Source organism: Physcomitrium patens, chromosome 18, assembly GCF_059467195.1.
Source record: "Physcomitrium patens ecotype Gransden chromosome 18, ASM5946719v1, whole genome shotgun sequence".
Lineage (NCBI taxonomy): Eukaryota > Viridiplantae > Streptophyta > Bryopsida > Funariales > Funariaceae > Physcomitrium > Physcomitrium patens.
In genome coordinates, this window is record NC_143427.1 from 7,674,674 (window position 1) to 7,818,852 (window position 144,179).

Genomic DNA, 144,179 nt, shown 5'->3' on the forward strand with positions numbered 1-144,179 from the left:
ATTTTGATATAGATTGAAGAATAATATCAAAGACTTATTACTAACAATGTCAAAGACAAAATCTTTATAACGATTTATTGCTCAAGCCATTGCATATGACCATCAATTATTTGAAAGACATCAAGAACAAAGATGTGGCTAAAAAAGAACAAATCAAATAATAATGACAATTTTTGAGTTTTCAAAAACTTATTTATCAAAGCTAAAATCAATGCATATTATTATGATATGTTTTAAACTCCTCACAAAGCAAGAAATGAATCAACAACATCAAGAGGGCTTATGCTTATATTGTGGAGAAGCTAAACATAATATTCAATATTATCCAAAGAAACAACGCAATTACAAAATGAGAAGCACGATTGCCAAAGAAGATAATGTATCGAAAAATGAATTATTGCAGCTACAATAGGAACCTTGCAGCTACAATCATGTACAACATCTAGGAAAGGTCATAATCTCTCCTCTGATCCCTCACCTTGTTTTACAATAGAAGTCCATTTAGGACCAAAAAATCACAAAGTCTTAGCCTTGTTGGATTCAAGAGCCTCAACTTATTTTTATAGATGAAAACTTTGTCAAAAAATATGCTTAGTTAAGAAAATCAAACTTATGCATGTAGAAATAATAGATGGACGTTCATTATCTTCTAGGGATGTTATCTATGAAACTGTTCCTGTAGAAGTAGCAATTAGTAGTCACAATAGTTTAGTAATATTTAATGTGATTAAATCACCTTCTAATTCAATCATTTTAGGATTATTGTGGTTAAAAAGATATAACCCTCAGATAGGCTAGGTTTCTCGCAATCTTAATTTTTTTCATAATTTAGCCCAAGGTCATCCTAAGCAAGTAGAAATCTATAAGTGTAGTATATCCAAACCCTTATTAGTAGGTGCAAAAGCTTTCATACATGGTGCAAATGAAGGGCCATCTTTTGCTATATATGCCATGTCTATTGTTGATGGTGAAAAGATATGAAGTGGTATTCTTAGCCAGTATCAATATTTCTAGGATATTTTTTTAAAAATAATACAAATATTATTTTAGTGCATCATCCTTATGATTATACCATCGATCTTCAAAAAAGAACTCAACCATCATTTGGACCAATCTATAGCATATCACAAAATGAGTTGGTTGCACTTAAAGAGTACATTGATGAGAACTTGACTAAGAACTTATATGCCATTCTAAATTTCTAGTTAGAACTCCTATCTTATTTTTAAAGAAAAAAGATGGATCTTTGCGGATGTGTATAGATTATTGAAGACATAACAAGATCATCATCAAAAATAGGTATCTTCTACTTTTGATTTCAAGACTTTTTGATCAAGCAAATTAAGCAAAGATCTATACAAAAATAGATCTAAGAAGAGCATATAATTTGGTCCGCATCAAAGAAAGAGATGAATGGAAGACTACTTTTTGAACTAAGTATAGACATTTTGAATATAATGTCATGCCTTTCGGACTTACAAATGCACCAATTGCTTTCTAACATCTAATGAATGATATCTTTTGTGAGTTTCTTGATGATTTTATCATCTATTATTTAGAAAATATTTTAATCTATTCTAAAAATATAGAAAAGCATGAAATTCATGTTTGTCATGTGTTACAAAAACTAAGAGATACAAGATTATATACAAAGATGGAAAAGTGTGTATTCCACACTACTCAAGTTGACTTTTTAGGATACATCATTTCCAATGAAGGCCTTATGATAGATCCAAATAAGGTCCAAACTATCATACATTGGAAGATCTTAAGAACAGTAAGAGATGTACAATGCTTTTTGAGCTTTGCCAATTATTACCAAATCATTATCAAGAACTTTTCTCAAGTTGCAGCTCTACCTACACGTTTGATTTATAAAGACAAATTTGAGTGGAATAAAGAAGTCGAAGCATCATTTGTTGCTTTGAAGAAGGAATTTTCTTCTGTACCAATTTTGTATTGCGTTAACTTTTTTTAAGGCATTCATGATGGAAACAAATGCATCAGACTTTGCCTTGGATGCAATATTGTCACAAATGGGAACAAATGATAAATTCTATCTAGTAGCTTTCTATTCCAAGAGATTTTTAGCAACCGAGATTATCTATGAGATCCACGATAAAGAACTTCTTATAATTATGGATTTATTTTAAGAATGGCATCATTATTTAGAAATTACTTTAAATCCAGTCACAATATATACAAATCACAAGAATCTCAAGTATTTCATATCGATACGTATTTTAAATTCTTGCCAAGCTTGTTGCAGTATGTCATTATCAAGATTTGATTTCAAGCTCACATATCGATATGGAAAATAATAAGATTTAACAAATGTTCTTTCTAGATGCTCTTATCTTACACTAAAAGAAAGAGACGTATCTTTTTATCAACAAAGAACAATCCTCTTGAAGCTATAGTATTTTTATCTTTGAGCAATGAAATCAACATTGATTGTTGATTCAATATTTGTCAAACAAATTCAATCAAATATGTCCTTTGATCCTTTTATTCATGATATCAAGAATCTTTTTTCTAAGTTTCATGATATTTCAAAGTTTGAGTTTAAGAATAATCTTTTCTATTTTGAAAGACGCTTATATATTCTAGAAGAAGAAGTATGTTTATATGTTCTTCAAGCATGTCATGACTTTCTAGCAGCAAGACATTTTGGATACAATAAGACTTTAGATCTTATATTCATTGATTTTTGGTGGCCCCAAATGTGAAAGGTGGTAAAAGACTTTGTTCAATCATGTGACATTTGTTCAAGATTAAAAATTCCTCATCATTGATCCTACGGACTTTTCCAACCATTGCCTATATTCAAACAACTATGGTCTTTCATTTCTATGGATTTTATCATAGATCTTTCAAGTTCAAGTTCATATGACTTTATATTTGTAATCATAGATTGCTTCACCAAAATGGGACACTTTGTACTATATACAAAATTTATTTTAGGTAAAATAACATCTAAGTATTTTATTGATAATATCTATCTATATCATGGATTGCCAAAGGATATTATATTGGATAGGGGGACTCAATTTGTATTAAGATTTTAGAGAATCTTATTCAAAATTTAAAGGTGGATATAAAGCTTTCTTTTGCTTTTCATCCTCAAATTGATGGATAAAAAAATAGATGAATTAAGTTCTAGAATAGTATTTGAGGTGTACCATCAACTATCATTAAAATAATTGAACAACTCTTTTGTTATTCGTAGAGTTTGTATACAATAATTTGGTATTTTCTTCTACTCAATAAATACCTTTCTTTGTCAATTATTGTTATCATCTACGACTTAATACTTTTAAATTTATAAAAGTTAATAATCTTATGGCAAAATATTTAGTAAATCATTTGTTAGAGCTATATACAACAATGAAGATACAATTAAAAGAAGTTCAAGAACGACAAAAGACCAATGCAGATGCCTATTGCAATAGTAACTATAATTCAATATATGTTACAAGGTATGGTTACTTTGTCGCAATATCAAGACTATTTGTGCTTATGATAAGTTGGACTATCATAGATTAGGACCTTTTTTTATTTGTGAACAAATCAATCCTATTGCTTATTGATTATATCTACCAAAGTTTAAAAATATCCACTCTGTATTTCACGTATCCCTTCTAAAGCCATTTAAGATAGTGAATATCTCGAGAAGAAGACAAATACTATTATTTTTATAGAAGTAGATAATAATCAAGAGTTTAAAGTGGAAGAAGTCTTAGACTCAAGGCAACATCAAAATAGGTTGAAATATCTTGTTCATTGGTATGAATATGATATTAGTGAACGTGCATGGGAGCCATCAAAGTATCTTACAAATGCAACAAAGAAAGTTGAAGCCTTTCATCAATGACATCCATCAAAATGACGATGAAGAATAACAAATCTTTACTATAAAAGAAACAAGATCAAAGAAAGATAATATTCTACATTCTATCTTTCTTTGTAGCTTTTGTGTATTTGTGATGCTAAGGATATGGAGAACTAACAATTAATAGATTCAACTCAAGAGCTTTCATTTGCAGACTTATCTGATGAGACATTGAGATTGTCACAACCTTCAAGACGACAAAATCGAGGTGAAGATCTTCAAGAATAACATGTCCTTCCTTGAATAGATAGTAAGATACAACATATTTTATATCACAATTTTAGAAGAGACTCTCGATGTTTGGTGATTTTATTAGAAGTATGAACAACTTCTAATGGTATTCTAAATATTTTATTTGAAGTAAGTTATGAAGGCCTCAACAACTACCAAATAACAGGGTAGTCTTCTTACCTTAGTATGGAACACTATTGATGGCTGAGAAGGCATATCAACCATCTTCGAAGAAAGCAAAGAATGGACTATGTAACAAATACAATTTTTCACATCTTGGATTTCTTCAATATATGAAAATTACTCCTTGTGGACCTTGTTCCTAGAAGGGGAGGTAATATCATGGACATACATATATATTTTAGTAAATTATTATATGATTAAATAAAAATAGATAAAAGTAGGTTAATTTTATAAGATCTTTTAGAGAAGCTCCCTAAAAGCTTCATAGAAGCTACTTGACTTTACATATATTTGTAGTTGATTAGTAGATTAGAAACTTGGTCAACAAGTTAACCACATATTGGTAGCTTGCGGAAAAAGCTAATTATGTGGCATACATATAAAAAACTTACCTTATAAGTTGAGATATGTGCCTTGTAAAGTCAATACATTTTAGAGGTCTTATATGATATTGCCACATAGCTCTTAGTTAAGAGTATATATGGAGGCAAGAGTGGAGCCTTCTTCACTCTTATCAACGTCTCTTTAGTCCTTAGTCTTATTTCAAGACTTTCTAGTCTTCTTATTTTTGACAATAGCCATTCTATTTTAATATTACATTACCTTCTGAGTGACTTTCTAGTTCTCTTCAATGACACAAGAGTGTATTGAGGACTTTTTTTCTTCAAAATTCATATCCTTGACAATTGGAAGCAACATACATAATCTTAAAATATTTTGTCAAATATCTAGAACTTAAAATATATATATCTATATATATATATATATATATATATATATAATATATATATACTATATATAGTAACTTAGTAGATTATATATTCTATGGAAAATTAATAACAAAACCGGTTTTTGACATCTATTAACATATGTTAAAAACTTAAAATAAACACCATTGTATGCACCAAGGATTTGCTATGACAATTCAAAAAATTTATGATAGGCATAAACCAATCTATAATGATCAATTATGTTCTTGTAAAATAGTACCAAAAACATCTATGCATTGTAGATATCTTAAGGACAAGATGTGAGATACCTCAAGAGGTGAAATATTTCCTACATAAGATAAGTACACTTGCCTATAATAGTATTTCTTGTCTAAGGAGCTGATACTTACCCCAAGATGATATTTGTTGAAATACTTGAATAACTCAGTATTAGAGGAGTAGTAAGCGAGGAAATTAGATGCTATTACAATATTGCCAAAATAAATAATGACATGATAAAATAGAAGAATATTTAAGAATTGAAGAAAGTACAACATGGTTGTTAAGAATTAACATGGCACTTAGTGGATTTAAAATAGTAGCACCACAAATTAGATAGTGTTGGGCTAAAGGTTGAGTAATTTTGATTGAATAATAAATTAGGCCTTTTTTTTTTTTCTTTTTTTTCTTTTTTTTATCATCATATGTATCATGTCTGCTTTCTTAAGGTCTTATTTCATGATTGCTAGTAATCTTGAAAGCTCAAGTTACATACCTCTCAACTATGTATTAGAATGGACTAACGTTTGAAACAATGAACAAGTGTGTAAAAAATTCAACCTTTTATGATTAACATGGAATTGAATTATTGTGGTAATTGTGTGGAGAAAGAGAGTAAGTGACAATGTTGATCAATGTTACCATATATGTCTAATTGGCACTAAAAAAATAATATTATATTATTTTTGAAAATACCATTTAATAAAAAAAAATGTCTCAATAGAAGATTGACATCCTTGAATTCCTTTCATGAAGTGCAAAATAGATGTTTGTATTAATACAATTGACTTATGGTAGTATTACTAATTTACTAGGTAATAGAATACATTTGAGACATTCAAACAACCTCATGGATATTCAAAGTGATGGAATATGTCCTATGCAATTCTCTCCCTCCTAAAAACACTACATCTTTATGCATCATATACTATGCAAATTCAAAATAGTCAACAAACTATAGCTTCTTATAAAAGGTGACATATTGTGGATATTATGAATTGAAAAGAACAATGCTTCATTTAATGGAGTACATTAGTCATAAGAAAAGTTGTATTACAAGATATGCCTCAATTCCTCAACTACAGGAAGAATGCATGGCTTAACACTCAAAAACATACAACTGATGCCTACAAAGGCAACAGGGTACACTGAGCAATTTCAACAACAATGGTGTGCAAATGGAGTAATGGCAACATGGCTAGTAAAGAAGCTATCATGAAAATTAGTCAGACCTAGAGGTAGTTTTCTTTATTTATATTTTGGCTGTAATATACCACCCTGACTGGACCTGGTTGGGGCCTATGTACATTAACCTTTTCACTGCAATAGAGAACCAGCTCTATTTGTGTCAAATAATAATAATAATAATAATCTCCTCTGATGATTATTGTACTAGTCAATAGTTTTTAATTAATGAGATAATGAATATGAATCAGAACATGTCCAGTGTACTCATCTTTATTGACTTGCCTAAAAGCTGAGCAATCTAGAAGCACTAAATTGTATTATCCCTGTCCTTCATATTTTCATGTGTTGATGATCTCATGGAACCTTTGCTTGCTTTTGAAGGATGTACAAAAAGTTGAGAGATTAAAATAGTCACCTTATTCTATTTGCTGTGGGCATGGCTCCTAAGACAACAGGCTTACATGGATTATTAAGCTAAATGTCATATTGGTGCTTTAAGTTAAATAGATGCTGATGTATTAATAGATATTTTTCATGGATGTGATTATTTGTTATATGTATAGTCACATCTTGAACTGACTACCCTCCCACTTTTTGAGGTATACATCTTACAGTCAAATGTATATAAGTTATTGTCAATATTAGGAGGATTTTGACACTTCTATGACAGTCTTATGTGAAATGTTTGTCACTACATTGTCTAAGTCTATAAGATTGCACATGCCCAATTTGGGGTAGGTACCCTTAACATGTTAAATCATGGAGTAAAAGTTGGTTATTGAAAAGATTGTGTAGAGACGGTATCACTGGAAATGTGAAAGCTTCAAGCCTTGCCTGAGCCATACCTGTGAGCATTCCTGTTGGTTAACATTTTCATGATGGACTTTTTAAGAGCCAATATTGCTTTGTTACCAGTTATGGAGTTAATTTTGAGGTATGTAGCTTCCAATGTCTGATGCAATGTAGTCCTATTTCATGTATTTCATCAATTCTATGGGATTGTGAATACAATGCAGGAGGGTCAATACCTCAAGCATAACCATTATATGTCTGATATGTGTGTGTGTGTGTGTGCTTGAGTAAATTCATGCTATTCTGTGCTTGAAAACAGTACATGATACCCCATTGTTGAAGATCTGCAGTATGGTGTGTGCTAATTACGCAATGGCTCTCATGGAGATGCCCCCAAATCATGATGATAGCACTCTGTACTGGGCCTTACACAGAAGCATTGATTGTGTGAGGGAAGAGTCTAGGGGACACTCTCTTCATGAGTTAAGTAACTACATAGAATAAAACCTGCTTAAATAGAGCCAAGCTGGTGCAGATTTGTGTGAGAAGGGGTTCTCCAGATTCAAATGTATAAGATCTTTAGCACTCACACAGAATCCATGCCCTTTGTTGATATGCCATCATGTGTGCAAGTGATATGTGTGAAACTCTCTTTCTCACCCTTAGTCTAGCACACTATTTGGCAGGCATAAGAGGCTCACTGTTCTTTGCTTTGCTTTGTGCAGGAGGCTCTGTGCTCCCATCCACAAGTGTGGAGACAGAGTAAAAAAGAATGTAAAGGGAAAGCAAATGGAATCCAGATGATGTACTTGTGTATGGGAGAAAATAAATAAAGAAATAGTTTTCTTTTTGCTAGCAAAGGATAGTTGTTGAGTACAAAGCACCACATCAGTCGTGACATAGACTAGCCCCTATTGCAAGGTCCCATGCATTATAAACTGGGAATGATAAGCAGCAGGCTTCCATCCACAGCCATGTGGAGACCCAAATCTTCAGCTTGAGGACTCAGTTGAAGGAAAAACAAAAAACTGAGGGAAGCTACATGATGAAAGGCTTTTGACAAGCAGAAGAGGAGAAAGGTAACCCTAAAATGTATGAAGCAAGGAAGGCGGTGCTTTGTTGTTCATATTTGGAGCCTGGCATGGTCCAGCAGCAACTTTGCGTGCTTACTCACTTACCTGCCTATTTTTGTTTGCACCTGATCTCAGATTATTACTCCTATGGAACATTCCAGAATAGGGTGAAAGGCCAGACCTCAAAGGACTCTTGAGGTTCTATAGTTCCTTAAACATCAGTTCTGTCCCCTCTCTTAAGGTTCATGTCACATTCATAAAGCACGGACCACTGACATGGACCCACGTGTCAGTTGGATTTACCTTGTGGCATGAGGGTGACGATTTTAGATGAATGATGTGGATGTAATGATTCTGACAGTGGATGAATGATTCTTGTAGGTGATATCTGATATTTAGGCAACTATGCAGATAATAAACAAAGCATCCATATAAATACAGTCAATGCATTCCTTGAAGCGATATTTCTTTCTTTCAAACAATAATCATAGAAATATGGATATTTTTTACTGTGTATTTACATGTGCATTATTTTAATCAATTCTCAAATAAAGTTGAATTCCTTGATACACTTTTGAAATTGTACGATACCATGGCTATTTCAATATTCTACATTGACAAACATAATAATTAACCATGTCATATGAAATGAATGTAATTAATAAAAAAAATTATTTATTTATTTATTAACAGGCGAAATAAAATGTGAAGCACATGTCCAAATGCAATGCGATTGTTTTATTTAGAAAACTAAAACAAAACATGTAAAAATTAAATTATAAGAGAATAAATTTCAAAGTCATGCTTCTTGGGGTCTCCCCATCTTCGGAACTTACGTGTTTCATAATTATCCAAAATCAGTGCTACCCGTTGGGCGTAACGAGCGAAGCATCATGAGATGCATACAAACTTCATTTTTCCGCGGAATCCATAGTAACTTCTAACTAAGCACTCTATCTGCCAGCTCATGAAGTTTATAAATAGAACAAACTCAGTGTAACGACTGTCCTTTCTTATTTACTTATCATCCTTCCTTTTCCTGGTTGTCTACATTCCCTTCTTCATGTTCTTTTCTTGTATTTCCTTTTGTTTCCAAATTATATCCCTTTTCTGGGATTCCACACAATAGGGGGAAAAAAAAGTGTATTTTAAACGTGTTTCATTTTATCTCTCTCTTTTTGCATATATATATATATATATATATATGTGAAACTTAAGAAACAACCTTAGCTTGATCCTTAACATAGAATCTGATTTTAACCATTAAAAATGATTAAATCCATGTGTGTAAAAAAACATAAATCCTTGGTTTCCAGATCAATGCACAAATACACAAACACATTGATTGGAGGAGTGTATATACAGTACTTCGATGAATTACCCAATGAGACACACTTATATAGTACAAGTATTCGTATTCATACGATACATGTACACACAACACCAAAGCGTGACGATAGACTCCGTTGGTGCATGTCAGGGAGTTGTAATCGTGATGATCCGAACGACGTCATTCATCAGATCTCATCTAACGGTCACACGGCCTCGGCGTCCGGGGATCCGTTCACACGGGCAACGCCCGACCACCACATCCAAAGACTGGCGCGCTATAGGGGGGGGGGGGGGGGGGGGGGGTTGTTCATCAAGCTTCTCGCCGGGGATGCACCCACATGTGCTCCCCCGATCGTAAAGCTATCGCTCGTCCCTCCTGTCAGGGGCGAGCTCTGCAAAGGGGAGGTGTGCAGGAATCTGTCATGAGTGCTATCGCCATTTCTGTTCGCTATAAGTGGCTGGGGTCGATGCCTACCTTTCAATCGAACTCCGCCTCCTCTGTCACGATTGTGTCGGTGCGTGGGCTCGTGTCCCATTTCCAGCTAACATCCCTGCCGAGTGTTGGCAATTGCGTATGTGGATAGATACCCGAGGCGATGAAAACTTGTCTGTTAAGGAGTGCATTTAGTGAGTCGGAGCTGCACTGCACCCTTCTGGCGTGATGCTGGCGAAGTTGGTGCCTGACTTATTGGTTGGTGGAGTTTGGGAAGCTGATATTGCACCGCGAGGGAGCAGGTTGCTGAGGTGAGACAAGGCGGTTGCAAACAGGAGCTGCTTAACAGTAAACCTCAGGTTAGTTTACCGTGCACTGCGCAAGGTCTAAACCTGGTGTAGCTGGTTGCCCACCTCAGGGTCAGCTGTCGTTTGGGTAGTTTGATGGAGAATTGGCATTTTGGAGAAGTAGTGGATTCTCTCAACCCAGTTTGTGACAGTGGTGGCGGAGACTGGAAATCGTCTTCCAGATGGTTGTTCTTCGAAGAGACGTCCGTATCGATGGACCCAGTTTGAAATCGTAACCCGCAAGACCTAGTTGGAGTAAGTCGGTTTTCTGGCATGTCATTGTGGCAGGTCGGAAGGTGTTCTTGTTGCATCCCAGTTGCTTGCTAATACTCAACCGTAGCTTCCAAATTTAGAACGATTTCGGTTGGATATTCTGGATTATGGATCAACCCCAATACGTCACAATTGGTCTTCATAATTCAAGCTGTAACTATTTATCAACCTTAATTGCTTCCCTTGTGGGCTTGATTATTCATAAGGAACCTTGTCGACTTCATTCATGTTGAGCTTAGTTCTTTTGTGGTTGGAAGCACCGCGAGGTCTTAGTATTTGACTTCTCCTGCATGAAGCAGAGCAGCTGGAGAAATTTTGGTGTATCTGAGATATTGAGTCAAATTTTAGTATTCATGCACCTCGGCTTTGATGGGTTCAGATTTAAAACGTGGAATTTTTACTGTATTCACAAACCAAATGACCTTCTTCTTCCCGCCCGGTATAGATTGAATTTTTCTTGTCAGACCGATGAACTGTAGTATTTATTGGTCTAGCTGTGAGTTCGGGGTTTTGTTTTACGTTATCTTTCTACCTATATCCTCTTCTTGAATTCCACCTGCACTGGTGTGTTCAAACAGTTATAGCTGTGACGCATCATAATTTGTTGTGAGCACAGCTAAGTATCGATAGAACATGCGATTTAGCACCTGACACAATTGAGAACTGGAAGATTATCTTACTAGTTCCATTCAGTTGCCTGAGATTCCTCTTATGGAATGGGAGCCAGCATCCTTCTGTTCTCTGAAAGAGCACGATTTCTGCAAAGAAATCAACGGATTAACGACGGCTACGTAATACTTTTCCAGCGAGTGATGATGACATCGTCTTGTTAGTTAATTTATCTGCCAGTGAAGGGGGAATCAGTCTCTTGTCGGTACTTTCCACTCGGCTATCGTCATGTATATAGAACTGTCCTAAGATACAAGAGGGTGTTGGTTGCTAAGAATAGTGTTCAGCTCTCTGAGCTTTTTGCTTTAGTGAAGCACGCCGAATTCTTATTGTTACTTGTGTTACATGCATTTGATGCTTCTTACTAGTTGTGTAGCATCCGTCTTTTACGAAATAGTACAATCTCGGCTTCACCATCTGCCTTAGATTTGACCACGATGGTCTCAAAGTTTTATTGAAAACAGATTTTCTAAAATTAGCAAAGATAACATTTGCTCGTGATCATCAACATGGACTGACTCAATTGTCGTAAAGAATCAATATCACTTTCTCCCGTTTGTCGTTGTATAGTCTTGCATACATACGTGGCAAATACTTGAGGGTGATAATAGCTATTTTCTATTTAGCATCTTGATAGCGTCATTTGAATACCAGCTGAGTGGCATGGAGACCTTCTGTCGTCTATTGCTATCCGGTTCTGCCCTGCAAGTTAATTTGTTGGGCAATAAAAACTTGGAATTAAGAAAGAAATGAGTATCTATCCGGTACGGGGGGTAGAAGATAATTTATTCTCATTATACAATTCCATAAAACCCTCCCACCTGCCATGCGATGAGTTACTGTAAGCATGATTTCTGTTCAATCTTTGAATTTCCTTTTTGCAGTTTGTGAGCGTGGGTTACTAGTTGTAGAATGGTTATATTTTCCTCAATCATTGCGAACTGGACCTTACATAAGGCGTGCCCTTGATTTTGCTTTGTTTTCAGTTGCACGAGTCAACGATGGGAAAGACTGCTGGGGCGTTGGCCCTCTTGGGGTTCTGGATGCTTGTAGCCGGATTGGGTGAGTCCTTTTCAATGGATTCCACGGACTCGTTGTATATTGTTCAGGTTGATCATAATACTCTCACCAGCTCAGTGGGCTACCTTGAAATGACGACGTCAAGGTACAGCCAGATGTTGCAGTCGGTTAGGCGCAAAGATTCGAATGATGTACCAACGGCTCATCTAGTGCATGTTTACCATAACATCTTTCATGGATTTTCTGCTCGGCTTACATTCCAGGAGGCAGAGGCCTTAAAAAACATGGACGGAGTGCTTGGCGTTTATCCTGATACAGTAAGACACTTGCATACCACACACACTCCCGAATTCCTGGGCTTGTCTAGCACGGAGGGTCTGTGGCCAGAGAGCAACTTTGGCGACGATGTAATTGTTGGCGTTCTAGATTCAGGAGTGTGGCCGGAGGGTGAAAGTTTTAGTGACAAGGGACTGGGGCCCGTCCCATCTCGTTGGAAAGGGTCATGTCAGTCAGGTCCTGATTTCAATGTCTCTCTTTGCAACAATAAGATCATTGGCGCTAGATACTTCTCTGCTGGGTATGAAGCGGCCACGGGTCCCATGAATGATACTATCGAGTCTAGGTCACCCAGAGATACGGAAGGACATGGAACTCACACGGCGTCTACGGCAGCAGGGTCCCCGGTAGAGAAAGCAAGTCTGAACGAGTTAGCTGAAGGAACTGCCAGGGGCATGGCATCCAAAGCCCGGATTGCAGTGTACAAAATTTGTTGGGAAAGAGGGTGCTATGACTCCGACATTGCTGCTGCTTTTGATCAGGCCGTAGCAGATGGGGTGGACGTGATCTCTCTGTCAGTTGGTGGCGGCGTTGTCCCATACTATCAGGACTCTATTGCAATTGGTGCATTTGGGGCCATGAAAAAGGGTATCTTTGTATCTTGCTCAGCTGGAAACTCTGGCCCAGGACGCATGACTGTGTCTAACATTGCCCCCTGGGTGGTAACTGTAGCAGCGAGTACTTTGGACAGAAAGTTTCCTGCCGGTGTGGAGCTTGGAAATAATCAGACAATTAGTGGAGTCTCTTTGTACCGTGGAAGTGCCTCGGATGAGGAGTTCACTGGTTTGGTCTATGGAGGCGACGTGGCGTCAACCAACGTTACTTATGGTTCTCAGTGCTTGGAGGGTTCCTTGGATCCCTCTCTTGTGAAGGGAAAAATTGTATTGTGCGACAGAGGAGGAAATGGGCGGGTTGCTAAAGGTGCGGTAGTCATGGGTGCTGGAGGCTTTGGCATGATCCTGACGAACACTCCTGTGGATGGAGAGGGCCTTCTCGCAGATAGCCATATCTTGCCTGCTACCCTTGTGGGTGCTACGGGTGGGGCCACCATCAAAAGCTACATCAAATCCTCAAACAGTCCTGTTGCGAAGTTTAAGTTCGGAGGAACGCAACTAGATGTGAAACCTGCACCCGTTGTAGCTTCTTTCTCCTCTCGTGGGCCCAACTCCTTGACTCCTAAAGTTTTAAAGCCCGATATTACTGGACCTGGAGTGAACATCCTGGCAGCTTGGACTGGCCGTGTGGGTCCGAGCGGATTGGCTTTTGACAACAGGAGAGTAAAGTTCAACATCATCTCAGGAACTTCGATGTCGTGTCCCCATATCAGTGGATTGGGAGCTTTATTGAGGGGAGCCCATCCAACATGGAGCCCATCAGCGATAAAGTCGGCTATAATGACTACGGCTACCGTTCTTGACAACAAAAATAGTATCTTGACTGACGAGGCCACCACAACTGAGGCAACTCCCTTTCATTTTGGCTCTGGACACGTGCAACCTGAGAGAGCCTTGAAACCAGGTTTGGTATATGACATGAGCCCCCAGGATTATGTGAATTTTCTCTGTGCAGTGGGTTATTCACCTAAAAGGATTCAGATTTTTACAAACGAGCCCGTCACCTGTCCAAGGACAGCCGTCCGAGTTGAGGACATGAATTACCCTTCATTTTCAGCAGTCCTCAAGCACTCTTCATCTACGCCAACTCTGACGACTAACTTTACGAGGACGGTGACGAATGTTGGATTTGCTAATTCTACGTACTCCGCTTCTATTATTTCCCCTGATGACATTACCGTCACTGTGAAACCGGAGCAGCTGACCTTTAGCGCAGAAGGCGAGAAGCAGAGTTTTACTCTGGTGGTCTCGGCTACAAGTAATCCCATCAGCACTGTGGTGGGTGCTTCTGAAACGAAATTTGCATTCTTAGTGTGGACAGATGGAAGCCACGTTGTTCAGAGTCCCATTGCCATCACTGTTGAATAGATAGTTGATAACCAATTCTTTGGACTTTTTTGCGCCTGCTTGTAGGTGCATTATGGCTGTAATTAAGTAAGTTCTGTACAGAGTCTCAACTGGATGAAGTTAGATCCTTCCTATGCCGGCTGCGCTTCATTAAGTCTCCAGCTTCTAAACGTACCGTCCATGATTTACGTCATTCATTGTGTGCTCAATGTTGAAAGTTGTACGTTGTTTTCTTTCTGGTCATAGTAGTTTGTTGGTTTCCAACTGCAGTCATTATTTGTATCAGGCATCCATGCTACCCATGCTACTGGTTCTGTATCTTTCTCTCTAAACAAGCTTAACAAATAAAAGCTTTTCTAGCTGTGCACAATAATTACTTCTTAGTGTTCAAATGTCTCCCGCTAGTCGATCGTGGCATTTCAGAGTCTTTACTTGCACAACTCCAAGTGCAGCAGCGCTGGCAGGAATGAGGAGTTTTTGCTTAATGCATGAAGTTACAGTCTATAGTTCGTATTGAGAATGTGTAAAGTGAAACTTGTTAAAGGAGATCTGTCTATCTAAAGTTGTTTTGGACACAATGTTGATAAGCTTGTGACATGGAGGATGACATCGTTCTAAATTCGGATTCTGTCTGACTTGTACGGAAATGCTGGTACTAGATGCGACAATGAATGTTATATGCTAAGTCGTGTAATATTGTAAACTTCGACTGTTGCACATGCCATGGTAACGAAGTTTGCATTATGTACGCTAAAAAGCACACTACTATGATTAATCAAATAATCAAAGTCTATGCTCAATCTTAAAGTATCAAGAATAAATAAGCAACTGAGCAGTCAGAAAGCATTATAATTACATCTATATCCATGCAACTACATGGAAAAATATTTTTTTCGTCAACTTCTTTGTGATTTTTCATTAGAAAATAAATGATAAAATCAACAAAACAGACAAACAAGTTTGATGTTTTTACTAAGCTTGGTAAATTTTTGCTGTTCTAAATGATTGGAAGTTATGAGAAATTAAAAGAAAATATCTTCATTACTAACAATCATAATAGAATGTATATATCCTCTATTGCCATTTATGCAAGTGTGTGATTTTTACACTTTTATTTATTTTATTTTTAAAAGTTTATATACAGCAATTATGTAAATGATATTGTCTTCAAAAGATCTAAAATATGGTTGGTAATGTATATATATATATATATATATATATATAATTTATACACTAGTCATCTTAATGTTAAGAAAAAAAAAGTGTAATAAAAATTTGTAAAATATTATTTAATATACTTTTATTTACTTAAATTTGTCTTCTAATGATAGCAGTGGATCATAATACAGTCCATAAAATGTTTCAAAAAAAAGAAGTCAATATTTGAATTATAAATTTAATTATTTCTATATGCTTGTGAAGTAGTAAATAATTGCACTAATATAAGATAGAAATAAGCTCTGACTAATAATGATTAACAATGTACATAAAAGAATGTTCTATTTTTTAAAAGAAAAATATTAAAACGTAATATCTACTAATAATTAGCAATGTGGATTTTTATAAAATAAATCACAAAATACTTTCAATTTTGAAAATTTTAAAATCTTAGATTAAATCCTTGAATATTATGCTTTTTTATTTTGTTAATGGCAATCAAAATTAGATATTTTTTTTTCTCATTTATGAAAAAAAATTGGTAATTAATTTCATCAATACATTAATAACATTTGATTTTTGTTTTTAATAGCTTTTAATGTAGTTGGACTAAGTTTTACATCATTACTAAGAATTGAAAACTTAACAGATTTTTGTAAATGGATATAGTTTTAAAAATTTAGATAAAATAATTTTTTATTATTATAATTCATTATTTTACAAATTAAAGATGTTAAATAGACTAGTAAATTCGATGAAAATAATAATAATTTATATGCTTTAGAGATAGAGAGAAGAAGTACAAAGCTTCTATTTTTAATTTGGAATAAAAATTCTATTTGTAAAATTGCATAGAATGAAATAGTAAAATAAATGGTAATGAAATGACAGAACACTTTTCATTTTGAGAGAATAATTATTCTAGTGTCTATTCACACCTTATATATTCTAACAACAATATGTGAAATTTAAGAAAATTAAATGATATGATTATAAATCTAATTGTAAAACATAATTAACAAACAAATATAACACTAATTTATATATTTTTTAAAAGTCTTAAATCCTTTTTTATTTTAATTTTATTTAGGATACATTTAATATTATAATCACATGCATCAAAATGTCAAAATAGAGAGATATAGGATATTCTGCCATTTGTGGCACTATTATTTTTCTTTAATTATCAATTAGTAAATTTAACTAAATTTCTATTTTTTCACAAATAATATTAGCATAGAATGCATAAAATAACAAGAAAATAAAACTTCATTCTAAAAGAAAAATAAATTTAATTAATCAAGATTAAATTTTATATAATTATATTATTTTAATTTTAATTAAAAATAATTATATAAAGATATATATTAAAAAATAATGATATAATAATATACTGAATACTTTTAAAATGTTAATCTTAAAAAAGCATTTGATGTACAAAAACTAGACATTGGTATAACTCCAATATATATTATTAAAAAAAAATTATATATATGTATACATATAAATTATATATATATATATATATATAAAATTATATATATATATACATACAATAATTTTTTTCCACTACCATCACAATTTACCATCCACTCAACATATCTTTTTTATTTCTTTGATGCCAATTATTATTTTTTTATTAATGTTTTCAATATGTTTTATTTTTTATAAATTATTTTGAAAATAAATTTAATATTAATAAAATATAAATATAATAACTAATAAGAATAGATTTATTTATTTTTTCAATTTACTATGATATTGAATATTAAATTAATTAAATATAATTTAATATATAATTATAAATAAATAATTATAAAAAAAATCCACTTTTTATTTAACATTGACAAAAGGTGTAGGTGATATGTATTAGACGCAGGTTGTAGTAGCAATAACAAAAATTGTAATGGCATGTGGCTAATAGTAGATTGTGGTAACAACAACATAAAGTGTGGTGGCATTAGTAATATTATATATATATATATATATATATATATATATGAACTTGTTAAAGCTATACTCCAACTTTGTTATAGCTACATCCTTCTTTTCCACCTCATGATTTATTTTTGTACAAATTCCATATCCCTCACTCCATTTCTATCTCATATCTCCATTCTTGTACTCCGACCTTGCTACTTTGGCCCTACTTTGCTACTTTGTCTCACATTCTTTGTTTCCACTCCATGCCCACTTTCTTCAACCTCCATCCCCTACTTCCAATCCCACCGTCCTAGTCCAATCCTTGATTCCAAATAATATAGAACTCTAATCTCTTCAAAACTTCATTTAAGTTCATTAATTAATTCATTTGCATAATTCCATATTTTTAAGGTTTATTTTTTAGACTTCTATAGATTAGTCAAATTTTAATTTATGGAAATTTATTGTTTGTGTGGATTTTAAAAGCTTTCTTTGGCAAATTTGACCATGGTTCTATAAACATTGTATTAAATAGTCTTTTTAATAATGAACTATAGGATAGTTAGCCTTTTAAAAATGCAAGTACATGATATTATTCCATATTAATGGTATTTATAGAATATATATATATATATATATATATATATATATATATATATAATTTTTATAATTCATAAATATAATTTAAAGTTGATAAAATAATAAAACATGAAAAAAAAAATATAATATTTGATTTTTGGAATTAAACAACAATAACCACATAAAAGCTAGAAGTATTTTTTTGATGTGAAACTTTCTAAAGTAGAGTAAAAAATACTTGAAAGAATATCGAAAATTTTGTTCTTACATTAATTTTGTAATGTAGAGTTTTTGTTGTATTGTATTTTTAAGTAATATATTTGCATGTATTATTTGATTTTTTTTTAACATAAATTAATAAATATCTTAAAGATATTTCAATCATTCATTCATCTAATTTTATATTATTAAAAATATAAAATTTTAATATTCATTATATTTAAATATTAAAAATTTTCTTTATTTATATATTATTTTTACAAATAAGTGTTACAAATATTAAACAAGAAGATTTTAGGAGTATTTTTAGAATATTCTATTAGATTTTAGAAGGCTCCAAAAGATTCACAAAAGATTTTTAAAAGATTTTAGAAGGTTCTTAGAATATTTGAGTAAGTTCTAAAAAGTTCTAAAAAGATTAAGAAAGTTGTCCAAGAAGCTTTTTAGGATTGCTTTATCTTCAAGCAACTTAAAACCTTTTCAAGAAGCTTCCTAAAGTTGCTTCATCTTCAAGCAATATGGATTTTTTTCTAGAAGCTTTATAATACCTAGTATATATTGGAGTTGAAGTTGAGGAGATCTTTAGTCTTGACAATACATCTCTTCAAGCTTTAGCTTACTTTTCTTAGTATTGAACTTGTATTCATCTAATTTAATCAAGTTTTTGTTAACTCTCTTGTTAAAACTCTTCCATTCAACTTCTTGTTTGATCTCTTGTATAGTGTATCTGTGTCAGTTTGTCAAACTTGCTTTCTTATCAATACTAGGGCTTCACTCTTCTTGATAAAAAGTGGATTATCTTGCTTCTTGGAGGTATTTAAGGACTTTAGAGATTATAAAATATTCTCTTTTAAATTTTTATTATTTAAAAAGTAATATTATTTATGACACCATACTACTAAAAATATCATTTTATGGCTATAATAGAAAAATAATATTCAATATTATTAGAACCTCAACTAATCCTATAATTTTAGGAATTTTGTGGTTAAAAAGATATAATCCATCTATAGATTGGAGATGTCATAAGATTTAATTTCCTATAGAATCTCTTCATGCAAAACCTATCAAGAGGTCATTAACAATAAAGTCCTTATTTCTAGGAGCAAGGGCATTTATGAAGGCAACTAAGAAGGAAAAGTTATTTTTTTATTTATGCAACTCCAACTTGTTGTCTGGATAGAGAGAATTGCGTCAAGAAAGTATTAGACCTTTGGTTGTTAGAAATTCCTCAATCAAATTTTAAGATAAGAAAAGCACCAAATTTATATATAAAATTATTCCTTTAGGGGCAATTACACCAAATACATAAGTCTTAGGTACCCAAGAACATCCAAAGTATGATAAGGTATTCTAAAACCTTATATATCCTTATAATAATTTTTTTTCAAAATTTAATGGCTCATATCTTCCAATTGGAGTATCTAAATAGACTCAAATTTTACTTCAAGTACAAATGTACTTTAAAAGACTATTAAAACAAATTTCAACTACAAATTTATTATGGATCTTGAGATATCTCCAAAATCCTAATAGTAGTTTTAATCCTTTGTTTATATATATCCATGTGTAATTTTCTTCATATCTCACAAATTAAATGTTCAAATGCCACAAAAATAGGTATATAACTTTTTAACAAAATAATCAATATTCTCAAAAACTTTGAATAAAAAATTCGTCGAAAAACTCAAGATATAGCTCCAACTATTGCTATTAATAAAATAACTTACTTATTGCCTTAGAATTGAATATATTATCTGCAACTCTCTATAATTTCTTCTTCTAAATTCTAAATATAATAATGCTTATATAAAAAATATATGTTTTAAAATCTCTCTTTTAACTACACCTCGTGATCTCTATAAGCTATCATAAAATTCTTAATATCTTCAAAAGAACAACAATACATCTTAAAATGATACTTTAACATCAAGCAGTTATATCTTCTTCATCCTAACTCTAAACCTTTTAATATTTACAAATAAATTGTAGCCCAAATCTTAAACTATGGAACTCTTACTTTTGATTTCTAAATATCTTTTTTGAATTTGCCAAAAATCCTTATAATAATTATGGATTACCTAATAAAAGCCTTTTAGGCATGCCTATTCACCAATAGGGATGAAGATCTCTACTCCTTTCTTTCATTCTTCCATACCTTACTTTCATTCCTTCAAATAAACTTCTTAGTATTTTGAATCTTCATCTCTAAGTTTCAATCTTTTCTTAAGGCTTTATACTAAAAATTTAGGTTCTATATAATTTAAATGCTATAATTAAAATAAATAAAAATTGAAATAAAGTTTCTTATATCAATTCTCTTTATATTAATCTTTTAAATATTTTCATATACATTAAGATTTATAAATATATTATATATTTTAATTAATTTTTACATACTATAAGCAATTATAGTACAATATTGTAAAGAAGTAAGCTAGCTAGTAGCTATTTAGATAAACAAATATTAAAAAATAAATTTATCTAGCTACAATAGGGACCGTGCAACTAAAATCTTGTACAAATGAAGGTCCTATCTTCTCCTTAGAATCCTTTCTTTATTTTATAATATATGTGCATTTAGGACCTAATAATCATAAAGCCTTTGCCTTGATAGATTCATGAGCCTCAACTTGTTTTTTGGATGAAGAATTTATTAAAAGCAATAGAATATTGTTAGTACAAAAAATTAAATCCATATATGTAGAAGTGATAGATGGCCATCTATTATCTTCTGGTGATATTATTCATGAAACTCTTCCTATAGATATAATAATAAATAGTCATAATGGTTGCATAATTTTTAATGTAATTAGGACTTCTTTTAATCTAATCATTTTAGGTTTATCAAGGCTAAAAAAGTATAATCCTTTGATTGATTAGATTTCTTGTAAATTTTATTTTTCTCATAGCATTATTAAGAGTTTTATGAAAAGCCATAAATTTAGTATAGCCAAAGCTATACTTGTAGGTATGAAGGCTTGCTTATATGTTATAAAAGAAGAATCGTCTTTTGCTATTTATGCCACAACCATTTCTAATGATAAAAAGACTTTAAGTGGCATTCAAAGTCAATATTAAGATTTTCAAGATATTTTTGAAAATAAGAATGCAAATTTTCTTTCAAAGTATCTTCCGTATGATTGTTTAATTGACCTTAAAGAGGGAAGTCAAACATCCTTTGGTCCAATCTACAATTTATCTCAAAATGAGTTGATTGAATTTAAGAAGTATATTGACAAGAACTTGGCCAAGAATTTCATATGCCATTTGAAATCTCATATAGAAGCTCTTATCTTATTTGTAAAGAAAAAAGATGGATCACTGCAAATGTGTATAGATTATCAAGGATTCAATAAGTTTACTATCAAGAATAGGTATATTTTAACTTTAATATTTGGACTTATCTTGATCAACAAAATCAAGCTAAGATCTATATAAAAATAGATCTTTGAGGAGCATATAATTTGATCCATATGAAAGAAGGAGATGAATGAAAGACTGCATTTCACATAAAGTATGAACACTTTGAATGTAATGTCATGCCTTTTGAACTCACAAATGCACCAATTGCTTTTCAACATTTCATGAATGATATTTTTTCTGAGTTTCAAAATGATTTTGTTGTTTGTTACTTAGAAGATATTTTAATCTATTCTAAGAATATAGAAGAAGATGAAGTTCATATTTGTCATGTATTACAAAAACTTAAAGATGTAAGATTGTATGCCAAGTTGAAAAAGTATGTATTTTATACTACTCAAGTTGACTTCGTAAGATATATTATTTCTATTAAACGACTTATGATGGACCTGAAGAAGGTTCAAACTATTATAGATTGAAAGATTTTAAAAACAATAAGAGATGTGTAATATTTTTTGGACTTTTTTAAATACTATCAAATCTTCATCAAGAATTTTTTTCAAGTTGTGGCTCTACTTACACATCTTACATCCAAAGAAAAACTTGATTAGAGTAACGAAGCTTAAGCATCTTTTGAAGCCTTAAAGTCAACATTTATTTCTGCACCAATCTTGTATTGTGTTGATTTTTTCAAAGTATTTTTTTTATAGAAACAGACACATTACATTTTGTTATAGATATTGTTTTGTCAAAAATAGGAAAAGATGACAAGCTCCATCTAATAGCTTTTTATTTTAAGAAATTCTTAGCAATCAAGATTAACTATGAGATCTTTAATAAAGAACTTCTTATAATCATAGATTCTTTTTAAGAATGGCATAATTATTTAGAAGGCGCTTCTAATTCAGCCACGATATATATGAATCACAAGAACCTCAAGTATTTCATATCAATATGTATTTTGAATTGTTGATAGGTTCATTAGAACATGTCTTTGTCAAGATTCAAGTTCAATATCACTTATTGACAAAGAAAACAATAAGATTTATCTAATGTCATTTTTAGACATTCTTATCTTGTATCAAAAGAAAAAAATGCAGCTTTTGATTAACAAAGAATAATTTTATTGAAGCCAAAATAATTTCATCTTTGAGTAGTGAAATCAACAATGATTGTTGATTCAACTTTTTTCAAGCAAATTCAATCAAGTATGTCCTCTAATTCTCTTGTTTATAATATCAAGAATACTTCTTTTAAGTCTTGTGATACTTCTAAGTTCAAGTTAAAGAACAATCTACTTTATATCGAATGATGCTTATATGTTTTAAAATGAGAAGCATGTTAATATATTCTTCAAGCACGTCATGACTTTCTACCAACAGAACATTTTGGATACAATAAGACTTTGGAGCTAATATCTAAAGATTTTTGGTAGCTACAAATGTGAAAGGCTATAAAAGACTTTATTCAATCATGTGACATTTATTGAAGGTCAAAAACTCCTGGTCATCAACCTTATGGACTTCTTTAGCCATTATTTATTCTAGAACAACCATGGTCTTTTATTGCTATGGATTTTATTATGGATTTTTTAATTCCAAGTTCATGCAATTTTATATTTGTGATAATAGATCATTTTATCAAAATAGAACATTTTTTACCTATAGAATAGATATTAATTCGTTTTTGAAAGATATTGGTAAAATATATTAATAGTCCATATAATAAGAAATTCAGGAGGACAGATGAGTGATTTAGTTATTAAAAGCGGTTAATTACAGAATTACGATTAGAATCTGGAGAATCAGAGGAAAGTATATAGGAGTTGTAGAAGTTAATTAAGATGCCAGACTATGAGAGTCATGAGCCGAGGGCCATTGCTATGATAGTGTGAGCCGGGGTAAGCTTGGTGCTACATCTTTTCTTTTGTTTGTTATTTTCTTTGAATAAGAGGATTGAGAGTTTCTGAATATTGTGAAGTGAATTATAGAATGGAAATTTGATTGGTATTATTTGAGAAGAAGAAAGATTGAATGCTGAAATCTGATTGTAGTTCAGCAGAGAGAATGAGTCTGTATTTGTGTGAAACATTGTAATGTGAATGGCAGTTCTGTGTGAAGAATTCCAGTTATTAGAATGAGGGTAATTGTGTGATGAAAGGTGTGAGGGCGCAGTATTACAGTTGGAGATTATGAGAGTGAATATATTAGTGGAAATAGTAATTGGTATGACTGAATTGTTGTAAAGAAGAGATCGATAAGGTAAAGGAGGAGATTATAGTTTCCTTGTGTGTTCAAATATTAGAAATAGAGACGATACATTCAAGAGGTAATTGATTGTGTGACCCTAACATGAACGCTTAAGCAACTAGTCATTTCTCGTGTTCAAATCTCCCTATACGGATTTATGCTGGGAGGTTTCTTCAGGAATAAGTAAAACAAGCAATCACATTTTGGCACCGCTGCCGAGGAGTGATAATAGCTTTGAATGTTAGGAATTAATTACCAAACATGTGAGAAAATTGGCAATGGAAGACGATTTTTGTAGTGTTTGAAGCAAGATTATGGTTAATAAGAACGAGAGCATTGCATCAAGGAAAATAAATCAGTTGAGAGAAAGACAAGGAAGAACGCAAGGAAGGAACTTGCTTAGAGAGGAGCAAGAACGTAATCTTAAAAAGAAGCATCGATAGAATTGGATTAAACCATGGTTGCAAGCTTGTCGACACATCCAAACATATCAAGAACCGGACAGACTGTTAATTCTGCAGTCGTATGTACAGTTAGAAAAACTGCCAAGAATACTCATGAAAAATTTTGTTAACATTCTAGTGGAAATCTTGAGGGCGTTAATTGAAAGAGAAGGAGGCGTAGAAGAATTTGGTACTCCATTGGATATTTTTTCAGTAAGAAGTATCGCTGAAACGAGCAATAGGGGCTCTTCACATTGGCACAAATTGGTCGCCAATAAAGATAACTATATTGTATTTCAAAATCCAACGTTTTTACCTATAATTCTACCAATAAAAATATTTGCAGAAAATAACAGTAAATCGAGGAGCATTGAGAGCTCGGTAATTAGAATAAGAAAAAACAGAGATTATTTTAAAACAGAGTTTAGCGGAATAAGAAATTCAATGGCATCAAGAGGACCAGCCATTCCGATTGCAGTACAAATGGGTGTAGTAGGTGATCATACGACTAACGTCGCGCCATTACCTACTTTTCGGGGTTTGCCAGGTGCAGATCCAGATCAACATTTGTTTCAATTCTTGATGGCATATGTAGCCAATAATGGAAGAACAGAAGACATTTGGTTAAGATGGCTGCTAGCGACATTGAAAGACACAACGTTTGAGTGGTATAACCGCCAACCTGTGGGACAATTTATCAATTGGGAGGCATTGAAAAATACATTTTTAGCCCATTTTCGACCAATTGGTTTTGAAGAACGTCTTAGAAAAAAATTAATGACCAGCAGAATGGTACCAGGGGAAGCGGTATAGTCATATTATGGTCCTATAGCGGATATACTTCGAAAATGGCTAAATAACCAAATGCCGAAATCGTTTGTGTTGTCCATATTGGTTAATGGATTACATCCACCAGAATTGAAGATGTTTGTAAAGGAGGCCCAATCAGCCATCGTTGCATCATCTCTAAAGCGAGCAAAAGTATGGGAGGAATGTCACTATGACCAAAACTTAAATCTTGGAGCCACGATGATTCCATCTCAAGGAGGTTATCAAATGATAGGGTGGTCTTCTCACTTTGGAATGATCAAATCATAGGGTGGTCTTCTCACTTTGGAATAGGACATTACTAATGGTTGAGAAAACTTATCAACTATCTTCAAAAAAAACAAAGATTAGAGTATATAACAAATATAATTTGCTGCATCTTAGACTTCATCAACATATAATCACCACTCCTCGTAGAACTCGTCTCTAGAAGAGGGGATAATATCACAGATATATATATATATATATCTATTGTAATTTTTATTTGAATAATATGAATAGATAGAAATAAATAAAAGTAAATTAATTTCATAGTACCTTCTAAAATAGCTTTTCAGAAGCTTTGTAGATGTTTTTTTGACTTTACATATGTTTTTAGTTGATTAATAAGTTAGAAACTTAATCAACAAGCTATCCATGTGCCATATGTCTTCATAGCTTATGGAACAAAGTAATTATGTGATGCCCATATAAAAAACTTACCTTGCAAGTCAAAATATATGTCATACAAAATCAACATGTTTTTAGAGGTCCTATAGAATGTCGTCACATAGATCCTAAATAGATAGTATATATAGAGGCAAGAGTGAAGCCATCTTCACTCTTGTCAATTTCTTTCTTACTTCTAGTCTAGATTCAAGAATCTCTAGTTTCCTTATCTATTAGGAATAGCCATTTCAATTTTTTTTTAATATATATGTTATTTTATTTCTATTTTTCACTTTTCTTTTGACATAGATTTCACAAGTTTATGCATCTTCTTTGAATTCATGTCTTTGACAACCATTAACTATCAATAAGATAATTGGACTTCATATTTATCTTTATCAAAATTTGCTTATAATAATATTCTTTATGCTTCAAGTCAACAAATACCATTTTATTTCAATTATGGTTATCATCCAAAGCTTGATTTGTTAGGTACATCAAAGGTCTATGAAGCTATTACTAGTATTTTATATATATCAAAGAAAAGAAATCTAAAATTAATACTCTTCATGAAATTCAAAGTTAGAAGAGAAGTAATGTTACAGACATCTAATAGGAAGATTTTAAAAATATTTAAAGAATATTCTATTAAATTCTAAAATATTCTAAAGAATTTTAGAAAGATTTTTATAAGATTCATAGAAGGCTCTAAAAGGTTCTTAGAATTTTTTAGTAGGTTTTAAAAAATTCTAAAAAGATTAAAGAAGTTGTCTAAGAAGCTTCCTATGGTTGCTTCACCTTCAAGTAATGTGAGAACTTCTTGAGAAGCTTTTTAAGGTTGCTTCATCTTCAAACAACATAGAAGTTTTTTGAAAAGCTTCTAAATACCTAATACATATTAGAATCAAGGCTAAGGGAATCTTCAGTCTCAACAATACATCTCTTGGAGTTATAGCTCACCTTTCTTTGTGTTGATCTTGTACTCATCCAATTTAATCAAGTTTTTATTAGCTTACTTCTTAAAACTCCTCTATTCAACTTCTTGTTTGGTCTCATGTATAGTGTATCAATGACAATATGTGTGATTATCCACAAAAATCATTCCATATTAACTTTTGATAGTTTAGAATTTAATAGTTATCAAAGATATTAAAATTATTAATCAAAAAGCTACTGCTTAAATAAAATCATAACATGGAACTTGTATAAAAATGAATCATGAGGTAAAAAGGGAGGTAGGGCTGAGGTGGCAAGGTAGAAGTATAGGAATAGAAGATATAGGATAGGAATGGGATGGAGGACATGGAACTTGCACAAAAATGAACCATGAAGTGGAAAGGACTTGGCTTTAAAAAATCCCGATATATATATATATATATATATATATATATGGCTTATTCTTTGCTTTGATACTTAATAAGAATAAGTCTTGAATTTAACAATTCTTAATTGTTTTAAATATGATTCTATACACTAACAAACAAAATATGACATTTTAGGCATGAAATAAGTATTAAAATTTAAAATTGAAAGAAATAAACAAGCAAGCAAGTAAGACAAAGGCATTCACCAAATATGTGGCATGACTAAGAGATGAAAGAGAGGTGTAGCAGGAGCCAAGGAAACAATGAAAGATATAGTATTTAAGAATAATCTAGATTCTATAAGAAAGTTAGCCTTCTAGCTACAGATTGCTAATATTATTTGTATATATATATATATATATTCCTAAAATATATTTATCATTATTATTATTTTGATATTTTAAATTAATCATAGAACAAATAATAGTTAGATTAATAAAAATTAAAATTAATAAAAAGTTAAGAGTTACGTTTTGAAATTTTATATCATGAATAATAAATCATGAGATAAGAAGTTGATTGTAACTAAATGGTTTGATGTCAAAACTTCACATAAAAACAAAAATTATAAAATACTATTGTTTTATTTATTATTGATTGATTGGATTTTATTTTAAAATATATATATATATATATATATTTCAGAAAACTATACATTATAATTGCAAATAAATATTGATTATAAAAATAAACTTTCTTTCTAAATATGTTTCATTAGGTTTTAACCAATCATCATAATCACTTGCATGGACAAATTCATCACCAATTACATTCACCTGATATTGTTGTTTTGTCTTTTTTCTTTTCATCATTTAAACAAACCCGTCTTTCCACAAGACTTTCACCATCCAAAGTGTCAATGTCCAATTCTTTCATTCTTTGAAAGACCACCATCGACTTTTCCAAGGCGTCCAACAAACCCACTTCACAAAAGCGCAAGCTTTACCACAACATCAACAAAGAGCAACAAGAAAAAAACAACTCAGATTGACAATGATGAGATCTCATGCATAAAAGCCCCCATCGATATGTGAGTCCTTCATGAGAAGTTGCAGCAACGCTTCTGTCAAACTCATGTGAGATGACCACGAGATGAGGCTGCGCACACAGTCAAACTCTACATCACAGCACTAAGGTCAAAAACACACACACACACTCACTTCAACAAAATCAAGCTGCAGCGGCGTGGTTTCATCGTCCGGGTTCCGTTCCCTTGTGATGAGGCAATGGCTGGCTACGGCGCTAACTTGTTGTCCAGTCTTCACGAGATTATAGATCTGTGACGATGTGCAGTCGGAATTGCTGTGTAACGGCAGCTGATAGCACTGTGCCACCCACGAGAAATTTTGAACCCTGGGTGGGTGGTGGTGATTGTTTTGTTTTGTTTGTTTGTTTTTTCTCTCCATGATGTGTAGCTCGGGCAGTCCCCACTGTCGAAGTGGCAGCCATCCAACAATCTAGAACACATCCAGGACGAAGGTATCACATCACGTCACATGTGCTCAACGTCGGATTCACTACCATTGGATTCTCCAGCTGCTCAAGGCTGGTGGAGGATTTTGTGAGATTTGGGGCATAGATACTAGTTGCCTTGTTTGAGAGGACGGGGATGATTTCGACTGGGTCTCTCACTTGGTTTCTGGCTTGTCTTTGACATGCGTTGTTGGCGTTGTCTCTCTCAGCAAGAGTCCCTCTGGTGTGATTCGAAGTCTTCCCTCTCTGTCCGCCCTTGCCTTCGTCGTCGATCCATGAGCTGGAGAAACTGATCGGGGCAAGTATCGACGTGATTTTGTGTTTCAAGGAAGGTTTTCATATTTTTATGTTCTTTTTTGTAAGCAGAGTTGATGATAGTCCCTCATTACCTACAGGGGTAAGGAATCAGAAAGCTGGTGAGTGGCACTGACCTGGCTATGGAACCAGCTGACGATGACGATTGTTGTAGAAATAAGTGAACAAAAAAAATCACAAATTAGGGTTCTCACTACGCAGGAGTGGAAGCTAGGTTGAGCGCCGTGATAGAGGCTGCACAAGTGTAACCCTCGCAGTGGATGCTTGAGATAATTCTTAGCTTGACAACCACCGCAAAAATATATAGAAAACAGTCAAACATAACCTCTTCGAACTTTTATGGGAAAACTTGTAGAGTGTGAGACCGAGGAGCAAGAGAGCACTCAACCACAAAGGGGATGGCTCATCGACGAGCGTTAGAAACGACGGTCCCGCCCACGCACGGAGTGCGAGTGACAAGGCGGACTTTTATCAGCAGACGTGCTGCGCCCACTACGCCAGGCCCAGGTGGAAGGTGTTCAACAACCAGCTCGTCACTTACGACCGCATGGGCAGGACAGCTACAACGTCGGCCAGGAAGCTTGCGGCGTCCCTGTGGGAGCTGCAAGATCTCCCTCTTCTGGTGTCGTTCCTCGCCTGCATGTACATCCCCAACTGGATCCCCCACTCGCAAAGAAGCATTCGCGTCGATTCTGGGGTCCTCCACTCGCAGGCTGACCCCGTCCGGTCCCCCCCTGGCTACCGTCAGCAAGTGGAGGTTTGTCGGGAAGCTAATTTTAGACTAACCCGTTTCTTGTGCCACTTTCAGGCTAGTTTTTCTAAATTCCACCCTACCGGGCGTATTATCCTGATCATGAAACCTTCTTAAGCGTAAGTTGTGAGTCAGAGGGATCCTTCAGTGACTAATCTTGTTTGCATGCTTGATGTCTGCTGGTTTCAATTTTAGACTGGCGCTAACGGGAGTTTGCAAACGCATCTGCAGAAGCTGCTGGTCAGAGGTGGCAACATGGAGACGGCCTCCATGGTAACTTCAACCTTTGAGATTTGCTTGCTTGTTTGAGGTGAATTGTTGGTTTGCAGAGATCTAAGGCTTAGTTGTGGCGTTGTTTTTGCTAAGCAGGTTGACAGGCGGCGACATGTGCCGTACGTGTTGTTTAGCGGGACGAGGAAAGGCGATGTAGATTCCACAACAATGTCTCAGGAGCTGTTGAAGGTGTTCAATCAGATACGGCTGCTAGAGGAGCAGCACAGCGCCGGGCTAAATTTGACAACCGCGCTGCATGGGGAGCTCGTGCAAGCGCAATCGCGGGTGCGAGAGCTGGAGCAACCGAAGCGGAGCGCCCGACGAGAGGAGGAGGGGCTTACGAAGAAGTTTGCCGAGGAGAAGTTGGCTTGGAAGGTGAAGGAGAAGGAAAGGATCAAAGCTGCGGTGCAACCGTTGAAGAAGGAGCTGGAGGAAGAGCAAGCTGCCAGGCAGAAACTGGAGAACGTCAACCGGAAATTGACAAAGGAGCTTGCGGAGGCTCAGACAGCGACTGCGAAGGTGCTCCAGGAGCTTGCGAACGAGCGTAAGGCCCGCCAGCTAATCGAGGGAGTGTGTCACAAGCTGGCGCAGGAGACGGGCGAAAACAAGTCCGAAGTGGACGAGATGAAGACCCACTTACAGAAGGTGAGGGAAGAGCTCGAGGAGGAGCGGCGCATGCTGCAGCACGCGGAGGTCTGGCGCGAGGAGCGCGTCCAGATGAAAATGAGTGAGGCGAGACTGGTGCTCGAGGAGAAGAGCGCCGCTCTAGATGTCATGCGCGGCGAGTTAGAGTCCTTCCTTCGATCTAAACACGACAATCCCAACGGCATGACCTCGGACGACGTCACTTTTAGAGAAGCCCAGATCTTACACAATGTGCTCGACGCAGTTCAGGAGAGCGTTGTCACTAGCGTCTCCAGCTCCGACTTCATTCTCGACACAGAATCATCAAGTCAAGCGATGCAGAGTCCAAATTCTGGACATGCCGAAACCGAGGCGAGGGCATTGTTCTACGCTGAAGGCATACCAGATGCCGACTAGAAATCAATTGAAGTCAGAGTCATTTAATGTAAGCAAAAAATTCGGGGAGGCGGTCGAAAGCGCCAAGATGTGAATTAATTACTTACCTGTACAGATGATGTAATTATGTCAAGCTTGAAGCACATAGCGGTAACATCGAATTGTTAACGAAGGTCCCTACGTCCTCCAGCTTGAATGGTTGCCGAAGGTATATCTGCAGAGGTGAATTGGGTACAGTCACATGAAAATTGTGCTGTGTACATTAGCTTCGGGTGTTGCAATAGGGGTTGGATTTGCGGGAGCTAACGGAATGGTGAATTGAATCAGTAGTCCGGAGAGATCAGAAAAAAAAAAAAAACCCAATTGAAAAACATATTGCGGGAAATTGATCCAGTTGAAGCCATAGCGCTAAAAGTTCGCTGCCAATGCACATTTTTGAGGTGAGTGGGCTGGCCATGAAGTTGCTGGAACCTTGAAAATTCATCATACTTTCTCGAAGTAAGATCTCTCGAGGGTGAAGAACAAAGAAGAATTAAGGAAAATTCTAAGAAATGCCATTTCAAATCACATCACAACAGTTACAATTGCAGAAACAAGGGAGAGAAAAAGAATTGTGCATTGTAACAGAAACAGTAAGTGCTTCTGCCACTCTAGTCCCCAATTGTGTTATATATTTGAGAGCATGTGCGAAGTTATTGTGCTTTAATTACTAATGTGTGGACCCATGTATCTCCATTGTGCGCTCACAATTATGCGTTCACATTCTGTGACGTTATTTACAGGTTATCCATGAGGTTTTGCTACTGGAAGAGATAAGTTCAGCTTGAGTTATTCATAACATACGCACATGAAATTTTGGTGGACTTGGGTGCATCCAAGAAAAGTGCTAAAAAGAAATTTGGCTTTCTCCTAATGACATATGAAGTAAATGATGTCCTATCTGCTTGTTCTGCTGCAACGCTAGTAACAACCACGACAGTAGAGTGTTATGTAAAATACACACACATGTGAGATGCAAGTAATCTTGGTTTTTAAGTGACATGACTAAGGTCTTTTTTTTGTATTACTCACTTATGTATATACAAGCTTCAATGGCACATCATGCAAAGGTTTTGGTTTTGAAGTACATTACATTTGACATGTGTTGTTACAAAAAAGTGTGATGATTTTTTCATCATTACATGTGACTATTACAAGAGATATATTGATTGGTAAAAATCAAAGACAAAATGTATGTACTAAGTAACAATCAAGCATACAATTACCAAATGATACATTCTATCACTAAAAAAACAAATTTTAAAAAAACACAGTTTAAACCAACAAAAAAAAGTCCCCAACATATATATTTTACTATAAATAAATGTTATTACATTAAAATAATTATTTATTGTACTACTCTAGTAGATCTTAATCCAACAATCACAATGTACTTTGATTTTTATATAATTAACCAAAGTTACATCCTATTTTATAATTAATAGGTTTGTCTAACAAAATTAAGAAAATAATAAGTCATATAATGCATTAGAATTTTATGAAATAAATAAAATACAAGAGATTATATATATATATATATATATATATATGTAGTATTCTACCATTCAATTATATAGAAATGTTAGCTATTATATAAATAATTTTTGTACATCACAAGAAATTGAATACCACAAATTAACATCAAACATGCAATCAAAACTAAAGAAGAATGTACAACCATTACTCTTTCAAATGCCTTTCTCCTCTCTCTTTGCCTTAATGGAAATATAACAAAGATATTGCAAGTTGGATGTAATGTAAGTTCCATCTTAAATTACCTTTGACAAGGTTTTGATATTAAATCTCTTGGCCAATCTACAATCAAAGTGTTGAGTCTACATGTCTAATATTTGGTCAATTTAGAAGGTAATGTTATCACCATAAACATGACAAGTCTCACTTCCTAGATATCTTCAATACTTATCCAAAGACTAAACATGACTTGAAGAGTTTTTACAACAACCACAAATCTAATCTCTTAGAGATAGGATGGATAAGGGCGGCATCAAGCATGCTATATGCCAACCATGTTGACATTAGCTATACAATAATATGGTAGTTACATCCTTCATTTCACCACACAAAAAAAACTTGGAAGGCCAAATGGTACAACTACCAATTCTAGATGCATGCTATTTTTAATAGATAAATGAGAAGAAATAAAATTCTTAGAATACTTCTTATATTCCTCTCTATCTTTGCTTTTAAATGGCAAAAGCCTTATTGGCAACATATTCTTTACATGCAAATTGTATTCCCTACCTTCACGTCAAATTTTATTGGCACTTCACATCACAAATAAATATAATCTTCTTTGAAAAATCTTTACAATTTAGGTTGATAAATATCATTGTAAATCCAAGTATAAGGCAAGAAATTGTAGAGTTGTGCAATAGCCAAGTTTTTCATAGCCATAGGTTTAATTCACTTAAAAAACTATGCTCAATCATGAAGACATTGAGCTTAAATCTCATGGTCATTTGAATCTATAATTGGAGCCAATTTCTTTCAAAATGAGATTGAAAAAATAGGTACTAATGTATACAACATTAATAAAAGCTATAAGATGCCAATGATGTCTTTTAGCTAAATTGATAGCTTATAGTAAAGGTTTTTCAAAGAAGATTATTTTTTCATTGTAACATTGAATTCCAATCACAATGGTTTTCACAAAGCAATTCATACTTACATTGTCATATTACATGAAGTCTTGCTTGAAAATGCACTAAATACTTGGTTGTAGAAGATAAAATGATAATTGCTACAACAAGGTCTTAACAACTCTAATAGAATCCTAAATAAAATCCAGTTAAACTTTAACAATAAAATCTTAATCAAACCTTAATAAAATCTAAAAGAAATCTTAAAGAAATCACAAATTAATATAAAGAAATATATAAAAATAACCTCAAAGAAATAATAAAAAAATTCTAAAGAAATAATATATATATATATATATATATATATAATAAAAAATACTAAATAAATAATAAAATAGAAATCCTAAATAAATCCTAAAGTAGCACTGAATAAATCCTAAAAATCTTAATAAAATCCTTAATAAATCCTAATCAAATCCTAATAAATTCTAATAAAATCTTATGTAAATTTAATCTATCTCATAATAAATCCTAATGAAATCTTAAAGAAATATTTTTAAAAAATTAATTAAATTCTAAATAAATCCTAATCAAATTCCTATAGTTTTTTTGAAATCCTAATAACAATTAATTGAATTGTCAATTTCAACTTAATATTTTTTTTCAAAATTTCAATTTTTAAGTAAACAATAAGCATACAAAGTTTGAGAAAAATCAAAATTATCAATTGGAAGAAAGAACTTTTAATTTTCTTAGATGTTGGTTGTCATCCTTCTCCAATCTAAATGTTGAACTTTATATAGCAATTACTCTTTTTTAAACTATTCAATTAGTCTTCAAATTAGCAAAAATATAGATACCTAAGCTCAAAATGCTGTCACAAATTTTTGCTTCAATCAAATTGGAATTTTTTGTTTGGATCATAGAAAACCTCATTGATCTTAAAATTCAAATATTTAAGATCCTAATCCAATAAAACCTCCATATCCTTCAATTTAACCATTCAATTGACTTAAAATTTACAAAATACAACTAAGATAAGTACAATAAAAAAACTCACAAAATTTTATTTGTAAAGTTTCATAGAAAAGAGTTTGTTGGCTCTTCTTTGTTAAAAGTATCCAATAGATGAATGAAGTTGCAATGATTCCATTTGCCAATTCTTGTCATATTCAAGTCATTTATTAAAAAGAAGGGTGATGTGTGTTGTAAGTCCTTGAGCTATTCTTTATAATAGCTATATCATTGTTCTAAGTGACTAGAATGTATCTTCTAAACTAATGTTAGCTACAACAAATTGTATTGGATGTGAGATCTTTGGAATATTGCACTGGCTTCTTTTGTGTACACTAGTGGAAAATGACTACAATGTATGATCCCAATCAAGTTTAATATCTAATTGAGGTAAGTCAAGTTTGAGTGCAATAGCTAGGAATGTGTACATTGAGAGTTTCTAGAGGGGCTGATTTGCATACTTGCCTCTGTAAAGCCCTCGAAACTAGACTTGCTTTTTGTTCAATCCATGTAGGCCTAAAATGTATAGAAATCATTAGCATGTTTTCTTGAGTCATTGAATAGTGTCAATTCAAGTTGTAGGCCTTGATCTCTTAGTAAATTTGATATAAGTAAATTATTTACAAATTATTCAATAATTGGTGGAGTCTCCAATGGTTGTCAAGATTGACTTCTTTGCCTTTGAATAACATGAAAGGAATTGGAAGTTGCTTATTGAGCCTCTCTACTTAATTTGAACTATTTTAACAACTTTAGAGCCATAGAAGATAACTTAATTTATTCTTAGCTATTCCACTTATTGCGAGCTTCATTGAATTTATTAATGTCCAAAAATTTACTTGTATTGGGCTATGATTTCCATCTTTGGCACATTTTTTATATTTTAATATTTATTCAAAATTCTTTAGTCTCCTTCTATTTAGCCATAGCTATTCCAATTCTTGTAACTATCTTCTTTTCTTTTTTTTATTCTCTTTCTTCTTTAATAACACATGAATATATTGTCTCTTTAAGATTTTGTCATGATTCATATTCTTGACAACTTTAGGTGTTGTTAGATTTTCCAATCTTTTATGTAGTTGCAGGAGAAACACAATTTTTAGCATTATAGCCATCTATATCTTTTTTGTTATAGGTGTCCTTGGCTACAAAGTTGACATCTAATTTAATATTGATAATTGTTGTTCTCGTTGCATTCAAGCTTCAGTAGACCAAAGTAATTGAACTAATAGAGGTGGATTCAAACATGGAAAAAGATTGGTTGTATGAATTGGGTCTGGTAGTGTCACAATTAACTGTATTCTGGCTATCTAAAATTAAGTATCAAACTACAAAACATCGAGGCTTACTACTTCCATATTAATTCAATATATAATCTATTCTATGATTATCAATTCAATAATACTTCTTTCAATCACTATTCTTCATAAGCAAATAATAAAGAAAACAAAGAGGTAGCACCAAGCTTACATCGGCTTATGACTCTCACAATCTGGCCCTTGACTTACGACTCTCAATCTGGCTCTCGACTTACAATTCTTAGTTTGGCTCTTGGCTTACGACTCTCAGTCTGGCTCTTATCACTCTTTCCTCAACCTATTTATGCTACCAAAAAAATGATCCATCGACCAGCGGATTTCAAAGGTTATAATCCTTTAAATTCTTAACCATTTATTCCACTATCAACCTACTATTACTAACTAAACTGCCTAATCATCAGTCTAATTCTCAAGGTTGTCAATAACTAACCAGTAACTTACCACAAAGTTTATTTACCTATTCTACATAGCCCCACTCTTAATTGTGGAGCGTCCTGGCAAACATTATTTAGTCTCAACTTATAAAGACGTAATAGCGTTGGCTTCTTTACCCAATGGCATTGGCTTACCACCTTTTGAATTGGTGATCTTCTCCTCTTTACATCTTCATCATCTGCCTCAATGTTCGAGGGTTCTCCATCCAAACGCGCCGTCTGATCTTCATTCAACAAACCTAATTCTCGTACTTGACACTCATGTTGGGCAATTTGGTTGTCACACTGCTCTAGAATCTTCTGCCATTCTTCTGTCAATTTCAAAGGAATCTCCGAAGGTATTATCGTTGAAACTAGTGTATTGGTTCGCACTACATTATTGGCTTCCTTCGCTAATACTGCTAGTTTAATCTACAACATTGCAACCTCTACTTGTAGCCGTTCTTGTCGTTCCTTCCAATCAATCTCCATCCATATTGTCTCAGATATCATGTTCGCCATCTTCTCCTTAACCACAAAAGAAAACATGATGTTTGTCAAGAGCCCCCCTCTTACTTCTTACTATGGTCCAATCAATAGGATCAACTCTCCCTTTTGTAACAGAAAATCCATCCCGAGTTTATGGATAGTAAAGTTTAAGCCGATTACCATTGATCCATGTCATAAATTTAGTATCCATAAAATCTTCCAATTGTACTGAACCATTTGGAAATCCTTCAATAACGCGATATGACCCATGCCATCGAACTTGAAATTTTCTTGGAAAATTTTTAAATCGACTATCATAAAGAAATATCAAATCATTTGGTATAAAAGCTTTTGGTCTAAGCTTACTATCATAATAAGTCTTCCTTTGTTTTTGTATCATTTCCATTATCATTAATGCATTGGCTTTAGTTTCATCTAATTTTTTTAATTCTTCTAAACGGTGCCGTAATGAATCCAGATCTCTCAATCTAGTATCTATAGCAATTCGTAAACTTTGGACTTCGAATTCAATAGGTAATATTAATTCCTAGACATAAACCAATTGGAAAGGGATAGCATTGGTAGTAACTTTATACGCAGTATGATATGTCCATAAAGTTGTCAACAATTTAGTGTCCCAATCTGTTTCTGCTCTTGAAACTATTTTTGTTAAGATTTTACATAAAATTCCATTAGTATTTTCCATTTGTCTATAGGCTCTAGGATGATACAGTGTAGTCTTTCGATGTTTTATCTCATATTTAGCCATGAGTGCTTCAAATGTGCTATTTATAAAATGAGTTCCTCGATCACTAACCAATTCTCCTGGGCAACTGTAGAATATATAAATAAACTTTGTGATAAGTTACAGGTTGGTTATTAACAACCTTGAGAATTAGACTGATGGTTAGGCAGTTTAGCTGGTAACAATAGATTGTTAGTAGAATAAATGGTAAAGAATTCAAAAGGTCATAACATTTAAAATCCGTTGGCCGATGGATCATCTTTTTGGTAGGATAAATAGACAGAGAGTCATAAGCCAAGAGTGAGACTGAGAGTCGTAAGCTGAGAGCCAGATTGAGAATCATAAGTTGAGAGCAAGACTGAGAGTCGTAAGCCAAGGGCCAGATTGTGAGAGTCATAAGCTGATGTAAGCTTGGTACTACCTCTTTGTTTTCTTTATTATTTGCTTATGAAGAATGATGATTGACAGAAGTATTGTTGAATTGATAATTGAAGAATAGATGATGGGCTGAATTAAGATAGAAGTAGTAAGCCTCAGTATTTTGTAGTTTGATATTTGATTTCAAATAGCCAGAATATAGTCAATTGTGACTCTAATAGACCCAATTCATATAACCAATCTTTCTCTATATTCGAATCCACCTCTATTAATTCAATTGCTTTGGTTTACTGAAGTTGGAACACAAGAAGAACAACATTTTGGCATCGCTGTAAGGAAAATGATAATAATATAAAATATTAGAAATTAATTATATGGAAGATGGAATTATATGTTGAATGAGAATGTGAGAAGAACCAGTTTTAGGATTACAAATATGTGACTTATAATTCAAGGCAGTATTGATTTTGTAAAGAAGAATGAAAGATTATGAGTGATAATCATGGGGAAGACGATTATCAAAGATATAATCAACAAGCAAAAGAAAGACAAGAGTGATTACGCATAAGAAATAGCCTATGGGAACGATAAAAAGGAATTGCAAGTCCAAGAAAAACCAAAGGAAGAAAAATTCAAATTCAAATAATAAGGAGACCAGTAATAACACCAATGGCCGCGGGAGTGCCAAGAGTACCAATTGCAATACAAATGGGAGCAATAAGAGACCGAACTACAAGTATAGCACCATTACCTACTATTAGTGGTTGTCCGGGCTCTGATCTCGATCACCATATATCTCAATTCTTGACAGCTTGCGTGGCTAATAATGATAGAACTTAAGATATTCGATTGAACTGGTTGCAAATAACTTTAAAAGATATAGCTTTTGAATAGTATATTCGACAATTAGTGGATAGATTTTTCAATTGAGAGGCCTTGAGGAACGCCTTACTAACCCATTTTAGACTAATTGGATTTGAAGATTGGCTTTGAGAAAGTTTTATGAATAGCAAGATGTTTGCAGGGAAATCCATAGAATCCTATTATGATCGGATTGTAAATATATATTATAAATGGTCAAATAATCAAATGCCAGATGCGTTTATATTGTCGATATTAATTAACGATTTGCATCCACCAGAATTAAAAATATTTGTAAAAGAGGCTCGACCAGCTATAGTAGAGGCATCGTTAGCACGAGCAAAGGTGTGGAAAGAATGTCATTATGATCAATTGTTAACAGTAGGGGCTGCGATGATTCCAAGTTCAGGAAGCCAACAAATACAACTGAGAAATGTATCGATGGATAATTATCTACAAATGGCTACCTCCAATGTGAAGAATGTTATGTTGCAACAACCAATCAATGCTACACCACTCCAAGCAATAGCGCCAATAATGATGACACCTTATTTTACATCACCAACCTATCAACAATCAAAGTTGTTCACAAATGCGACTGTTAAAGATCCAAATGAAGCCTTGTTATTAAATCCAACAAAGAAAATGGAAGAATTGGCCATGAATTTGGCTAAAGACAAGGAGAAACGACATAAGCCTTCTAATATGAGACCTAATGTATGGTGTAATAATTGTAAGGGACAAGGTCATTTTGATACGGAATGTCAAACACCCAGACAAATAGGTGTTCAGTACATATTTTATAGAAGAAAGTACCCTACCTAAAACTATTGGCATTTACAAAGGCAACAATAATTTAGTAATCAGACCATGATCCCACTGACTCAATGGAAAGTCAATCAAGTTCAAATGAAAAATACATATGGATGGAATGGAAATCAATCTAATCGACAAAATTGAACATTCAATAATTTTCAAAGTTCCAATTTTAATTAGAGGTCTGCATCAAACCCTTAGAAATATGAGAAAGAGCAGTAGAGGTATCAACAATATGCTCCATCAGTGTCATTGAACCAAGTACCTTCCGTACAAACGAGACAATCAGGATCATTTTCTAACCCTATATGGAACAAGCCTAGTAGGTATATACTGGTGGAGACACCCAATATGCCAAATGGAGGTACAAAAAGACCACTTCATTGTTTCCGTTGCAGTCAAATTGGTCATTATGCTAGTGAATGTCCTAATTCCAGAGCCAGTGACGATTATGTACTAGTATGTACGAATTGCAAGCAATTGGGACATACTTATCAACAATATAATGCTCCATTCAATTTCAATAATCAAGATCTATAGATCCAAAGCCAAGGAAAAATAAAAGAGATAAATCAAGGTCCTCAAGATTATCAATTCATCGAATAGAAGTAGTCCAAGCTGTCCTTACAAAAAGTCAGCAAAAGAAGAAAGGACCAATTCAACATTTGGATGATCCTGAAGCGAAGGATCAATTGAACTCAATTACGAGGACATCAAATCCAGGTCCTAACATGGGCCTTTTACTCAGTATAAGACCAAAATCGGTTGTGCATCCTAATGAGGTACCAATTACAGAGGCTTTGATTCTGTGTCAAGCTGTTCCGTTCTCTACATAGTTTGGGAAACATCTTTTCTATTGAAAGATCCTCTAAGAGGCATGAATTTCAAGGAACCAATATCAGTCTAATTGAGAGAACAATCTTACCTATTAAAAGAACCAATTTTACAGGCTCTGTCAAACTCAGTTCCAATAGCTTTATCAATTTCTAATATAGAGAAATCTAATTTACTTGCATCGGTGCCAAGGACTAGAAAGAAGAAACAGACATTGAAAATTATCACTAATATAGAACCTTATGATATTCTAAAAGATTTGCATACCATACAGTCCACGATCTCTATGAAGCAACTATTGGCGATAGCACCTGAGTGCCAAACTATCTTGAATTCTTCATTAATTTGTCGTAGATCTTGAAATAAAGAAATCTGAGAAGTAAGTTTGAATCCCGATCAAGGTGCACCTACGATTGATGTCTCAATTGATGGAGTGTTATTATCGAGAGTGTAAGAAGACGGAGGATCTAATGTAAATCTTATAAATATTGCTACAATAGAGGAACTAGGTTTAGATCACTTATTGTCTACTACAGTAGTTTTCAGAATGGCTGACTCCAGTCGAGTTAAACCTATGGATATTTTATGAAGTATTGATACAGTAATTTTGGAGATTACCTACAAAATTGATTATATTATTTTTCAATTGCAATGCTCTATATTTTCATACCCAATTTTATTAGGGCGATCTTGGTTGTATCAAGCTAAAGCTCAAAATGATTGGGGCCATGGTACATTGACAATTGAAAAAGATAATAATAAAATTGTGCTTCAAATATATCCTGTCCAATATTACGGAGAAACTGAAGTTGCCAGTTCAAAATTCACGTCGGATTATGAAGATAACTCTATAGAAGAAGAAATTGGTGTACTTGATCTAATTTATGCTGATATAAGGTAAGTTGTCGAGCACATTAGAATGAACTACCAGTGTAGGGGACCGGGAAAGTACTTAGTTCCTCCAGATGTTATTGATGATTCTGATCATATGATTATATATTCGATGAATAGACAGGATGTTAATCACGTTAGTACTATGGAACTAGAGTTGGAAAGTTCTCATGTATCGGATTTTATAAAAGATTCTAAAATTGAGCAAAATATCAGTCTAAGGATTCCTAAAATTCCACGATGTCAACCAATTAATTTAGGTATAGAGAAGGCTCTCCAAATCATTCAGATTTGCGACGGTATAAAAGGCAAGGAAAAAGAAATTTAGGTGGATTACTTTTTAATGCATAAAATTGCTTTAGCATGGTCGTATGCGGATTTGAAAGGAATTCCAACTCAAGTTTGTGAGCATCAAATTATATTGGAGGAGAACGCTACACCAGTATGCCAAAGACAACATTGACTTAATCCAAAATACTCACTTATTGTAAAAGAAGAATTGGATAAACTCTTGGAGGTTGGATTTATCTATTCGATTCCTTTTAGTGAATGGATTTCAGCAATTGTTATGGTATCGAAAAATAATGGAAAAGTTTGCATTTGTTAAGATTTCCAAAAATTAAATGTGGCTACCAAGAAGGATTATTTTCCTTTACCATTCACGGATAGTATATTGGATGTTATCGCCGGACATGAATGTTATTCATTTCTTGATGGATTCTCTGGTTATAATCAAGTTAAGATTACAAAAGAAGACCAATTAAAAATTACTTTTACTACGGATTGGGGGACCTTTGCCTATAAGGTTATGCCGTTTAGGCTTTGTAATGCACCAGCTACATTTCAAAGGATAATGATGCAAGCATTCCAAGATTATCTAGGAATTTCAATGAAAATATTTCTAGATGATTTCTGTACATTTAGTACGAGAGCCAGGCATTTAGAATGTCTAGATCAATGTTTGAATCAATGTGTCAAATATGGAATTTCTTTAAATTCAAAAAAATACCAATTTGGTGTGCCTTCTGATAAACTGTTGGATCATATAGTTTTGATGGCAGGCATTGCTATAGATCCAAATAAAATAAAGATTATAGTAGAATTAAAGCAACTAGACACTATTACGGGTGTTCGAGCATTTGTCAGCCATGTCAGTTATTATCGGTGATTTATCTATCTATTCGTAGTTATATGCCTTCTTTTGACAAATCTCTTGAAGAAACCACCAACTGATGGGACTAGTCCATTTTGGACAAAAGAATGTACAATTGCATTTGAAACATTGAAACAAAAATTGGTTTTAGCACCAATATTGGTGGCACCTTGTTGGACAAAACCATTCCAAGTTTATGTGGATGCATCTAATATTGCGATTGGTTTCGTACTAAGCCAAAAAGATGACCGGGGTATTGATCATCCTATTTATTATGCAAGTCGTCAATTAGTAGCAGCTGAAAGAAATTATACAACAACCAAAAGAGAAGCATTGGGAATGATTTATTTCGTACAAAAGTTTTGACATTATCTTCTTGGTTATAAATTTGTTTTCCATGTCAACCATGATGCTTTAAAATATATGATTAATAAGCCTCAATTGAGTGGTCGTATTGCACGATGGATTTTACTCTTGTATGAATTTGACTTTACTATTCAGGTAAGACCAAGAAAATCACATTCCAATGCGGACCATTTATCTCGGTTATCCAATATATTGGATAATGAATCCATTAACGATGCACTACTCGATGCGAAACTATTTGTGATAGATGTAATTACTTCGGAATATAGTGAAATAATTTAATACTTGACATTTCAAACCTTTCCATTCAATTTCAATGAAAAGCTTAAATGATGCTTAATATTAAAATATGCATCTTATACGATGACTTGTGAAGCTTTATATAAACAAGGCAAGGATGGAGTTTTGCGACACTATATTTATCAAATTGAAGTGCATCTTATATTGGAAGGTTGCCACTTAGACAGTTGTGGTGGACATTTTGCGGGGATAGGACGGCTTGTAAAGCTTTACAGGCTGGTTATTGGTGGGTAATATTGTTTGCAGATGCCTACCAATTCATCCGTCAATAAGACCCATATCAAAGAACAGGTCGACCTACTAGAACTTCAGCAATGCCATTGATACCAATTCTGGCTCAAGCGCCTTTTGAAAAATGAGGAATTGATTTTGTGGGACCAATTACACCAAGTTCAAGAAATGGACAAAATCGGTATATACTAGTAGCAACGGATAACGTAACAAAATGGGCTAAAGCAGTAGCTATGAAAATCGATAGTGAAAGTATAGTAGCAATCTTTTTGTATGTAAATATTATTACACGATTTGGTTATTGTTCTTGTTCTTGTTGCGTTCAAGTTTTAGTAGGCCAAAGCAATTGAACTAATAGATGTCGATTCGAACAAGGAGAAAGACTGATTATATGAATTGGATTTGTTAGTGTCACAATTGACTGTATTCAAGCTATCTAAAATCAAATCCATCCTTGCCTTGTTTATATAAAGCTTCACAAGTCATCGTATAAGATGCATATTTTAATATTAAGCATCATTTAAGCTTTTCATTGAAATTGAATGGAAAGGTTTGAAATGTCAAGTATTAAATTATTTCACTATATTCCGAAGTAATTACATCTATCACAAATAGTTTCGCATCGAGTAGTGCATCGTTAATGGATTCATTATCCAATATATTGGATAACCGAGATAAATGGTCCGCATTGGAATGTGATTTTCTTGGTCTTACCTGAATAGTAAAGTCAAATTCATACAAGAGTAAAATCCATCGTGCAATACGACCACTCAATTGAGGCTTATTAATCATATATTTTAAAGCATCATGGTTGACATGGAAAACAAATTTATAACCAAGAAGATAATGTCAAAACTTTTGTACGAAATAAATCATTCCCAATGCTTCTCTTTTGGTTGTTGTATAATTTCTTTCAGCTGCTACTAATTGACGACTTGCATAATAAATAGGATGATCAATACCCCGGTCATCTTTTTGGCTTAGTACGAAACCAATCGCAATATTAGATGCATCCACATAAACTTGGAATGGTTTTGTCCAACAAGGTGCCACCAATATTGGTGCTAAAACCAATTTTTGTTTCAATGTTTCAAATGCAATTGTACATTCTTTTGTCCAAAATGGACTAGTCCCATCAGTTGGTGGTTTCTTCAAGAGATTTGTCAAAAGAAGGCATATAACTACGAATAGATAGATAAATCACCGATAATAACTGACATGGCTGACAAATGCTCGAACACCCGTAATAGTGTCTAGTTGCTTTAATTCTACTATAATCTTTATTTTATTTGGATCTATAGCAATGCCTGCCATCAAAACTATATGATCCAACAGTTTATCAGAAGGCACACCAAATTGGTATTTTTTTGAATTTAAAGAAATTCCATATTTGACACATTGATTCAAACATTGATCTAGACATTCTAAATGCCTGGCTCTCGTACTAAATGTACAGAAATCATCTAGAAATATTTTCATTGAAATTCCTAGATAATCTTGGAATGCTTGCATCATTATCCTTTGAAATGTAGCTGGTGCATTACAAAGCCTAAACGGCATAACCTTATAGGCAAAGGTCCCCCAATCCGTAGTAAAAGTAATTTTTAATTGGTCTTCTTTTGTAATCTTAACTTGATTATAACCAGAGAATCCATCAAGAAATGAATAACATTCATGTCCGGCGATAACATCCAATATACTATCCGTGAATGGTAAAGGAAAATAATCCTTCTTGGTAGCCACATTTAATTTTTGGAAATCTTAACAAATGCAAACTTTTCCATTATTTTTCGATACCATAACAATTGCTGAAATCCATTCACTAAAAGGAATCGAATAGATAAATCCAACCTCCAAGAGTTTATCCAATTCTTCTTTTACAATAAGTGAGTATTTTGGATTAAGTCAATGTTGTCTTTGGCATACTGGTGTAGCGTTCTCCTCCAATATAATTTGATGCTCACAAACTTGAGTTGGAATTCCTTTCAAATCCGCATACGACCATGCTAAAGCAATTTTATGCATTAAAAAGTAATCCACCTAAATTTCTTTTTCCTTGCCTTTTATACCGTCGCAAATCTGAATGATTTGGAGAGCCTTCTCTATACCTAAATTAATTGGTTGACATCGTGGAATTTTAGGAATCCTTAGACTGATATTTTGCTCAATTTTAGAATCTTTTATAAAATCCGATACATGAGAACTTTCCAACTCTAGTTCCATAGTACTAACGTGATTAACATCCTGTCTATTCATCGAATATATAATCATATGATCAGAATCATCAATAACATCTGGAGGAACTAAGTACTTTCCCGGTCCCCTACACTGGTAGTTCATTCTAATGTGCTCGACAACTTACCTTATATCAGCATAAATTAGATCAAGTACACCAATTTCTTCTTCTATAGAGTTATCTTCATAATCCGACGTGAATTTTGAACTGGCAACTTCAGTTTCTCCGTAATATTGGACAGGATATATTTGAAGCACAATTTTATTATTATCTTTTTCAATTGTCAATGTACCATGGCCCCAATCATTTTGAGCTTTAGCTTGATACAACCAAGATCGCCCTAATAAAATTGGGTATGAAAATATAGAGCATTGCAATTGAAAAATAATATAATCAATTTTGTAGGTAATCTCCAAAATTACTATATCAATACTTCATAAAATATCCATAGGTTTAACTCGACTGGAGTCAGCCATTCTGAAAACTACTGTAGTAGACAATAAGTGATCTAAACCTAGTTCCTCTATTGTAGCAATATTTATAAGATTTACATTAGATCCTCCGTCTTCTTACACTCTCGATAATAACACTCCATCAATTGAGACATCAATCGTAGGTGCACCTTGATCGGGATTCAAACTTACTTCTCAGATTTCTTTATTTCAAGATCTACGACAAATTAATGAAGAATTCAAGATAGTTTGGCACTCAGGTGCTATCGCCAATAGTTGCTTCATAGAGATCGTGGACTGTATGGTATGCAAATCTTTTAGAATATCATAAGGTTCTATATTAGTGATAATTTTCAATGTCTGTTTCTTCTTTCTAGTCCTTGGCACCGATGCAAGTAAATTAGATTTCTCTATATTAGAAATTGATAAAGCTATTGGAACTGAGTTTGACAGAGCCTGTAAAATTGGTTCTTTTAATAGGTAAGATTGTTCTCTCAATTAGACTGATATTGGTTCCTTGAAATTCATGCCTCTTAGAGGATCTTTCAATAGAAAAGATGTTTCCCAAACTATGTAGAGAACGGAACAGCTTGACACAGAATCAAAGCCTCTGTAATTGGTACCTCATTAGGATGCACAACCGATTTTGGTCTTATACTGAGTAAAAGGCCCATGTTAGGACCTGGATTTGATGTCCTCGTAATTGAGTTCAATTGATCCTTCGCTTCAGGATCATCCAAATGTTGAATTGGTCCTTTCTTCTTTTGCTGACTTTTTGTAAGGACAGCTTGGACTACTTCTATTCGATGAATTGATAATCTTGAGGACCTTGATTTATCTCTTTTATTTTTCCTTGGCTTTGGATCTATAGATCTTGATTATTGAAATTGAATGGAGCATTATATTGTTGATAAGTATGTCCCAATTGCTTGCAATTCGTACATACTAGTACATAATCGTCACTGGCTCTGGAATTAGGACATTCACTAGCATAATGACCAATTTGACTGCAACGGAAACAATGAAGTGGTCTTTTTGTACCTCCATTTGGCATATTGGGTGTCTCCACCAGTATATACCTACTAGGCTTATTCCATATAGGGTTAGAAAATGATCCTAATTGTCTCGTTTGTACGGAGGGTACTTGGTTCAATGACACTGATGGAGCATATTGTTGATACCTCTACTGCTCTTTCTCATATTTCTAAGGGTTTGATGCAGACCTCTAATTAAAATTGGAACTTTGAAAATTATTGAATGTTCAATTTTGTCGATTAGATTGATTTCCATTCCATCCATATGTATTTTTCATTTGAACTTGATTGACTTTCCATTGAGTCAGTAGGATCATGGTCTGATTACTAAATTATTGTTGCCTTTGTAAATGCCAATAGTTTTAGGTAGGGTGCTTTCTTCTATAAAATATATACTGAACACCTATTTGTCTGGGTGTTTGACATTCCGTATCAAAATGACCTTGTCCCTTACAATTATTACACCATACATTAGGTCTCATATTAGAAGGCTTATGTCGTTTCTCCTTGTCTTTAGCCAAATTCATGGCCAATTCTTCCATTTTCTTTGTTGGATTTAATAACAAGGCTTCATTTGGATCTTTAACAGTCGCATTTGTGAACAACTTTGATTGTTGATAGGTTGGTGATGTAAAATAAGGTGTCATCATTATTGGCGCTATTGCTTGGAGTGGTGTAGCATTGATTGGTTGTTGCAACATAACATTCTTCACATTGGAGGTAGCCATTTGTAGATAATTATCCATCGATACATTTCTCAGTTGTATTTGTTGGCTTCCTGAACTTGGAATCATCGCAGCCCCTACTGTTAACAATTGATCATAATGACATTCTTTCTACACCTTTGCTCGTGCTAACGATGCCTCTACTATAGCTGGTCGAGCCTCTTTTACAAATATTTTTAATTCTGGTGGATGCAAATCGTTAATTAATATCGACAATATAAATGCATCTGGCATTTGATTATTTGATCATTTACGAAATATATCCGCAATCCGTTCATAATGGGACTCTATGGATTGCTTGTTGATTATATCTTTGATAATCGTCTTCCCCATGATTATCACTCATAATCTTTCTCTCTTCTTTACAAAATCAATACTGCCTTGAATTATAACTCACATATATGTAATCCTAAAACTGGTTCTTCTCACATTCTCATTCAACATATAATTCCATCTTCCATATAATCAATTTCTAACATTTCATATTTTTATCATTTCCCCGACAGCGGTGCCAAAATGTTGTTCTCGTTGTGTTCCAACTTCAGTAGACCAAAGCAATTGAATTAATAGAGGTGGATTCGAACATGGGAAAAGATTGGTTATATGAATTGGGTCTATTAGTGTCATAATTGACTGTATTCTGGCTATCTGAAATCAAATATCAAACTACAAAACACTGAGGCTTACTACTTCCATCTTAATTCAACCCATCATCCATTCTACGAATATCAATTCAACAATATTTCTCTCAATGACCATTCTTCATAAGCAAATAATAAAGAAAACAAAGAGGTAGTACCAAGCTTATATCGACTTACAACTCTCATAATCTGGCCCTCGGCTTATGACTCTCAATCTGGCTCTTAGCTTACGACTCTTAGTTTGGCTCTCGGCTTACAACTCTCAATCTGGCTCTCATCGCTCTTTCCTCAACCTATTTATCCTACCAAAAAGATGATCCGTCGACCAACGGATTCCAAAGGTTATAACCCTTTGAATTCTTAACCATTTGTTCCACTAACAACCTACTGTTACCAACTAAACTGCCTAACCATCAGTCTAATTCTGAAGGTTGTCAATAACCAACGAGTAACTTACCACAAAGTTTATTTACCTATTCTACAATAATTGAGAATAATAAATATGTCTTCAAAATTATTGCACAAAATATTCTCTTTCACTTGATGTATTTTTATTTTTTATTCTTCTATTTGATACTTGAAATGATAGTATCTTGGATTTTTAGCTTAGCTAAGACTTTAAAAAAATTAATCTTATGCTTATTACTTGTTCAAAACTCATACCTAATAGAAAAAAAATTATAATTAATAAATATAGATTTATTTATTCATTATTTATGGATCAATCACTTATAAAGATAGCTTTTGTCTCCTCCTAAGATTGATAGCAATGCAAAGATAAGATATACATTCATTACATTGCTTTCAACTTTTCTTAATAATACTCTTAATTGTTTAGGTACTATGCTCTTCATTTTTGTTTTATATTTGGCATGGTTCAGAAGCTAATTCAAGTAGGAATTCTAACTGGTGTTTAAGAGGATGTAAGAATGAAAAAATCAAAATTAAAAATCTATCTTGAATAGTACAAATCCTAGTAGTTATTTTTTTGCAATTAAGAAGAATTTTTTTAAGTGGATTTGGTAATGTAAACTTGATCAAGACTACAAAAAAAATGGTTTAAATAATTAAATATCCATTAGAATTTATTTTGAATTTTTTTTTAATTAAATTTTAAAACATAATAATACATGTTTGCTCAAACAATTTGAAATCAATTCTTTTTGTTTGAAATAAAATAACCCCATAACATTAAATAAACAAACAAACAAGCTTTACATATATGTATTTATACAATTTTTTTAAGAATAGAGATAAAGTTTGTATCTGGAATCTTAAAATTACAATGCAATACAAATACATAAGATTACATTTGAAGCAACATCCTTAATGTTATTATGAGAATGAAAAACACGTTATCAAATTCATATCTTACAGTAATTAAGGCCAAGATTAGCCAATCCTGATTTTTATTTTTTCAATAAAGATACATATGTTTGTTCATAATCTAATAATATTATTGTCTGCAAATCAAATGTTTTACACAATACCTATCAGCATTTCAATCTCATTTATGAATATAAAATTTTGAAGAAACAAAATTCAGGATCGTAGATGATTTCAAGATATTGAACATGATTTTTCTCAAGGTGACTTTTTATATGTGTTGTGGTTGCTTTAATCCTCAAATCAGTTTTTTATAAAATAGTTCTTAAATCAAAATTTTCAATTTTAATACAATATTTGTATTTTTTATAAGTTGTTCAACAGATCTTAAAACAAAATGCAACATTTACATCTGTTGAGGCAAAATGGCGGTAAAATCTTTCAATAAACGAAATTGTATGTTACTAGGTTTTAAAAATTAGTAATGATTTCAAAAATCATCACAATGCTGCAATACAAGCTAATTCGGTATCACAATATAATTTACCTGCAGTATCTATTTTATGTATAATTGTTAGATTTCATTGAATCAGATTCATCCACTGTAGGATACGGCAATATTTCATCAATCATATCATTGGAAATTTATAACCTAAAAAATACCTTAATGTAAGCAATACATATCAAAAATATTCCGAGTTCTTGCATTTATAGACTGAAAACCATGTAAACTGAAAGAGTATTTTACTTATTAAATATGTTTTGAGCATCATATAGATATATGAATATGTATATATACATACATACATACATACACTAATAAAAGTTGATGTGCCAATTGTGAACGAACACCATCTAAAAGGCAAAGAATAATCGTCAGCAGCCACTCCCGAGCTAGCAATGCTTAAAGGAAGACTTATAGCTCTCGTTCAAGAGCCTGATGAAGGTGACAAGCTCAACCTTGGTGTTATGAAAGAGCTTACAGGCAATGACCAACATAGCATCACGAGGACAAAAAGGGAGCAATCCGTGTATTCCGAAAAGAAGGTCTCCATCGCAAGTCCTTGTTAGATTCACTATCAGAAAATTCTCAAATCTCACGGACGCAAATTCGATACAAGAAAATTCATTATTTAAACCAACTCAAGACTAAAAGATATGGCATTAACTTGCAATAGCAGTAGCTGCTTCTGCTGGTACTGTACTACCCTGTGTCGCCAACACATTCATGTTCGCAGTATTGGCCTCCTCAATGAGTGCGTATAAAGTCCTCAACGCATCCTTCCTGTTCTCCTCTCTCAAATCAAACCTACACAAACAAAGAAAAAAAAAAAACAAAAACAAAAACAAAAACAAAAAAAAAACAAATTAACCCCAAGTAGCTAAAATCTTTTCTTTTTTAAAAACTAACGTGTTCAAAAATGAATCTATGCGTCTGCGAATATCAAATCCAACTGCATCATTTCAAGCCGTCTTTTAATTCAATAGGGCTAATTATACGCCAAGAGTGCAAAAGCGTCCATTTTAGAAAAAGGATGTGCTCGGGAAGTAATTACCTTTCACAAGTGATGGTCAACTCGTCGTTATTAGGGTTGTATCGCTTGCCGACAATTAGTAGCATCCTTTCCTTTGCTTTTGGGGTAAGCTGCAACTCTTTCAAATAGACAGCTAGCTTCACTTTCCGGTTAGCAGGGTGCCATGCATCACCGCCAGGTCCCAATACTACTCGAGTTGTCCACCGCAAAATAGGACCTTCACCTGGTGGATCTATGTTTGGAGACTCCCCTTTGGCATACAGGTCCTTATCTGAATCCAGAAGCAAACATTTTAACACCTTTCTAAGTTACACAGATGCAGCAAACGTAAGGAACATTCTGTACTAATGAGAACCACAAGCTTGTCAATATTCGATGTAAATGATAGAAGAAATCTTTTAGCATCAGGAACTTTATACATGCTCTCTCGCAGTCTTCTAAAATAATGTTGGAAACAATTCTGACTATTTATGAAAAGATATTTAAGTCCATAAACGTTGCTTGAAGAGTAGCATCCTAAGCATAAGCTTGGTTGTCAATGCTTTAAGTATCTTGATGCACAAAGATACCACACACCAAGCACTATTCTAACGTACTGTGAGAAAATTTATGATCAACAGATAGTCAAGAGATACTCGATCTAACTTGTTATCATCTTCGGGCTTGTTCCGCATGAACTTGGTAAGAGGCAAACAACCCGAGAAAGAGAGGAACAAGAACCAAACCTGGAAAAATGGAGTCAAGGGTTGGCTGACCCAGCCATTTGTCGACGATACCACGAGTGTTGTATAAATGGGTGATACCTTCCTCCAGAGGCACCATGTCTAATTCATCTTCAAAGGTTTTATCATATGTTCCAAAACGTTCTTTCCTGCTCATTTTCTTTCGCCTTGGTGGCTTCTCGCCATCTTTGCGTGGTTCCCCTGAATAGAATTCCGCACAAAAACTTAAGAATATGAATCATCGCTTCTACAACGTGACCCGCTAAGGACTACAAGTAGCAACATTCGATATGGTAACATCGATAGGAACGCATTTAGTCATGTACTTACATCACAGCGCAAAGGCGATTGTCAGCAAAAATTCCAAGTATACATCGCTCAATTAGAAGGGAACCTACAATAAAGTACTGTTTCGCTAACTCCCAGCCGTGCAATACCAACACAGATTTAACAAGGGTGTAAAAAGATGAACCCTGATACTTCTGCAGTTCTACAGCGTCAAAATTGAAGGAATATGTCGCCTGCTTGCGGCTACTAGAACGAAAGAGGGAGTAAACCAACGACATTCCAGCCTGAAAACTTCTGCGCGTGAATGCCACTTCGTACCAGGGAGTCCGAAACATTAAAAACTAATATCAAAATTGCAGGAAATGACCAGAAGTTGAGAGACATTTGGGGTAGCATAGTCTGGGAAATACCGTCAGAGGAGGTACTGAATGGGCTGAGAGAAAGATCGCTGCGATTCCACAACGGCAATGAACACGAGTATGACGGTGATGACCTGGTGCTCCCACGAGATAAACCTAAAACTTGTTCTACCTGCTTCCAGGGAACCCATCGAGCTCTTTGCATTTTTTCCGCTTCTACTTAAAACCTCACCTCTTAAGCCTACAAAAAACGCTCCCCACTTGCGCCCTTCCCAGTAGCGAAAACTCCAAGTGCAATTCCTCCCCCCTTTTTATTCACAGCCCCATTCCTGCTGCAATCAATCGAAAACCAATAGATATTACTGGCGATCCCTCTACCTCCAGGCCCTTAAACCCTACCTTGGAAGCGAACCCTCACGGCCAATTACATCGTAACATGCAAACAAACAATTCTAGACTCGATGGCGCTTGTAAATCCCAAACCCTAGAGAACAAAGACAATTAAAAGACTATTTTTAGATGGCGAGATGGTGTTCCTATAGAAGGCCTCCCATGGGGAACTTTATTGGAACGGGTCTGAAAGGTGCAGGGTTGGTTTTTGCAAACCCTATATGGCTCTGTAACAAACACTACGGGTGCCGAGTGTCGACTTCGAGACTGGAGTAAGACGTTCAATTATCCCTGCCCATCTCGAAAAGGTTTCTGGAAGGACACGTTGGCAAGATGGATGTTGGGACCCACCTTCAGGTTTGTAACCCTCTGAACTTCTATGCTGAATTGTTTGGTCACGACGAGTTACAGTTTAGGTCTGTGCTGTCAATTATATGAGTGTGCTGGCTGTTTGTTGCATCTTTTAATCACAGATTGAGGATTGAGCTCAGCAAAGTATTCGATCCTAGGTCTTTTTCTGATTGCGTACATGTTACATTCTCTCGTGTCTTCGGTGTTGAAGGTGACGATGGAATTCTGAATTTCATTTGCATTGGTTTTAAAGATATCACTTGGTTTGTCTTTACAGCTCTGCAGCAGATTGTCGTAGATTTCAACAATGGTTTGCATGCAGTTTAATCTCGTAATCGGGCAAAATTGTCTACTAGGTTATGCAGTAACTCTTTTTCGGAACGAGACGATAATTTTAGTTCTAGCTTCGTGTTCATTATTTTTAAAACAATGTCAGGTGTGAAAGCTGTCGCTGCATTTGAAAATTGATAAACAGTACAGATCACAATCATCGAGTACGCAAATAGCATCTAACAATCGATTTTCCACCATTCTGTAGACGATAATATCAGTGTCAGAAATCTTCAACTGAAGCTCTTATGAACGAATTGGCATGCTTTTGCGACGCATTGCTCCCTCCGGTTGACAGTCAAGTTCATTACCACAGATGGACGACGGCTTAGTCTACGAGGATGATGGACTTCCGAATAAGGGTGATGGAAGCGCACATCATCAGTGGCCAAAGAACAGGATTTTCGATGGTAAGATGCGAAACCAGTGTTGGCAGAAGGCGGACGTAGTGCCGGGGCGGCATCCCGAACGATGGAGGAAAGACGTAGCAGGGAATATTGTGTGCCGGAGACTCACTCGTTGTGAAGGCTGCCTTTGTTATGAGTATGATCACGTCCGCCCCTTCTCTAAAGGTATTCCTTCACTTTCTGCGCAAGCCGAAGCATCATCCGTCGAATCGCCACTCTCCTCTCCCTTCAGTTGTCTTTTAGTTCTAAAAGATGGGATAAGATAACCTTGAGCAGTTACTCTTTCTAGTTATTTGTCTGCTGTTGATGTTCTGCAAGTGGTTATACCATGTACTGTATCGCACTACTGTTGTTTTTTGGAGCCGTTAGATGAAGCGGGTCTTTATTATACCTAATCTTGGAAACCGTGGGAAATACCATGCCTGGAATCTCAGAGCTTGCCAGTAAGCATTTCCTGTTGTTGGTTATCATTCTTTAGTTCATAAATCGTCTAAACTTCCCCGAAGCTTGTATGTTAAAAAATTTAGCCACTTTGGATGTGTTCAGGTGGACAAACGACAGTCGATAATTGTCAAATATTGCAATCCCGTGTCAACAGGATGAAGAGCAACCGAAGTGATTTGGCTAGCGATGACCTGAAACAGTTCTCCTGCGATTTGAAGTTTACAGGTAACTTATACAGACGTCAAACCTGCCTACGTTTTTTTATGCAGTCTTTTCTTCAAGTGATGGATAGTTTTATTGAATTTACTTTCGTTCTGTATTTCTAAGTAGCATGCTACTCCTGTTTTTTGGTCATCAGAGTTATTGTCCATTGTAATAAATCACTTCATTTCCAGTTGGGTAAAATTGGTCTTCGTTTAGTTCATCAGATTATGACCCTCGTTGAATGAGAAGTGGAGCATTTGCAAAGAAGCCGTGAACAGATTTAAGAAAAGATAACTGTTATAACATTGATGAATATGAAGCACTCCAACTTTACTGTTAGTGAAGAAACTTTACGAGAAGGTTGTGGCATGTTACTACCAGGTTCATGTACTTCGAAAAATTCAGGCTGCCCGTGATGTCAATGAATACTGGCACTCACAAGAGCGGTGTCACGTTTATTGCCGTCTGGTGTTGCTGCAATCTGTTAATTATCGAGGACATGATGTAGGAGTTGCCTTGAGACTCTTTGAGACACTGATCTGGTGTGGGCGGTGGCAGATAAGGAACTTGATTTGATAGAGATGGGTGTGTATGGGAACGTTATACGGCCAGGCCTTCAATGCAAATGCAAGAGTGTAGCGGAGACTCTAGGGACTGCTCTGAGCAAGCAGAAGGGACCTGAAATGTCATCCTGTAAGCTTCCTCACAGTTCTGCATCGTAACCCTATTCATGGAATCCTCCACGCCAGCATTGCTTGGTCTGATTTAAGCCTTGCAATTGGTCCCCAGCATGACTATCAATAATTCATTTTCTGCAAGCATGCCCTTACCAGTTAGATTTCTTCAACGAAGCTTTGGGTTAATTAGGTCACAAACTGAGAGATAGAAGAATGATTCTCCTTCAGGTTAGCCCAAATTTAGAATATCAACGTACTCTACCTATCAATTATTCTGGAATTTACTTACCGTTGCATCCAGCAAGTTTTTAAGTCTCATTGGTTACCACCTAATGCCTGCTAGAGTGTGGCCAGTATCTGGCAAGATGTTTTAGGTGTTTGACATTGTATGCACAAACTAATGAATGTTAATGTGCTTTTTTAAAATGATGTCTTTAATGTCTGAAGAGTATTGTTTAATGATGGCTTTCCTAATTTGCATCGTGCTGAAGTAATGATATGACTTATATGTGGACGATAGTCATCGAAATGGTTTCCAGCAGGTAACTGCTCCCGCATTGAAGAGTAATTGGTTTTGGATGCACGTTCGTTCTTGTCCTGCAGGAATTTCAGATAGTGTTTGCAACACTCTTCCAAGTCGTTCCTATCAATACGGCATCCTGTTCTCTCCACTATTACGTAATGGTCACAATCCCATAAGGTTGCTAGAAAAAGAAATCGGTAACTATTTTACTGAAATTTTAAAATTATGCAGAAAAAAAAGGTTCCTCACTACATTTATTTCATTTGGTGCGAGGTTCAGCGATATGAAACATGAAAAAGAATCCTCCGTTACGGTTAGGAAATTGTACTGCCCTTACAAAGGATGTGATATAGGCAATATGCATTACAATGACATATTGCCATTGACTTATATTAAGCCATTAGTCTTGAATTATAATAAGTTGTGCATGGAATATTTTTAAACAAAAATTGTGTAAAATATTTTGCATGAATGAGCTTACATTGAGTTATGTGAAAGCAAATGGACTTACATTTTTGAAGAAAACAAATTTTGGTTAACATTTTTTTGCATTTACTTTATTCTATGGATATATATATATATATATATATATATATATACTTTTTAAAAGAATATTAATATTTTCATTAGATTACCAACATCCAAATATATGTACAATATAAACTTACATTTATAATAAATTTGTGATTTTTTTTATCTTCTAATAGATATATATATATATATATATATATAAGTTTATTTTTTTTACAAAATCTTATCAATATTTTAAATTTTGTATAACTAGAACTTATAAGTTTGGAAAATAAATAATTTCAAGAAATGACTTATTGATTGTAAGTTACTTATTTTTTACTTTTTATGTGAATTTAGACCTAAGCATTCTATAAGTAAAGAAATTTAAATCTAAATATCAAATTGACACAATTTTCTAACCAAGTTATTTGAGGCATTTTTTTTAAAAAAATATGAAAAGATATGTCAACAAATTTTTATGATAAATTAGAAAGAAAAAATTACTAGTCTTAATTCTAATACTTCTCTTTAAATTTTTTTTAAAATATTAAAAAATTCTTATGAGAATCTAGAACTTTATAGAAGATTCTAAAAAGATCCAAAATTCTACATGTACAACAAAGCTTAGAATCTTTAACTCAACACTGTTCTTTTATAAAATAATTCTAAATATATATTGTAATGTGATTATCTAAGTGTACGTTATTTATGAATAAGTTATAGTGATTACATATGTTTTAAACTCCAAGTCTTTTATTTTTATTGGCATTTTTTGAGATTTCAAAAAACAAAACAGCTAAACATTACCAATTTTAAGAAGTTTAGAAGAGGGCACAATTTCAATTAATACCATTGAATTTTGGTATATTAGACTAGGTAATTCACATCAAGTACTTTAGCAAAAAAAAAAACTACTTTAGGTAATACATTACTTTTATCACATTCAAAAAACTGACCTTATTTTAAAAATTACTAAAGGTTTCTACTGCTGATAATGGTTCCTTAAATCAAACATATTCAAAGACTTTGATTTACCAGCACATTCTAGAATGTAATATTTATATGGATACTGTACTACTTCAAACTTTATAATTCTCATCGTATTGATCCAAATTCCGCCAAAGACATATATATATATATATACATATATATATATGTTTATATATCAGTCCATTGCACATACCTGCAAATTTCACTATGATACTAAATATAATTATATTAAAATTGAATGTGAGGAGTTTAACCTCAAATTATCAAATTAATTCATCTTGTATGTTAACCACACAACCATCACATATCTCACAAGTAAATCTGAAACAATTGACCAAACACCCACTTGACTACTCATCAGTTTAAAATCAAACTCTCCGATTGCTGACAAGCCTTAAAAAAGACCAAATACAACGAATGCTTCATCTTCAAGTTCACTACCTTCATCTCCTATGTTAATTGAATAATTTCTCGCTTTTCGTCCATGCTCCAAGTCATGAAGCATTACAACGCAGAGATACCCCAATCTAGGTACTAGTCTCCACACACAGAAATTGGTAAAAGCCCTTGCTTTGGTACAACCTCAGAGGCTCATTTTTTTTAAAAAAAATAATCATTCTAACCCTCAAATTGCCTTGTTAGGATCCGTTTATCAGGGCTTGAGCATGTTTCTACTAGTCCAGACAAGAGCAGACGAGATGGGTCCACATTTGCACAGCATCATGATAAAGTCGAAGTGGAGAGGGTACAAATGAAACTGGTTGAAGGAATATGCAATTCGGATGATTCTATGAGTGATGTTATTCAGAAAACTGGGGTCTTGGCCTGCCTCGGAGGTTGCCGCAACCTGAACTGGTCAGTAGATGGGAGGCCTGGTCAAATGCAGCTTCACTCCAACTCTTTCTTTTGTGCATCGGGTGGTGCGAATTCGAACAGACTGCAACGCTGTGAATCGAAGACAACAACTTGCCGCTGGATTGCTTCTGCACAATCTGCAAGTCTACATGTCTAACTTGTTTTGAATTAATGCTAGAGTCTTGGCAGATGTTTGAAGCTGCTCCTTCTCTTCGTCTGTCAAGGGACTGTCCAGGACGCTGACGATCCCCGCACGCCCAATCACGGCCGGCAAGCTCAAGCAAACTTCATCTTCAATGCCATGGAAGCCTTGAGAACACACTGATACAGGATGGATCCGTCGCTGGTTGCGCAATACGCTCTTTACTAGGCTTGCAACGGAGTACCCGATCGCCCAGGATGTGTAGCCTTTCAGTTTGATCACTTCATAAGCGCCGTCTACTACCATCCGGTGGAGTTCGGCGAGGGTGTCGGGGCTGTAGTCGATGTGCTTCTGCTTCAAGTAGGAGATGATCGGCACGCCGCCCACGCTTACACTGGACCAAAGAGGGACGGAGCTGTCACCGTGCTCTCCCACTATGTAGCCGTGTACATTCTGGGCATTGACGTCCAGGTGGTCAGCTAGCAACCAACGGAAGCGAGACGAGTCGAGGTTTGTGCCGGCGCCGATGACGCGGTTGGGAGGAAGGCCCGATAACTTGTAAGCGACATAGGTGAGAGCGTCGACGGGGTTGGAGATGACGAGGAGGATGGTGTTGGGGCTATGCTTCATCAACTCGGGGATGATCTTTTTGAACAAGGAGACGTTCTTCTCCACGAGTGCGAGGCGTGATTGTCCCTCCTGCTGCCTGGCGCCTGCGGTCACTATGCAGATATCGGAGTCTGCGGTGACCCTGTAATCTGTGTCAGCCAGAATTTTTGCCCTGGGTAGAAAAGCTGCGGCATGCTGGAGGTCGAGCATCTCGCCCTTGAGCTTCTCCTCCACCACATCCACAAGCGCAAGCTCATCGCACAATTCTTGGGTTAGAATAGTTTGCGCGCACGCCATGCCCACGTTCCCAACTCCCACGACCGTGACTTTGTGCGTCCTCTTCCCTTCCTCAGATACGCTGGACCCAGGGATTGGCCTGAACAATTTGTTGACTACTTTTTCAGCCATTTCGAATGCCGATCCGGGCGCATGTGTGGCCGCCTCCGCCCGCCAGTCGAACACGATCTTGGGCTTCGTGGTCTGCCCTGTTGTTGTCATGTCTCGTCGAACGAATGACCCCTTCGACAGCGGTCGACAAAAGAAAGTGCTCGGCACCCCAGACCTGAAAACGCTACTCTGGATTCTCCTACTGGTTCTCGCTGTTACTGTCGGCGCTACTGGGAAATGGCTACACTGGAATGTTTGAACTGTGTCTCTCGTCGATATTGCAAAACTCATAGCTAAAATGTATTCTTATCAGTTATCAACCCAGAAATGCTTTTGATAAAATCTAGCAATTATCTAGCAATTACCTGGGCATAATGAGAGAGAGAGAGAGAGAGAGAGAGAGTTGACGTGAGCTCATTATAGCAAGCAATGCATGCATGCGGCGATCACGTTGGAATGGAATACGCAGCAAAAGCGAAGCTACGACCGGGTGGAGGAATCAATGTAGCGGGCGGAGCCAGGGCGAGCCTCGTCACTACGTGTCGCAGAAACCGCTCTATTCAATCGACTGGATCCGCCATTTTGGGCCGTCGGATCGCAGCTGCCTCTTAGATGCGATATCAACCGTTGATCATATTTCTGAGAACGGAGTTACGGAACGTAGGGGAACTAAGGGGCGGGCAGGTTGGGAACTCAGAAGCCATTCCTGATTGGGCCCCCACTGATCCACATCGACATACATGGGTGCTGAATTTTGTTTAGGGGCTGCCTCGCTATCCCACTTTTCAACCATCCCTCTTGCTTCAAACAATTCTCTTTAAAAGTATTTATTTACAGTGTAGCCCTGAGGAGGGGGGTGATGCAGATGCCCTTACTGCTTACTTGGATGACTCTTTCCTTTTACTTTTTGTGTGGCCAAGCTGGGCATGGCATTGAATGTCCTTTCTCATTGTATATATATATATATATATATACATATATATATATATATATATATATATATATAGAGAGAGAGAGAGAGAGAGAGAGAGAATAAAAATTTACAAGCTTAATTAACTATCTAACATGACATCTTAATTTTATATAATTATGTTTTTTTCTTAGAAATAAAGTTTACTATGTGTAAGGTTTATCTTGCCTTAAAATACCTCATTTGTATACTCTTATACAAAATCGATTTAATAATGTAATTATTTATGGTAGAAAAAAGTAAAAAAGAGTTTTATTGAACGCTTTATATATATATCCATACATATGTATATACATATAACCCAAAACTAAGGTTTTTTGTGCAGTACTATAGTTTTAGAACTATTATTTTAAATTAAAATTTATTTTTTCATAAAACTAAAATCCGTTATTTTTTTTATTGAAATAACACATGTTATTTAATTTAAAAAATTATCTAAATAATCATGTTGAATTTTTTTTTCCTTTTTTTTTTATCATTATATTGTATGTTAATTCAATGTAAAATTTTCAATTTAGTTTTATGAAATATATATATTTTATAATATAGTTCATAAAAAATTCTAATACTACCTATTTTTTTTATGAGTTTCTAGAATTTTTCTTGAAAACAAAAGTATCATGTACATCGAGTACAACAACAAAACAAATAAACAAAAACAAAAAAACAAAAAAAAAAAAAAAAAAAAAAAAAGTTTGAAGCAAGAGGGATGGTTGAAAAGTGGGATAGAGAGGCAGCCCCTGAACAAAATTCAACACCCATAAATGTCAATGTGGATCAGTGTGGGCACAATTAGGAATGGCTTCTGAGTTCCCAACCTCCCTGCGCACCCCTGAGTTCCCAAGTTGGCTACTTCCATTGAAGTCCTTGAAAACAAATTCTTAGACCATGCAATCGTCAATAAGTTGTAGGAACAAATCTAGCACTTTTGTTATCAAAATCTAATAGATATCTAGAATTTTTTGGACTACATTAAGGAGTAGGTCATTGCCTATATTCGAAATGTTAATAATGTCATTGAAAACCATCTTCTAGCTGACAACTTGGTTCAAGAGTAAAATGTAGAAGAGGTAGACAATAGCAAGGAAGTGCTCAAAGTTACAATAGCAGATGCACTTAAATTAATCCAAGCACTTGAGATGTTTTGGTTATAGCAAGAGGATGGTTTTAGCAATTTATTACAGCACTTAAAAAGATGAAAGATAAAGAGAGTATAGTCATGACCAACCAAATGGTTCAAAAGGATATTTGTTAATTCCTTTCCCTACCCAGATTTTAGATTTGGTAATGTTTCATAGATTTTGATGTTAATTTCACAAAAAAAATTATTATTTATGTTTTTATAAAATATTGGAGATTTGATTATCATATCATAATATTTTTTTTTGAAATTTATGATTTTAATCATAGGTCTAATGTTCAAACAAACAAATTTTATGATTTTAAACAACATGATTTTGTACAAGTTCTATGGTATTTTATAAGCAGTTCATTGCTAAAAGTATTTTTTTTAAATATATAATTTTCTTAACATTTTTATAAAAACATGCGATTTTAATTTTTATATACATACTTGCTATACAAAGATGCATAGTTCAATGTACAATTATATTTGTATAAATTTTATATAATAATAGATAAGAATATTTATTATATAAAATATAATAATATTTAATGAATATATATATATATATTACGCTTTTATTATATTTTATATAATAAATGCATAATATAAATATTCAATAAAAAGTGAAATATAAATTTTATAAAAATAATAAAAAAATATATTTTAAAAGATATAATAATTATATTTTATAAAAATTATTTAAATTATATTAAACTTTTTAAATTTTTTTAAAATTATTTTTTTTTAAATTATTTAAATTGGTTGGAGATGATGTGATTTAAGATAAAATAAAATAAAGATAAAGATAAAATAATTTTTTTATAATATAAATATAAATATAAATTATTTATATTTTATTTATATAATATTTTGTATAGTTTTTTTATAAAAAATTATAATTTAAAAGAATAAAAATTATTTGTAGCTATAAATGTAGAAGTTTGTATGTGAAGTTATCTACAATTATGATACATATGCAAGAGGTAAGATTTAAAGGCATTAACCTTACAAATTATTTTAATCACTTCATATTCCAAAAAATATATATATCTTTATGAAATAAATAAATAAATAAATGTATTTATATACTTATATCTTTTAATCTATAAGACAAAAGTTCAATTTTGGTGATTATAAATGATACATTTTATTTGGTACAAAAAGGTTTTTTTATGGTTTAAAAAAAAAATTAAACTATTTTCATAGTATTTACCATATTCACAAGAAAACTTATGAAACTAAAGGGCATTTTATACCTAGAAGCCCACTCTAAAAAGCCCAAATTCAAAAGCTTTACAAATGTTTCTTAATTGGTGAAGAAATTCCCTCCTTTACAAGCCTTGTCCTTCAGATATAGTATAAAGTCAAAAGAGAGCATAAAATGGACCAAATTATTTTTTATTACAAGTCTAAATATGTTAGTCATATCTTGATTTAAACAATTTTAAAAAATATCAAAAATTTTGTTTTTAATTTATTTAGAAGTATTTTAAGCATTTTATGACACACATTCTTGGTATTCTTCAAAAACCTCCTCTTTGAGATAGACCCAATGAAAATTCCAAAAAAAGACATTGTATATGCCATGTAGAAAGAAAATGCATTCCACCTCATTTTTTTCTTCTTCAAACTTCCGGACTTATTTTTCTAAATAAAAAAATAAAACTTAAAAAGAAGCTTATCAATTTCAACCAATCAAAACATTTAAAAATTAAAGCCTCTCACGCTGTGCTGCACTGAGTGCTTGCTGGGTCCACAACTCAGAAGTTGTGCTCTAAATAATTTGGGTGTTTCTCGTGGGCAGTGAGAGAGGGTGTGGCCAGTTACCCCAGAGTTTGTCAGTCCCAACTCGTGGACTTGTACTCGGGTACCAGGAATCAGTAGCTGGGTGAAGCAGTTGGTGTTTATTTCTTAACCATGGAGGAGTTGTGGCTGAGTTGGGAGGCCACACAACGCCTACAGATCGGACACATTCAGTGACAACAATACTGACTTGACTCGTTTCATTTATCCTTCAACTCCAGTTGATGCTCATGTAACGTTTTCTAGTTGCAAGGAAGCTCAAGGCTACCGACATCGGAGAGTTTCACAGTGGACGTGCAGAGTGTGATGAAGTGAAACTCGGTGGTGGCATAGCTGTGGCTCTTCTTCGGTTCTCTCTCTCTCTGAACCGTACCCGTTTGCAAGTAGTGTCAGGAATCGTAGGAAATCTTGGAGGGATGGGATTCATGTCACAGGCGGCTGGTTATTTGATTTTGACATCTGGGTCTTGTGATTCAAGAGGTCTGCACCAAAGAATGCCCAAGAAAGGGAAGTTTTGGGATCGTTGCAGGCTTTTCATCACTTCTGATTGTGGAGAGTACGAGGATATTTTGCTACCATTTCGATTGTGGTACATTGTGTCGTTCTCACATCTCGTAGCCTGGAATTAGAAAGCGTGACTCAAGCACAAGATCTCTTGCTGGATTCCCCAAGTAGAAACGAATGTTATTCCGGTGGTGTGCAGTGTATAGTTGCTGACCTAAGTTTTCGTAGCGCCTTTGCCCACTCTCGCGAGTCCATAGAATCAGTTGGTTGTTTTGTCTTCAAATGACATTTGGATCCGCCCATTGATTTGTCATTGTTTTCCTTGTATCTGAGATTAAGTGAATATTACTTTTATTAGATAATCGTGGGAGAGTCATGAACTTAATGCCTGTCGTTTATTGCTTGGTTTCATTGCTGTAAAGCTGGGTAAAGAGATAAGCAAGTACCCATTCAGTGCTTGAGATTTAGCACCTCTGAAGCAATAATCTCCTCTCGACAGTGAGATTATGATTTACAAATGGGTAGCGCACACCTACCGAGATCTGAAAGAACTGCAACCATGCCCATGTTGGTGGAAAAGGGCAAAAAAATCAATTCACAAAATATATTCACGATGCTTTTCACCCTTGGACAGTGCTTATCGCAACAAACACAAAATATCTTGAAGAACAGGAAATTTGCCCATTCTGAAGATAACTCAACAAGGGCAAGAAGTTGAGTGCACAGAAGCGAATTTGAACTGTTTGTGATGTCCCAGCTAAGCGACTTTAAAATAGTTGTATTCTTCAAGGATGAAACACAGTAACTAGCTGCCGGGTGGAAACATTTGCCATGGTTACCTCTGCACCATCTGGCCAGACGATTTGCAAGTTGACAGGTCCAGCCAAAGAACCCAAGCCGAAATGTGCCACCGGCTGCAAAATGAAGAAAGCCTTGTCAGATTTATCAATTTACTTCGAAGCTACTAATAACATCAAAAGCCACCACTGGTGACGATTGACATAATACTATTTCGAGTGATACTTTCAATTTTGGTGAATACCCACTTAAAACAAAGACTACTGTTCAAGCAGGATTTTATGAAAAAAACCGCTTTTAAAAATTGAATTAAATCTTTTTAAAAACAGGGCAAACATGGTGAGACAAACTTACTTCCATGCAACACAAGTAGCCGCTGTTTGTGTTTATGGACGGAACAATCACCACCAAACCAAGCTCAATTAGTACTCATAAAATTTAAACAAAATAGAAAAAACCAAGGGAAATAGTTCAATAAGTTAGTCTGTGCGCTAGTCTGTTTCCTGAAGGTGTGAGGTATTTCGTCAGAGTGTCAGCTAGCATGATAGTCTCAGATCAGGCAAATTGACACAGACCTAGTTACAAATGAACAATGGGAACCTGTAGTTCATAGCTAGACCTTTCAACTTATTTTCAATGGCAGAACGTCCAGCCATACAATGGAAACACACCCTCACATTAGACCAAGTTAGAGTGAATACAACAAAGAAAAAAATTAATCAATTTCCATCAGCACCACTGACTAAAGGTCTTAAAGCATTGATACGCACCTTCCTGCATCAATGGCTCGCTTCTGCACTCGGCCAGATTCATCAACAAGCCTTACGGTCGCTCCTCTTGCAGGTGCACCCTGTTGCACGTAGAACGAGACCAAGTATGATTCAGCACAGTCGTGACATTCATTTCAAAGTTTAACAAGACCTGAATTCGAACCTTGTTACACAAAATTAGGAACTTGTACATAACCATACTTTTCCCCTAAAACTACGACTTATAGCTAACAGCACAGATCTGACTTCGCAGTTGAAATCCACCTGTTTTGTGAGGGGCTTCACACGCATCCAAGCATTGTCATTCTCTGGAGATCGATAGAGAGAAAGAGGTTGCGCGCGGAGTTCTCCATGCGAACTGCAAAAACGTTTTTTCCCATTTCAACTGGAAGGTCCTCTTTGAATTAAACAATAATTCTAAATCCTTCAAATCCGTGAAAATCAACATAAATATAAGTGGCTTCGGTGAATGTGAAAAGATGGTTGCAGGCGACTCACATAAGTAGCTCCAACCGACCGTCACCGTCAAAATCTGCTACCGCAGCCCCTGTTCCCAATCCTTTTGGCTCACTAGCGTCACCAATGTCGCACTCAACCCAATTGCCTGCACCGCTCTGAGTAAATATACAAATCACCCCACAGACGTCAGACATCTACCAATCAAAGGAGAAACTTCAGATAAATAGTTTTGTTCACTGTCGGAAGCTGCCTTGATCGCAAGCTGCTTCTCCATTACCTTCCAGGGATTTACGCATGACCACACAATCATGGGGCATTCGGGAAAAATCTCTTTAGGATGAACAAAAGAACACCTGTCTAAACAAGCGGTTGGCATCGCCAATATTGTTGAAGAAAAGTTCCTCGTAGCCATCGTTATCGAAGTCAGCAGCAATGACGGTACGTATCGCAGAGGGTCGAGCCATTGCTGGTGGAGCCACGTCCTTAAAGCCTCCAACATCACCGTCTTTGAATCCCAGTGCTTTTGCGCCTCCTATTGGTCCAGGTCCAGATACGGAAAATAGCCTGTGAGACCCCTGGGATTGATTCCAACATTCGAATTAGCTAAAAAATCATGATCACGTGTACAAGTACAAAGTCGTCTCCAAGTCTTGCTCTATTTTTGGATGCAGAGGGAATAGCTAAATTGAAAGCTCGGTAGCCTGATACGACATATATTTCAAACACAGCCATAAACATCATGCACTTCGGTTGAATGAGATACACCTGCCAGTTCCCACACGCCAGTCCTAATTGACCATCGCCCATAGCATCAACTACTGCAACGCCTCGACAATTTTCTAATGCGTCCATCAGCCTGCACCAAATGCCATGTGATGAGTTAGGTGCAAGTGCGATTTGATCTTGGTTCACACAAAATCATCAGACGAATCCCTTAGCAACAGAATGTTACCCATATGCAGAGGCGCACTCAACAAATCGCCCACTGTCATCTCCTTTGTTGATGAATAAAAAGTTTGGACCCCCCTATGTCATGTCATCACGAACAAGAATGAATAAATGTGAGTCAGTTAGACACGAAAAAAATTGATAATCATGGAAGACAGTAGCTCTCTGCAAGACAAGACAAGATAAGACATGACGTCATTCAACAAGCTGGCAACCTCACAAGTAATTAAATATGTACCTCGTTGCCAGCAAAGATATCCATTGACGAATGTGAAATCAGAGGTAAAGATACAAGCGCTCTCCCACCAGTTGGGTACGTCGCCAGCCCTACTTCTGAAGCAACATCGGCTACAAAGCCTTCTTCAGTCATCTCAAACATCTGTTCTACATTCATAACGTATTTCCGTGCCACCCGAAATACAAAACCCGATGAGTTACAAGCAACGAAAATTTTCTACTCAGAATATATGTATATCATAGTTCAAGACTAGACCTCTCGCAAGATGATTCTCGCTTGCAGACATGAGTAAGAAATAATATACCTTCATCAAACCCCCATAATTTGCTACGAAGAATGAGTACCTGCAATCAGCTTTTCTCTATCAGCCTCACGCCAAAAGAAGCGGGTGCCATTGTACGAACAAACCGAAAACCGGTACCATCCAGCTAAAGAGTAAATTATAAAAAAACCGATCGACAAGAGGATGGAGACTATACCATGACTTGTGAGAGGAAACATGGCATTCAAAAGGCTAGAGAAAAAGGTAAATATGGCCACTCACTTTCCATTGCCAAGGCGATCTACGGCACACACAGATCGCCCAGCACACATGTTCGATTCGTCCATGTTTCTAGGTAGAGAGAAGAGATCTACCCATCTGCCAACCAATCCCATCCCCTATGATTGACACTTCCTTGAAACCTTGACCCTAACCTAGTTGATGGTAGTTGAATCAAAGAGAAGCTTGCTTGAATGTACAATTTAGCAAGTCTACGTGGAATTGCACTCACTGTTCACTCTGAGAATCAAACAAGCGATCTGTGACCTTCTTGCGCCCGAGAAATGTGTCCGTGTTTAGGACATATAACTGCAACACACGCATGATTGTCACCAGATTGCTAAGTTGCAAAGAAGGTGAAGCATGCCAAGTGAGAATCATTTCTGGTTAATAAACATGGTTATAACATAATACAAGAAGGCAAATTACCAATTGATGTGCTATAAAATAACCTAAGTTGCCAGGAATTTGTAAGGAAAAGATGATGTAAACCTCTTCACGACCATCGGCATCAAAATCCGCGGCAGCCACACCAATGGACTTGGTTTCTGGATCTTCGAGAGGAGTCCCAACAGCAATGTCCACCAATTCGTTGCCATTCCACTATTTCCAATATTGTTCAAGGGCAGTGTTAGGTCTAATGTACACTTGGAAATAAAGAGAACGGAACCATAGTGAGCTGTGCTCTCTCTTATTTCTGAATTCAAATCTAGTACTTAAGGCTGGTGAAGCAAGATCATAGGAAAAGCGCATGAGATATTCACACCTTCAATACTTGATTCTGAAACCCAAAGCCACAGACAAAAAGCTCAAACTCGCCATCTCCATCGAGATCGGAGACGCACACGCCGTAATTCAACTGTCCAAAATGTCAACTCTACGCGAGATCAGAGAAAGGTAATTGAGACGAAAATATCCATCAAGAATTTGCTACATAGACATTATACACAATCAAGACCACTGGTAATCAATCATGTCCGCAACCAACAGATTTTCCTGACAGGCTACACACGGGCATGCGAAAGAAGAACCACTCCCACAAGGACACTCTATCCTACAAATTTCGCAATAATTCCAGATAATTGTACCCCATAGATCATCGGAACTCAGTGTTATTTCTCTCTATCATAAACACCCGAGTACCCGGAGAAGGAAGAAAAACAAAAATAAAGTCACCAAAATAAAATCAAAAGAGAAACAGCGATACCCGCGGAGGATTCACGGCAATCAAATGTGAGGCGTCCTTGAACATGGCTTGCTTCACTGCTTGCTGTCCACCCGATTCTGTGCTCACGCTCTGCATTCCTTCACTACTACAAACTAACCGAGCAGCTCCACCTCTCCAAGACGGTCTGATACTTCGAGAGATACCCACTGCCACAATCCCCCAGGCCTTTCAAAATCCTCAAAGACAAAAGCCAACCCAACTTTCAACTGCAAAACCACCCAACCCAAAATTGACTGCGAACCTCACATCTTGACAGTTTTAAACTAGGAGCTAACGTGGAGAAAAAGGGAGAGAGAGAGGGAGGAGGAGGAGGTGCGAGAGGGGATGAGAGAGTGTTCACATGCAGCAGTGGCAAAGGTCCAGGACCGAAGAAGCGTGGAGGAGAGTGCCATGGCCAAGCTAATGGAGCTGCAACAGCAGTTGCAAAGTGGCAACCCAGCAAAACACAAACACGCACGCACTTTGCCCTCAATGCGATCCCATGGATAAGTCTCATTCATCTCTTCTTCATCCATTCATCATTCATCTCTTCTTCATCCATTCATCATTCATCTCTTCTTCATCCATTCATCATTCATCTTTTTCGCTCAAACTCCGTTTTTCTCTTTCTTTTCATGGCCAAGTGATATTAAATCTTACAAAAGGAACTATTGTGTTTTGCATGAGAGTTTATGAGAGTTTCTTCTTCTCCTTTTCTTTTTTTTTGATTGATTGATTGATTGATTGAGTTGAGAAGTAGCACATTTAGCTATATTTGATGAGAATAAACTACATACTGTAAATTGTTTTGTCAAGAGTGTGTGTCATTTTTTGTAGTGTCTAGAGACATAAGCCAATAACTGGTGCAAGTCTTATTAGATTAGTTAATATACAGGAAGAAGGTTTCTGCCAAAAACAATTGGTTTCAATTTGAGCACAACATATAGGCTTTCAAGCTAGTAATTTGGAAAGAAATTATCTAAAAAAGGATTCCATAATTCCATGTACATTAAACATCTTCATGATACCATAATTTAAATTAAAAAAATGTTCATTTTTGTAAGAATGCTGTTCTTGAAATCAAAGTAGCTAGAGTCATTATGAAGTTAATCTTTAACATTAAGAACAAGAAGGTTTGTGAACATACTTAAATGAATTTCATCAAGGAAAGTACTATGAATTGAAATTGTTTACTTAATAGCTCAAAGATGTAATTTCTCCTATTTTAAAAGAATGCTCTTTTGTTGATTATATGGAATATCTTCTTCTTTTGTTGCAAGATAAGAACGTCTTGACAAGGCATTTGACAAGTTTTTTTTTTTTCTTTTTTTTTTATAACTACTATTTAATAATAAGTAATTGTTTTGATAAGGACATACTCCAACAAGCTTAATGATAATTTAAAACAAGTATTAATATGAAATACTCAAGGATTTTGTAATTAATATAAATTATAATTGAATTGGAAGTGTCTTCTAAATAATGTTTCCATTCTTAGAATGAATACACAAAAGAAAGAATTTATGTCTTATATCATATAGTTAATTTTAGCTATTGAGAATTATTTTAAATAAAAGATGATAGGATAAATTTCATTATCTATATCTATTTGTGATAAAATTATACTTAATGCAAAACTCAATAAATCTATTTTGATTAAAAAATATCATTAAAAAATATTAAATGATATAAAATAGAAGATGATGTAAAAATTATTTTTAAACCTTAAAATATTGCTTTTGCATCCTAACTTTATTTTAATTTTCTTTTTTTAAATTAATAATCGCTTATAAATCTTAAAAAGTATTAGACATCATATATTATTTTTAGAATGATCTAATCTATTATAGCTTATTTATTTTAGAATCTAATAACAAACCATCATTTAAAATAATTTATCCCAAAAGTTCTATTTAAATTATATAAAATATATCTTTTTTATCTTGATGTATATTCTTACATCTATAAATTTTGGTAGTATAAAGCATATGTATTACTTATATTTTTATTTTCTTAAAATCGATAAAAATTCAAAATAATAGACAATAAAATTATCTAAAAATTCATAAAATATTTTATTTATCAAATTTTAGAGACTAATCAAAAGATATGATATTATATTCAAAACGGCCATATCTAGTTTGAAGTATAGTCTTCTATTTATTCTATTTTTTAATACACATCAAGTTATAGACTCTTTGTAGACCTATCTTAGTATAAATTTTAGCTTCACTCCATAGATCAAAGATCTTCAATATCAAAGACAAAGGATAATAATTCTTAATGGTTAGTTTGTTAAGTCAATAATAGTCTGTAAAAAAAATACATTGATTCATTTATTTTTCTTCACAAAGAGAATTAGTATATGTATAAGAAAACTTTAAATATTGAATAAAGTTATTTGGTAGATTTATATCAACATATTCTTTCAAATCACAAGTTTATTTTGTAATAAGTTCTAAATTGGTCTAAAAGATAATTGAGTTCCCTTTTTAAGGTGAATTGTACAATGACAAGATAGGTATCTTAGAAAAATATTAATATTTTTCTTCTCAAATTCATATTTAGTTTTTTCATATTACTCTACGATTCTACTAAAATATTTGCTTAAATGAAGACTTGGTGTAGTATGAATAACAAATGGATTTCATTTTGTATTGGCTTGTACAAAATATTAGCTTTTACAAATAGAGGTTTGACTTTTTTAGATGTAAGTCAATTTTTTTTCTTGCTTTTCTAGATAAGAAAAGAATAAATTTAAGACTATAAGATATCTAATTTTTGTGAGGATTACATTTTTTATCTACAATAGTCTTTACAATAAGAACATTGATTAAATATTTTATAATATTAAATACTACAAGATCTTTATAACCTTTTATAATTACTTCTATAAATGTTTTATAGTATTAAATACTACAAGATCTTTATAACCTTTTATAATTACTTCTATAAATATTTTTATTTGGATAATATTTCTTAAATTTAAAATTTAAAAATCTATATATAACTCCTATATATATAAGTTTGACTTTTATACAAATAATATCTTAACAAATTTAGTAAAAACTTTATCAAGAAAACAAGCAAAGACACTTGGGACTATTATATTGGAGATGGAAATAATAGGATTTTGGATCCTAAATAAACTTACATTAAAAATAAAATTTTAAAAAATAAATTAAAGATGATATTTAATAAGAATCTAGCCGCATGGCCTCTAATATTGCTATACAAATTTTTTTGCCAACATATTCTCTTCTTTTAGAATTATGCTCTTTGTCTTATGCTTTTATTTTTTTAAGTAGATATTAAGCAATATATTTTTTATCTATAATATAAGCATAATTATTTTTTATAGGTTAATCTCTTTTCTTATATTTTAAAAGATTTTAAATTATAAGAGATTTTATGTTGTTATATCATATATTTTTCTTGTCTCAGAATCCACCAAGCACTTGGCTATGAAAAGTAAATTATATTTTGCAACAAACAATCTAATAGTCCTAATAAAATCCTAAATAAGTCCTAATTGAACCTTAAAAATTCTTACAATTTTTTTGCCATCAAATTCAGATTTTATTTGCTGATGTACAAATAACATTATGTTTTTTAAACATAAATTAATTTTTTTCCAAGAATGCATTTAATTTTTCTATCTAAGATCTTATTATTTCAAAAATGCTTAAAACCAAGAAAAGAATAATTTCAATGATATATACATTGATACTAATAATGACCTTAATAAGAGGAGTTAAGTAGAAGTAAAAGTAATAAAATTTGATACTATATTGTGGAAAGGTTTTTAGAAGCTTTACAAATGCAAAATTGACTTTACAAGTATTTGTAGGTAATTTGTTGGTTGAAAACTTGGCCAAAAAATTGGCCATGTATTACACATGTTGACTACTTGTTTTATAAGTTGGCCATATGTTGCACATATTGGCTACTTGTAATACAAGTTGGTCATATGGCACACATATTGGAAACTTGTCTTTCAAGTTAGATGAATGTCTTGCAAGTTGAACACATATGAGATGATACATAAAATGTTGTCTCATTGCTCTTCAATAAAATAGTATATATAGAGGCAAGAGTAAAGCTTTTTTTACTCTTATCAATGCCTTTCTTGTGCTTTTGTCTTAATTGAAGGATCTTCATTCTTTTTATATTTAGCAATAGTCTTTCTAATTTCTATTTTTTAATTATTTTTTATTTACCTACTTTCTTTCTTTGAATGTTATAATAGTATGTTACTTCTTTAGAATTTTGTTATTATTCATGTCCTTAATAAATATGTCTATTTAGTAAAGGTCCAATAAATCTATTTTGAGATGTTTGGTTGTAATAAATTAGAAATTGGAGTTGAATTAAAAATTATATTTAATTGATGAATTCTTAAAAGTTAGATTTAAATAATAAAACTTCTTTAGAAAAACAACTTTTGATTCTCTAGATAGTATAGTTGTATTAATTACTTGAGATAGTGCAATTGTTGAAAAAACTCATGTTATTTCTATATCTTTATATTTAACTATTTATATTGTTAATTGATAAAGTACAACAAGTATCAATTTTTTTTATTTTTATATTTTTTTTTGTGCTTCTATACTTTGGCATTCTTTATTTTTTTTAGATTTGTTATACTCATTACAACTATAGAAATTCTTAATAAGAAAAAAATAATAATAATAGCATTAAACAAATATTAGTGTAAAGAAAATTAATTTTTAACGTCTATATGTCAAGGACAAGAACTCGATGAAAGCTAAAGAGTAAGTGAGACTTTTCTCAAAGAAATAGGACAAAATAGAAATATGTATATTAAGAAAGAAATTGGAATGGCTATTGCCAAAATACAAGAAAACTAGAGACCCTTGAAACTAGACTAGAAGCAAGAAAGGAGTTGACAAGAGTGAAGAGGGCTTCACTCTTGCCTCTATATATACTATCTAACTAGAAGCCACATGGCGATGTTCTATAAGACCTCCAATATATGTTGACTTTCTAGGCCACATGCCTTTGCTTGCAAGACAAGTTTTCTATGGATGGACCACGTAGTTAGCTTGTTCTTTAAGCTTCCAACATGTGTGGTACATGGCTAACTTGTTGACCAAGTTTCTAGCCTAAAAGTCAACTATAGACTCCTATAAAGTCAAAGCAGCGTCTATGAAGCTTCTAAGAATCTTCTCTAGAAGATATTACATAATTAACCTACTTTTATCTACTTTTACATACTTTTATCTATTCATATAGGTAATTATATGTATGTCCGTGACATTACCCCCCCTTCTAGGGACGAGTTCCACGAGGAGCGATGATTATATATTGAGAAAATCTAATATGCGACGAATTGCATTTGCTACATACTCTGATCTTTGTTCTCTTCGAAGATAGTTAATGGGTCCTCTTAGCCATCGATAGTGTCCCATTCCAGGGCGAGAAGACCACCCTGTTATTTGATCACTGTTGAGGCCTTCATAACTTCCTTCAAATAATACATTTGAAACACCATCAGGAGTCGTTCCTATCTCCAATAATATCACCAAACATCGAGAATCTCTTCCAAGGTCGTGATACCAAATGCGTTGTATTTCACCATCTATTCGAGGAAGAACATGTCGTTCTTGAGGGTCTTCATCTCGGTTGCGTCGTCTTGAAGGTTGTGACAATCGCAATGTCTCATCCGGTAAGTCAGCAAACGAAGGTTCTTGAGTTGAATCCGCTGGTTGTTGGCTCTCCATCTAATTAGCGTCACAAATGCAAAGAAATTACAAACAAGGATAAGAAATTGAATGTTATCTTGCCTCAATCTTGTCTCTTTTATAAGAGAGGTTTTCATCTTGGTTTTGATGGATGTCGTTGATGAAAAACTTTGACTTTAGCTGATGCATTTGCTAGATTCCTGGATGGCTCCCATGTGCGCTCACTAATATCATATCCGCGCCAATGAACAAGATATTCTAGCTTATTTCGGCGCCGCCTTGAGTCTAATATCTCTTCCACCTCAAATTCTTCATTATTATCTACTTCTATAGGAGGCGGTGGCATTTGTCTTCTTCCTTGTATATCCACTGTCTTATATGGTTCAAGAAGAGACACGTGGAATACAGGATGGATCTTCATTGACTCCGGTAGATGTAACCGATATGCAACTGGGTTGATCTATTCAGAAACAGAAAAGGGGCCAAGCCTATGATAGTCTAACTTGTCATAAGGTCAAGTAGTCTTGATATTGCGACGAAGTAGCCATACCTTATCACCCACGTTGAGTTGTGGTTGTTCCTTACGATATAGATCTGCGTTTATCTTTTGTCGTTCTTGAGCTTTCTTCAACTGCGCCTTCATTATTGCATGTAACTCTGACAACCGATTTGCCATATCTTCTGCTGCAGGATTATCAACTTTTGAAAAATCAAAAGTATCAAGTCGTGGATGATAGCCATAATTGGCAAAGAAAGGTGTTTGTTGCGTGGAGGAATGTACTGTATTATTATAAGCAAACTCTGCCAATGGCAGAAGGATTGTCCAATCATCTTGTTAGCAGTTGATGGTACACCTTAAATACTGTTCCAAGACTTGGTTTACGCGCTCTGTTTGTCCATCACTTTGAGGATGGAAAGCTGAAGATAGCTTTATGTCCACTTTTAAAATCTTGAAAAGAGTCCTCCAGAATCTCGACACAAATTGAGTTCCCCTATCCGATATGATATCTTTAGGTAATCCATGATAGCGATAGATATTATCAATGAAAAGCTTAGTTGTTTCTTCACCTGTGATAGATTTTGTACATGGCATAAAATGTGCCATCTTGGTGAAACGATCTACTATCACAAATATAGAATCATAAGATCTTGAGTTTGGAAGATCTGTGATGAAATCCATAGAAACAGAAGACCATGGTTGTTCTGGTATAAGTAATGGCTGAAGAAGTCCGTAAGGTCGATGTCGAGGAATTTTTGATCTTGAACAAATATCACATGATTGTACAAAGTCTTTGACTGACTTCCACATTTGTGGCCACCAAAAATCTCTTGATATGAGTTCCAGAGTCTTATTATATCCAAAGTGACCTGCTGCTGGAAAGTCATGACGTGCTTGAAGAACACGCAAACGTGCTTTTCCTTTTGGAACATATAGGCGTCCTTCAAAATATAATAGATTATTCTTGAACTCGAACTTAGAAGAATCATGAGACTTGGAAGAATTATTCTCGATATCATGAACAAGAGGGTCTGAGGACATACTGGACTGGATTTGCTTGAGAAAAGTTGAATCAACAGTCAGTGTTGATTTCACTGCTCGGAGATGAAATTGCTCCGGTTTCAAGAGGACCGTTCTTTGTTGCTCAAAAGCTGCATCTCCTTCTTTTGGTGCAAAATAAGAACGTCTAGACAGGGCATCGGACAAACCTTGTTGTTTTCCTGGCCGATAAGTGATAATGAAGTCGAATCTTGACAAAGACATACTCCAACGAGCTTGACGACGGTTCAACACGCGTGCTGACATGAAATACTCGAGGTTCTTGTGATCTGTATACACAGTGACTGGACTAGAAGCACCTTCTAGATAATGACGCCATTCTTGAAAAGAATCCACGATTGCAAGAAGTTCTTTATCGTGGATTTCATAATTGATCTCGGCTGCTGAGAATTTTCTTGAATGAAAAGCTATCGGATGAAGTTTGTCATCTGTTCCCATTTGTGATAAAACTGCACCCAAAGCAAAATCCGATGCGTTTGTTTCCATAAAAAATACCTTAGAAAAGTCAACACGATATAAGACTGGTGCAGAGACAAACGATGTCTTCAAGGCTTCAAATGCTGCTTCCGCTTCTTGATTCCATTGGAATTTATCTTTACTAGTCAAGCGTGTAAGTGGAGCTGCAACTCGTGAGAAGTCTTTGATGAAGATCCGATAGTAATTGGCAAATCCCAAGAAACATTGGACATCTCTTACAGTCTTTGGAATCTTCCAATCCATGATTGTTTGGACTTTCTTAGAATCCATCATAAGACCATCATTTGAAATGATGTATCCTAAAAAGTCAACTTGAGTAGTGTGAAATACACACTTTTCTATCTTGGCGTACAATCCTGCATCTCTAAGTTTTTGTAATACTTGACGAACATGTATTTCATGTTCTTCAACATTCTTAGAATAAATCAGGATATCGTCTAGGTAGCAGACGACAAAATTGTCTAAGAATTCACGAAATACATCATTCATGAGATGTTGAAAAGCAGCTGGTGCATTCGTGAGTCCAAAAGGCATGACATTGTATTCAAAGTGTCCGTACCTGGTTCGAAACGCAGTCTTCCATTCATCTCCTTCTTTGATCCGTACTAGATTATATGCTCCTCTTAGATCTATTTTTGTATAGATCTTAGCTTGATTTAACTGGTCAAGGAGTCTTGATATCAAAGGTAATGGATACCTGTTCTTGATTGTGATCTTGTTGAGTCCTCGATAGTCAACACACATTCGTAAAGATCCATCTTTTTTCTTTACGAATAAAATTGGAGCTCCTCCTGGAGATTTTGAATGGCGTATGAAATTCTTTGCTAAATTCTCGTCAATATATGTCTTGAGTTCAGCCAACTCATCTTGCGATAAACTGTAAATTGGTCCAAATGGTGGCTGAGTTCCTTCCTTGAGATCGATTGAACAATCGTATGGGCGATGCTCAGGAAGAATATCTGCATTCTTTTTCTCAAAAACGTCTTGATAATCCTGATATTGACTTGGAGTGCCACTTGAAGTCTTTACGCTTTCAGAAATAGGTGCAGCATAAATAGCAAAAGTTGATCCTTCTTTTGCTGCGTATATAAATGCTTTTGCACCTATAAGTGCGGGTTTTACTATACTAGACTCATGGTTTTTTACTTGATTAATAGAACTGTTACTAATGCTCTGAGGAAAATCAAGTTTACGAGAAATCCAATCTATTCGAGGATTATACTTTTCTAACCATGATAAGCCTAAAATTACTGGATTAGAGGGAGATCTAATTATATTAAAAATTACGCAACTACTATGACCATTTATTACTACATCTACAAAAAGTGTTTCGTGAGTTACATCTCCAGAAGACAACGGACGACCATCTATGACTTCTACGTGTACAGGTTTAGTTTTTTGTATTAATGATATTCTATGACATCTAGCAAATTCTTCATCTAAAAAACAAGCTGAGGCTCCTGAATCTATCAAGGCAGAGGCTTTGTAATTATTAGGTCCTAAACGCACATCTATTATAAAACAAGGAGATGGTTCTGAGGAGAGGATAGGACCTTCATTAGAAGTTGTACAAGATTCCAGCCGCACGGTCCCTATTGTAGCTGGACGTACTCGTTTTCCGACATACTGTCTTCTTTGACAGCCGTACTCCTCATTTTGTAGTTACGTCGCTTCTTTGGACAATGTTGAGCAGTGTGCTTAGGTTCTCCACAATATAAGCACAATCCTTCTTGTCGACGACGAGACTTTTCTTGCTCAGTAAGAGGTTTGAAACGTACCGCATCAATTTGCATATCCTCTACTTCTGAAGGTATGTGTTGAGGAGACGTCGGTGTTGCCATTGAATTGTAGTAACGTTGAGGCCTACTTGTGCGACTCTCGGATCGAAATTCAAAAAGTCAATTGTCGCACTTCACAGCAAAGTCAATTGCTTGACTCAATGTTTGAGGATCAGGTAAATTAAGCATCAATTTCTTTACCTCATATTGTAATCCGTAGAGAAATTGACTCACAAGTGCGGCATCATCCGACTTGATATCATTTGCAAGTTGTCGAAATTGCGAAGCATATAATGTTACTGATCGATTGCCTTGTCGCAAAATACGGATCTTGTTGGTTGCAACACGAATTGCATCATGTTCTCCAAACATGGATCGAAACTCCGCCAAAAAAGCCTCCAGATTATCCAATATTGGATCTCATCGTTCAAGAAAAGATGAAAACCATGACAATGCTGAACCTGAAAGAAGTGTACCAATGAATCTAACTTGTGACCCTGGAGTTGGATAGCTCTGGGGTTGAAGTTCAATCACTAGTTGGACCTGATTGATGAATCCTCGAAACTTGGATCTGATACCATCAAACTTCTCGGGCAAGGCCACTCTCGGTTCTCTAATACTCGAAGGGTGTTCCATTCTGGGAGAAGGGACATGGTTTGGTGCAGATGTTGAAGCAGCCCCAATCATCTCTATATCTTCACTTCCTACCATTCTTGTTGCTCCTTGTGGTGGTAAATTGAGTTGATGCATCGCAAGCATTAACTCCCTCAATTGTTCTTGCATCTGTGCCATTGCACTCTTCATTTCAACAAGCTCTGTCATAGTAGCACTTAGAAAAGAGAAGATGTCTAATAACGCTCAAAACAAATAGAAGAGAGGAATTGATAACAAAGAAAATACTAAGAACAATATCAGTTTAAAAGAGGGTAATCCGCAACTTCTAATGCGCTTATGTCTTATCAAGAAAAAGGGGTAATCCACTCTTAATCAAGAAAAGACATAGCTCTGATATTGTAAGTGTACTCTTGTCAATCTGTCAAGGACAAGAACTCGATGAAAGCTAAAGAGTAAGTGAGACTTTTCTCAAAGAAATAGGACAAAATAGAAATATGTATATTAAGAAAGAAATTGGAATGGCTATTGCCAAAATACAAGAAAACTAGAGACCCTTGAAACTAGACTAGAAGCAAGAAAGGAGTTGACAAGAGTGAAGAGGGCTTCACTCTTGCCTCTATATATACTATCTAACTAGAAGCCACATGGCGATGTTCTATAAGACCTCCAATATATGTTGACTTTCTAGGCCACATGCCTTTGCTTGCAAGACAAGTTTTCTATGGATGGACCACGTAGTTAGCTTGTTCTTTAAGCTTCCAACATGTGTGGCACATGGCTAACTTGTTGACCAAGTTTCTAGCCTAAAAGTCAACTATAGACTCCTATAAAGTCAAAGCAGCATCTATGAAGCTTCTAAGAAGCTTCTCTAGAAGATATTACACAATTAACCTACTTTTATCTACTTTTACATACTTTTATCTATTCATATAGGTAATTATATGTATTTCCGTGACACTATAAGACTTTGATGCTTTTAAGAAAAAATAAAATAAAATAAAATAAAATAAATCTATTGTTTATAAAGAAAGATAAAGCTTTAATATTGTAGGTATTAATTTTTTTAAATTTTCAATGACATGAATGTAGGCAAAATTTCAAAGTCAATATACTTATGTATCATTGAAGAAGAGAAAAAAATAAAGAAAAAAATATAAATTTAAGATAAAAAAATAAGAATTATAATGGTTGTTTTATATGCAAAGAAGATAAAGAATTATAAACCAAGATTAGAATATAAGAAGGGTGTTAATAAGATCTATAATAGTCTCACTCTTATATCTATATATGCAAAATTATTAAGAAGATAATATAGTAGTTTCTTAAGGATCACGTGATTTATGAAACAAGTAGCAAATACATGGCAAGTGACCAATATAGAAACTATGTGATTAACTTGCCAAGGCATGTACCTAACAAATAGTAGGTAAGATATTTGCAATAGAACTCACTTTTAATTCAAGTTGTATCAATTTAAATATTTTTGGTTGATTTTTTTATATGTATGGTCAAATTAATGTTATTTATGTTTTAATTTTAATACAAATAAATATTTATTTATTAATTTATAAATTAAAATTATGCTATATCTATATTTATGTATAATACATAATTTCTGATTAAAACTATAATTTCTAAATTTAAATTTAAATAATGTTTTACAAACCAAAAAATATAATTTTTATGTACTTACATTTTTTTGTGGTGTTATATATATATATATATATATATATATATTACTGTTTTTGTGTCTTTGAGTTTTATTATTTTATTCTATTTTTCATGATATGGATAAAATATGATTGTGTATTTCCTAATTACATTTTTTTATGTCTTGGTTCAATATTATATTTTGTATTATTATCAACAACTCAAAAACTCACTTCAACGTATTGCTCTCAAAGCAAAGACAGAGACCCAATACTAATGTTATGTTACAATGCAATTAATATCATGAATATACCTTAAAATAAATGTTTTGAATTTTTGTAAAAAAATAAATAAAATAGTAAAAACACAATATGAAAATGAAAGCCTGTTTAGGCTAAAACAACATACATGTTAAGCCCAAACTTTTTTTCTATTATTTATTTATTTTGCAGCATGGATGGTAATGGAGGACAACAGTCATCAAATTGAATTAGCATAATGTGTCACAAAGGACAATTGTCAAACAAATCCTAAAATGTAAAGATAAATAAAACGATAAGAATTAAAAAAAAAAACATAAAAGAATGTGTGCACCTGTAACTCTTACCTTGCGTTGTGTAGTAACAAGTGATTCATTTGACATTTGAAAATTTAAATGCAGTACACAAACATACAAATAACTAAAACATAAACACATTTTAAGCACCCATTGTTACACTGCATGTCAACTTTTCTACATTTTCCCTTCTTTTCTCACAAAATCCTTCAAAATACTCTCATTTTAAAATATATATATATATATATACACATACACTTACACTTAAAAAATTCCAAACACAAATCACTTGCACAAAGGAGAGCATTGAAGGCTTGAGAATGAACCGTACATTACAACAAGCATCAGGTTTCACCCACACTATTTGCCAAACTCCTTTCACTTTATATTTTATATTTTATTTTATGTTTTGCTTCATTTTATTCATTTCTTCTCAATTGTGGATGAGGGCAAATGGTGTGTGGGATGGTGGAGGCATGTGGGCCATGAGCTGGCAGGGCTCCACTTTATTTAATATGAAAATGAGTAACAGGAGGCATGTATGAGTGTGAGTTGCCTATGTTCATGGATCTGTGGGAATAAGACTGAGAGCCTCTATTATTATCCAGACCCCTTTCCCTCCTCCTCCTCCTTCACCACATTCATTTAGAATTTGCTGCAAACCCTAATTAGAATGAAGACAACTAGGGTTTGAACCTACTTATGGCATTTTTTCCTCTCCATGCTTTTTGAAATCTTTTTTAAGTAAAAGTAAAAGATAATTAAAACAATCGTTTTGTAATGAAATTCTTCAGTTGGCTATGCTGGTTCAAATTCTGATGAGTTTACACATCTAGTCACACACACATATTTCTCTTAAAATGGGAATATGTATTATGTATAATTATTGTTGTTATCTTTACGAATTCTTGATATCATAGTTTGAAACACATAATTGTATGATTTGTCAGATCATTAGAAAAACAAAAACATTCAGCATTCTATGTATCAATTGATTTTTCTTTACTTTTTTTTCTAAATTTAAGAGTTTTAATATTAATTGGGACTAAAAAAAATGGTATATTTTGACTGCATCACCCAAAACTCTCTCGGTCATGAAATTCAATTTTCCAAAGAAACCAGAATACATTCTTCTAAAGTACCATGGAAGTAACACTATTAGTACTAACCTTTCTCATACATCCTTTTTCAATTGATGCAGTGGATATTCTTTCAAGCTTTTTGTAGTTATCAGATGCTGTAGGAACAACCTTCTATATATATTTATAGAAACATTATTATTTTTTTTCATTTTTTAAATAAAGCAGTTACCCAGACATGAGAGTACAAGTGGGGCAAATGTTCTTGGATGATGAAGTTGACCCAGCAAGAGAACAAACTGATACTGACATTTTTGAGTGTGTATATGCACTGCTATGTCAAACCCTAATCCATGCTTTCACAAATTATTTCCAAAAAAAATGACTATGGTTTATCACATTTTGGGGTTTCTAAGAAAGAAAGAAAGAAAGAAAAAAAGTATTTAAAACTCAAAAAGCCCACCACGTGAACTATTCTTTTGCCCTTTCCCGTGTAGAGAACGTGAACATCTTCAGTTCCCATGTTCCCTAGCGTTCTCAATCAGACTGGTCTTTAGTGTGAAACCGACGCACGAGAAGAAGAACGGGGCCAAGTCAGCAGCGTAGGCCAAGCACGGAGCCCGCGATTTTAAAACCCGGTCTGACTCAGACCCGGGATTTCAAGCCGTCATGAGAGTTAAGTGGGGGTTTAGGGAGCATCCAACACAAAGTCAAAACCCCAGTTTATATGATTAAAGAAAATAAAATAAAATAAAATAACGTGAAATAATACATACCCTGGGTGTTTTTAGTAACAGCGGAGTCCGGATTTCGGAACCCATTTCGTCCAAGTTAGCCGAAAGAAGATAGACTAAAGAATAAAATAAATAGATAAAGAACAGTGTTTTAAGCTGGACTTATCTGGAAGGATATGGGGGTTTAAACTGCAACGGTTATGAAGGTTTTTCCTGCACTGGATGAAGCACATGTTTGCACATCTGCACACACATTTCGATGCTGATTCCGCATGACATGAAGCTCTCACCTGCCTGCAAATATATGTCAGTGATTTCAATCCTGGGAATGTTCAAATTTCTGTAGAAAAATCTAGCAGTACATACACACTGTAGAGTAATAAAAATAAAATAAAAAAAAGTTTTTAGGTTTTTTTTTCCTGACTTGTGACTATTTGTTGTTGTTGTAGTCGTCATTGTTTGATCGTTTTCTCGAGAGCATGCAGTGCGGCCCCGTCCGCTTCTAGCATTTGTTTTTTTTTCTTTGTTTTCCATCCATTGAGGAGAAAACTCGTTCCGAAATTGACGTGTGGAAAGATGAACTATGCGGTGATTGCGGGAAGGGCGTGAGTGGCAGGACCGCTTTGGTAGATGCGGGGAGGAAGAGGAAGATGAGGGAGAGGAGGAGGGAGAGGAAGAAGGGGAGTGCTGATGAGGTGGGCATCGGAGGAGCGTCGACGCCAAATTCGCAGTAAATGAGCCACTGTCATGATCACAACAGATCTTTAATCGCGGCGTCATGCGACGGAAGGTGGTGGTCATTGGGGTCGTAGTGATGGTGTGCTGCCAGGTCGATCCACTCCCAGGCGTTATTTTTTTGCCATTCTCATGGCATGACGAGGAGGAGGGAGGAGGAGGAGTGGGGGAAGTGGGTTTCGTTTGAAATTGGTGGCAGGTGCGCGGTGAACATCGTTCGCAGTTCAATGCGGCGTGCTGAGAGCGTCGAGGAGTTAGCCCACCCCCAGCGTCGTTGATAACCATGCTTTGTAGTAGTAGTAGAGATATTTGCTTGCTTGTTTGCTGGAGGATGCGTTGATGAAGCAGGGCAGAAGCAAAGCGAACCAATCCCCCGGGGGAGGGGTTTTGAAGAATAGTGGCGTTTCTGTGACGTGACTTCTGCCGAAACCCGGATGGCGATCCGTTCTGCCTTCTATCATTATAGCGGTGGGAACTGGTGAGTAGTGGTGATGACGTGATGGATTTTTTGTTGTTGGATTTGTGAGACTTTAAACCCAAGGGGATGGTGGAGATCCGCCGATTGTGGCGTGTGAAGGTTTTGAGAGATTATTGGTTCTTTGGTTGTGTGATTTCGAGGGTACAGTGACAGTGTTGAGGATTCTTGGATTGGAAAGACGCTCGTGGCCGAAGTACATGCGCTTTTGTCACGGAGATCGGATCGCGAGGCATTCGGGACAGTACTGAGGAGGTTGTAGAAAAACTAAATTCAAACATTATGGTGTTGTCAGAGAAGGGCTTTCGTGAGGAATTGGCGGCATGGAGGATCACTGGCTGCATGATTTTCATGTGAATGCTGGGCTTCGTTCGAAGTTGCTTTTTGAAAGTGGAAATATGTTTTGATGATTGCCGATAAATGTTGCGGATCGAGGTTCTGCAGTGGGTGTCCAGGAGTATCACTTAAGGTGTTGGATTTTCAATTAATCTTGGAGGTGGTTGTTGCGGCGTGGAGGATCACCTCTGGAATCCTTTTGTTTTGTACATCGTTGACGGCCATCATCGATTGATTGCAATGACTTTGGGGGATGGATGTAGTGTTACGCAACGTTAAGGCTTTATGCTAAAACTCGATCGTGGCTGCGTGACACGCTTTGTTTCTTTGTTGGAGTGATGCGTTTTTCTTTATTATCGAAGATTTAGCCCAGTCGAGACCGCACTTTTATTCGGTTTCTGGAGGATTGGGGGCTTATAAACTCACGAAGATTATTCCCTGATGAAGATCTCTCTTGCTGGGGTTCCAAATTTTTGGTAGGATTTACGGCTGGGCCAATTTGCATTAGGTTTAGCTGATGGAGACCTTATTGTGAGCCATGAGTTCGTCTCGGCTTACTTGCTTCATTTTCCCTCGAATTTTGCTTACCAAAGTGTTCACTGTGGTCTAAGACGGACTTGCATCCTGTGATCCGCGTAACCGAGCTGAGACTATGTGTAGCCTACGTGGACTAGCCCGCGGTTGAATAGGATTTTAACGACTCCGATCTAGCCCATCGCACACGAAGTATGCACTTTGTTGAATGGGTATGAGTTTGAAAGGAGCCACATAGCGAACATTTTCAAGTAGTAATTTTAAATTCCGTAAGATGAGGAAGAAGGTTAGAAAGAAAACCCCTCTTCCTGAGATACAGGAGGAAGGACTTCTGACACCTCTTCGCAGAGGGCAATCTGCATACCTTCAACAAACTTGTCCAGATTTTAGAAGATTCCCTGACTTGGAGTATGGACCTCAAAGCGAGTCTTCTCTCACCTCACATGTGGAGATGGCGGCTGCTCTGGTTGACCAGGTGACTTGTCATGGTCTGCATTTCAAATTTGCTGCTCCTATCAATAGATGATGGCGTTTCCTTGAATATGTGAGCGCACGGTTGGCCGTACGCATTTGGATGGGTTCTCAATTGAAAGTCTATAGTTATTGAGAATCAGTGCAACTTGTAGTTGGAACCATCATTCTTGTATTGTCTGAAGAACTTTCATGATTGGTCTTAAACGGTTGCCGCACAATGCAGGCGATGATGGGGAGGTGGATGCCATTGGCTGTGGTATATCACAAGGATTATGAAAGTGCTAAAAGTGCTTTTCTGCTCTATCACCAATTATCCTTTGTTAGAGGCCTAGTCTATTTTCTGTTGATGGTCCTGCCGTTTTTTGAGGTAATTGGTGCCGCGGGTTTTTGAAGTTGGATATTAGTATACAACTGCCTTTTTGGTTTCTTGTACTCCAAGTTCTTGGTATATTATTTTGTGGAACTGAAGTCATATCAAAACAGAAGAATTTTAAGTTCTCTTTCTGTTATATTGCTAGAAATATTCCTGTTAGTTAGAGAAGTGAAGGATATGGGTTCATTCACCACCACTCAGAGTTTAAGTATGCTGACTTCATCAAAGAATTAGAATTCGTAAAACGAACCTCTTCTAGGTTTATATTTTGCCAAGAAAGTTATGTTTATTTCTGGTCTGAGTTTCTTTCCTTTGTTTCTTTAGATTCCAGCATGGTGTGATGGTGATCTTCCACATCCCTGTGGAGACTCAAAAAAGTATCCTCTCAGTGGGTTACCTTATGTTCGTTCGTGGACATCCGTGACTATTCAGGTTTGTAAAATTCTGAAGCTCACTTCGTGCACATAGTTCTCTTAACTTGAAAAGTTACTCTTTAGGATTTCCCAGGTCATTGTGGACACACGGGTAACCTGGTGATCCTTCAAATGAAATGCTTGAAGTTTTTGTAGCAACGTCGATCTCCCCTTTATTATGAATGTGTCTCTCATTAATTACCAGAAAAGTTATAGACTGATAAAACCAGCAGAGGATCTTCATGGTTAGCATTAAACAATTTAATCAATCTCTAAGATCTTGTGTATTGTAGTACGTGCACTTCTTAGAATATACTATACCCTTCATTCTCTCTTAGTACTTACCGGAAAGATCATTTTTGCAGGTGTTGTGTGTACTGGTACTAGTCTGGTCCGTTTGCTTACAATGGTATTTTCTGAGGGCGCAATTTTGGATCGGTCGGGTGGGAGTCTACAAGGTCCCCCCCCCCTTTTTTATTTTATTTTAACTTCTCTCTCTCTCTCTCTCTCTCTCTCTCTCTCTCTCTCCCTTAAATTTTGACAACCTATCGAAGTTCTCTTGTTTATTTGAATCTTTTTCATGTTCATTGAATAGTTGTGGCGACGGTGACTGTGCAACGCACAAAGACGTTTTTATCAGAGGTTTTTTGGCAATATGGTGCAGGTGATAGTTTTGGGTTTAATGATAATTTCTACCCTTACATCGTCTATTGGACTATCTGAATTGCGTGGAATCAACATATCCATGTATATTCGGCTATTAGTTCCCGTCGTCTTTAGCAGGTACATCCTTGACGAAAACCAAGTTCGAACAGTGTGATGTTCGTGTAAACGAATAACTTCCATGTCAGATAATGTTAAGACACCATGGACGCCTCTCGAACATCTCCCCAGGTCACTGGTTACATTTCAACGCATGCGAATTCGTCTACCTTTGGAGCCAAATAACAGATCATATGTCAGCTTGTGTCTATTTCTGTAGTCTGTGTATTGAACGCGTAAGACACATTGAATGGTCATGATCAACATACTTTCGATGGTCAAATCTCTTGTTTGACGGATGGTTTCTTTTGCAATAGGGCTATACGAGGTTGCTTCCGGATGACGGTGCGGATCATACACACCTTCATGGACATAGCGGTATATTCTCAAATCCGTGCTTCTGAAAGTCGACATGAACTGTTCATTGTGCCTAGTATGGGTTTTTAATACCCGTTGTGCAGAAAGAAATGGTAGAAATAACTTTTATATACAAATTCATTTGTTCTCATAAACCCTTGTGAATGGTTGCGAATGTCAGGTGTTAGTGGGTACATTTGTGTTACTCTCAGCGTGGGTGGCAACAGCATTATTCTCAGACACATCTGTTGATTTCAAAGATTTCAGCACGTCGCTGCTGAGCCTTTTTGTGTTGCTAACAACAGCAAACAATCCGGTCGTTTGGGCCTCAACTTATAATGCCAATCGCTTGGCATTCTTTTTCTTTTTCTTCTATATGGTTGTGGGGCTTTACTTCTTGATGAACTTGGCGTTCTCCGTGATTTACAGCAGTTACAAAGCGCAGGTATACCTACTGAAAAATCCTGTTTGATGATGTCTAACGTTTAGTAACTCATCTCCGATTTGAGCATAATGACCATGTATTTTTCTGCTCTTCTGAATATGACGATGTACGATTTATCTTGCAGAATACTTGTTCCTGCCTTTTGTCGTTCACTACGGAGTGGAGTACTCATGAATTGTGGGTGTTAATGATTGAGTCTCTTTTATTAACGAGAAATTACTGATCATAGAAAGCGGCGTACAGCATTGAGATGTCTAAAATATTATTTCGAAGAGCGAATTTACTAGGAGCTTTGTAACTATGCATGGCACCTTGTTCTGAGATGGGCCTTGACATGTTTTGCAGATGGCTGTTGAGGTTGCCAAGCGTATAACAGCACGACAAGGAAATTTGAGGGCCGCCTTCAGTTTATTAGACACACGTCATCAGGAATGGATCGATGGTGCAACCATGATCGCACTTTTCCTTGCCATTGGTCGCTACAGGTGAGCATGTGAATAAATTTCCAATTTGTGGTTGATGGGCTCATTTTCGTCAGCAATATTCCGAGGATTGTATTGATTCATGCAGTTCTATACAAATCACTCGGGAAATAGCAGTTTTTAATGGGCTTCACTTTCTTGATATCATCTTGTGATGAAAAGCTTGTCATATCATCATTTATATGAAATCGTTCGCTGTAATTAGCTAATCTTAACATTATCAGTGATTAGTTTTGCTAGTTTTGTTAGGCACTGAAATGGTATTATCAAATTTATAATTGAGGAAGGTGGATGCGCAACCTACAGCAATTTGTCACTCTATAACTAGGCTAGTAATTGTTGGGTTGAAGGCACATACCTGATGTTCGAGCTCGAGCCAGCCGGCTTTTCCTTGCTCTCAACAAACGAGGAGATTTCAAGATCTGGTCTGATGAATTTGAGGAACTCTGCGATGTCATTGCAAAAGAGGTGGAACGGCAGCCAGATATGGCACGTCTGAAGAGGCGCCGCAGTAACTCTGATATGCACTTCGTCAAACACCCATTCTACAACTACGTCATCTGGGCTTTGACCTTGTCCTCTCTATCAATTGCTATTGCTGCACTAAACGTATGTTTCTTACAATTATTTTTGAAAATATGTTGAGCTGGGAAGGACCGTATGCTTAGTTGTATGAATGCTTTACATGCTAATTGTACCATTTGAACATGAAATCCCCTCTGAATTTGCTCTGAGATTCCGCAGAAACTCTTACATAGATTGATATCCCGAACAAAATAGCATCAAATTACACACGCCCTTGCCTAATCCCCTTCTGTGATTTGAAACATGTTTAGGATGTCGAATTGTTTGAGTGTCTAATTTGCTTGTTTTCAGGAATGTGGCGGTTTGCCTACATTTTTGCCCAGCCTCCACCCTGCAAATAATTTGACGCAGCCAAACAAACCTCGATATATCCATGCTTCTTCTAATATTGGATACTTTTTACATTTAAAGCTTGTGACACGCACCGCCTGGTATATGCTGATGCAGGTTGGCGGAGCAGTGCAGATGTTGCTGATCAATCTCGAGTTCTTATTCGGTAATGGCCGTTCCTCAATCTCTTCTCGAGTGGTGTTTCGACAATATGATTATGTCATTCTTACTTTTGGGATGGTTATGGGAGGTATTCTTTTTCTCATTGCTTAAAGCACATCGTGCATCAATGCAGGCTGGATTTTTGTTATGGACGGAGTGCTGAAGATCTGTGTACAAGGTTGGAAGTCTTATTGGCGCACACGTGTGAACCGTTTCGATTTTGTCGTCACGCTACTAATTGTGGCTGTTCAAGCGGCATCCTTCTATAACGATGATGCTCGACACTGGTGAGTGATGCATTCTATGCAAGATCTGTACTCCGTTGTATTCATGTCTAAAAGATATTCAACATCTTTTTATTGGAGAACTATTTTCGCTTCATGAGCAAGTCAATAGATTTCTAATCTTTACTAGATAGCTGCTTCTCACTACACTATATCTCATTGGTTGTTGATTGTTTTCCAGGGTATCTTACTTGACAATCGCCCGTTGCTTCCGAATTCTTGCGCTTGTCACCATGATCTCTCGCTGGCGGCTGATGGGTGAAACATTGGTTCACGTCATACCGGCAACTGCTCCGATACTGGCGCTTCAGTTTCTCGTCTGCTCTCTCTTTGCCTTGCTGGGAATGCATCTATTCGGCGGACTCATTTACAAGGATAACCCTGCTTTGGTGGGCACAGAGTATGCACAACACCAATTTTATGCATTCAATTTCAACGACTATCCTTCGGCGATGGCCACGTGCTTCAACTTATGTGTGGTGAACAAATGGTATGTCTTCATGGACGCGTATGCTGCAGTTACTGGAACTCGGTGGAGTCGCACGTACTTCATAGCTTTCTGGGCCATTGCAGTCGCTTTCACTCTCAACGTTGTTGTTGCTTTCTTTGCGGAGGCTTTCACAAGCCAAATGGAGAAAGCTGAGAAGCTCAAGGCTCGAGATAAGAGAAGCGCAGAGCAGGATTTGTTGCCTCGCGGTGGGGCTTTGTTGCGGAAGAAGTCTGGTGGTGGTGCAGGTGCCTTGCCACGCCGAGCAGCGAAGTCCCTGTCATACTATGATCTGTATGAAGATATTGTTCAGAAAACCTGAATGTCTCTCATAATGTTCCTATGATAGGATTGATTATAACTAGCAAAATTATGTTAGTCTTCACAATTTGTAGGTACTTAGAAGTAGGATATGAATGCCAATTATCATAACCTCATTTAGCAGCCAACAGCTGCTTGTGGCGTTCGACTTGAGAGGGCTGCCCTTGTCAACAGGGCGTATGGATGTGAGGGTGGCCAAATAGTGCGACTTGTACTGAGAGCTCTTTTCTATTATTCTTGCGTTGGGCCCTGAATCCCTCACTGATATCAAACCATTTAGTGTTTATCTTATAAACCTGCGAATTGCCGTAGACATTATGTGTTTACGACCAACTCAACTCATGCATCCTAACCTCACTTTTAGCTCAGATGGTTAATACAGAATATTCGTAACATATTATTTATTGTGCAGTTCAAAACGCATTGTGATAGTTCATAATAGTTCCTATCTAGATTCTCAAGCTGATAACTGTACGATATTGAAAGAGAAGCTGGCAAGCAAGATCAGCGTCCCAACAGCAGACTATAAAATCAAACCTGTTCAATTTGTTTATGCCCGTTTCTTTACTTCTGGAGCAAATATATACATTCCAAACTTTGAAATTTCCACAACTGACCAAATTTCAACTCAGTCCTAGCGAAGTACATGAAGATATGTGATGCAGCTCCTATAACTGCATGCCCATAATAATCTATTATCTCATTAGCAGTTCATCACAGCCACTTCTCCGTGGAATGTCGCAGTCGGAAGCAATGCACGCAAACCAACACAATACTACGCAGTCTTCCGTTAGTAGACTTACGATAAAGTGACTACAGCTGCAGGGAAACTTTGAAGGCCTCAACCAGGGAAGGAGAGGGATTGCATACATTTTCAACTTCGCCAATTCCAAGTTAAAGGGCCCGGAAAACGGCTATGCATACAGGAAGTGACTAACTGTGACCTACGTTTGCGATTTAGAGCCTGGTCCCACCGATTCTGAAGCAGTTAGTACGCGGGAATTTGCGAGAACCTGTAACCCTTTGCCCCACGCCACGAGTAGTACGCGATGCGCGTCTCGTAGAAACCGGGAAGGAATAGCAGCACACCCAGGATCAGAAATCCGTAAACTTGCTCCATCTCTCCTTCCATGTGCTCGCTGTAGAGAAAATGCGCGAGGATGAGGAACAAGGTGCCGAAGGCGAGTAAGAAGAGAGCCAAGGCAATCGATTTCCAGGGCACCTCCTTCGGTAGCTCGAATGCGTAGCGCAGATCCTCGTGCGCTGTATTGCGCACAAAAGAAGGCGGGTCGATCATCTCTTCTTCCTCCTCATCGTGGTAGGAGGAAAGTTTGGAATAGCGTACATGTGGTCCCTCTGCCATAACTGTGCCCTTAAACCCTAAAACAGAATTTACCTATGATCTCCACGCAATTCCTGTAAGAACAGAAAAATCTCCCAGGAAATATACAATCGCAATTATCAAAATTCGCAGAGGGAGCGTAACAAGCGAAAACTCCGCCTTCCGAAGATCTTGAACTATGCTCAACAGAGAACCTTCACTTCACTTCAGCGGTTGACCTACTACTCCCGTCCCCTAAATCTTGATCAACGAAACCAGAGAGAAATAGAAGAATTTCTGCAACCACGACGACAGAATGAATCACGAAAAAGAGTCATGATCTCGATTCCTGAGCACAGCAAAGAGAACTGACCTCATTTGTTCTAGTTCCAAATGATGACGACTGAGCGTAACCAACCCAGGTTATCGCTGGGTGTAACCCTCGTCTTCTTACACTTTTGACAGAATGCTGATGTACGCTTCTACAGGTCACAAAGTCGCTCGGTTTCAGAATTCAAGTTTTGTCACAAGAACAATATGGAAATAGTGAAACTTCCAACCATCGTATTGTGTGGTACTTCTGTGTTATTGTGAGAGGAAAAGTTGGGGAAACAAGAGGCTGATGAGACCGACAACAAAGATGAACAGTATGGTGAAGGTGGGGGCAAGGTTTCAAGGTTAAGGCCGGGGCAGCAGTTAGCAATCTTTGTTTCGTTCAACAGCAGGGTGGTGACGGTTGCAGGATACGAGGATAGCTCTCCACCAAGGGCGATTTCGTGGCTCTTATAATCCCCAAAGACTGACTCATTTACACAGATTCTCCCCTCTCTAATCTCTCTGGCTCCACTGTTGCCATCCTCAATACGTCAGATTCATTTTCAGCAGCAAAAGACTGGTTAAACGCACACCCAAATTCTGTTGGTTAGCTTCCTGCTATCTACCTCGACACCCGCGATGGTGCAAGTCACCATTCGATGCGCAATCACAGCATAACTGAGCTAAGTGACACATACACACACTTTGACCCACATCTCATTTTGCACCGTCGCGAATTCCGGACCCAACTCTCCTTCCAAGCGCACGCACCCTGAGACGTAAAGCGAACTTGGGGGTAATCTCTGGCGACAACAGAACCCCCCTTTCCTATCCCTACACCTCTCATCTCTATTCAACAACCATGGCAGCTCACACACGACGTGGGCGGTACTCACAAACTTGATGCTGAGAGGCGGAGCCAGTTCGTTGCTGGTCTATAGCTCGAAACAATGAGCCTATGTCTTTGGAAAAAATATTACCTGGAGGTAGACGAGGCGCTGGCTGGGCGATGCAATCGAGCTTGAAGCAGGATTGCAAAGGATGTGGAAGGCACCGCACGACTCCGTCTTTGTGAAGACAAGAACAAGCGTGAGAACAAGACAAGGACAAGAGTGGAGCAGACACAGGGACAAGACAGCGACAAGAAAGGAGCTAGAGCAAGGGGTTAAAGAGGGAGCGGGACCTGCACAATATCATCTAATAGTATGACGTATTGTAAGGATCCTTCACAATGTATGGCAGATGAGAACTATAAGGGAAAAATATCACACGTCCCTGAATTTTTCCAAATTATCAAGAACACCCTTCAAGTTTTGATAATATTATATTTATCTTTGATTTTTGTGATATTTGCAAAAATACCCTTTGTTATTCTAGTTTTTTTTTAGTTTAAATTGGAGCTCAGAGCAATACTTTTTTTATAGTGTCTAAGCCTCTTGTAAATCCCTTGCCTCCACTTCCACTATAGTCACTATGCAAGGATAGTCTTCCACATTCCACTGCATCATTATTTCTTTGTCAAAAATCCTTGTGCACCAAGATTCTCCTTCAAAATGGTACTTTGCCTTGCAAGTCATGGATTCCAAGCACAACCCTGCCAATGCCTTCTATGATAAGATTCTATGACAATAATTCATTTGGAAGGTTATCCGGATCTCTTTGAATGGCATGCATTATAGTTTGAGACATAGGCCAATAACTTAGATTTCTTTAGTAGAGCAATATTAGGATTCCATTATATAGTCTACACTTACAAAAATCCTATAATCCTTTTTCAATTCTAAAATCTAACTCCTCCATTAAAGACTTTGTGGTCAAAGTCATATCTATGGCCTTTTCTTTCCATTCTTTTAACTTATCTTGCAATGTCTTCAATTACTTTTTGAATTAATAATGTCTTCAATTGTACTTTGCAAAAATATTTTGGTGCCATTTAGCGAGGATTTAAAAATAGGCTCAATTAAATCAACATGAATTAATTATAGAAGTTTCTTGGATCTATTAACACTTTGTTTAGAATTTTTTTTTTACATCTCAATAACCAACATTATATGCTTTGTATACTTCTTTAAGTACATTATTAATAGAAGATAATATTTTAATTCTTTTGTTTGAATAGAGTTGTTTTAAGCTTATATATGCAAGATATTCAAATTTATTGTGCAATATCTTAGATTTTTTTTGTAATAATAAAATAAAATTTTGATATGGTTTAATTGATACAATAAAATCATTACCAAGTTCTTGAAATCTAATGATAATAATATATATTTTTTAATTAATAATTCAACACTTTATTAATTAAAATAATTATAATATATATTTTTTTCTGTAAGAGAATCCATTATCAAGGACAAGAATTCAAAGAAGATATATAAATAAGTGACATATATATCAAAGAAAGACGAAAAAATAGAAATAAAAAGTATGTACATTTGAGAAGAAATTAGAATGGCTATTACCAAAAGAGAAGAAAAATTAGAGATTCTTGAAATTAGACAAGAAGCAAGAAAAGAATTGAAATGAGTAAAAAAAAGCTTCACTCTTGCCTCTATATATACTATTTAACTAGGAGCTATAAAGTAATATTCTATAGGACTTCCAACATATGTTTAACTTGCAAGATACATGTCTTGACTTACAAGACAAGTTTTCTATATTTGTGCTATATAGTTACTTTGTACCATAAGCTACCAATACATGTAATACATGGCTAAATTGTTGACCAAGCTTTTAACTTATCAATCAACTACAAACATGTATAAAGTCAAAGTTGCATCTATAAAGCTTCTAAAAAACTTTTCTATAAGATATTATCAAATTTATCTATTTTTATTTATTTATATTTATTCATATTATTTAAATAATTATTAGAATAAATATGTATATTTATATTATTATCCTCCTTTCTAAAGACAAGTTTGATAAGGAGTAGCGATTATATCTTGAGAAAGTGAAAGATGAAATAAATTGTATTTGTCACATATTTTAAACTTTATTCTCTTTAAAAATAATTGATAGGTCTTAGTAGCCATTTTTAATGTCTTATTCCAAAGTAAGAAGATTGCCTTGATATTTGATCATTATTGAGGACTTTATAACTTCTTTCAAATAAAATATTTGTTACATTATTAAAAATTATTTCTACCTCTAATAAAATCATCAAATATTAAGAATTTTTTCCAAGGTTGTGATAATAAATGCATTATATTTTGCCATCTATTCAAGAAAGAACATGTTATTCTTGAAAGTCTTTACCTCTATTATATTATTTTTAAGGTTGTAATAATTACAATGTCTCATTTGATAACTATATAAATGATAGCTCTTAAATTGTTAATCTTTTTAGCAACACAAAAAGAAACTATAAACAAAGATAGAAGATAGAATACAATTTTTGTTGAAATTATTTTTTTTTTATTACAATTTTTTTTTAAGTCTTTTATGAGTCATTAAAACAACTCACAAATTATTTCAAAATAAAATAATGTAATAGAAGTGTTAAGTCATAAATAATTATTGAAGATGAATGTAGAAAATACTAAATAAAAGTAAAATAGAATTAATAGATTAATTATAGGTAGTATAAAAAATCTAAGATTTAAATTTCTAAGTAGAAAATATCTTAAAGAGCATCTAAAAGAAATCTAATATTTTAAGATTTTAGTATTATTTGATTTTATATAATCTAAATATGGTAGTAGATATGATACAAAATATAATATTATATATAATCAAAATATAATGGTATATAAATTAGATTATAGTACTATATATATAATATATGATACAAAATATAATAGCTATATAATAGAAAATATAATAGAACATATAATTATATATAAGATATAATAGACTATAATATATGGTCCAACATTCAATATGAATACAATCTTCATATTGTATTGGATATAAGGCCTATGTCATGGACATACTACTGAAGAAGGTTTGAGAAGATTCTAGGATGTTCTATAAGATTTTAGAAAAGTTCTTATACATCTTAGAAGATTCTAGGAGCTTCCAATAGGTTCTAAGAAGATTCAAGAAGATTCTAATAGATTCTAAGAAAATTCTAAAAGGTCATAGGAGATCCTAGAAGGTTTTAAGAGGCTTTAGATGATTGTCACGGATACAGAATACAGACTTGATATCTACCAAGAAGTTCAAGAAGAACTGGCAAGAACTAGATTAATCAGATGAATACAAGAACAACACCTGAGAGGTGAGCTAGAGCTCCAAGAGATGTATTGTCAAGACTGAAGAACTCTTCAGCCTCGATTCTAATATATACTCCTATTTAGGAAGCTTCTTAAGTAACTTCTACCAAATAGGAAGCTTCTAGAAGGTTCTAGAAACTTATCTCTAAAAGGTTCTAAAGACTATGTCCCGAACATCTTCTACCAACTAAGAAGCTTCAAGAAGGTTCCAGAGACTTGCTTCTAAAAGGTTCTAGAAGCTAGTCTCTAGAAGATTCTAGAAACTTGTCTCTAAAAGGTTCTAAGGACTATGTCCCTAACATCACCCCCTCCTTTAGCTTCGAGGTCTCTGAGAAGCAATGTTGTTGTCAATCAGTACCAACGCAAGAAAATGAAGATCTGTCGCATAACGTCTACTATGAACTCCAACTGTTGTTCGCGAGGTAAGTGGTTCATCGGCCCTTGAAGCCAACGGTAGTGGCCTTCTTCTTCAACTTCTGACCAAGCATGAACTTCCGTTGTTGTATTACGTGTTGTCTTGTTCGGGAATACACTGGGTATCTGGCTGTGGAAGGTATAGTTGTTTTTGCAAATAACAAAGAAACCCTAATAGATTTTATCCATGTATGAAGAATATAATTGAAATATCAATTTTCAAGTATTTAAAAACACTCCTCATAGTCATTTTAACCATACAATATTCCAATTGCTTTATTTCTTTTATAATTAAGTTATTTTTGTTTTTCTTAACAAGCCCTAACCCTAGCCAGTGAGCTTTGACAAGCTGTAACTTTTGATCTAATTTTCTACTTAGTGTGAAATTTTGCATCTAAATACCAGTATAAGCCTTCTATATGCTCAGAAAATTTCAGCCCAACCCAACTTACGGATTGCAAGAAAACGCCCAAAAACCGCACTGATGACACTCAGCCGCAACCTTGAAATTTGATGTAGAAACTCCAGAAGTGATTTCTCCTTTGTCAATCGTTAACTCCAACTCAAAATTGAATAACCGCTTGATCTCCAAATCTTCTATTACCAAGCCAAAAATTATGTCGATCCAACTAGTAGATCTTCAGATATCACAGAAACCCTATCCAACCCTAGACTGCCAACTTCCGACAATCCTTTGTACTAAAACCCAGATATCTCTTGATTGCATCGTTAGATTAACACAAATTTTTGTATACACTTAGCACACCCAACTATCCAGACAATACCAAATTTTTATCTATAAATGCTAAACGACTTGCACAAACCGATTGAGAATGCAAACCATCAATGTTTTATATAAAATCCGAAACACCAAAATAAACATTGACTTTGAGCAGCGATTGCTCTCCCCTCACAAACCCTAATGAAACCAAACTAGTGACCTTGAAAAAACTTGAAGCTAGCTCTTCGATCCAAAAAATCCTGATCTGAAAAAAAATCCCCCCCTCATTTCTTAACCTTCCTCTTCTTTAACCCTAATCCTCCCCTCTTTCAAACCCTAGCCTCTGATTTTCTTCAATCTTCCGTCTTGGATCCAGAATTCGCTCCTTCCGTCTTGGATCCGGAATTGGCTCTCGCCGTCAGAGCTTTCTCCTTCGTTTTTACCTTTAAGAGATCCTTTTACTGAAAACAACGTTCCCTGAAACGGCACAGAGAACAGGACAGCCTGAAACAGAATCAAAACCCCGTAATCGGGACCACATTAAGTCGCCCGACCAATTTAGGTCTCATATCGGCTAAGAACCCAGTAATAAGACCCGGATGTTCCCATAATTGGATCAAATTGGTCCTTCACGTCAGATTGGCTGAGGCCCGTAGTAAGACCTGGATTTTCCCGTAATTAGACTACATTGGGTTGCCCGACCAATTCAGGTCTCATATTAGGTAAGAGGACCCGGATTGGATTCTTGAAATTTGATCCAATTGGCTCTTCGAACTAGGCTCACTCGTCGTGTGAATTGATCCTTTCCCTTCCTGCTGACTCTCGTTATTGGAATCGAACGAAGTATTTGAGTATGCCCTGGGTGACTGTAATGGGGTGACTGAACCTAGCCTCTCAGTATTTGCACTGAAATTGGTCGTTGCTCCCAATATTCGAGGTAACTGAACATTAATGAAATTCTTCTTTCTTTATATTTTCACAGTATACTCGTGTTACAATACGACATCCACCGCCTCTGAACCTGCACATCCTCCGGTATGTGCCAAATTCAGTATACCATTATTCTTTATCCAATACCAAAAATCCATGTATCCATCTTGTACAAGTAAATTGGAAACATCCAACTTTGTACATGACCAAACCATTGGCGAGGTACAAATTTTGAAATGGAGAGATTTAATTGAAACTTCTTCCTTATGGCTACATACATCTTGCTTGCATCTTTTTTCTTGTTCCTTTGATTCCATGCTTGATTTAAGACGTCCATATAATCCTTAAATCCATTGCCCATGTCTTTATATTTGAAGATTTTTAGATTTTCAACCTTTGAATTCCACACTTTATGATGAATCTTTTTCTTATCAAAATCCAATTGTGCCCACAATACATGTGCATTATCCATGTAGCCTTGATCTTGGTCCAAAAGATTAGTACTCACAATTAACTTGATTAAAGCCATTGATTTATTACCTTTACCTTTGATTCCATAATCTTCTTTCGCCACATTATCTTGTGAAATATCTATCATTTCTTCTTGAATGCATCCTTGTGAAACATCATAACCTTGTGTTATCTCAATATGTTGTATTACTTCATAATATTGAAAAATTTCATAGCCTTGTGAAACCTCATGTTCTTGAAAAATCTTGCAACTTTCACCATAATCTCTTTTACCACCATGAGATGTTCCATCCAAATTGCCATCATCCACTTGCATAAACATATTCAATGTAGAATAGCCATAATTTTCATCTTTATTGTTATTAATTTCTAAATCCTTGAGTTCCATATTGCCTTCAATTCTTTTGATATTTTGACCTTTCATAGTAATAATTTGATCAAAATCTTTGTTCTTTCCTTCACTATCCTTGATAAAAGATCCACTTTCTTTCATTTGCAAAAAATTGGCTCCTCCTTCGAAGTCCTCCAGTTGTTGTTCCATTTCTCTTTTTTCAAGATTAATCCCTTGTATTGATAAAGATGATATAGAAGCCAAAGTAGAAGATTTCTTAGACCATACTCCAACTCCTTTAGCTTGTGCTCTTTGTTGCTTTGCTAAAAGAATTGTTGCTTCTTTCAACTCTTCCCAATTGTTAGTACAACCACTCTCCGTAGACTCATCTGTAAGAAGTATAAAAAGTTTGTCTCCCATGGCATCATCAAGACCATTTAAAAACAATTCTATTTTTATAGCATCCAATGACTGTCTCTCTGAGGATGACAGTTGATAAAACCTCTTTTCAAATTCTTTCAGGAATTCATAAAGATCCATATGCGTGCCTGGTTGTAATTCTATTCAATCCAAAAACTGTCGCTTGGTAATCTTATCCTCATTTGCATCAATAAATTTTTTCTTCAAAAGTTCTTGAAATTTTGACCATGTCTCCACACCCCTTTCAAGTAATCTCTTCACCTTTCTATGAATTCCAGGTTTAATAGCCAAATAAAAGCTTGAAATCAACTTTGCCTCAGGGATTTGGCATGTCTCCATCTCACATGTATAAACTTGTAAAAACTTAGTGATGTTGCATCCGTTAAACCTCTCAAATTTGTTGAAAATTCCTTGTAATGCCTTTGTGATATCCCTTTCAATTGCTTGTATCTTTTGTTGTTATTCCATGAATATACAAAAAGCCTCAAAAAACTCTTTAACATTTGGTCCATCCAAAGTATTCAACCTATGCAAAGACTTCATTGAAATATCTTCCATTTTCTTCCACAATGTTAAAGAAATATCCCTTGAAATGCTCCAATAAATAACTTATGATACCTCAAAATGCCTCAAGATGTCTATAAGCCATAATGTACTCCATAATAATCCAAATATCACCATTGCTTTTCAAAATATCCTCCAAAGCTCCAAGTCTTTCAAAAACTCTAAAATCAACCTTGTCATCTTGTACCATCAATCCAAATAACCGCATACAAAATCCAATACCTTCTACCCCAAACTTTCATGTCAGGTTCACCACTTATGTCGTATTACGTGTTGTCTTGTTCGGGAATACATTGAGTATCTGGCTGTGGAAGGTATAGTTATTTTTGCAAATAAGAAAGAAACCCTAATAGATTTTATCCATGTATGAAGAATATAATTGAAATATCAATTTTCAAGTATTTAAAAACACTCCTCATAGTCATTTTAACCATACAATATTCCAATTGCTTTATTTCTTTTATAATTAAGTTTTTTTTGTTTTTCTTAATAAGCCCTAACCCTAGTCAGTGAGCTTTGACAAGCTGTAACTTTTGATCCAACCGTCCACTTAGTGTGAAATTTTGCATCTAAATACCAGTATAAGCCTTCTATATGCTCAGATAATTTCAGCCCAATCCAACTTACGGATTGCAAGAAAACGCCCAAAAACCGCACTGATGACACTCGGCCGCAACCTTGAAATTTGATGTAGAAACTCCAGAAGTGATTTCTCCTTTGTCAATCGTTAACTCCAACTCAAAATTGAATAGCCGCTTGATCTCCAAATCTTCTATTACCAAGCCAAAAATTACGTCGATCCAACTAGTAGATCTTTAGATATCACAGAAATCCTATCCAACCCTAGACTGCCAACTTCCGACAATCCTTTGTACTAAAACCCAGATATCTCTTGATTGCATCGTTAGATTAACACAAATTTTTGTATACACTTAGCACACCCAACTATCCAGACAATACCAAATTTTGATCTATAGATGCTACACGACTTGCACAAATCGATTGAGAATGCAAACCATCAATGTTTTATATAAAATCCGAAACACCAAAATAAACACTGACTTTGAGCAGCGATTGCTCTCCCCTCACAAATCCTAATGAAACCAAACTAATGACCTTGAAAAAACTTGAAGCTAGCTCTTCAATCCAAAAAACCCCGATCTGAAAAAAATCCCCCCCTCATTTCTTAACCTTCCTCTTCTTTAACCCTAATCCTCCCCTCTTTCAAACCCTAGCCTCTGATTTTCTTCAATCTTCCGTCTTGGATCCGGAATTGGATCTCGCCGTCAGAGCTTTCTCCTTCGTTTTTACCTTTAAGAGATCCTTTTACCGAAAACAACGTTCCTTGAAATGGCATAGAGAACAGGACAGCCTGAAACATAATCGAAACCCCGTAATCGGGACCACATTGAGTCGCCTGACGAATTCAGGTCTCATATCGGCTAAGAGTCCAGTAATAAGACCCGGATGTTTCCGTAATTGGATCAAATTGGTCCTTCACGTCAGATTGGCTGAGGCCCGTAGTAAGACCTGGATTTTCCCGTAATTAGACTACATTGGGTTGCCCGACCAATTCAGGTCTCATATTGGGTAAGAAGACCCGGATTGGATTCTTGAAATTTGATCCAATTGGCTCTTCAAACCAAACTCACTCATCGTGTGAATTGGTCCTTTTCCTTCCTACTGACTTCCGTAATTGGAATCGAACGGAGTATTTCAGTATGCCTGGGCTGACTGTAACGGGGTGACTGAACCCAGCCTCTCAGTATTTGCACTAGAATTGGTCGTTGCTCCCAATATTCGAGGTAACTGAACATTAATGAAATTCTTCTTTCTTTATATTTTCAGAGTATACTCATGTTACAACACGACATCGTGTCTTCATTGTGAAATTGTCCTGCAAATATGCCTTCTGGTTGACCATCGTAAGCAGGCTCGGATTCAAATACAATCACCAGTGATCGGTTACTTGGTATCCTCCGTCGTCGTCGTGGTGCAGGTGGTTCTTCATCTCGGGGTCGCCTTCGTGAACTAGTTGGTTGAGATAATCTGACTGGCATAGTATCTATCTCTTGGCTATCCATATCAGAAGACCAAACTATGGCTACTGAAAAAATTCTATTTTATCTTGGTGGAATAATAACTACATCAACTACGAATTTTGGTGGTGCTCTCTCCCTTTCTTATATTCTTGGGTGAGCAAGCTTTAGAAAGAAGCTATTGTCAAACCGACTTAGGTTTATGAGGATGTTGTTGATGAAACTCCTGTACCTTTTGCGGCGCATTGGTGAGATTTTTAGTTGGCTCCCACGTTCGCTCATTAATGTCGTAGCCGCACCAATGAACAAGATACTCCAACTTGCCCCACCTTCACCGAGAATCCAACACCTTTTCAACCTCGTATTCCTCGTGGTTCTCGATCTCAATACTAGGTGGCGGACATTGCACTCTTCCACGAAAAGACGACTCTCGATAAGGCTCCAACGAAGAAACATGAAAAACTGGATGTACCTTCATAGAAGCCGGTAATTCCAGACGGTATGCCACTGGATTGATTTGCTTTTGGATGATAAATGGTCCCAATCTTCGATAGTCCAACTTATTACATAGTCGCTTGGTCTTGATATTCCGTCGAAGAAGCCATGCTTTATCTCAAATTTTGAAAGTAGGTGTTTGATTCTGAAATCTATTTGCAGACGCCTTGTAGGATTCTTGAGCGGATTGTAATTGAAGCTTCAACGTATTTTGAAGCTCTGATAGTTATTTCACAAATCCTTCAGCTGCTGGATTGTTATTTGTTGATGGACTCAATAAATCAAGCTTTGGATGATACCCATAGTTGGAAAAGAATGGTGTGTATTGAGTCGACGCATGGAGGGTGTTGTTATATGCAAACTCGGCTAGCGGCAGATATGTGGTCCAATCGTCTTGCTAATAGTTGATGCTACATCGTAAGTATTGTTCCAAGACTTAGTTCACCCGTTCCGTTTGACCGTCAGTTTGAGGATGAAAAGTCGAAGAAAGCTTGATATCCACCTTCAGTATCTCAAAGAGAGATCTCCAAAACTTTGATACAAACTGGGTTCCTCGATCTGATACGATATCATCTGATAGTCCATGATATCGATACACATTATTGAGAAAGAGCCTTGCTGTGACTTCACTGGACGATGTCTTCTTGCAAGGGACGAAGTGTGCCATTTTTGTAAGCCGATCTACCACGACAAAGATGCTATCAAATGAGTTCGATAATGGCAGGTCCGTGATGAAGTCCATGGAAATTGAAGACCATGGTCGATGTGGAATCGGCAATGGCTGTAGGAGTCTTTAAGGGCGATGTCGAGGATTCTTGAATCTTAAATAAATGTCGCAGGAGAGGACAAAATCTTTCACATCCTTCCACATTTGGGGCCGCCAAAAATCTCGAGAAATAAGCTTCAAGATCTTGTTGAATCCAAAATGTCCCGCAATTGGAAAATCGTGGCGAGATTGAAGAACTCGGAGTCATGCTGGTCCTTTTGGGATATATAATCGCTCTTCAAAGTATAAAAGATCTCCCTCCACCTTGAACTTGTCGTCATTGGTACGCTGCTAAATATCAATGGCTATTGAATCTTCAATGGTTACGGCACGTACCTGATTCAGGAAGTCAGCATCAATTGGCATAATAGTAGCGCAAAGCTGAAATTGCTCTGGCTTCAACAATGTCATACATTGTTGATCAAACGTTGCTTCTTCAGCCTTTGGTACAAGATATGATCTCCTCGATAAGACATCAGATAGTCCTTGCTGCTTTCTAGGTTGATAAGTGATAATAAAATTGAACCTAGATAGCAACATACTCCATCGAGCTTGACGTCGATTTAAAACTCGAGCCGACATGAAATACTCCAAATTCTTGTGATCTGTGTATATGGTCACTGGATGTGCAGCTCCTTCTAGAAAGTGATGCCATTCTTGGAAAGAATCCACTATAGCAAGAAGTTCCTTATCGTGGATCTCATAATTGATTTCAGCATCAGAGAACTTTCGAGAATAGAATGCAACTGGATAGAGCTTCTTGTCTTCTCCCATTTGTGAAAGTACAGCTCCCAAAGCAAAATCCGAAGCATCAGTTTCTAAATAGAAGGCCTTTGTAAAGTCTGGATGTACCAAGATTGGAGCCGTAGTAAATGCGGTCTTCAGGTTTTGAAACGCCTTCTCTGCTAGAGGGTCCCCATTCCAGCTTATCCTTGCATGTCAATCGAGTGAGAGGAGCAGCAACTTGAGAGTAATTCTTGATAAAGTTCCGATAGAAGTTGGCAAAACTAAGAAAACATTGTACGTCTCTAACCGTCTTCGGAACCTCCCAGGACACGATTGCTTCCACCTTCTTGGGGTCCATCTTCAAGCCTTCCGTAGTCGCAACGAACCCCAGAAACTCCATCTCTATTTGGTGAAATAAACACTTCTCCAACTTGGCATATAGTCCTCGCTTGCGTAGTTTCTCTAATACCAAACGAACGTGTTTTTCATGCTCTTCCTCATTTTTGGAGAATATCAAAATATCATTCAAATAGATGACAACAAAATCATCAAGGTACTCTCGGAAAATGTCATTCATCATATGTTGAAAGACGGCTGGAGCATTGGTAAGACCAAAGGACATGACATTATATTCAAAATGGCCATACCTTGTATGGAACACTATCTTCCACTCATCTCCTTCCTTGATTCGTATGAGGTTGTAAGCTCTCCTTAGATCAATTTTTGTAAAGATCCTTGCACGTCCAAGTTGTTCTAAGAGACCAGAAATCAAGGATGACGGGTAACGATTCTTCTTTGTTACCTTGTTGATGCCTCGATAGTCCACGCACATCCGCAATGAGCCATCTTTCTTCTTCACAAATAAGATGGGTGCTCCAGTTGATGATTTTGAATGACGGATGAAGTTCTTGGCTAGATTCTCGTCGATGTACTTCCGCAACTCCGCCAACTCCATCTGCGATAGATTGTAGATTGGGCCAAAAGACAATTGTGCTCCTTCCTGTAAGTCTATGGCGCAATCATATGGTCTGTGTTTCGGTAGCATGTCGGTATTTTTCTTTTGAAACACGTCTTTAAAATACTTATATTGCTCCACTATACTTACTGTTGAGATCTTCTCCCCGGTAGTTAGAGCCGCATAAATGACAAACGGTGTGTCTCCCTTGGACAATCTTATAAACGCTCTTGCTCCAATAAATAAAGATTTCTCTATTTGGGGTTTTCTACTAGGCTTGCTCTTAGGTGGTTTTGTGGAAAAGGTCATCTTCCGCAACTTCCAATCTATGGATGGGTTATGCTTTTCCAACCAGGAAAGACCAAGAATAATAGGATTTGATGGGGTTCTAATAATATTGAAAATAATATGACTACTATGGTCCTTAAACATCACTTCTATAGGTTCTGATTCATGGGTGACACTACCAGACAATAAAGGTCGTCCATCTATGACCTCAACGTGAACAGGTTTGGATTTTTGTACTAAAGGGATCTTATGATGCTTTGCAAATTCTTCGTCTAAGAAACAAGCAGATGCTCCTAAATCTAATAATGCTAAGGTTCTCAGTTTCTGAGGGCCAATAAGCAAAGGGATTGTAAAACAAAGGGCAGGTTGAGCGGAAAGAAAGAAACCTGGTTGTTGTTGCGATATTTCACTATCCAATCGCACGGTTCCTATTGTGGCTGGGCATCCTTGTTTTCCTGAATAAACGTGCCCCTAGTCTTGATAATACGTTGATTTTGCTTCTTTGGATAGTTTCTAACTTTGTGGCCTTCTTCACCGCAATACAAGTATAGACCTTCCTCCATATGTCACTTTCTTTCTTCTAGAGTAAGAGATTTGACACGTATCGCATCAATTTGCATGTCTTCTACCTCTAAATGTGAATTCACGCTGCTTGCCGACATAGTTGGGGTGTAATAAATCGTATGTTGTCTTGAACGTTGGTCTTGGCGACGTTGGAATAGGCGGTTATCGCACTTCATAGCTTAACTAATAGCTTCGTTGAGCGTTTGCGGATCAGGAAGAGTTAACAGCAAATCCTTCACATCATTCCTTAAACCCCAATAGAATTGACTCATCAACGCTTCTTCGTCCCAATTGATGTCGCATGCTAATTGCCTGAAGTTTGATGCATAAGCTGATGTAGAACGTATCCCTTGTCGTAGTGACCGGATATTTGTTGTAGCCCATCGAACCTTGTCGTGTTCACCAAATGCTTTCGTAAATGCTTCCAAAAAGGTTTCAAAGTTGTTTAGTATGGACGATCATTTCTCGAACAAAGGAGCAAACCATGATAGAGCTTGTCCTGTAAGTAAGGTTCGAACAAGCCCAACACGTGACTCCTCCGTTGGATAGCGTTCGGGCTGTAAAACTGTTATCAACCGGATTTGGTTGACGAATCCTCGAAACTTGGAACGTGTACCATCGAACTTATCCGGAAGGCTAACTCGGGGTTCCTTATGTTATAGAACCAACGGTGCTTGTGGAACCTGAGGTAAAGTTGCTTCTCCAAGTGTAGAAGTTTGAGGCTGATGCAACCTAGATTGTGCCATCCCAGATGCTCCATCATTATGAAGCCTTGCCACGACTCCTTCAATCTCTGCAGTTCTTTGCGATAACGTAGTAAGGGCATTCATGATAGCATCTAACTTGGACTGTGAACTTTCCGTCATACTAATATCTTGGCCCCCGACCATTCTAAGAGAAGGACAAAAATGACTCTACAAGAAGACAATATTGGTTTAGACGAGGGTACTCCGCAACCTCCAAAATACCTTAAGAGCTTCAAGAAAAGGGGTAATCCACTCTCTCCAAGAAGAATCAGACTCCAATATTGTAACAAAAGAAGTATCAATTTAGAAGAGGGTAATCCGCAACCTCTAAAGTGCTAGTACACTTCCAAGCAGAGGGGTAATCCACACTCTAACAAAGAAGAAACTAGCTCTGATATCTGAGGTGAGTGAAGTCTCGACAAACTGTCACGGACATAGAATACAGACTTGATATCTACCAAGAAGTTCAAGAAGAACTGACAAGAACTAGATTAATCAGATGAATACAAGAACAACACCTGAGAGGTGAGCTAGAGCTCCAAGAGATGTGTTGTCAAGACTGAAGAACTCTTCAGCCTCGATTCCAATACATACTCCTATTTAGGAAGCTTCTCAAGCAACTTCTACTAACTAGGAAGCTTCTAAAAGGTTCTAGAGACTTGTTTCTAGAAGGTTCTAGAAACTTATCTCTAGAAGGTTCTAAGGACTATGTCCCGAACATCTTCTACTAACTAAGAAGCTTCTAGAAGGTTCCAGAGACTTGCTTCTAGAAGGTTGTAGAAGCTTGTCTCTAGAAGATTCTAGAAACTTGTCTCTAAAAGGTTCTAAGGACTATGTCCCTAACAATGATTTAGAAAGTTGCTGAAGATGGATCTTAGGCTTGTTTTGTTTCTAAGCTTTATGAAAACTTTTCAAGAAGCTTCTTAAAATCTAGTATATATAGGAGTCGAGGTTGAAGGGATCTTCAATCTCGACAACTTACTTCTTGTGGTCTAGCTAGGATCTTCTTGCCTTTATTAAATTATTATTTTAATTTTGAGCTAACTTTATTTCTTGGTCTTGAATCCTTGTCTTGTATATGGCCCCTAACAATATGTTGAGATTATTATAAAATAATATTTGAAGCTTAGTCTTTCTTGACAGAGAGTGGATTACCCGTCTTTTTGGAAGTACTATAGTAGTCTAAAGGTTGCGGATTATCTTCCCCTATATTAATATTATTCTTTATTTAATATTCTTTTATTTTATTTTTTTTGTTTTATTTTTTTTCCTTTGAATGCATGTGCTTCTTTAATTTTTTATGATAGAAGGTGTAAAGTCAATATAACAAACTTCAAAGAAATCAAGTTAGATTCTATTAACAATTCTCTTGAAGTATTGAAGATCAGGACAAAGATTTTATCAAAGGAGAATGAAGAAGTATATATGACCATACATAATGGTCAAAGAGTAGAAATGCCTCATCTATAACATCAAATGACAATAGAAGTTCCAAATTTTCAAACAACTATATCTACTTTAATAAACATAGGAGGTGCATCCACTTAAGCCAGTGATCTGACAATAATAACAGCAAAAGAATCAAGGATCAACCTCCTCAAAAAGTTTGATGGCACCCACTAAAAATTTCGTAGCTTTGTAATCCAAGTATGACTAATTACCTTACTTCAATCTCAATGATATTCTACTAAAGCATCTTGTGTTTGTTTGATTTAAACTTTACTCTCAGGTTAAGCTTTATCTTAGTTTGCTCTATTATTTAAAAATAATTCTCATATATTGCAAAACTTTGAAGCATTTTTGGCAGCATTTATAGAAGCATTTGATGAATATGATAAGGTTCATTCTTCAACAACTAAAATTTAAAGCCTTCAAGAAGGAATGTATTTTACATCAATGTATGCCTCAGATTTTTGACAATTAGCATGTGATATAAATTAGGAAGATGTCTTGATGAGCCAATTTCATTGGAGATTAAGAGATTGATGTAATTTGCTTCAAACCTCTTTCTGGACAAAAAAAAAAGTATCAAAGAAAACTTTGCTAATGCTTATATTATGAAAAATTTGGCCACAAGATTGATAATTGTTCAAAGAAATGCTAATGTATATATCGAATGAGGAGTACAGCTACATCATCAAAAGCTTTGCAAGAAAATGAAGGCATCCAACTATAGTAAGAATCATGTGGCTGAATTCTTTACTATCATAAATCAAAAAAGATCTTGTATTCTCTGCCAACCCTTCTCATTATTTTATTATATATGTAAAATTAAGAGTCATAAAATTAGAGTGTTATGCATTACTCGACTCAAGAGCCTCTACAAGTTTTATTGAAAAAGAATTTTTTAGATCACTCAAAATCTGTACACTCAAAAAAACCAAAGTCTTATATGTAGAAGTAATAGATGGTCGATCTTTATCCTCTAGAGATGTCACTTATGAGACGATTCCATTAGAAATAACCTTTGACAATCATGGCAGCCAAGTAGTATTCAACGTCGTTAGATCACTATTAAATCTAGTCATTTTAGAACTCTCATGGCTTGAAAAATATAAGCCATAAATAGATTGGATATCTCAAAAGTTAAAATTTCGTCTAATAAATCATAGAACCCTCAAATTTATGAAAAAACTTCTAATACTTCATAAGCTAAAACTTAAAAAACATTTATTTATTAGAGCTAGAGCATTTGTGAGGATAGCTAAATAGGACACTATATTTGTTGTCTATACAAATCCACAATTAAAACTTAAGGTTGCTATAACAACAATTCCAAAGGCATATAAAGATTTTACAGATATATTTGAAAAGAAAAATGTGAACATCCTATTCAAGCATCGCCCTTATGATTGTGCAATTGACCTTCTAAAAGGTGCTCAACCACTGTTTGGACCCATGTATAATTTATTCTAAAATAAGCTTGTGAATTTAAAGGAGTATATTGATAAAAATCTGGCTAAGAATTTTATTCAATATTCCAAGTCACCAACTAGTGTTTTGATATTATTTGTGAAAAAAAAAGATAGATCTTTACAGATGTGTATTGATTATTGGGATCTTAATAAAATCATGGTAAAGAATTGATACCCATTGCTATTAATATTTAGACTTTTTGATTAACTTAGCCAAACAAAGATCTTCATGAAGATTGATCTATAAGGTATGTATAATTTGGTACGTATTAAGGAGGGAGATGAATAGAAGATAGCATTCTACACTAGGTATGGACATTTTGAATACAATGTCATGCCTTTTGGACTTACCAATGCATTAGTTATATTCCAATACTTAATAAATGATATATTTTGTAAGTATCTTGATGACTTTGTTGTGATCTATTTGGATGATATTCTAATCTTTTCCAAGAATCGAGAAGACTACAAAAAGGATGTCCGCCTTGTGTTGGAAATGCTATGAAATACTAGGCTATATGTAAAATTAAAGAAGTGTATATTTCATGCACCTCAAGTCAAATTTATTGAATATATTGTTTCCAACAAAGATCTTTTTATGGATTCAAAGAAGATACAAGTAATCATCAATTGGGCAAAGCCAAAAATTGTACGTGATATCCAATATCTTTTTGGATTTATAAACTTCTATATGGTTTTTGTTAGGAATTACTCTAAGGTCACTACTATATTTACACAGTTGATATGCAAGGACAAGCTAAATTAGGGCCTAGAAGTAGAGAAAGCTTTTTAAAGCTTAAAAGATGCTTCACAATAGCTCCAATTTTGATACATCCAGATTTCAACAAGCGCTACTTTATGGAGACTAATGCTTCAGACTTTGCATTGAAAATAGTTTTGTCACAATATGAATAAGTTCTCAAACTTCATTCAATTATATTCTATTTTAAAAAATTCTCAATGGTAGAAATCAACTACAAAATCTATGATAAAGAGTTGCTTGCCATCATGGATTCTTTCCAAGAATGGCATGACTTTCTTGAAGGCACTTTTCATCAGGTGATTGTATAGACAAATCACAAGAATCTTGAATATTTTATGTTAACCTCAGTCTTGAATTGTTACCAAGTACGTTGGAATATATCTTTATTAAAATTTGACTTTTGCATCATGTATTGACCTAGGAGCCAACAAAAATTATCAGATGCATTATCAAGATGTTCCTATCTTGAACCAAAAGAAGAAGAGGCAAGATTTGATCAACAATGAGCAACCTTGTTAAAGCTTGAGCAATTTCATCTTTGAGGAATCAATGTATCAATGCCTCTAGATTTATCATTTCTTGATCACATTTGTAAAGCCTGAATTATAGACCCTCTTGTTTTTACTATCAAGCATCTTGCCAACAACCTTCTTGAAGAGTCTTTTAAATTCAAGATTGAAGATAGCTTCATATTTTTTGAAGAAAGTTTGTTCATTCTTAAAAGGCCAACTCACCTATGTCTTTTTCAAACTTGCCATGATTTCCATGTAGCCAGACATTTTGGATTCAACAATACCTTAGAACTTTTGTCTAGAGACTTTTGGTGGCTTAAAATGTAAAAAAAATATTAAATTTTTTTTACTATCATGTGATATTTGTTCAAGGTCAAAGAATCCTTGATACTAGCCATATCGACTTCTTCAACCCTTTTGTATTCCAAGACAACCATGGTCATCTATATCCATGGATTTCATTATCGATCTTCTACCATCAAGCTTATTTGATACTATCTTTTTAGTTCTTGATCAATTGACCAAGATGGCACATTTTATACTTTATAAGAAGTTAATTAGTGATAAAGAAATGACAAGATTATTTATTAATAATGTCTATCATTACCATAGATTGCTAAATAACATTGTATTGGATCATGGATTACAATTTGTATCAAGGTTTTGGAAGGCACTCTTCAAGATTCTTAAGAATTTACTACAAAGATAGCCAAATTTTAAGCAACCATAAAGACTCATCTAGAAAAGGCTCAATAATGTTATAAGCTAGTCGCAGATGAATTGAGAAAGAAACATCTTCCTTTTTAAGTTGGTAATAAAGTGTGGTTTCTTCAGTACAATATAAAAACCAACAAGCTATGTGATAAGTTGGACTATCAAAGGTTGGAATTATTTGTGATTTAGAAAAAAATCAATGACGTAACTTATCACTTGGAGTTACCTTCATCCATAAAGATTCATCAAGTTTTTTATGTTTTACTTTTGAAAAGGTATAAAGAATCAAACATATCAAGTCAAAGACAACGACTACCTCTTATGGTTGAAATCAATGATCATATTGAATTTGAGGTAGAAGAGATATTAGATTTAAGAATAAGATATAGAAGGCTTGAATATCTCGTCTATTAGTACGGATATGATATCAATGATCGCATGTAGAAACTAGATGGCAACTTTGTAAATGTACAAATGAAGGTTCAAAAGTTCCATCAACGACATCCATCTAGACCAAAAGTAGCAAAATGAGGAACAATAGCTTAATAAAGTAGCTTCACCATGAAGATTTTTAGTTCTTCGCATTATAAAGAAGGAGATGAGGCAGCCTCTAAAGAGGTAATTTTTTCAAATATTTAGAATATTATAAGTCAATAGTTTGAGTTCATGACCATAGCATGTTTATATTCTTTTGATCTTGTCTACTTTATGTGATATAGATAGTCAAAAAATAGACACCCTCTCGGTCGTACCATTTCAACTAAGTAGCTTATAGAGACAACTCCAAGACGAAGAGCCATTATTGTATTGTAATATGACTATATGATAAAAGATGATAATATGGATCTTATTATAGAAGAGCCAAATTAAAAGATAATATAAAAAAAATATAGATAAAGATAAGAAGATAGTAAAACTTTTAATAATAATATTATCTTTTTAAAAAAGTGACTTCTATTTACTTTGTAGGGCTATAAATAAAGAAAAATAAAGTAGATTGGAAAAATAAATGATATAGGCATCTTTAAGATGAAGTTTAGAATAAATTCTAGTAAAAATTATCTAGAAAAATTAGATATTGATATCCAAAGAGGCCCGGTTATGAATTAGGATTGAAATCAGACTGTGAGGCACAAATCAAGCCTTGACAATGATGATAGGATTCTTTGATAGATCAAAGAGTAGGATTAAAGAGTAGATTTGATAGAGTGTTGATAGGCATTATTTTGGAGTGATTTGAATTTGTATTGACTTTGTAAGAGCTTTGTAAAGTCAGGGTTTGTTTTGAGTGACTTTGGATTTGTGAAATAAAATAGGTGATATTTTTTGGAGAATTTCATAAGTTTGGCGATAGATATATAAGTGAAAATTTTGGATTCATAGAGGTATTTATGTTTGATTTGTGTTGTGAATTTGGATTTGATCAAATGATTAGATTGAAAGGCATGAAATTTTTTGTAGATTATGATCTTAGAATTTAAGATTTTGAAGACCGTAGAATAGATATTAGTATGTTTCTGTAAGATATTGGAAAAATAGACTAATAGTTCATAGAATAATCAGTTCGAGAAGATGGATGATTAATTTAGTTATTAAAAGTAGTTAATTATAAGATTACGTCGGGTTCACCACTTTTGTCGTATTACGTGCTTTCCTGCTCGAGAACGCGTCGGGCGTCAGTCTATAGAAGGTAGTATGGAGATTCGCCAATATTCAAGCAGTCTATCGATTATTGACTGTTGGAATATAAACGACTACAAGAATACACCGTAAATCTATACGGATACCCTTTGACTGCTTTCCGAAGTCCTTTTTGCCCCAGCCGATAGGTCTCAAGATGTTACAGAGAATCCCAAACAACCCAAATTGCTAATCTTTGATACTGCTTTATACTCTCGATCTTGTATCCACTAACTGTCTTGTTAGATTAACCCAATAAATTTCATTCATTCCGCATACTCAATCCTATAGACACCTTTTTAATTCTTCATCACAGACGTAACTCGATTTCACAAAACAGTCAAGAGTAATCAAACCCACTTCATTAAAAATCTCGATTCACCATTACAACACTGACTTTAGCAACGATTGCCTCAGTCTTCCCAAAACCCTATGAAGAAAAAAAACCCAATTCTCTATCTTTTTTCCCCTTTCCGAAGCATGAAGCTAGCTCTCCGATCCTTCAAAACTCCCAAAAACTTCTCTCTCTCCTCTCATTTCTTAACCTTAATTCTGAATTTCTTCAATCTTCCATCTTGGATCCGAAATTGGCTCCCACCGTCAGAGCTTGGATCTGAAATTGGCTCTCGCCGTCAGAGCTTTCTCCTCCATTTTTACCTTTAAGAGATCCTTTTACCGAAAGGACGTTCCCGGAATGGCACAAAGGACGGAATAGCTTGAAATGGAATCGGAGCCCCGTAATCAGGATCACATTCAGTCGCTTGACCAATTCAGGTCTCATATTGGGTAAGAGTCTAGTAATAAGACCTAGATGTTCCTGTAATTGGATCAAATTGGTCCTTTCCATTAAATTGGCTGAGGCCTATAGTAAGACTTGGATTTTCCCGTAATTAGACTGCATTGGGTTGCCCGATCAATTCAGGTCTCATATTAGGTAAGAGGACTTGAATTGGATGTCTTGAAATTGGATCCAATTGGCTCTTCGAACCAGGCTCATCCGTCGTTGAATTGGTCCTTCCTCTTTGTGCTGACTCCCGTTATTGGAATCGAACGAAGTATTTCAGTAAACTCCGACTGACTGTAACGGGGTGAGTGAACCTGGCCACTCAGTATTTGCATTGGAATTGGTCGTTTCTCCCAATATTCGAGGTAACTAAATATTAATAAAAGTCCCCTTTCTTTATATTTTCATGGTGTACTCATGTTACAACACGACATCCACCCCCTCTGAACCTGTGCATCCTCCGGTATGCACCAATTTATCGAATTGCTGTTTGATTTAGAATATATCCTCTACGTCTTTGTCCAGTTTGTCTTTGTCACCTTCACTATCCAAATCACTTTCATCTTCTTGCTACGGAATCTCTATACCTTCATTAAGGTCTTTCATATTCATCTCCACGTGTCTTCGTTTAAATATTTTTACTCGCTTCCCTGCAATTGGTATTTTCAATTTTGTACCATCTAACTCCCGTAATGAGTAAGTTGCATTATTATGAACAGTTGTTACTACATATGGTCCAAATCAACGTTTTAAAATTTTTTGCAAAGTACTATGTTGATTATCTAGACTATTGTCATAAACAAGTATCCAGTCACCTTCCTCGATTGCTTTAGGTCTCAATCGATGTTGCTTATCGAATCGCACCTTGTTTTGTAACCTTGCACTTTTTAACCTTTCCAATCTTATCTGCACATCTTCCGATCCTTGCTCCAATTGTCGAATCCTAATAGCTAGAAGTTCTTCTCTTGTCAATCCATCTTTCCATGGTAGCATACTCCAAGTAAGTACCTTTTCTTCAATCGGCATAATTGATTTTCGACCTGTCATAAGTTCTACTGGCATATATCCTGTCACCAAACTATGTGTTGTTCGATCAGTCTATAATGCAAATGACAAAAGTCGTAGCCACTCTTTAACTTTCCCATTATAAGCTTTAACTAATGCTTTCACAATCGGTGGATGACTGCATTTACTTTTTGCATTCCCTTTTGGATTATAAACAGTAGTCAGTGATAGTTTAACTCCACATCTTTCAAAGAACTTACGAGCTTCTTGTGCATTTAATTCTCCATGATCTGCAGTGATTTTTCCTATGCATTCGTAGCGGCAAATGACATCTTCAAGCAAAAATCTACAAATCCCCTTTGTAGATTTTATCTTCAATGCTCTTCCTTCTACTTGATTTGATAAATCTTCTCGAGCTAAAACTAAATATCTCATCTGCCATAACCCAACTGACATAATAACCAAATCAACAACCCATTTAAAATGAATAGCGAGAGGATACGTAGGATGAAAACCATCTCGATGTCGGATATTAGAATACGATTGACAGATTTCACATGACTCTACAAATGAGAGCACATCTCGATACATATTTTTCCACCAATATCGTTCCTTGAGTTTAGCAAAAGTAGCCCAGATTCCTCTATGCCCTGCCCATAAACTATCATGAAACTCCTTAAATAATTTTAGTTTTTCTTCCTTTTTGCCTATCACTCGTTGTGGCATCCCAATTCCTTTCTTTGGTCTCTTCCATAAGAATCCATCTCGAAGTAAAAATCCATATGATTTTTTTCTTATTTGTTTGAATTTTTCTGTAGACCAATTCCCCTGCTTAGTCAAGGTATTCAAGTAATGACTAATATCCAATAATTCTCCTTCATAAGATTCTTCAAGAAATAGCTTGTCTTCTCTGTTGAGATTTGATATTGAATAGAATTTCAATCCGACGTCATCAATGTCTTCAACCATTTCGTCCTCCCTCTCGTATCTTGCTCGAGATAGCATGTCTGCTATTAAATTGTCCTTCCTAGTAACATGCTTAAATTCTGGATTTAGTGACTTAATATAAGCAATCCATCTCAACATTGCAATATCTGACGTTGAACAGTTAATAATCATTCGAAGCAATAGCAAGCAATCTGTTTCAATTACTACTACTGCCCCAATCAAATGATCCTTTTCAGCTTTCATAGCCGAAACGACTCTCCAAAATTCTCTTGACTTGCGAATATGCACGCTGGCGAATACTTAAAACTTTAGCTCCAAATCGAACTGCAAATCTATTCCCACTGGAATCATCTTGACCCATAGCCCATCCAATGGCAATTGGACTAACGTCCACAGTAAGAATCACTGGTCTATTGCACTTATAATCAACCTCCTCAATATTGGAGGTGACATCAATAATTTCTTCAATCTTTGCATTGCCTGAATATGCCTTTCTTCCCATTCAAATCGGTAACCCTTGCGTAACAGTTCATATAATGGATCCGCTACGTGAGCAAAATGAGGGATCCAGATTCGATAAAATACACATGCACCCAAAAACCTGCGAACCTCTGTTAAAGAATCACAATCCTCTTTCATCCTTCCAATTGCACCAATTTTAGTCGGATCTGGTTTTCTTCCGTAAGATCCACATAAATGTTCAACAATCACAACCTCTCGTACTCCAAATACGGACTTCATACCCGATAATGTAAGATGAACTTTACCAAGCCGAGTTAAAATCTTTTCACAATCTTGTATATGATCAACAACATATTTGCGACACCCCCTCGTATCTAAAGTTTCATCCTTGTCTCCTTCTCTGCACTCTTTTATAGGAACATCATCTAGAAAAGGCATAGTCTTTTTCGGAAAAAAATCTCTCAATACCTTATTCATCCCATTCATCATATGCGCAACTGAGTTAGTCACGCCTTGAGGAAGAGTGTACATTCTAACCAATCCAAGTCGTGTCCTCATTGTTGTCATATCTCTACTTCGTTTAGCAAGTTGAAATTGATCATAACCTGAATACAAGTCACCCATTGAATAGATCGCCCTTCCAGCAAATGCCTCAGCAAATTCATCCACAATAGGCCCAATTCCTGCATTTATCACAGTTACTGCATTTACTGGTTGCATATCTTGAATAAACCGTATTAACCCATTCTTCTTAGGTACCGTAAACCATCGACTAGAATATGACGCAAATGAGGGTTCCAATATTTTCATCTTTATCTTTTCTTTTAATAGTTCCACCAATTTAGGTAAATGTGCCCTCGGTACTGGAATCGGTCTTAGATTCTAAGGTATATGTGGTACAGTGAAGATAACCATAGGTGTTATAATATTTGGATCCACACACCTTATTTCATGAGATTCGAAGGCAGACGATCTACCTTGTCCAGCCAACATCTTTTTGAAGCAAGTAATTTCCTCCGGCAATAAAGAACCATCAGAACCAATCTTCAATTCTTCAAAAGTCTCTTTAGTAAACTGATGTCTAATACTCATTGGATCTCTTAAACTTGCTTCTTTTGATGCTTCTCCCATTTGTTCTTTAGAATCTTCTGGTAATGGTCCGGCAACAGCCTTCACCTTCTTATCTGCCATTTTATATCTCGTCTCTACAGTGACTTCTAGTGCTTGAAAAGATTCAAGCATGGTATAAACCTCTCTCGAATGAATCTCAATTTTATCATTATCCCCTAACCCAATAGATGTAATCAATTCCAATGAATCCTCTAGTCTATTTTCTTCATAAACACCCAAAATCCTCTCATCATCTTGCAATGTACCTAACTTACGTAATTGTCCTTCAATATCATATAATCTTTTTCTTTCTTTTCTTTTAAAATCATCAACTTTCTTAAACATAATATTTCCATTCTCCGATATATCAATAAAACTGGCATCAAAGGCACCTTCATCTCGCGAGAGTACCTCCTCTTTTGTACCTCCATAATCTCGTTTTACAGTGGTACCTCCCCAAAATCCTTAAATCCTTCAACAATCTTTGGCAATGGTTTCTCCCTCAACCTATCTCGATTCCGTTCATGGTTAAGAGGTACTGTTAGAAATTGTACAACTTTCCTCCCATCCTCGCTCCGTACCCTTGCATAAGCAGAACCATTGTCCAGTACTTTTGTTTCCATCCGTGTTGCCGTAATATAAGGTTGTCCTAAAATCAACGGATAAGACGTTGTAACTTGAACAAAGAAATGTTGCTCCGTCGTAACATCTCCAATCCAAATTTTGACATCTGGACAAGCTCCATATAATTCGCCCCGTGTGTTATTAGCCGCTCGAATTGCCCATCCATGTTCCATATCAATTGGCCATTTTTGCTTATAAAGATCTTTAGACATAAGATTTATTTCAGAACCATGGTCGACTAAAGCAACAATTGGTTCTTCTATATCTCCTACTTTCACCAATACCTCAGTAGCTGCCCTTGCCCAATGCTTTCGAGTATAATGGCTCAAAGTTTCCATTTCTTTGTGACTAGAATCTTCGAAACGTACTCGTTGATTATACCCATTCTTTTCATTTGTTGGTTACTTGTAACCAATATCAACCTCTTCTTCATCTTTATATATTCTTGCATCAATAGTATGACTCATTCCAGTTTTGCCCATTAATTGCCTCTTTCGCTTAATGCTGTCAATGATGACATCATGAAACTCCTTCTTTGTAATTCCCAAGACTTCTTTCAATGTGAATTCCACCTTAGCATTTAATATACGATCTTCCAACACCCCTTTCAAATTTGTTGCCGCTTCAATGTCAGAAAGTAGCTTATAAGCAATTGATTTGCCCTTATCTTTTGTCTCCTTTGTTTTTTCTTCCAATGATGCTGAGGTATCCTTTACAGGTAATTCTTGTGAAGCTGCCTCCTCAGCCTTGTCTCCTCGAGTTTGCCTCTTAAAAGAATTTCCTTCTCTAGTATCATCAAAATTTCCTCGTCTTTTTTCTTCCATCAAAGCTTCATGTTGGCTTTTAGCAATATATGCATGAACTGAAAGAGACTCAACAGGATCCTCTCAACCTGTTCTTCCTCGTATTGTAGCTGCAGTTCTCAATAACGCTTCTCGAGGTAATTTCCCTTCTTGCATTGTAGAAACGGCAGAAGCCCAAAACTCACTAGTTTCCGTACTCCCACCAATTTCATCCTCTACTCTAGCACCATAACTTGCACTTTCTCGTACTACTGTGTCATGCTCTTTTAAGTAATCTTGAACCAATGCTCTCATTCCTCCCTTGCCAAAATTGGTTTGAAGAAGATCCTCCCTATCTTTTAATGCTATCTTCCCATCTTTCTAGCAAATAATTCCTTGCCGTATCATATTATTAAATTCATTGCAATCTTTTCTAGTGTGTAAAGCGTCATCACACCAAATGCATCTTTGTACATATCCTTGTTTTGAAACATTCTTCGAATTGTTTATAGAAGTATTCTCTTCAAGTCTTGCCAATTTGATTTGAAAATCTCGCATTCCTCGTATAATTTCTTCCATCTCCATATCTGCTTTCTTTGACAAGGATGTCGAAGGTTGAACTATAGGCATTGTTGGTGGTGTTGTACGTACTGGAGCTTTGGGTGCTTGTACTGTTTTCGGGATATTACTCCTATCCTTCCTCCTTTCTTTTTTTGTAAGCAACCCCATCGCATCTTCAATGTTCTTCCACTTCGTTGTCAATCCTTCATCTTCTTCTTTGTCTTCAAGAAGGAGTTCTAATTTCTCTTGCAATTCTCCATCAGCAGCTTGAAGAAATAGATCAACTTTGTTCGGCTCCAATGTCAATTTTTCTACCTTCGATAATTGAGAGTACTGCCTCTCAAATTCCCTTAGTAGCTCTGTTGCTTGCAAATTCTTATTGGGCCGTTCAATCCATCCCAGAAACAGCTTCTTAGTAACGCGATCAGCATCTTCCAAGAAATATTCGTCTTTCAATGCATGTGAAAAATCGTCCCATGAATTCCCATAACGATCCGTAATCAATGGAATGTGGTCTCTTATCTCCGGTATCGTGGCAAGTCCAAATAGTGCAACCATTTTCTTCTCAGAAACCTGATTTAATTCCATTTCACGAACATAACATCTTAAATACCTTGAAATATTCCTTCGATCAAATTGATCAATTTTATTGACCATTGCTTGCAATGCTTTGGTTACCAAAGCTTCTTTTTGATCATTGCTTTGCTGTTGCTGCATTGACAATGAGAAGGCTTGAAACATACTAGCAATAGACGGATCCATGTGCATACCTTGTCCTTTAGAAGAATCCCCACTAGAAAATCCTCCCAAAAATCCTTCAAAATTTTTATTTTCGTTTTCCATAAAATAAAGATAAAATCAACCAATATCTAATACCTTCCACCTCAAGCTTTCACGTCGGGTTCACCACTTTTGTTGTATTACGTGCTTTCCTACTCGAGAACGCGCCGGGCGTCTGGTTGTAGAAGGTAGTATGGAGATTCGCCAATAGTCAAGTAGTCTATCAGTTTTTGACTGCTGGAATATAAACGACTACAAGAATACACCGTAAATCTATACGGATGCCCTTCGACTGCTTGTCGAAGTCCTTTTTGCCCCAGCCGGTAGGTCTCTAGACGTTACAGAGAATCCCGAACAACCCAATCTGCTAATCTCCGATACCGCTTTGTAGTTACGATCTTGTATCCACTGACAGTCTTGTTAGATTAATCCAATAAATTTCATTCACTCCGCATACTCAATCCTATAGACACCTTTTTAATCCTTCAATCACAGACGTAACTCGATTTCACAAAACAGTCAGGAGTGATCACACCCACTTCATTAAAAATCCTGATTCACCATTACAACACTAATTTCAGCAACGATTGCCTCCGTCTTCCCAAAACTCTATGAAGAAGAAAAATCCAATTCTCTGTCTTTCCTTCCCCGACCCGAAGCATGAAGCTTCTCTCCAATCTCCTTGGTCTTCAAAAACCTCCAATGAAACCGAACTAGTAACCTTGAAAAAAAACTTGAAGCTAGCTCTTCGTTCCAAAAAATCCCCCCCTCTGATCTCCTCTTCCCCTAACCTTATCCTCTGAATTTCTTCAATCTTCCATCTTAGATCCAGACTTGGCTCCCATCGTCAGAGCTTAGATCCAAAATTGGCTCCGGCCGTCAGAGCTTTCAAAACGGCACAGAGAATAGGACAGCCTGAAATAGAATCGAAACCTCGTACTCGGATTCACATTGAGTCGCCCGACCAATTCAGGTCTCATATTGGGTAAGAGGACCCGTAGTAACCTGGATGTTCCCGTAATCAGACTGCATTGGGTTGCCCGACCAATGCAGGTCTCATATTGGGTAAGATGCCCGTAGTAACCTTGATGTTCCCGTAATTACTCTACATTGAGTTGCCCGACCAATATAGGTCTCATATTGGATAAGAGGACCCGGAGTAAGACCTAGATTTTCCCATAATCAGACTGCATTGAGTTGCCTAACCAATACAGGTCTCATATTGGGTAAGAGGACCCGGATTGGATTCTCGAAATTGGATCCAATTGGCTCTTCGAACCAGGCTCACCGGTCGTGTGAATTAGTCCTTTCCCTTCCTGCTGACTCTTGTTATTGGAATCGAACGGAGCATTTCAGTATGCCCCAGCTCACTGTAACGGGGTGACTGAACCTGACTACTCAGTATTTGCACTGGAGTTGGTCGTTGCTCCCAATATTGGAGGTAACTGAATATTAATTAAAGTCCCTTTTCTTTATAGTTTCACGGTATACTCGTGTTACAACACGACACCATATTAATGGGAATCGATTATGATTATTTAATACATAAAATATGGGATGGATTTTTATTTTTTTGGAAGATGTAACTTTGAAAGGATTCAAGATAGACATAGGTATGATATAAGTATGTAAGGATATAGACGCGGTTGAAAGAATAGTTAGTAATTACTAATATGTCAAATGGGACAGTAGTGAGAAATGGACACTATGGGTAACATGTTGTCATTATTACCAGAAAGTAAGAGAATAGGAGTGGGGCACCAATTAGAGGTCATTATGTGGTGTCATTTTGGATTGTTTTTTTTGAGAGTGCCATTTCTTGTATTTCTTGTGTATTTGAGAGTAGTAGTTCTAGTTAAGAGTTTAAGTGAGGGAACATCATGGTAATTGAAAGTGCAAAGCAAGCATTGGATGTAGAGGGCAACACCAAATGAGATTTAGAGGACAACAAGAAGGTGATATCAGAGCAAAACCAAAGATTTGAAGAATAAGAATGGATTATAAAAGAAATTAGAGAATCCAAGCTAGTATTAGAGTAAAAATTGGTCTCACCAATATGAGTCTTGGACAAAAGAAAAAGAACATATCTTACGGATTTTAGAAAGACAATAGGACAAATAGATTGAGAATCGCAAGCTATGGGATTTGAAATGGGAGAAACTCAAATGCCAGTTACAAGCGGATGGAGACAAGGTAGAGTTATTGACGAAAGAGAAAGCGCCATTGAGTGTCCAATCCACATGCAAAATGGAGAAGTTGAGGTCCAAAAAAAAAGTTTTACAAGTTAAGGTGGCAAAATGGAGAAGTTGGGGTCCAAAAACAAAGTTTTACAAGCTAAGGTGGCAAAATTGATGGAAGAGTTAATAATAAGGAGCCGATGACAAGCGTCAATTGAAGATGTTTTAGAATGGATGAACCAACAACAATATCAATTGGAACTTTGTGATGCCCAGAACTTGAAATTAAAGGCTCAAGTTCATGGATTGAGAGAGTATAATAAAGATCTCTCAAATCAATTGAGGAAGGAATTGATGGACGGATTGGAGGAGGAAGAAGATTTGAATTTAGAACTAGAATCAGTAGAATCCACATTAGATAATATAACAAAGGATTAATTCGGTGAGTTAGAGGAAATAATAACTTTGTAGAATTTTATTAAATAGTTTTTATATAAGTAACAATTGTGTATTTGTGAGGATGCTATACAGATAGGAGTGATGCTATGTAGAATAGATATTAGTTCGTTTTTGTAAGATATTGGTAAAATAGACTAATAGTCCGTAGAATAGTCAGTTTAAGATGACAAATGATTAACTTAGTTATTAAAAGTGATTAATTACAAGATTACGGTGTCGTGTTGTAATACAATTATACTGTGAAAATATAAAAAAAGAGGACTTATATCAATGTTTAGTTACCTCGAATATTGGAAGCAACGACCAATTTCAGTGCAAATACTGAGAGGCTAGGTTCAGTCACCCCGTTACAGTCAGCCACGGCATACTGAAATGCTCCGTTCGATTCCAATAACGGGAGTCAGCAGGAAGGAAAAGGACCAATTCACACGATGGGTGAGCCTGGTTCGAAGAGCCAATTGGATCCAATTTCAAGAATCCAATCCGGATCCTCTTACCCAATATGAGACCTGAATTGGTTGGGCAATCCAATGCAGTCTAATTACAGGAAAATCCAGGTCTTACTATGGGCCTCAGCCAATCTGACGCGAAGGACCAATTTCATCCAATTTCGGGAACATCCGGGTCTTACTACTGGACTCTTAGCCGATATGAGAACTGAATTGGTCGGGCGACTCAATGTGGTCCTGATTACGGGGTTTCGATTCTGTTTCAAGCTGTCCTGTTCTCTGTGCCGTTTCAAGGAGCGTTGTTTTTGGTAAAAGGATCTCTTAAAGGTAAAAACGAAGGAGAAAGCTCTGACGGCGAGAGCCAATTCCGGATCCAAGATGGAAGGAGCCAATTTGGGATCCAAGACGGAAGATTGAAGAAAATCAGAGGCTAGGGTTTGAAAGAGGGGAGAATTAAGATTAAAGGGGAGGAAGGTTAAGAAATGAGGGGTTTTTTCAGATCAGGTTTTTGGATCGAAGAGCTAACTTCAAGCTCTTTTCAAGGTCAGTAGGTTAGTTTCATTAGGGGGTTTTTGGATCAAAGAGCTAGCTTCAAGCTCTTTTCAAGGTCACTAGTTTGGTTTCATTAGGATTTGTGAGGGGAGAGCAATCGCTGCTCAAAGTCAGTGTTTATTTTGGTGTTTCGGATTTTATATAAAACATTGATGGTTTGCATTCTCAATCGGTTTGTGCAAGTCGTGTAGCATCTATAGATCAAAATTTGCTATTGTCTGGATAGTTGGGTGTACTAAGTGTATATAAAAATTTGTGTTAATCTAACGATGCAATCAAGAGATATCTGGGTTTTAGTACAAAGGATTGTCGGAAGTTGGCATTCTAGGGTTGGATAGGGTTTCTGTGATATCTAAAGATCTACAAGTTGAATCGACGTAATTTTTGGCCTGGTAATAGAAGATTTGGAGATCAAGCGGCTATTCAATTTTGAGTTGGAGTTAACGATTGACAAAGGAGAAATCACTTCTGGAGTTTCTACATCAAATTTCAAGGTTGCGGCCGAGTGTCATCAGTGCGGTTTTTGGGCGTTTTCTTGCAATCTGTAAGTTGAGTTGGGCTGAAATTTTTTGAGCATATAGAAGGCTTATACTGGTATTTGGGTGCAAAATTTCACACTAAGTGGACGGTTGGATCAAAAGTTACAGCTTGTCAAAGCTCACTAGCTAGGGTTAGGGCTTGTTAAGAAAAACAAAAACAACTTAATTATAAAAGAAATAAAGCAATTGGAATATTGTATGGTTAAAATGACTATGAGGAGTGTTTTTAAATACTTGGAAATTGATATTTCAATTATATTCTTCATACATGGATAAAATCTATCAGGGTTTCTTTGTTATTTACAAAAATAACTATACCTTCCACAGCCAGATACCCAGTGTATTCCCGAACAAGACAACACGTAATACGACAACATTAAAATCTAAGAATATGAAGTAAGTATATAGGAGTTGTAGAAGTTAGTCTGAGTGCTAGAATGTAATAGTCATGAGATGGAGTAAGCTTGGTACTACCTCTTTGTTTCTTTGTTGTTGAAAAGTAATGGATAGTTTTTAAATATTAAGAAGTCAGTTTGTAGAATAAATCAGAGATTGTTTTATGAGTTATTGATTATGTAATTGGAGCATTGAGTGATTGAATTATATGAGGAGTTATTGGACGATTATAATTATTGTTTATTGAGAGATGTATGTATTTCGAAAAAAGAAGTTGGTGATTATAGAAATTATGTGAATTTAGATTGGTTGGAGTGAAGTCTATTATTTTTGGTGTTGGATGGAAATTATGTATTTTGAGTGGTCTTTTGAGAGTGCAGGGTTGGAGACTATTATTATCAGTTGATGAAGGAGTATTGTTATTGGGAGAAAACATTGTAATGTTTTTTGGTATTTTAGTGGTTTGGAATATGGTTAATTGTGTGACCCTAACAAATAAAATTCATGCATTAAGTCTTTTTCTAAATTCGATTTTTCCTATACAAGTTTATTGTGAAAGAAATTAAAGAATAAGTAAAATAATAATCACATAGACCTTGTTGTTTTTTAGATTGATAAGTGATCTTAAAATTGAATCTAGATAAAAACATACTCCAATAGGCTTGACAATGATTCAAAATACGTATTGATATGAAATAATCAAAGTTTCTATGATCCATATATATGGTAACTAGATTTAAAGTGCCTTCCAAATAATGATGTCAATCTTGAAATTACTCAATAATTGCAAGGAGGTCTTTTTCATGGATATCGTATTTAAATTTGGTTGTTGAAAAGTTCTTGGAATGAAAAGCTATTGAGTGGAGTATATCAATTGTTTCCATTTAAGACAACATGGTATTATATGGCATGATTTACTATCTGGGAATACATTGGATATCTAGCTATAGAGAGTGTAGCTTAAACCTTTATATGAATCTTGTCTTAGCTTCCCCAAACTCCTTTATTTTGCATTAAACTCAAAATATAAAAAAATCCCTTCAAAACATACTTTTTCCACAAAAGGTTTTTTTTTTTTAAACTTTATAAATTCATAACTCTTGATCTAACTGTTCAGTTTGTCTCAAATTTATAGGATAGATAGAATTCATCCTTGACTTTTATTACAAAAAAAACCAATTACAAATTCGCTTCTAATCTTCTAGCATCTAAGAAACCCTAGTAGATGCTCTAAACCCTAATTTTCAAGCACCCGAGCACTATTTTCTTAATATCTCAAAAATTCAATACTCAAATGTCATCAAATTTTTGTACAAAATTTACTTACATGAATTTACATATTGTCTAAAATTTTGAGCCAAAATCTTATCAAATTGCTCAAGCTATAACTCAAGACACAACGACTAGTAAATTAGGTCACTTACTACCCTTAGATTGCATGTGCTGACTTCAAAATCTAGTTACTCTTTTGTCTTAACTTAGAATGTAGCAAGTAATATAAAAAAAATCTAGCCGCAAAAGTGCTCTCTCTAATAGCTATCACCGATCTTTAATTGCTATCCGTACGCTTGCGTTATGCCAAAAAGAGTGAATGTAGCTCTCAAATCAACACCTTAACTTTGAGGACTTATGTCTCCTTTATATAAACTCCAAATCATACAAAACTTATACCAAAACCATAGCCAAAAACCTAAACTTATTGATCTTAGCCTTCAAAGTTCGAATGGCTCTGAAAAACTAACCCTAATCTCTAATATGGCCTCGCGCAGCCTCCTCAAAGTCCATTGGTCATGATTTTTGACCAATAGGAATGGAGATTTTTATCATCTATCTCCATTCATCTATATTGGTGCCGTAATTACTCTCTTTGCTACCAAAACTCTTCTTCAATCCTTTTTCTTATAAGATTTATATAAGTTATACTCTAAACATCAAATAAAAGAATCAAAATAAGTTTCCAAAGGTCAACAATGTCTAACAAAGGTGACTCTAAATATTTAGAAGTTACTATCAATCAAAACCAATCTTAAAAGCCACTATCAAAAGAAATTAAAATTATACAAATTCTATTGCAATCTTTTTTAAACAACCTCTTTTCAAGGTAATAATCAAATTATATTCTAAAATCAACTAAATCTACTAACATGGCTCTTATCATGTTACTTAATAAATTATATATTAAGTACATAATTACATTATTTTCATATAGTAGCCAAACCACAACACAACATCCACGCCCTCTAAACCTGCGCATCCTCCAGTATGCACGAAGAAGAATCAAAGTTGTGTTCGACATTATATTTCTTCTTCAATAATTTCTTCTTCAATAATATCTTCTTCAAAATCCAATTCTTCTTCCTCATACTTAGATAGATCAAATTCTTCTTCAAAATCTTTGAGGACTAGTTCTTGATCTCGTTGTTTGAATAATTTTATACATTTTTTTGTAACTAGAATTTTGAATCTTGTTCCATCTAATTTCCTTAACGCATATGTAGCATTTTCTAAAATATGTACAACCACATAAGGTCCAAACCAATGCTTAGAGAACTTTTTAAGAATACTATGTTGGTTATCTAAGCTCTTGTCATATACCAAAATCTAATCACTTTCTTGAATATCTTTTGGCCTCAACTTGTGTCGTTTATCAAATCTATCTTTATTCTTTAAGTATGACTCCCTCATCCTTAAATTTCTTTTTTCACATCTTCAGATCTTCTTTCTAGTTGAAAAATTCGAAGTACAAGAAGTTCTTCTTTAGATGTATTATCTTGCGAAGGCAAGATACTCCAAGTAGGTATTTATTCTTCAATTGACACAATGAACTTCTGTCCTTTTATTAACTGTACCAGCATATATCATATCACTGAACTATGAGTAATACGATCAACCTAAAGAACAAATGGTAATAATCTTGGTGATTCTCTTGCTCTTCCTTTGCAAGCTTTAACAATGGCCTTTACAATAAGAGGATGACCTTACTCACTCTTAGCATTGCCTTTCGAATTATAAGATGTAGTAAGTGCTAGCTTGACTCCACATCTCTCAAAGAATTATCTAACATCATATGCATCTAATTCTCCACGATCAGTAGTAATTTTTTCAATACATCCATATCTACAAATCACATCTTCTAATAAAAATTTACAAACTCCTTCAGTGGATTTTATTCGTAGAACTCTTCCTTCTACTTGGTAAGATAAATCTTCTCGTGCCAAAGCTAAGTATCGTATTTGCCATATTTCCATAGGTATAGTAACTAGGTCCACAACCCATTTATAATGTATTACAAGTGGATATGTAGGATGCAATCCATCTCAATGTCAAATCTCTGAGTATATCTCACAGGTTTGGAATGATTCTACAAATTTCACCATATTTCTATACATATTATGCCACTATTATTTTTCTTTGAGATTGATAAAGGTGGCATAAATACCTCTATGTCCAGCCCACAAACTATCATGGAATTCATGGATTAATTGTTCTTGCATCTCTTTCTTGTAAACTATTCTTTGTGGCGATCTACTATTCCATTTGTGTCGCTTCTATAGATAACTACTTTGTAAGAGGTAGTTATAAGCCTTCTATCTAATCTATTTGAAATGAATATCACTCCATCCTGATTGTCTTGATAATATGCTTAAATAGCGTCTAATATCAATCTATTCTTCTTCATATAATTCTTTTGTAAATGGACTTAGATATTCATCCTCTTCTTGTTGTGTCTTAGAATAGAAGGTAGTACTTATATCTTCAGTATCTTCAATCAAATCTTCTTCTTGTTCATATCTAGCTTGGGATAGCATATCTGCTATAAGATTATCCTTGCCTGCTATATGCCTAAATTTAAGATTCAAATATTTAATATATAAAATCCATCTTAGTATAGCAATATTAGGGGTGTTACAGTTGGTAATCATTTGCAATAGTGGCAAACAATCTGTTTCCATTATTACTAATGCCCCATTTAAATAATCTCTTTTATTTTTTATTGCAGTACCTATTTTCTATAGCTCCCGTTTCACCTGTGGATAGTTTCTTTGTCGTTCACTTAATACTTTAGCTCCAAATCTAATAGCAAATTTGTTACCTTCTTCATTGTTTTGTCTTTAAGTCCAACCACTAGCAATTGGATTAGTATTAACTATAAGTATCACCGATTTGCCAATACATGTGGAGAAGATAATAATTACTTTAGCTTTTGAATTATTTTTGTGTGCTTCTTCTCCCATTTAAAACTCTTCTCTTTTCAAACTATAAAGAGGATCAGCTACATGTGCATAATGAGAAATCCATACACAATAAAATATGCAAGCTCCTAAAATCCTCCGTACCTCTGTTTGTGAGCTACAAATATCCTTCATTCATTGTATAGCATTCTTCTTATTAGGATCAGGTTTGTGACCAAACCATCCTCACAAATGCGCGACAATAACAACTTTTCTCACTCCAAAGGTAGATTTAGCTCCTGATAGTGTCAAATGAATCTCCTCAAGTCGAGATAAAATTTTGTCACAGTCTGAAATATGATTAGATACAAATTTATGGCACCCCTTTTGATCCATTGTTTCATTTTTCTCTTCTTCCACACACCCTTTTATTGAAATATCATCCTAGAAGAACATAATCTTTTCTGGAATGAAATCACGAAGGACATTATTCATGCCATTCATCATGTGAGCTATTGAGTTTATTGCTCCTTGTGGCAATGTACATATCTTAACCAACCCTAAAGGTGTCCTTATAGTAGTGATATCTTTGCTTCCTTCAGTTAGTTGGAATTGATCATATCGAGAATAGAGATCTCCAATAGAGTAAATAGCTCTACCAGCAAATGCCTTACTAAATTCTCCAACAATTGGTCCAACTCCAGTATTTCTAATACTTACTTGATTCACTAGTTATATATCTTGAATAAACTATAGTATTCCATTTTTCTTTGGTAGTGTAAATCAACAACTAGAATATAGTGCAAATGATGGTTTTAGGATCTTCATTTGCATCTTCTCTTTTAAAAGCTCCATAAGTTTAGGTAGATGTGCTTTAGGCACCAAAATTGGTCTTAAATCTCAAAGAACATGCGAAACTGTAAATATAATCATTGGTGCTACAACACTTGGATCGACACATCCAATTTTTGAAGGTTCAAAAGCAAAAGCCTTTCTATGCATACTTAACATATTTCTAAATTCCATTTCTTCAACAAGCAATAGAAAATTTGTAGATCCTATTTTCAATTCATTGAGTATATTCTTGGTAAACTTATGGCCAATTTTTTTAGGATCCCATGAGCCCTTTTTCTTCAAAGCTTGTTGAACTTGATGATTGGAATCACTAGGTAATGGTATAGCTACAGGTTTTATTTTCCTCTCTACAATCTTGTACCTAGTTTCAACTTTGACTTCATAATCTTGAAATACTTGTATAGCTGAGTAGAGCTCTTGTGATTACTCATTTTACTTATTCCGGAAGAAACCTCCTAAAATAAACCCGTATAGGGGGATTCGAACACGGGGAATGGCCATATATATGAGCTCCAATTGTTAGGGTCATGCAATTAACTGCTACTGCTCAATGCTTACCATATCGAAGAACACTTAACTTTTCCTTCTACTGTCCACTCTCTCATATCAATACAATAACATCCACGACAACGATTTCAGTCACCTGTATAATTCACGAACACACAAATATATCCCAAATCTTGAAACGAATAACTTCCAATCCACAGAATCTAATCAAGACAATTCCTTTGATTACAATTCCTCTCTACTAAACTTACAACCTTACGATAAACAGTGACTGGAAACTTCCATACGTCCTCAATCTTTCACAACAATTGATAAACAGTGATCTATTAATAACTTTGTAAATCAAACATTAATTCATTAAAACGATTCTCTTCACTAGAATCAGTACTAACACAAAAGAAATAAGAAAACTAAGAAGAAGAGATAGCATCAAGCTTATCCCCGGCTCAGTACTATTGCAGTCTGGCATTTTCTTTCCCTCTCCCATCCTCCTTATACTACCTCAAGATATCAACTCCTATACTACAGATGATAACTACTTTTTCTGACTATTCATCCATTCTACCTGATGAACTATCTTTTCAATAGTTATCTATCCCTGTTTATACTATACACTAGGTATCTACATTCTGAAAATAACTACTTATTCTACATAGCCTCACTCCTAACTATGCAGCATCCTTGCAAATACTCAATTGATACCTATCTTAAAATTATCTAACAAAACTCTACAAAAATTGTGATTCCTCTGGCCTATCTAAGTAATCAATTGCTGCAATATCTGTTATTGGTTCCACCGATTCCAGTTCCAACTACAAATCTTCATCCTCCTCCAATCCTTCCATCGACTCTTGCCTCAACTGAGTTGAAAGGTCTTCATTGTACTCGCCCAGTTCACGGACTTGAGCTTCCAATTTCAGGATCTGGGCATCTTTCAATTCCAACTGCCGCTGAAATTGACTCCTCTCTTCTGGAACTTCGAGAACTAACAACGTTGATACTTGTGCTTGATCAATATTGACTAAATTCTCTGCCATTCTTATCACCTCGACGTTCAAGGCCTCAATTTCAGCCCTTAATTGCTCCATTTCACATTTGTATTGATCACTCAATACCAATTTCTCTTGCGCAAATACCTCGGTCTTTTCTCGTTCCAATACCAACTGATCCTTCACTTCAGTTCCAAAATTGAATGACTGCGAGCCCAGAATAGTTCTTCCCTGTGGATCTCTACCATGCGTTGTCGAATTACGTGCTTTCCTGCTCGAGAACGCGTCGGGCGTCTGGCTGTAGAAGGTAGTATAGAGATTCGCCGATAGTCAAGCAGTCTATCAGTTTTTGACTGTTGGAATATAAACGACTGCAACAATGTACTGTAAATCTATACGGGTGCTCTTCGACTGCTTGTCGAAGTCCTTTTTGCCCCAGCCGGTAGGTCTCTAGACGTTACAGAGAACCCCGTACAACCCAAACTATTAACCTTCAATACTGCTTTGTACTTACGATCTTGTATCCACTGATTGTCTTGTTAGATTAACCCAATAATTTTCATTCACTCCACATACTCAATCCTATAGACACCCTTTTAATCCTTCAATCACAGACGTAACTCGATTTCACAAAACAGTCAAGAGTATTCAAACCCACTTCATTTAAAAATCCCGATTCACCATTAAAATACTGACTTCAGCAGCGAGTGCCTCAGTCTTCCCAAAACTCCACGAAGAAGAAAAATCCAAATTCTCTGTCTTTCCTTCCCCGACCCAAAGCATGAAGCTCCTCTCTCTAATTCCCTTGATCTTCCAAAAACCTCCAATGAAAAACCGAACTGGTAACCTTGCAGAAGCTTGAAAAACCCTTCTCCCCCCGATTTCCCTCAAAAAAAAAACCCACACCCAAAACTATATCCCACCTAACCTTATCCTCTGAATTTCTTCAATCTTCCGTCTTAGATCCGGAATTGGCTCCCACCTCAAGCTTGGATCCGAAATTGGCTCTCACCTCAAGTTGGATTCGAAATTGGCTCTCGCCGCCAAGCTTTTTCCTCCGTTTTTACCTTTAAGAAATCCATTTACCGAAAACAACGTTCCCCGAGACGGCACAGAGAACAGGACAGCCTGAAACAGAATCGAACCCCATAATCGGGACCACATTGAGTCGCCCGACCAATTAAGGTCCTATATTGGTAAAGATGCCCGTAGTAACCTGGATGTTCCCGTAATTGGGTCAAATTGGTCCTCGCGTCAGATTGGCTAAGACCCGTAGTAAGACCTGGATTTCCTATAACTAGACTGCATTGGGTTGTCCCACCAATACAGGTCTCATATTGAGTAAGAGGACCCGGATTGGATTCTCGAAATTGGATCCAATTGGCTCCTCGAACCCGTCGTGTGAATTGGTCCTTCTCTTCCTGCTGACTCCCGTTATTGGAATCGAACGAGGCATTTCAGTATGCCCCGGCTGACTGTAACGGAGTCACTGAACCTGACCACTCAGTATTTGTATTGGAGTTGGTCGATGTTCCCAATATTCGAGGTAACTGAATATTAATAAAATTCCCCTTTCTTTTTATTTTCACTTTATACTCGTGTTACAACACGACATCCACCCCCTCTGAACCTGTGCATCCTCCGGTATGCACCAATTTACCCAATTGCTGTTTGATTTAGAATATATTCCCTACGTCTTTGTCCAGTTCGTCGTCGTCACCTTCATTATCCATATCACTTTCATCTTCTTGCTGCGGAATCTCTGTACCTTCATTAAGGTCTTCCATATTCATCTCCATGTGTCTTCGTTTAAATATTTTTACTCTCTTCTCTGCAATTGGTATTTTCAATTTTGTACCATCTAACTCCCGTAATGAGTAAGTCGCATTATCATGAACAGTTGTTACAACATATGGTCCAAACCAACGTTTTGAAAATTTCCGCAAAGTACTATGTTGATTATCCAGACTATTGTCATAAACAAGTACCCAGTCACCTTCCTCGATTGCTTTTGGTCTCAATCGATGTTGCTTATCGAATCGCGCCTTGTTTTGTAACCTTGCACTTTTTAACCTTTCCAATCCTATCTGCACATCTTCCGTTCTTTGCTCCAATTGTCGAATCCTAATAGCCAGAAGTTCTTCTCTTGTCAATCCATCTTCCCATGGTAGCATACTCCAAGTAAGTATCTTTTCTTCAATCGGCATAATTGGTTTTTGACCTGTCATAAGTTCTACTGGCATATATCCTGTCACCGAACTATGTGTTGTTCGATCAGCCCATAATGCAAATGACAAAAGCCGTGGCCACTCTTTAACCTTCCCATTACAAGCTTTAACCAATGCTTTCACAATCGGCGGGTGACCGCGTTCGCTTTTTGCATTCCCTTCCGGATTATAAGCAGTAGTCAGTGATAGTTTAACTCCACATTTTTCAAAGAACTTACGAGCTTCTTGTGCATTTAATTCTCCACGATCTGCAGTGATTTTTCCTACGCACCCGTAACGGCAAATGACATCTTCAAGCAAAAACCTACAAATCCCCTCTGTAGATTTTGTCCTCAATGCTCTTCCTTCTACTTGATTTGATAAATCTTCTCGAGCTAAAACCAAATATCTCATCTACCATAATCCAACCGACATAATAACCAAATCAACAATCCATTTAAAATGAATAGCCAGAGGATACGTAAGATGAAGACCATCTCGATGTCGGATATTAGAATACGATTGACAGATTTCACATGACTCTACAAATGACAGCACATCTCGATACATATTTTTCCACCAATATCGTTGCTTGAGTTTAGCAAAAGTAGCCCAGATTCCTCTATGCCCTACCCATAAACTATCATGAAACTCTTTTAATAATTTTAGTTTTTCTTCCCTTTTGCCTATCACTCGTTGTGGCATCCCAATTCCTTTCTTTGGTCTCTTCCATAAGAATCCATCTCGAAGTAAAAATCCATATGCTTTTTTTCTTATTTGTTTGAATTTTTCTGTAGACTAATTCCCCTGCTTAGACAAGGTATTCAAATAATGACCAATATCCAATAATTCTCCTTCATAAGCTTCTTCAAGAAATAGCTTGTCTTCTCTGTTGAGATTTGATATTGAATAGAATTTCAATCCGACATCATCAATGTCTTCAACCATTTCGTCCTCCCTCTCGTATCTTGCTCGAGATAGCATGTCTGCTACTAAATTGTCCTTTCCAGTGATATGCTTAAATTCTGGATTTAGTGACTTAATATAAGCAATCCATCTCAACATTGCAATATCTGGCGTTGAACAGTTAATAATCATTCCAAGCAATGGCAAGCAATCTGTTTCAATTACTACTACTGCCCCAATCAAATAGTTCTTTTCAGCTTTCATAGCCGAAACGACTCCCCAAAGTTCTCTTTTGACTTGCGAATATGCACGCTGACGAATACTTAAAACTTTAGCTCCAAATCGAACTGCAAATCTACTCCCATTCGAATCATCTTGACCCACAGCCCATCCAACGGCAATTGGACTAGCGTCTACAGTAAGAATCACTGGTCTATTGCACTTATAATCAACCTTCCTCAATATTGGAGGTGACATCAAAAATTTCTTCAATCTTTGCATTGCCTGAATATGCCTTTCTTCCCATTCAAATCGGTAACCCTTGCGTAACAGTTCATATAATGGATCCGCTATGTGAGCAAAATGAGGGATCCAGATTCGATAAAATACACATGCACCCAAAAACCTGCGAACCTCTGTTAAAGAACCACAATCCTCTTTCATCCTTCCAATTGCATCAACTTTAGTCGGATCTGGTTTTTTTCCGTAAGATCCGCATAAATGTCCAACAATTACAACCTCTTGCACTCCAAATACGGACTTCATACCCGATAATGTAAGATGAACTTCTCCAAGCCGAGTTAAAATCTTTTCACAATCTTGTATATGATCAACAACATATCTGCGACACCCCCTCGTATCTAAAGTTTCATCCTTGTCTCCTTCTTTGCACCCTTTTATAGGAACATCATCCAGAAAAAGCATAGTCTTTTCCGGGATAAAATCTCTCAATACCTTATTCATCTCATTCATCATATGCGCAACTGAGTTGGTCGCGCCTTGAGGAAGAGTGCACATTCTAACCAATCCAAGCGGTGTCCTCATCGTTGTCATATCTCTACTTCCTTCAGCAAGTTGAAATTGATCATAACCTGAATACAAATCACCCATTGAATAGATCGCCCTTCCAGCAAACGCCTCAGCAAATTCATCCACAATAGGTCCAATTCCTGCATTCCTGACAGTTACAGCATTCACCGGCTGCATATCTTGAATAAACCGCAGTGACCCATTCTTCTTAGGTACCGTAAACCATCGACTAGAATACGGCGCAAATGAAGGTTCTAATATTTTCATCTTTATCTTTTCTTTCAATAGTTCGACCAATTTAGGTAAATGTGCCCTCGGTACTGGAATCGGTCTTAGATTCCAAGGTACATGCGGTACAGTGAAGATAACCATAGGTGTTATAATATTTGGATCCACACACCCAATTTCATGAGATTCGAAGGCAAACGATCTACCTTGTTTAGCCAACATCTTTTTGAAGCAAGTAATTTCCTCCGGCAATAAAGAACCATCAGAACCAATCTTCAATTCTTCAAAAGTCTCTTCAGTAAACTGATGTCCAATACTCATTGGATCTCTTAAACTTGCTTCTTTTGATGCTTCTCCCATTTGTTCTTTAGAATCCTCTGGTAATGGTCCGGCAAGAGGCTTTACCTTCTTAGCTGCCGTTTTATATCTCGTCTCTACTGTGACTTCTAGTGCTTGAAAAGATTCAAGCATGGTATAAACCTCTCTCGAATGAATCTCAACAATCTTATCATTATCTCCTAACCCAATAGATGTAATCAATTCCAATAAATCTTCCAGCCCATTTTCTTCATAAACACCCAAAATCCTCTCATCATCTTGCAATGTACCTATCTTGCGTAACTGTCCTTCAATATCATATAATCTTTTTCTTTCTTTTCTTTTAAAATCATCAACTTTCTTATACATAATATTTCCATTCTCCAATATACCAATAAAACTTGCAACAAAGGCACCTTCATCTCGCGAGAGTACCTCCTCTTTTGTACCTCCATAATCTCGCTTTACAGTGGTACCTCCCCAAAATCCTTAAATCCTTCAACAATCTTTGGCAATGGTTTCTCCCTCAACCTATCTCGATTCCGTTCATGGTTAGGAGGTACTGTTAGAAATTATACAGTTTTCCTCCCATTTTCGCTCTGTACCCTTGCATAAGCAGAACCATCGTCAAGTACTTTTGTTTCCATCCGTGTTGCCGTGATATAAGGTTGTCCTAAAATCAACGGATAAGACGTTGTATCTTAAACGAAGAAATGTTGCTCCGTCGCAACATCCCCAATCCAAATTTTGACATCTGGACAAGCTCCATATAATTCGCCTCGTGTGTTATTAGCTGCTCGTATTGCCCATCCATGTTCCATATCAATTGGCCATTTCTGCTTCTTATAAAGATCTTTAGACATGAGATTTATTTCAGAACCATGATCCACCAAAGCAACTATTGGTTCTTCTATATCTCCTACCTTCACCAATACCTGAGTAGTTGCCCTTGCCCAATGCTTTCGAGTATAATGGCTCAAAGTTTCCATTTCTTTGTGACTAGAATCTTCGAAACGTACTCGCTGATTATACCCATTCTTTTCATTTGTTGGTTGCTTGTAACCAATATCAACCTCTTCTTCATCTCTACATATTCTTTCATCAATAGCATGACTCATTCCAGTTTCGTTCATTAATTGCCTCTTTCGCTTAATGCTGTCAATGATAACATCATGAAACTCCTTCTTTGCAATTCCCAAGACTTCTTTCAATGTGAATTCCACCTCAGCATTTAATATACGATCTTCCAACACCCCTTTCAAATTTGTTGCCGCTTCAATGTCAGAAAGTAGCTTATAAGCAATTGATTTGCCCTTATCTTTTGTCTCCGTTGTTTTTTCTCCCAATGATGCTGAGGTATCCTTTACAGGCAATTCTTGTGAAGCTGCCTCCCGAGCCTTGTCTCCTCGAGTTTTCCTCTTAAAAGAATTTCCTTCTCTAGTATCATCAAAATTTCCTCGTCTTTTTTCTTCCATCAAAGCTTCCTGTTGGCTTTTAGCAATATATGCATGAACTGAAAGAGACTCAACAGGATCCTCTCAACCTGTTCTTCCTCGTATTGTAGCTGCAGTTCTCAATAACGCTTCTCGAGGTAATTTCCCTTCTTGCATTGTAGAAACGGCAGAAGCCCAAAACTCACTAGTTTCCGTACTCCCACCAATTTCATCCTCTACTCTAGCACCATAACTTGCACTTTCTCGTACTACTGTGTCATGCTCTTTTAAGTAATCTTGAACCAATGCTCTCATTCCTCCCTTGCCAAAATTGGTTTGAAGAAGATCCTCCCTATCTTTTAATGCTATCTTTCCATCTTTCTAGCAAATAATTCTCTGCCGTATCATATTATTAAATTCATTGCAATCTTTTCTAGTGTGTGAAGCATCATCACACCAAATGCATCTTTGTACATATCCTTGTTTTGAAACATTCTTCGAATTGTTTATAGAAGTATTCTCTTCAAGTCTTGCCAATTTGATTTGAAGATCTCGCATTCCTCGTATAATTTCTTCCATACCCATATCTGTTTTCTTTGACAAGGATGTCGAAGGTTGAACTGTAGGCATTGTCGGTGGTGTAGTACGTACTGGAGCTTTGGATGCTTGTACTTGTTTCGGAATATTACTCCTATCCTTCCTCCTTTCTTTTTTTGTAAGCAACCCCACCGCATCTTCAACGTTCTTTCACTTCGTTGTCAATCCTTCATCTTCTTCTTTGTCTTCAAGAAGGGGTTCTAATTTCTCTTGCAATTCTCCATCAGCAGCTTGAAGAAATAGATCAACTTTGTTCGGCTCCAATGTCAATTTTTCTACCTTCGATAATTGAGAGTACTGCCTCTCAAATTCCCTTAGTAGCTCTGTTGCTTGCAAATTCTTATTGGGCCGTTCAATCCATCCCAGAAACAACTTCTTAGTAACACGATCAGCATCTTCCAAGAAATATTCGTCTTTCAATGCATGTGAAAAATCGTCCCATGAATTCCCATAACGATCCGTAATCAATGGAATGTGGTCTCTTATCTCCGGTATCGTGGCAAGTCCAAATAGTGCAACCATTTTCTTCTCAGAAACCTGATTTAATTCCATTTCACGAACATAACATCTTAAATACCTTGAAATATTCCTCCCATCAAATTGATCAATTTTATTGACCACTGCCTGCAATGCTTTGGTTGCCAAAGCTTCGTTTCGATCATTGCTTTGCTGTTGCTGCATTGACAATGAGAAGGCTTGAAACAAACTAGCAATAGACGGATCCATGTGCATACCTTGTCCTTTAGAAGACTCCCCACCAGAAACTTCTCCCAAAAATCCTTCAAAATTTTTATTTTCGTTTTCCATAAAAATAAAGATAAAATCAACCAAAATCCAATACCTTCTACCTCAAGCTTTCACGTCGGGTTCACCACTTATGTCAAATTACGTGCTTTCCTGCTCGAGAACGCGTCGGGCGTCTAGCTGTAGAAGGTAGTATAGAGATTCGCCGATAGTCAAGCTGTCTATCAGTTTTTGACTGTTGGAATATAAACGACTGCAACAATGTACTGTAAATCTATACGGGTGCTCTTCGACTACTTGTCGAAGTCCTTTTTGCCTCAGCCGGTAGGTCTCTAGACGTTACAGAGAACCCCGTACAACCCAAACTGTTAACCTTCAATACTGCTTTGTACTTACGATCTTGTATCCACTGATTGTCTTGTTAGATTAACCCAATAATTTTCATTCACTCCACATACTCAATCCTATAGACACCCTTTTAATCCTTCAATCACAGACGTAACTTGATTTCACAAAACAGTCAAGAGTATTCAAACCCACTTCATTTAAAAATCTCGATTCACCATTAAAATACTGACTTCAGCAGCGAGTGCCTCAGTCTTCCCAAAACTCCACGAAGAAGAAAAATCCAAATTCTCTGTCTTTCCTTTCCCGACCCAAAGCATGAAGCTCCTCTCTCTAATTCCCTTGATCTTCCAAAAACCTCCAATGAAAAACCGAACTGGTAACCTTGCAGAAGCTTGAAAAACCCTTCCCCCCCCGATTTCCCTCAAAATAAAAACCCACACCCAAAACTATATCCCACCTAACCTTATCCTCTGAATTTCTTCAATCTTCCGTCTTAGATCCGGAATTGGCTCCCACCTCAAGCTTGGATCCGAAATTGGCTCTCACCTCAAGTTGGATTCGAAATTGGCTCTCGCCGCCAAGCTTTCTCCTCCGTTTTTACCTTTAAAAAATCCATTTACCAAAAACAACGTTCTCCGAGACGGCACAGAGAACAAGACAGCCTGAAATAGAATCAAACCCCGTAATCGGGACCACATTGAGTCGCCCGACCAATTCAGGTCCTATATTGGTAAAGATGCCCGTAGTAACCTGGATGTTCCCGTAATTGGGTCAAATTGGTCCTCGCGTTAGATTGGCTAAGACCCGTAGTAAGACTTGGATTTCCTGTAACTAGACTGCATTGGGTTGCCCCACCAATACAGGTCTCATATTGGGTAAGAGGACCCGGATTGGATTATCGAAATTGGATCCAATTGGCTCCTCAAACCCGTCGTGTGAATTGGTCCTTCTCTTCCTGCTGACTCCCGTTATTGGAATCGAACGGGGCATTTCAGTATGCCCCGGCTGACTGTAACGGAGTCACTGAACCTGACCACTCAGTATTTGTACTGGAGTTGGTCGATGTTCCCAATATTCGAGGTAACTGAATATTAATAAAATTCTCCTTTCTTTTTATTTTCACTGTATACTCGTGTTACAACACGACAGCGTGCTCTTTCTTATGACTGGCTCCTCATTGTTAACTCTTAACTGAAATTACTACTCTCAAAAATACAAGAAATATAATAAAATGGCACTCCAGCCAACCCAAAACAACACCACAAAATGACTTTAATTAGTACCCTACTCCTATTCTTTTACCTAGTGGTGATAATAGCAACATGTTACTCATACTGTCCGTGAAAGATAATGAGAAGTAATCTTTCTTGGTGGCCACATTAAGTTTCTGAAAATCTTGACAATTCCTATTCTTTTCCGTACCATCACGATTAGAGAAACCCACTCACTATTTGGTACTGGGTAAATAAAACCAACCGCAAGAAGCTTGTTCAATTCCTCTTTCACCATGAGGGAATATTTAGGATTAAGGCAATGTTGCCTCTATCGTACTGGTTTAGCGTTCTCCTCTAAAATGATATGATGCTCACAGACTTCCATGGGAATACCTTTTAAATCATCATAAGTCCAAGCAAAAGTGGATTTATGATGCAAGAAAAATTCGGTCCAACAGGTCAACTCTTGTTCCTTAATACCTTCGTAGACCTTAATTGTCCGAGGTTCTACTGTGGTCACCAAGTTGATAGTTTGACATAAAGGTACAACGGCGATGTTCTGTTTCAACCTCCATGCTAGTTTAAAGTCAGTCGGTAAGTTCGACATGTATGAAGTACTGAATCCTGTTTCCAGGGCACTAACATGGTGCACATCATACTTGGTCATCCAATCAGTACCAACATAATCCGAGTTTTCTGAGTCCGTCGGGTATATCAAGTACTCCCCCGGACCTCCACATTGGTACACCACTCCAGGGTGTAGTGCTGCCTGCACGGGCACCTCCGTAATTGGTGTTATTGCGTCGTCATCAGAGCTAAGCTCATCGTCCGATGTTAATTCAAATGGTGGCAATTGAGATTCTCTATGATATTGTACCGAGTACATTTGTAACACTATTTTGTCTTTGCCCTTGCCAATTGTCAAAGTACCCCAACTCTAATCATTCTTGGCCTTTGTTTGATAAAGCTAGGGTTGTCCCAATAAAATTGAATATGATAAAGTCGAATGTTGTAATTGAAAGATAATATAGTCGATTTCATATGCAATACCGGCAATCATAGTTTGAACACTCTGTAAGATGTCCATTGGTTTAACTCGGCTATGATCTGCCATCCGTAATACCAATATCATGGGTACTAAGTATTCCAAATCTAAAGCATCCATTGTATTAGCGTTTATTAAATTGACGCTGGAACCACCATCCACCTGAATATCCGAGATCATAATACCGTCAATCGAAACATCGATGGTTGGTGCACCTAGGTCAAGGTTCAAATTGACTTCATAAACTTCTTTATTATGATACCTATGCCGTATTAATGATAAATTCAATATTGAACGACATTCCAATGCTACAGCTAAAAGTTGCTTCATAGAAATAGAAGGCCAAATAGCGTCCAGATCCTTCAAAATATCATAGGGTTCCATATTTAGGATAATTTCCAATGTCTTCTTTCTTTTTATTGGTTTGAGTTTAACTCCGTGAGGTAAGATATTCTTCCACCCTAGACTCGGGATTGGAACAGCAGCCGGAGCTTCTTTGGAATTCCTACCCCTGAGAGGATCTTTCAATGAATAGGATGTTTCTCGAAACTGCGTAGAGATCGGAACTACTTGGAACGGAACTAAAGCCTCCGTAATTGGGACCTCATTAGGTTGTGCTACTAAGTCAGGTCTCATACTAGGTACGAAGCCCGTAACAAAACTTGGATTAATTAGTCCCAGCCAATTGGCACGTGGAACCAAATTAGGTTCCTTAGTTTGTTGAAGTCTCAATATTGGGATACGTCCCAATACTGATATTGGTTCGTTTAGTCCCATGGACGGCGCTACTTGCTCTCCTGTGATTGGTTCATCCATATCTTGAATTGGATTCTTGTCTTTTTGTTGGCCTCTGGTAAGCATTGCGTTCACTATCTCAACACGATGTACTAGTGCGTCTCGTTGATCAAAGCCTTTGTCCTCCACCAGTTGGCTTATTTACATTTGCTGGTCCCAGTTATTATAATTAAAGGGCACATTGCACTGCTGATAAGTGTGACTAGACTGCTTATAATTTCCACATATTGGAGCATAGTCATCACTGGCCCTTGGATTAGGACATTCACTTGCATAATGTCCAATTTTTCTGCAACGATAGCAACGAAGTGGTCTCCTGCCAACTCCTTCAGGGATAATGGGTGTCTCTACTAGTATATAACAGCTAGGTCTGTTCCATATCGAATGAATAAAGGATCCTGGTTGACCCATTGTTACTGTAGAGTCTGGCATTGGGTTCGTCATGGGTAAATATTGATGGTATCCTGGTTGGTTCATTACCAATCCATGAGTATTGGATATACCTTCTTAATGAAATTCAGAGTTGAGAAAATTAGAATAATTCATGTTTTGTTTATTCGCTTGATTTCCATTCCAGCCAAACTTATTATTTGTCTGTACTTGATTGACATTCCACGAAGTTGGTTGAATCATTATCTGGTTACTGAGTTGTTGTTGCTTTCGTAAATTCCAACAGTTGGTGGTAATATGCTTGCCCCCACAAAAGGTACATTGTACAGTCATTTGGGATGGTGAAGGACATTCTGTTACTAAATGACCTTGCCCCTTACAATTGCTATATCAGACATTGGGACGCATATTGGTTGATTTATGCCTTTTTTCTTTACCGTTGGCCAAATTCACAACCAATTCATCCATTTTTTTTGTCAATGTTAACAGCAATGACTCATTGGGATTCCTTGATATCAATGCATTTGGCAATTTCTTTGTAGGTATTGATTTCTGATATGTGGAATAAGGTACATACAGGTGTGATGATGATGGTAGTACAGCTTGCAATAGAACGGCATCCACTATTACCTGTGGAATTATACCATAATCATTCTTTCTTAGATAACTTCCCGATGCGTCATTCCAATTTGTCATTTGATAACCTCCTTGAGATGGAATCATTGTGGCTCCAACTGTTAAGTTCTGGTCATAGTGACATTCCTCTCATACTTTTGCTAGCTCAAGAGATGATACAATGGTGGCTGATTGGGCCTCTTTTACAAACATTTTCAATTCTGGTGGGTGTAGTCTATTAACCAATATGGACAACACAAATGATTTTGGCATTTGGTTATTTGGCCATTTTCGAAGTATATCCGCT

At 35.7% G+C, this 144,179-nt stretch overlaps 8 protein-coding genes and 1 long non-coding RNA gene across 23 annotated transcripts; 5 read left to right on the forward strand and 4 right to left on the reverse strand.

The window, feature by feature from the left end:
* The first annotated feature begins 10,172 nt into the window (after positions 1-10,172).
* On the forward strand, positions 10,173-15,092 carry LOC112295146 (subtilisin-like protease SBT1.5). 2 transcript variants are annotated; one of them, XM_024546365.3, is made up of 2 exons: positions 10,173-10,715; positions 12,389-15,092. In XM_024546365.3, the coding sequence occupies exon 2, from the start codon at positions 12,404-12,406 to the stop codon at positions 14,738-14,740; it is 2,337 nt and encodes a 778-aa protein (XP_024402133.1). In that variant the 5' UTR covers positions 10,173-10,715; positions 12,389-12,403; the 3' UTR covers positions 14,741-15,092. The 2 variants fall into 2 exon arrangements, with proteins under 2 accessions (XP_024402133.1, XP_024402132.1); XM_024546364.3 differs by having other exon boundaries at positions 10,173-10,472.
* Positions 15,093-28,567: 13,475 nt separating this feature from the next.
* LOC149987450 (uncharacterized) lies at positions 28,568-30,151 on the forward strand. The gene is made up of 2 exons (XR_016498369.1): positions 28,568-29,923; positions 30,090-30,151. It is a non-coding gene; the product is annotated as an uncharacterized LOC149987450 (long non-coding RNA).
* LOC112294994 (uncharacterized protein At5g41620) lies at positions 30,143-32,451 on the forward strand. 3 transcript variants are annotated; one of them, XR_002973507.3, is made up of 3 exons: positions 30,143-30,305; positions 30,402-31,957; positions 32,108-32,451. XR_002973507.3 is itself a non-coding variant. In XM_090244392.1 (2 exons), the coding sequence occupies exons 1-2, from the start codon at positions 30,288-30,290 to the stop codon at positions 31,344-31,346; spliced, it is 963 nt and encodes a 320-aa protein (XP_090100518.1). In that variant the 5' UTR covers positions 30,143-30,287; the 3' UTR covers positions 31,347-32,451. The 3 variants fall into 3 exon arrangements, 1 of the variants encoding a protein (XP_090100518.1); XR_002973508.3 differs by having other exon boundaries at positions 30,402-31,765; XM_090244392.1 differs by having other exon boundaries at positions 30,402-32,451.
* Positions 32,452-51,198: 18,747 nt separating this feature from the next.
* LOC112295473 (uncharacterized) lies at positions 51,199-53,524 on the reverse strand. The gene is made up of 4 exons (XM_024547132.3): positions 53,144-53,524; positions 52,449-52,646; positions 51,745-51,994; positions 51,199-51,497 (listed from the first exon to the last, which is right to left on the reverse strand). The coding sequence occupies exons 1-4, from the start codon at positions 53,295-53,297 to the stop codon at positions 51,353-51,355; spliced, it is 747 nt and encodes a 248-aa protein (XP_024402900.1). The 5' UTR covers positions 53,298-53,524; the 3' UTR covers positions 51,199-51,352.
* A 160-nt stretch (positions 53,525-53,684) lies between these two features.
* On the forward strand, positions 53,685-56,808 carry LOC112295474 (uncharacterized). Of its 7 annotated transcripts, none has more exons than XM_073540764.2 (5): positions 53,883-54,044; positions 54,480-54,735; positions 55,117-55,239; positions 55,777-55,911; positions 56,499-56,640. In XM_073540764.2, coding segments are annotated over exons 1-5 (549 nt in total). In that variant the 5' UTR covers positions 53,883-54,011; the 3' UTR covers positions 56,501-56,640. The 7 variants fall into 7 exon arrangements, with proteins under 7 accessions (XP_024402902.1, XP_024402904.1, XP_073396865.1 ...); XM_090244167.1 differs by having other exon boundaries at positions 53,902-54,044; positions 54,372-54,735; positions 56,499-56,808; XM_024547134.3 differs by lacking the exons at positions 53,883-54,044; positions 56,499-56,640 and adding an exon at positions 53,685-53,839 and having other exon boundaries at positions 55,777-56,195.
* Positions 56,809-58,471: 1,663 nt separating this feature from the next.
* Positions 58,472-60,220, reverse strand: LOC112295180 (L-lactate dehydrogenase B). Its single transcript, XM_024546405.3, has one exon. It carries the CDS (start codon positions 60,203-60,205, stop codon positions 58,922-58,924), a length of 1,284 nt encoding a protein of 427 aa, XP_024402173.1. The 5' UTR covers positions 60,206-60,220; the 3' UTR covers positions 58,472-58,921.
* Positions 60,221-64,889: 4,669 nt separating this feature from the next.
* On the reverse strand, positions 64,890-69,724 carry LOC112295612 (uncharacterized). The gene is made up of 16 exons (XM_024547421.3): positions 69,640-69,724; positions 69,279-69,445; positions 68,838-68,930; positions 68,564-68,674; positions 68,304-68,380; positions 68,075-68,170; positions 67,835-67,874; positions 67,531-67,671; positions 67,297-67,370; positions 67,110-67,200; positions 66,698-66,919; positions 66,384-66,499; positions 66,150-66,243; positions 65,886-65,965; positions 65,470-65,491; positions 64,890-65,231 (listed from the first exon to the last, which is right to left on the reverse strand). The coding sequence occupies exons 1-16, from the start codon at positions 69,689-69,691 to the stop codon at positions 65,103-65,105; spliced, it is 1,605 nt and encodes a 534-aa protein (XP_024403189.3). The 5' UTR covers positions 69,692-69,724; the 3' UTR covers positions 64,890-65,102.
* Positions 69,725-83,904: 14,180 nt separating this feature from the next.
* Positions 83,905-91,296, forward strand: LOC112295074 (two pore calcium channel protein 1). 3 transcript variants are annotated; one of them, XM_090244527.1, is made up of 13 exons: positions 83,905-84,643; positions 84,936-85,985; positions 86,208-86,351; positions 86,682-86,789; positions 87,136-87,228; positions 87,435-87,553; positions 87,850-87,910; positions 88,071-88,334; positions 88,680-88,819; positions 89,167-89,425; positions 89,849-89,897; positions 90,027-90,180; positions 90,359-91,296. In XM_090244527.1, exons 2-13 carry the CDS (start codon positions 85,785-85,787, stop codon positions 90,984-90,986), a joined length of 2,220 nt encoding a protein of 739 aa, XP_090100653.1. In that variant the 5' UTR covers positions 83,905-84,643; positions 84,936-85,784; the 3' UTR covers positions 90,987-91,296. The 3 variants fall into 3 exon arrangements, with proteins under 3 accessions (XP_090100653.1, XP_090100652.1, XP_024401991.1); XM_090244526.1 differs by having other exon boundaries at positions 83,911-84,643; positions 84,791-85,985; XM_024546223.3 differs by having other exon boundaries at positions 84,117-85,985.
* A 225-nt stretch (positions 91,297-91,521) lies between these two features.
* Positions 91,522-93,652, reverse strand: LOC112295076 (uncharacterized). Of its 4 annotated transcripts, none has more exons than XM_073540698.2 (3): positions 93,602-93,652; positions 92,680-92,788; positions 91,522-92,401 (listed from the first exon to the last, which is right to left on the reverse strand). In XM_073540698.2, exon 3 carries the CDS (start codon positions 92,346-92,348, stop codon positions 91,974-91,976), a length of 375 nt encoding a protein of 124 aa, XP_073396799.1. In that variant the 5' UTR covers positions 92,349-92,401; positions 92,680-92,788; positions 93,602-93,652; the 3' UTR covers positions 91,522-91,973. The 4 variants fall into 4 exon arrangements, with proteins under 4 accessions (XP_073396799.1, XP_090100654.1, XP_024401995.1 ...); XM_090244528.1 differs by having other exon boundaries at positions 91,522-92,603; XM_024546227.3 differs by lacking the exon at positions 92,680-92,788 and having other exon boundaries at positions 91,522-92,603.
* Positions 93,653-144,179: the final 50,527 nt, after the last annotated feature.

Excerpts from the sequence above, each read along its gene's own strand:
- LOC112295146 (XM_024546365.3), top strand. The coding sequence starts at position 12,404 with ATGGGAAAGACTGCTGGGGCGTTGGCCCTCTTGGGGTTCTGGATGCTT.
- LOC112295473 (XM_024547132.3), bottom strand. The coding sequence starts at position 53,297 with ATGCAAAGAGCTCGATGGGTTCCCTGGAAGCAGGTAGAACAAGTTTTA. Across the intron at positions 52,647-53,143 it reads ATTCAGTACCTCCTCTGACG|GGGAACCACGCAAAGATGGC; the intron begins GTATTTCCCAGA and ends AATTCTATTCAG. Across the intron at positions 51,498-51,744 it reads TTGACCATCACTTGTGAAAG|GTTTGATTTGAGAGAGGAGA; the intron begins GTAATTACTTCC and ends TTGTTTGTGTAG.
- LOC112295474 (XM_024547133.3), top strand. The coding sequence starts at position 54,012 with ATGTTACATTCTCTCGTGTCTTCGGTGTTGAAG. Across the intron at positions 54,736-55,116 it reads CGTCCGCCCCTTCTCTAAAG|GTGGACAAACGACAGTCGAT; the intron begins GTATTCCTTCAC and ends GGATGTGTTCAG. Across the intron at positions 55,240-55,776 it reads CTGCGATTTGAAGTTTACAG|ATAAGGAACTTGATTTGATA; the intron begins GTAACTTATACA and ends GGGCGGTGGCAG.
- LOC112295180 (XM_024546405.3), bottom strand. The coding sequence starts at position 60,205 with ATGAGTTTTGCAATATCGACGAGAGACACAGTTCAAACATTCCAGTGT.
- LOC112295612 (XM_024547421.3), bottom strand. The coding sequence starts at position 69,691 with ATGGCACTCTCCTCCACGCTTCTTCGGTCCTGGACCTTTGCCACTGCT. Across the intron at positions 68,171-68,303 it reads TTTGATTCTCAGAGTGAACA|ATGGGTAGATCTCTTCTCTC; the intron begins GTGAGTGCAATT and ends ATTGGTTGGCAG. Across the intron at positions 67,672-67,834 it reads ATTATGGGGGTTTGATGAAG|ATGTTTGAGATGACTGAAGA; the intron begins GTATATTATTTC and ends AATGTAGAACAG.
- LOC112295074 (XM_090244527.1), top strand. The coding sequence starts at position 85,785 with ATGAGGAAGAAGGTTAGAAAGAAAACCCCTCTTCCTGAGATACAGGAG. Across the intron at positions 87,554-87,849 it reads GTTCCCGTCGTCTTTAGCAG|GGCTATACGAGGTTGCTTCC; the intron begins GTACATCCTTGA and ends CTTTTGCAATAG. Across the intron at positions 89,426-89,848 it reads TTGCTATTGCTGCACTAAAC|GTTGGCGGAGCAGTGCAGAT; the intron begins GTATGTTTCTTA and ends ATGCTGATGCAG.
- LOC112295076 (XM_024546227.3), bottom strand. The coding sequence starts at position 92,348 with ATGGCAGAGGGACCACATGTACGCTATTCCAAACTTTCCTCCTACCAC.